Source organism: Cyprinodon tularosa, unplaced genomic scaffold (genome assembly GCF_016077235.1).
Source record: "Cyprinodon tularosa strain WSP-4 unplaced genomic scaffold, ASM1607723v1 ctg807, whole genome shotgun sequence".
Lineage (NCBI taxonomy): Eukaryota > Metazoa > Chordata > Actinopteri > Cyprinodontiformes > Cyprinodontidae > Cyprinodon > Cyprinodon tularosa.
The window spans coordinates 1-115020 of record NW_024039571.1 but is presented as its reverse complement, the minus strand read 5'-3'; the positions used below and the strand labels follow the sequence as shown (position 1 = coordinate 115020).

Genomic DNA, 115020 nt, shown 5'->3' with positions numbered 1-115020 from the left:
TTTCAACTATCTGGGAAAAGTCAGCAAGGAATAATCAACTGATGATTATTTGTACCTGAAACTAAAACGTTCGCAGTGATTTCATGAATTTAGTGTTTAATCAGAATAAAAATAACAATATTCGCGGATTTGCCATCGAACTTCTGGCCAGAGAAAAAACCCGTAATATGTAGCCAACATTTGGAAGAAGAATGTTTTCAAGATGACTTGGATAATAGCGCATTGTGACAAACACCAGATACAGCACTGGGACTTGATCAACAGCCGATACCGCACCGTGACAATGTCACTAACCAGTAGGTGGCAGTAGTGTTCTTTGACAAACATGGATGCCTCCAGTAAAGCACATTCACATGAAAATTACTCTGAATTAAAAACACTGATCATTTATTGAACAGGATGGAATCATTTCAGATTTAAAGAACTTTCAGAAGTTTGGATTCTGAATATGAGCGACTTTTCCTTTAAATGATTCCTTTATGCCTTTATTTGGATTCTGAAGGTAATACTGAACAGTAACGTTTGAAGGTGACTGACTTGTTGTTATTTAAATCTGTTTCCACTGAAAGTTTATCCAAAGATTAAACCATTTTTTCCATTTAAAAGAATTTCGATAAATGATCCAAAAACAGGATGACTGAAGCTGCCGGCAGTCCGACCAGGAGCCAGATGTGCAGAGAGACTTTCAGCAGGTGATGTCTTCATGAGAAGGCACCTGAGGAGTTATAGGCAGCAGAGGTAAAGCAATGCTGTTAAATCAGCGGCTTCTTCTTTGCTGATGTTTCATCATCCAGAGTCCCAGAAACAGCCAGCAGACAGACCAGGAGCAGGTGGAGTGCAGCTTCAATGCTAAGGCTAGCATTAGTGGAACTGGTAGCAGGCTGTGGGATGTCTCACACCAACAGATGAGGCTCAGGTGAACCATCCAGACGGCGGCCATCTTTAATGACAGCTCACGGCGCTGGCGGGATCCGCACGTCCAGCAGGCTGTAGGCAAAAACGTTCCAGAAGACGGCACAGAGCACAAACAAGGTGTAGACGCAGAAAAATATCCAGAACAGGGACTGCTCCTGAAGCCGCTGCTCGTAGTTCTGCAGGACCACCACCCCCAGGGTCAGGCCCACCAGGACCCCCCCCAAGTGAGCTACAAAGCTGGGGTTGGGGCAGGAGGGCAAGGCTGGAGGGTAGAACCGCAGCCACACAGCGCGGCCAAACTCTACGCTCACTGCAGGCGGACAGAAACGGTCAGCAGGTTAAAATATAACGTCTGACAGAAAAGAAGCTTCAGCTCACAGAAACATTTTATTAACATCAGAACGACTTACAGTCTAAGGTTGTATTTGTAGAAGTAAAAAAAATCACAACTATAAATTAGTTTTGCAAGCGTTCAAATTTTAAGTGCAAGTAAACAAATTCTGTTCTACAGGTTGAACATCAAAAATCTCTCAGTTTTGATCCAAATATAAATTTGGTGTTTTTTTTTAAAGTTATACCTCTTTAAATTCTCGAGTATAAAAAACACAGATTATGTTTTGTTAGTTGAACATCAAAAATCTCTTCATTCAGTTTTGCTCCAGTTGATCTAAAACAAATGGTGCAAAACTAATTCAAACACGAGTATTAAAAATATAAAAATAAAAAAATAAATCCATGAATAAAACTGCACCAATCTGCTGCTGAGTCACAAATTCAACTTTACGAGTTACTCCTTCATTTTCATGTAGTACCCTTGATCGGACAGCAGGGGACGCTGCCTGCTCGGACGGTCCGTAGACATTCTATACGCAGACGCCTGATTGGTCGCTGGCCGACAGGTTTTTGATGTTCAACCTGTAGGACAGAATTTGTTTACTTGAACTTAAAATTTGAACACTTGCTAAACAAATTTATAGTGGTGAATTTTTTCTTTTTACTTCACAAATATAAAACTTAGACTGTGTCTCATTCTACAACTTCAAATTCACACTTACAATGCACAAATAGTTTTTGAAACGAAAATAACCTTCATATTATTCCACCTAAAGAAATGTTTTTAAAGCCTGAAGGGAGAATAATTCGTTTCTCTGATAACAATCAGCTTTTGGCTCCTTTTGGCTCCCCCCCCCCGGCGGCTCCGTGGCCTCTGTCTCTCAACCACTGTGTGTCTGGTGACATCAACACGCTGGGTTGGCGGTGATGATGTCACCAGTGCGACAGAAATCAGGAAAGTAAACAATGGAGAGCATCATGTCAGGAAGCCAGGGCGTAGTCAGTGAGCTTTATTGTTTCTCTCTATTATCTGACTCTTTCTCATCAGAGCTGCTCCATGTTTATCCAATGGAAACAGAAATAGATTCTGCTTCTTAGATCAGAGGCGAGTGGCGCCGCGTGTCGACGTCCGTACGATGCGTTCAATGGTATCACGTAATTTAGCGGGTCAACCTGATGTTCCCACAGCATGTCGATCAGAGCCGAGTCATTTGAAGGCGACTTTAACCCTAACCCTAACCCTGACTTTAATCAAGACTCATCTGATGAACACCGCAGACCTTCACTGACTGCCTGTCTTGTTTTTCATGTTGTTTAGGTTTGTTGTACAGTGATGTCGGCTGTTTAAAGGATAATTTGTCTTATTATCATAAAAGAGGCGGGTTAAGTTGAACTTACTGCAGACCAGAGCCATGGCCATTCGGAATAACTTGAACTGACACTTCATTCCTGACCAGTTCTGGAAAAATAAAGAATAAGAGACAGAAAAGGGAAAAATAAAGAAATTCACTCACATCCTGTCATTAAATTGTTCCCTTAGTCTTAATTCAGGTCAATTGTGAAATGGTTTGAGGAGCTTTGGTCCTCTGAATCATCCAGGTCATGTTCAAGCTTAAAAAGTTCAGTCTAGGCAACCGGACACTATGTTTTCTAGAAGACGTCTCATCCAGGAGGCTTCTTCAGTTCTAACTAGTGATGTGGAGCAGCTCAGCAGTTAGAAACCAAAACCATCGACGGGCAACATTTCTACCGGCTCCAAAGGAAGCAGCTCCTCTCAGGCCCATCAGCAGCAGCATTAACTCAGTCACTGCCAAACGTCTGGCCTCCCTCCTCGCTCCTTTAGCACATTGCTAACTCACAGGGCTTCTCTAACGGAATAAAGGACCTGACGCTGGACTCGGATGAGACCATGGTCTCCTATGACCTCACAGCTCTTTCTACTTGCATCCTCACCCAAGAAGCCGTCTCCACAGTGAGGATGCGTTTACTTCAAGACCATCCTCTGCCAGATAGGACCAATCTGACCACATCTGTTCCCTGTTGGACTTGCGCCTCACCACCGCATGCTTCCACTTCAACTAGATTTCTACAGGCAGGAGCATGGATGGAATCTCCTCTCTGCCATAGTGGCGAACGTTAGATGGAGGAAGTGGAAAGCGGAGCTCTACACTCATTCATGGAAACAAAACCAGTCAGTGGTTCCGATATGTGGATATGTGGATGACACATGGGTCAAAATAAAGACCAAGGATATCAATACGTTCACAGACCACATCAATAACCAATACCTATATATATATAAATATCCATCTATAGAAATACCCTATGCAATAATCCTGTATTATAATCCTACTATAAAAAAGAAGAGAAGCTGTCCTATGATGACGTTCTGCATATAATGTATATAAATCCCATCATGAACCATTTCCTTCCTTTGGCTCCTTCTTCTCCTTTGACTGTTTGAGCTGATGGAACAAGTAACTTTCTCCACTGTGAGATCAATGAATGAAGTCAATCAATCAATCAATCGATCAATCAATCAATCAATCGATCAATCAATCAATCAATCAATCAATCAATCAATCAATCAATCAATCAATCAATCGATCAATCGATCGATCAATCGATCAATCGATCAATCGATCGATCGATCAATCGATCAATCAATCGATCAATCAATCGATCGATCAATCAATCAATCAATCAATCAATCAATCAATCAATCAATCGATCAATCAATCAATCAATCAATCAATCAATCGATCAATCGATCAATCAATCAATCAATCGATCAATCAATCAATCATCCAATCAAAGCAGCGGACAGAAACATGCTGTTCATCCAGGAAGATGTGAAAGATGTCAGCCTTGCCTTCCTGTTCTGCACGGGTCACATCATGGAAGACAGAAAACTCAACATAGAAGTCTACAGGAAACCCACAGACCCCCACCAGTACCTCCGTCTGACCGACACCACCCACTGGAGCGTCATCAGAACCCCCCAGACAGGAGCAGAAACCATTGCCACCACTAACAGAGGGAGGAGCAGAGAACAGGGACACATCAGGACATCCCTGAAGAACGGTGGGTCTTCAGGGATGTCCTGAAGGACGCTCTTTGAGGACAATAACGTCCCGATTCTGGACATGGAAGACAGACGGTTTGACAGAGGGGTTAAGGAGAAACCAACAGAGGAGGTTTCCTTGGACAGAACCTTTCACCAACCTACAAAGCACTGATAGGATCAATACCCAGAAGATTCACCCCCCACCCTCACCTGACTCTGACGACCCCTAATGACCTTTAACCCCCCCAGGTGACCTCCTTGGCCAATCCAGTAGGAGGGATCAGAGCCTCCTTTGGCCCCCCCCCTTTCTCTGTTCCCCCTGCAGTATATTAACACCCCCCCCCCCAGGATGAGAGGAAAACTTCCATTGCCTAGATTGAACCTTTACAAGCTCCGCCCCTCTGTGCTGTCATCAGATGCAGTTTCACTGAAGGATTTATTCACACTCTGAGATAGAAGCCTGTGAGCAGTGGGCTGATCTCTGCAGGGACAAACTGGCATCTGGGGGGGGGGGGACACAGAAGCTCACCATTACTACATTGGCCAAATGTGCTGAGACCAGGGCGTAGACTCCTCCGGATGATCCCACCACCGGAGCCGTCATGTCAGTGACCGACACGGCCAGAGATCCTGCAGAGGAGGAAGAGCATCACTCTGTTAAAGGAATGACGCCCATATAAGGACATCCTCTCACTGCCACTCTCTTAAGAACATTTTCATTTCAAGGCTTTTCTTAATATGAACGGGAAAAAGTTGCGTGCAGAAGTGTTCAAAGTTAGATGGCTCAGAGGTCAACCAGTTCACACCAGGACCTGGAACCGGACCGCTTGGCAGAAATCTAAAATAACTAAAGCAAAGTTTAGAAGAGTGGACCGAAACTCCTCCTGTGCTCCTCTAGATGAAAATGACTGTAAAGGCGTCCAAAGCCCGCTGCAGACAGCTGCTCCCTTCAAGGAGGGTTGGAAACCTTGGGGGGGGGGGGGGGGGGGGGGTAGGGGGGGGGGGGCATCCATCATATCTGAGCCAGAACAGAACACTGAGCTGAAACATCCAAAACCAACCATCTGGTTTTTAAACGTTTCAGTCAAACCATTATTCTGCAGTATCCCATGCAGGCTCAGCTATGATGGAGGCGACACCCAACATCCATCTCCTGTGATCACGCTAAAGGTCACATGCATCAAACGTCATCAGAGGTTTTCCAGCAGACATTTGATTTTCCTGATTTACAGACATTGTTGGTAGTAGCAAGGAGCCCTGTAGGATGTTTTCCATCTCTAAACATGAAAACCAAGAAGTCAAAGGAAGCGTTATTTCATTGCTGCCTTTACTTCAGGGCTTCCCACTGATCTTTAGACAAGATGTAGAAGAGAGATGCTGCTTCTCTGTGGTTTCTATTCATCTCATCCATTACAGAACAATCAAAGCTAAATTTAAACCTTAAAAGACCAAAAAATAAAATCATTGAAAGATTAACTATTCAAATCTTCATCTTTTTCATATTTAGTCTGGATATTTTCTTTCTTTATTGCTTTCAAATGTTGTGCGCTATGAATAAAAATCGCTGCCTCAAATATTGTTCATGTAATGCATATGCACATACTCTCCATTCTATAATAGAAATGAATAACATCTAATCCTTTACATGCAGCTAACATATTTTGAATGCATATCCTAGTGAATGCCCACTGCTTGTGGTAAAAATAAATATATATGACAGAGAGTCGCAGCAGGCTGATGGCTCCTCCTCTCTCAAACACGCCGTGTTTATTTGTTGGATTTGGTGATTAAGTCACCTGATCACCACCTGAGATTCTCTCTCTAAATCTGTCAAGTGATCATTTCTGGATGAATCCAGAAAGCAGGCATCTCTGTTCAGCCCTTCCTGAAGCAAACGTCACCAATCCGCCAAACTCTACTGGAACTTTAAAATGCTTAAAGCTCCATCAGGTTTCTGAAACAGATCAGAGCGATTTATAAACCCACCTTATTTAACCACAACTACGGAAGAGGATTAAGGTCATTAAAGAAAGCGACTCAATAAAACAAAAACAGGCTAATGATTTCTAACTTTAATCTCAGAGTTTGGACTTTAAATGATAATTCTGGATTTAGTCAGCCAGAATTTTACCTTCAAAATTTAAAACCTGTTTTTTTATGGCACTAAATCCTCTTCTGTCAAAAATAGTCTAGTTTTAACAGTAGTCAAAGCCTCCAAACCAATGAAGCTCTAAATTCCCAAAAAGGTTAAAAAAGTTAAAAAAAAAAAAAAACTGGTCTTTGTTTTCCAAAGTATGAAGACGTTTCGCTTCCATGAAGCTTTTTCAATTCAAATGTCTGGATTATATTTTAGTTCCAAATAAATCAAATCAAATGTTGGTACAATCATTTTGCATTAAACATACGGCTCCTCTGGAACAGAGTGACTTGCAGATTCTGCTGCCAGTTAGCAAAACCCACAGCAGCCCGCAGCACCACACTGCATCTGCTCCGCTGCTGCTGGTCGATATCTAATTAAAACAGCTGACATGTCCGTGTGTGTGTGTGAGTGTGTGTGTGTGGGTGAGTGTTGATGAGGGTGTTTGATTTATCGTCCAGCTTCCTCCTTATTTTCAGAGTGAGGTCAAAACTAAAGGTCACTTCATCCATCGGTGACCCTCAACTCGCCACACAGACACATAGATTATTTAATACATGTTTCCATCTGAGGTGGTGGGGACAGACCGGACAGAGGCGGGACAGACCCGACCCAGGGGGACGCTTTGAGGTGGTGGGGACAGACCGGACAGAGGCGGGACAGACCCGACCCAGGGGGACGCCTCCAGGTGGTGGGGACAGACCGGACAGAGGCGGCACTGACCCGACCCAGTGGGACGCCTCGAGGTGGTGGGGACAGACCGGACCTAGTGGGACGCTTCCAGGCGGTGGGGACAGACCGGACATTTTTTCTATATTTCGTATCACGGCTTCGCTCCTCTGAGGCTTTCTGACTTATTACCAAACAGGAGTCATGGCCACCATGTTTGTCTCTCTTCATATTTCATCAGTACTGAGGGTGTTTCCATGCATCTCCTTCTGCTCCATCGTTAATGAATATGGGGGACTTTAGATGGAGAACCGAGAACCGCCGACATCTCATCATCTCTGCTGGGTGATCACAGATCAAACCATCTGTCTTCAGCTCATCGCACACTCACACATTCACACACTCACACAGGGCTGATTCTAAAATGTTGTGAAATGGAGACAGATATCCAGCAGATGGTCTAACGGAGGATTCAGGATGACGCTTAGAGCTCAGCCCCACCTGCCAGCACCCCGCAGACGTAGATCAGCCCGATCCTCTGGGCCCCGTGGACCATTTCAAGAGGCACTCCAACCAGCAGCTGCATGGCCATGTTCAGGCTCAGGTGTTCGATCCTGTAACACACACATCATCCTGTTAGAGGCAGGTATTCCATTAGATCCCTAGAATGGCAGGAGCTTCATAGAAAAATCACTAATTACATAAAATGCAATAAAAAAAAACAACTCAGAGCTTCCAGCCTGTAGGTCAGGCCGGGTAAATGAGCTGGACTTCCTCAAATAAAAAAAAAACAATTCTATGCTGGACAATGGCTGCAAACACGCAGCAAATTATAGACAACATCTGTGTACAAACTCTATAAACACGCAATCACAAAAATACAAATGCAACTGAAAGCAAAAGCAAAATGCCTGCTCCGCAAAACAGAAGAACTCCAGACCACTAGAGGGAGTCGAACAAAGAACAAACCACATCAGAACAGACCCTCCATACAAACAGCTTTAAACAAGCTTTAAAACATAGAAATTAATAGAAAGTTGGAAGAAGAAAGGAGAGTTTCATCTTTTTATTGTCGACCTTCATCAGTAGAAGGCAGTTATAACCATACACCTCTCTGCTTCTTTCTGTATCTATGCTTCTTTTTCTATGTCTGCTTCTGTCTCCTTGAACCCCAGTGGGCCTCAGCAGATGGCCGCTCACACTGAGCCTGGTTCTGCTGGAGGTTTCTTCCTGTTCAAAGGGAGTTTTTCCTCTCCACTGTCGCTACAAGCATGCTTAGTGTGAGGGATTGCTGAAGAGTCAATGAGTCGATGCAATCAGCTGGTTTTCCTTAGATAGAAAACTTTGAATCAATCTGACTGGATGATCTGGTTGAACTGGAAAGTGACCTGAGATGATGATGTGAATTGGCGCTATAGAAATACACTGAATAGAATTTAATTGTGTTTCACCTAAATTATATGTAAAAGTACGTCTTTGAACGGGTTTTTCAAGCCAGGTGTTCAGATTGTGATGTGAGGATCGATTGATTGATTGATTGATTGACTGATTGATTGGTTGATTGATTGGTTGATTGATTGATTGATTGATTGATTGATTGATTGGTCGGGTTTCACTGGTGAGTGTCTCATCTCATCCACCTCTAAACCACCTTCAGACATCCTTCTAGCTTCTCTCCAAGTTCTGGTTTTTAAGTTTTATTGTCATCATTACAAATTTCAGACGTTTTGAGGCTTATTAGTTGCTTTATTCAGACAAACGTTCCACTTTATTTCAGTTTAGATTGTTTAATATTTCCCAGTTCATAACCTTATTCTGTCCAGCAGAAGAAGCAGGTTAGGGTCATAGAGATATGATATCAGCTTCTGTTTGACCACATCATTGTTTTTGTCTTAAACTTTGTTGAACATGAATTCTGCTTCATGAAAGGCTGTCAGATAAACAAAGCCATCTTCAAAGACTCATCCACATTATTTTTAATTTGTTCGATAAACAAACTGAAAATAAACTGTAACCAACAAATTGGTTTTCCAGGCTTTCTTTCCTCTGCTACCATCTCTCCTCAGTAAAGGACCTTTTAATCAGCTGTTTTACGATGAGAGAACTTTAGTCCAGGATTTATTCAATCAGGCTCTGGCTGTAGCTGATGTAACATTATGTGCAGCAAGATTTGTTGGGTTATTAAATTAGCAATTATTGGTTTTTATGAAAACACTATCAGAGAATCACACATCCCCCAAAATGATCCCCGACTGTAAAACTTTTTATCATCCTTGAAGTAGATTTGCTTTATTTCTGACATGGAGACGATAAAGAGCCGCATCCAAACTCAGTGACTGACTTCTTCCCCTAAATCCTCTTTTCTGGCTCCGTCTGTCATACGATAAAATAGCTGCTAAAAGCAGCTTTAAAATTAACATTTAACCAACAACCTTAAATTAAATACATTTTCTATCAAATAGAAAAACATCTGGTCACATGCTTCCACTCATTGATTATTGTGTTTGTAGCTTTAGTAGAACCAATGTTTTCAGTTCTTTTATCATTTCTTTAACTTATCAATTGATCAGGTGAAGTCGTTTCATCGATTAGACTCGTCCTTTCATTGATTAGACGCGTCCTTTCATCGATTAGACGCGTCCTTTCATCGATTAGACGCGTCCTTTCATCGATTAGACAGTCCTTTCATAGATTAGACAGTCCTTTCATAGATTAGACACGTCCTTTCATCGATTAGACGCGTCCTTTCATCGATTAGACGCGTCCTTTCATCGATTAGACGCGTCCTTTCATCGATTAGACGCGTCCTTTCATAGATTAGACACGTCCTTTCATCGATTAGACGCGTCCTTTCATCGATTAGACACGTCCTTTCATCGATTAGACGCGTCCTTTCATCGATTAGACAGTCCTTTCATCGATTAGACGCGTCCTTTCATAGATTAGACAGTCCTTTCATCGATTAGACGCGTCCTTTCATCGATTAGACACGACCTTTCATCGATTAGACGCGTCCTTTCATAGATTAGACACGTCCTTTCATCGATTAGAATCGTCCTTTCATAGATTAGACACGTCCTTTCATCGATTAGACGCGTCCTTTCATCGATTAGACACGTCCTTTCATCGATTAGACGCGTCCTTTCATTGATTAGACGCGTCCTTTCATCGATTAGACAGTCCTTTCATAGATTAGACAGTCCTTTCATCGATTAGACGCGTCCTTTCATAGATTAGACAGTCCTTTCATAGATTAGACAGTCCTTTCATAGATTAGACACGTCCTTTCATCGATTAGACGCGTCCTTTCATCGATTAGACAGTCCTTTCATAGATTAGACAGTCCTTTCATCGATTAGACGCGTCCTTTCATCGATTAGACGCGACCTTTCATCGATTAGACGCGTCCTTTCATGAATTAGACTCGTCCTTTCATCGATTAGACTCGTCCTTTCATCGATTAGAGGCGTCCTTTCATCGATTAGACGCGTCCTTTCATCGATTAGACGCGTCCTTTCATCGATTAGACGCGTCCTTTCATCGATTAGACGCGTCCTTTCATCGATTAGACACATCCTTTCATCGATTAGACGCGTCCTTTCATCGATTAGACGCGTCCTTTCATCGATTAGACGCGTCCTTTCATCGATTAGACGCGTCCTTTCATCGATTAGACGCGTCCTTTCATCGATTAGACACGTCCTTTCATCGATTAGACACGTCCTTTCATCGATTAGACTCGTCCTTTCATCGATTAGACACGTCCTTTCATCGATTAGACTCGTCCTTTCATCGATTAGAGACGTCCTTTCATCGATTAGACGCGTCCTTTCATCGATTAGACGCGTCCTTTCATCGATTAGACACGTCCTTTCATCGATTAGACGCATCCTTTCATCGATTAGACGCGTCCTTTCATCGATAAGACACGTCCTTTCATCGATTAGACTCGTCCTTTCATCGATTAGACACGTCCTTTCATCGATTAGACACGTCCTTTCATCGATTAGACGCGTCCTTTCATCGATTAGACGCGTCCTTTCATCGATTAGACACGTCCTTTCATCGATTAGACGCATCCTTTCATCGATTAGACGCGTCCTTTCATCGATAAGACACGTCCTTTCATCGATTAGACTCGTCCTTTCATCGATTAGACACGTCCTTTCATCGATTAGACACGTCCTTTCATCGATTAGACACGTCCTTTCATCGATTAGACTCGTCCTTTCATCGATTAGACACGTCCTTTCATCGATTAGACGCGTCCTTTCATCGATTAGACGCGTCCTTTCATCGATTAGACGCGTCCTTTCATCGATTAGACGCGTCCTTTCATCAATTAGACGCGTCCTTTCATCGATTAGACTCGTCCTTTCATCGATTAGACTCGTCCTTTCATCGATTAGACTCGTCCTTTCATCGATTAGACTCGTCCTTTCATCGATTAGACTCGTCCTTTCATCGATTAGACGCGTCCTTTCATCGATTAGACTCGTCCTTTCATCGATTAGACTCGTCCTTTCATCGATTAGACTCGTCCTTTCATCGATTAGACTCGTCCTTTCATCGATTAGACACGTCCTTTCATCGATTAGACACGTCCTTTCATCGATTAGACTCGTCCTTTCATCGATTAGACGCGTCCTTTCATCGATTAGACTCGTCCTTTCATCGATTAGACGCGTCCTTTCATCGATTAGACGCGTCCTTTCATCGATTAGACTCGTCCTTTCATCGATTAGACTCGTCCTTTCATCGATTAGACTCGTCCTTTCATCGATTAGACTCGTCCTTTCATCGATTAGACGCGTCCTTTCATCGATTAGACGCGTCCTTTCATCGATTAGACGCGTCCTTTCATCGATTAGACGCGTCCTTTCATCGATTAGACGCGTCCTTTCATCGATTAGACGCGTCCTTTCATCGATTAGACTCGTCCTTTCATCGATTAGACTCGTCCTGTCATCGATTAGACTCGTCCTTTCATCGATTACACTCGTCCTTTCATCGATTAGACACGTCCTTTCATCCATTAGACACATCCTTTCATCGATTAGACTTGTCCTTTCATCGATTAGACGCGTCCTTTCATCGATTAGACTCGTCCTTTCATCGATTAGACACGTCTTTCATCGATTAGACGCGTCCTTTCATTGATTAGACACGTCCTTTCATCGATTAGACTTGTCCTTTCATCGATTAGACTCGTCCTTTCATCGATTAGACGCGTCCTTTCATCGATTAGACGCGTCCTTTCATCAATTAGACTCGTCCTTTCATCGATTAGACGCGTCCTTTCATCGATTAGACTTGTCCTTTCATCGATTAGACTCGTCCTTTCATCGATTAGACAGTCCTTTCATCGATTAGACACGTCCTTTCATCGATTAGACACGTCCTGTCATCGATTAGACTCGTCCTTTCATCGATTAGACACGTCCTTTCATCGATTAGACACGTCCTTTCATCGATTAGACTCGTCCTTTCATCGATTAGACGCGTCCTTTCATCGATTAGACTCGTCCTTTCATCGATTAGACACGTCCTTTCATCGATTAGACACGTCCTGTCATCGATTAGACTCGTCCTTTCATCGATTAGACACGTCCTTTCATCGATTAGACACGTCCTTTCATCCATTAGACACATCCTTTCATCGATTAGACTTGTCCTTTCATCGATTAGACGCGTCCTTTCATCGATTAGACTCGTCCTTTCATCGATTAGACACGTCTTTCATCGATTAGACGCGTCCTTTCATCGATTAGACACGTCCTTTCATCGATTAGACTTGTCCTTTCATCGATTAGACGCGTCCTTTCATCGATTAGACTCGTCCTTTCATCGATTAGACGCGTCCTTTCATCGATTAGACGCGTCCTTTCATCGATTAGACGCGTCCTTTCATCGATTAGACACGTCCTTTCATCGATTAGACTTGTCCTTTCATCGATTAGACTTGTCCTTTCATCGATTAGACGCGTCCTTTCATCGATTAGACACGTCCTTTCATCGATTAGACGCGTCCTTTCATCGATTAGACTCACCCGGTGTGCATGAAAACGTAGCTGAGGAACCTCCAGGCCTGGGCTCGGAGCTGGGGGTGGTAGGGTAGTGGGCTCTTTAGGAAGGCCGGGCTGGACACCTGCAGGACCAAGCGATCCAGCTGGATGCCATAAAACATGAAGACTGCTACCTGGCAGAGCAACGGGAAACAGCAGGACAATTCATTAATCATTTATAATCAAAATGAAACTCAGAAATCTGAAAGAGAGAAACTGAAATAACTCCCGAAGTTTTAGAACATCTCCAGAAACGTTCCCCCTGGGGTGGAAAGATTCGTATTTTCTTTATTTTTCCAGGAAGGTGCAGGGTCACGATCTTGGCACTGATGACTGGCATAATGGTTCGTTCCATTCACCTGTCCAGTTTCTCATCACCGTTCACCTGTCCCACCTGCACCAGTCTCTATTTAACCTGCCTGCTTCCAGTCGTCAGTGTCAGATTATTGGAGCCTTGGTGAGAGTTCTCTAGCGTTCCTGTTTTTGTTCTGATTGGTTGATCCTGACCCGTTCTGCCTCTCGACCTCTGAGCCTGCCTGTTCCCGTTCTGATCTGTTTGCCTGACCTGTCTTTGGACTCCTGCTGGATTCTGACTGTTGACTGAACCTGGATCTGCTTCCTGCCATCCACCAGGATTTCCCTTCTGTACCTCTTTGGATCTCTGATCTTCCGTCCTGGATTCCTGGGAACTTCTTCACTTCGGCTTTAGCTTCACATTCTGGATAGTCCCGCCTTCCTTCGCCTGCTTGGATCTGTTGGTCTGGAACTTTCTGGGCAGCGTTCGCCGTGATGTTGGCAGCCGTTCGGGTGGAATCCACGCCTTCCTCTGGGTTTGGACTGAACTTTAAGACCAGGGTTTGTGACTCCTGCGTTTATAATCATCCTCCATCAGATTAACGTGGTCACTAACCTGAGTTTTCTCTCTGCAGAGGTTCCTGCCTTAGAAGTCCCTGCAGTAACTACAGATCCCTCCTTTAAAATAAACGCTTTTGATAAATCAGTCTGTCTGCCTTAAATTCTGGGGCCCCTTTCCTGAGCCTTGACATGAAGGTTTATCTGTAAAGAGCCTCTCCTTCAGCGCGCTTAACTTTTCTTCTTTTTATCACTACTGAATAAAAGCCAGACTCTCTTAAATGCTGCAAACTTGGGATTCTGTTCATCTGATTCTCAGGCTTTGTATATAAATAGGTCTGAATAAAACTATATTATTATTCTTTCACTTTGTAAATATGAGCAGCTCTGTTGGAGTCCATTGAAAGCGTAGATCATAGAGCATAGAGCAGCGTAGAGTCCAGCAGAACTCTAATGGAGGATCAGGGCGGCAGAGAAGGACTAAGGAAGGAACATGGAGGAACATTTGGCACAAAACAACGTCAGAGACGTGAGGAGGAGTCTCCAAAACATCTCCGGCTTTGGGCAGAGGAGCAGCAGCAGGGCTGCGGACAGAGACACCAAGTTTGCAGACGAGTTGAACAGGTTTTTAACCCGGTTTTATATATATGTATATATATATATATATATATAAATATACATATATATACGTGTGTGTGGACACACTGTATATACTGTATTTTTCCCATGAACCTTTTTCTTCTCCTTTGACTATTTAAGCTGATGTAACGAGTAAATTTCTCTACTGTGAGATCAATAAAGTCAATCAATCAAAATTCTAAATATTAAAATGAATAATTTGGTCTTAATTGGAGAAATGAGGTTAAAATGAGAGTCATGAGCAAAATGGTTCTTTAAAGATTAAAAGGTCATCATAAAATCTAATAATCTAACAGATCAGATTAACAACGTTTCTATGAACTTTACAAAACTGTAAAAAAAATCCTAATTCCCTTAAAAAAATGTAATCAATCTCTCATCCCCAATCTGGGTGGAATTAAAAACTCATCAAACTTGGAATTAGGCCTAAATAACTCATAATCTCAGCAGATTAAAATCATTTTAAAGGCATCTCTCTAAAGATGTTTTAATATTTACTTCCTCTCTCAGCTTCTTCCAGACAATATTGTAATAAAAGGCCTCTGTGCCATCACCCCAATCTTTAACTACTTCCACAGATTAGAGTCAATAAACTAAACGTTAAGCTGAATCTAGCAGCTGTATGGTTCCTTCCTAAGCAGCTTACCTCTGCGATGGTGATAGCCAGAATGAACCAGGGGGGGGGGCAGTACGTGTAGCTGTCAAAGTACCACTTGCGGTCGACTTCGCGGGGCAGCGTTTCGTAGGCGACGTGACGAACTAGCCGCTGGGAAAGACCCAAACCCACCTCGTCTCTGAGGCTGCAGCCTTTCAGCTGCCGGCTGCCCTGCAGGATGGCCCGCCGGAAACTGTTGGAGCGTTTGTTGCTCATCTGGGAAGAGAGACGAGAAGAACGAGAGAAACCGGTTAAAGGAGTGGAGCTCAGAAATGCATTTATTCATAGAAAGGATAATTATAAAGATGTTTTAATGCTGCGTTCAGGGAATATTATCAGAATAGCCTCATTAGCATCCAGCTACCAGGATCTTTACTGACGACAGCCTGTTATCCTTAGCAGCAAAGATCTTCTTCTCCTAGATCAGCAGTTAGTCCAGATCCCAGATTGCTTTTATCCGTATTTACACCTAAAAATGAAACTACAGACTCTACAACGCCACGCTACAACCACAATAACTGCTGCAATGTAGAATGAGCAATTACTATTTAATACTCTGTGCAATAACCTGTTTTTCTATATCTGCCACCCAGTGCAATAACTATATATATATAAATATCCATCTATATAAATACTCATGGATCCTACCAGCTAGCAGGACCTTTACTGCTGACAGCCTCTTATCCTTAGAAGCAAAGATCAGCAGTTAGTCCAGATCCCAGAGAGCGTTTATCCATTTAAAAAGGAGTGCGAACCGAGTTTTATCTCTTTTATCTGTGTTTGATGAGTAATTAGAGTATTTATGAGTAATCTGTTTGTCTTTTATCAAAAAAAAAGAAATCAAAGAAATTTCCAGATTCAAATTTTTTATCAGACGTCCGCGGTAACAGCGACACAATAGATCAGGGGTCCTCAACGTTTTCCAGGCCAAAGATCCCCAAACTGATGGTGACATGCAGCGGGGACCCCCCCCCTGACTGAATATATTGGATGAAATTTCTCCTTTAGCTCCTTTAGTTACTCTATTACAGATGGAGTAATGTCGGTGAATGCTGAACTGATGGTGTATGCTACTCTGACAGTGAATGCTGAACTGACTGAACACCAGATAATGTGGAGGATGACGAGCAGAACGAGGAAAACAGTTTAAACTGCTACAGGAAAATGGATCAGGAAACATTTTCCTGAATTTGAAGCTGCGTTGTTATTATCTAAGGTCTTCTTCACAGAGAGACTCTGACTGCACATCTAAGCGTCTATGTTAGCATTGTGCATTGATTTATTAAGGCGTTCTATAAGCTTGGTGTCTTTAATGTCATGTCAGATGATGCTAATCAATCCGTTCCTCCGTCTCAGTGCTCCTTTTTAACACCATCTTGGACCTCTGTGACATCATCAGCACCAACTTTAGATGTAAAAACTTGTAAAAACGCGGAACAATAAGAACATTCCCAATGTTAGCAGATGGTTCTTTAATGATGGGTCTCAGACCTGTAAAACTGTGGGAAAATGGTTACAGGTTACCATGGTCACTACTGGACCACACAAAGGCAGAGTGCAGCCACAGCACCCCCCCCCCCCCCCCCCCCCCCCGGTTGCATAAAGACAGTTAATTCTTCTGGTGGAGTCACTGCAGTTCATCTCCTTTTTACCCCAAACAAAAGGCAGAATGGCATCCTGTGTGTTGACCCTCCACCAAGAGGAGAACGGGACAGTGGGAGCCAGAGGCAGGGGGGGTCCAGCTGGAGAAAAGTTCCCCATTTAATAAAAGGAAAATATATTGGTGAAGGAGAACAGAAACGGAGTGTGTGTGGGTGTGTGTGTGGGGGGGTTACCATTAGGCAATAACAGGCAGGTGCCTAGGGCCCCAAGTTCATGTATGGTTAATACAACTATTCCTTACTTCTGCACATTAATTCTGTTTTTGATAAACATCCTTTTGCTAAAATGCCATCAGAACGCTGATAATATTAAGTGTGTCTCAGCCCCCCCCTTCAGTGTCCACCATATTGGATCAGTCCATTTGCTGCACATGTTCAGAAAGGTCCAAACAGACAGCAGCAAACCATTTGAAAACAAACCATGCAAAGAGCAGTGTTGCCAACTTAGTGCTTTAGTCGCTATATTTAGCCACTTTTCAGACCCCTCTAGCACTTTGATTTCTAAAAAGCTCCTAGCGCCAAATCTAGAGACTTTTTTCTGCTACTGGAGACTTTGGAGACAACATCTAAAAGCAGCGAACTCTGCTCTCCAGAGCGAGTAGATTGGTAACCCCGCCTCCTGCTCTCCTCTATCTTGTCTGCTGTCATGATTCATGCAGCTATTATTTCATCCAAATGAAAAATGGAGAACAGATAAGCAGATCATGGCTTGTCTACAGTGAAAAGAAGGACTGGGTTATTTACTTTGGCCTTTTTGGAAACACAGGAAGGAGCAATCAGCTAAGTGAGCTTAGTGCTTGGAAAAAATCTTTCATTCCTTTAGAGACAGCATGAAAAGTCAGCTGAGTACAAAACATAGAGAGGAAAACAAGAAGAAAAGGGACAAGAAGAGAGGGACACAACCTAGAACAGATAATGGATGTCTATTCTATTAACATTTCTACATCTGGAGAATGGGGCTGTTCTATTTGATGTCTTCTCCATTCAGAGGGGCCCCTGCCTGTCTTTGCCTAGGGCCCCACATTTCCTAAATCCGCCCCTGGCTACACTGATCTTTTATCTCTGCCTGATGTTAACATTTAAACCTTAGTCAGCCACAGACTGAGCCTTTTCTCCTGACAAACATGGTAGACCAATGTAATGTTGATCAAATACCAGAAACGAAATGAGAAAGAAATCCTGGATTTTTTAGGAATTTCTTTGTAAACTAATGTGGAAAATAACAAAAGTTCAACTCTATTGCTCTATTTTGAAACATAACATTTGTCTGCAACAATAAATAGACCATTTCCAGCTCATAACATCAGTGGAGCTGTTTACACGTATAAAATGGGAATTTCACACCAGATGCTACAGAAATGCTCTGCATATAACAGCAACTTTGGCTACATCAGTAATTTAACCACTTAGATTTTAATCAATCAATCAATCAATCAATCAATCAATCAATCAATCAATCCATTTCGGAGGAGCTCTGGGCCCTTCCTCCATAACATCCAGGGGAGATTAGATAAAGGGGGGGGAGGCCGAATCCAAAATAACACTTATTGTTTTGAGAGCAGGCTGCACAGGAATTTCCTGTCAGCCTTGAGTTTTTTTCTTGCTGGTTCCTCATTGTGAATCCAATATTCCAGATGTGTTTGGCTTTTCCACCTTGAAGCGAGCACGCACATCCAAGATATCATCCCATCCCACCTTTGCGTTCACCCACCGCAGCCAGCCTGCGTTCCTCCCACCCAGCATACGGCTCAGCTCCCGCTCCTGCTCGTTCACAGCCTTTGTGCCGGCAGCCTGATCGATGCCCAAATTGCGGCTGAAATCATCTGTAATTGAAGATACATCAGATATCCTCCAAATCCAAACAGGAGAAATCTGAATATCATAAATCCAAACATCCATACGTCTTCCACATCCTCCACTGACAGCCCCGCCAGGACAGGAAGGCTCCTCTTTTCTCCGTCTTCCAGTTGATAATTTAATAAATTGAGAGACCAGCTGACCAGACCATTGGTTTGACTTCAGGTGATATGAAGAGAGAGCTCAGAAACGACACGGCAAAGCAGGGACAGAGCAGGGAGGAACAGGAGCAGCAGGAAAATCAGAGAGCAGAACAGAAGATAAGTAAGTTAAGAATTTATCAGGAATATTTCCAATGTTTTGATGTGAATGGAGATTCTTCTGGAATCCACCTCAGCGTCCGTCTTCCTCCAAACATGAGGAGTTGGGTCGGTGCCTAAAGACTCTACTTTGCTTTAATCACATGATATTTCACAGATCCTCTTCTGGATCATCCGTATACTTTTCAGTGAACTATCGTCCGACAGGCGCTAGCTAAAGCGGGGGGGGGGGGGGGGGGGGCATGCCTGGCCCAACATGTTTTCTATTTTCTCCCACAGTAGCCCTCAGGTTAGCACTAATGGCAGCTGTTTCTCTGGTGAGGTCAAAGATGATGTCATAGCCAGGGAGCTCAGACACCGCTAGCAGAGATGGATGGATGAGGGAGGGGTTAGCAAAATGTAAACCCTGAACGTCACATAGAGGGAGTTTTTAGTTTATAAATAAATCTTTAAGATATTTTTATCAAACTAGGAAAGCATTTGGAAAGCAAAGACCTCATGATGGTGATCCGGATCATCAGCATCTTTTCATCATTTGTTGTCAGTCACTAAATGCAGCTTTTCTGTAAAGTTCTAAATGTTTCTTTCATTTTGAAAACAGAAATCCTCCTTGGTGATAAAATCAGCAACGAAAACTGAGGATCCATAGAAGTGAAGCTTCCACCAATAAGACTGAGGTCACTTCATAGATCCAGATCAACCAGATCATCCAGTCAGATTGATTCAAAGTTTTCTATCTAAGGAAAACCAGCTGATTGCATCGACTCATTGACTCTTCAGCAATCCCTCACACTAAGCATGCTTGTAGCGACAGTGGAGAGGAAAAACTCCCTTTGAACAGGAAGAAACCTCCAGCAGAACCAGGCTCAGTGTGAGCGGCCATCTGCTGAGGCCCACTGGGGTTCAAGGAGACAGAAGCAGACATAGAAAAAGAAGCATAGATACAAAAGGCAACTGTCAACCAGCTCCACAGGCGGCCCCGTCCAGGAAACACACAGCCAGGCAGACGAGCTCCGAGCCAGCTCCCATGTCAGAGGATGAAGGCTTAGACTCCAGCAGTCTAAGCCTATAGTGTAGAACTATAGAGATAGATCAGGATAACCTGAGCCACTGCCCTGGACAAAAATGAGTAGGTTTTTACCTACAGAGGATCCAACATATTGTCCCGTCTAAGAAATGAGCCATGCCAAAGTCACAGCGGGGAAAATCATTTTCAGAGGAAACTCGACTTTAGTATGCTGGACGCGGCTCTGTCAGGTGGCCCTTCAGAGAGATTTATGATCCAGAGTTAAATACAGGAAGACAAACAGACAAAACAACAGAGGAAACAAGAAAAACAAGTGAAAATGGAAAAAACAAAGAAGTGAAAGAAAGTGAGAGGAGAGAAACAGGAGTCGTCTGAACGCTGCCAGAGATGCAGCAGCAAGAAAGCAATTACTGACAATCACACTGATGGAAGAGCTGCTGTGCAAAGAGGAAGTATCGAGCCAAATAAAGTGCCTGTCCTGGCCCCTTTCCATTATCCTCCAACACCTCGCTTCACACTTCCACCAACCAGCCGCCGTTACTTTGACAAGAATAAAAAGAGAAAAGCTTCTAGGAGTAAAGATGGAGCTTTTTTTTTTTCCTCTTTTCAGCACCGCCATCTTTGTTTCCAGAAACCTACTTTCTGCATCTTTCATTTGACGATAATAAATCAAACCCCTTCAGAAAACATGAAACTTTAGCATTTTGACCAGCAGCTTCCTGCATGAATGCCTCCTCTGCTCTGCAGGAAAGGACTGAGCTTAACCCAAACCTCCTGCTAGCTGCTAATTCCAGCAGCTTCCTGCATGAATGCCTCCTCTGCTCTGCAGGAAAGGACTGAGCTTAACCCAAACCTCCTGCTAGCTGCTAACTCCAGCAGCTTCCTGCATGAATGCCTCCTCTGCTCTGCAGGAAAGGACTGAGCTTAACCCTAACCTCCTGCTAGCTGCTAACTCCAGCAGCTTCCTGCATGAATGCCTCCTCTGCTCTGCAGGAAAGGACTGAGCTTAACCCTAACCTCCTGCTAGCTGCTAACTCCAGCAGCTTCCTGCATGAATGCCTCCTCTGCTCTGCAGGAAAGGACTGAGCTTAACCCTAACCTCCTGCTAGCTGCTAACTCCAGCAGCTTCCTGCATGAATGCCTCCTCTGCTCTGCAGGAAAGGACTGAGCTTAACCCTAACCTCCTGCTAGCTGCTAACTCCAGCAGCTTCCTGCATGAATGCCTCCTCTGCTCTGCAGGAAAGGACTGAGCTTAACCCAAACCTCCTGCTAGCTGCTAATTCCAGCAGCTTCCTGCATGAATGCCTCCTCTGCTCTGCAGGAAAGGACTGAGCTTAACCCTAACCTCCTGCTAGCTGCTAACTCCAGCAGCTTCCTGCATGAATGCCTCCTCTGCTCTGCAGGAAAGGACTGAGCTTAACCCAAACCTCCTGCTAGCTGCTAATTCCAGCAGCTTCCTGCATGAATGCCTCCTCTGCTCTGCAGGAAAGGACTGAGCTTAACCCTAACCTCCTGCTAGCTGCTAATTCCAGCAGCTTCCTGCATGAATGCCTCCTCTGCTCTGCAGGAAAGGACTGAGCTTAACCCAAACCTCCTGCTAGCTGCTAATTCCAGCAGCTTCCTGCATGAATGCCTCCTCTGCTCTGCAGGAAAGGACTGAGCTTAACCCTAACCTCCTGCTAGCTGCAAACTCCAGCAGCTTCCTGCATGAATGCCTCCTCAGCTCTGCAGGAAAGGACTGAGCTTAACCCTAACCTCCTGCTAGCTGCAAACTCCAGCAGCTTCCTGCATGAATGCCTCCTCTGCTCTGCAGGAAAGGACTGAGCTTAACCCAAACCTCCTGCTAGCTGCTAATTCCAGCAGCTTCCTGCATGAATGCCTCCTCTGCTCTGCAGGAAAGGACTGAGCTTAACCCTAACCTCCTGCTAGCTGCTAATTCCAGCAGCTTCCTGCATGAATGCCTCCTCAGCTCTGCAGGAAAGGACTGAGCTTAACCCTAACCTCCTGCTAGCTGCAAACTCCAGCAGCTTCCTGCATGAATGCCTCCTCTGCTCTGCAGGAAAGGACTGAGCTTAACCCTAACCTCCTGCTAGCTGCTAATTCCAGCAGCTTCCTGCATGAATGCCTCCTCTGCTCTGCAGGAAAGGACTGAGCTTAACCCTAACCTCCTGCTAGCTGCTAATTCCAGCAGCTTCCTGCATGAATGCCTCCTCAGCTCTGCAGGAAAGGACTGAGCTTAACCCTAACCTCCTGCTAGCTGCTAATTCCAGCAGCTTCCTGCATGAATGCCTCCTCTGCTCTGCAGGAAAGGACTGAGCTTAACCCTAACCTCCTGCTAGCTGCTAATTCCAGCAGCTTCCTGCATGAATGCCTCCTCTGCTCTGCAGGAAAGGACTGAGCTTAACCCAAACCTCCTGCTAGCTGCTAATTCCAGCAGCTTCCTGCATGAATGCCTCCTCAGCTCTGCAGGAAAGGACTGAGCTTAACCCTAACCTCCTGCTAGCTGCTAATTCCAGCAGCTTCCTGCATGAATGCCTCCTCAGCTCTGCAGGAAAGGGCTGTGCTTAACCCTAACCTCCTGCTAGCTGCTAACTCCAGCAGCTTTCTGCCTGAACTACACGCAAGCAACAGGAAACAGATTTAGAGCAAAGCAGACTTCTCTCCCTCTCCTATGAAATGACACCCTGGGCGATTTCTATATGCCCAGATCAAAAATGGAGACTGTGGAGGAGCTGCAGAGATCAGCAGCTCAGGTGGTTCATTTTGTCGGCATTCTTTGATGGAGGAGAAGAAAGCTGCTGTTAGGACAGAGCCATAAAGCTCCAGGCTCAGATCAGCGAATCATAAGAAAAGCAGATAAAACCTGAAAAGGCTTTAAAGATGATTTATGTGTCAGTTGGACTGAAAACTAAACATAGAAGCAGAGCTGCAGAATTAAAGCATCTTAATATTTCCACATGTCCTAGTCAAAGGCCTGCAGGGAGCTGACCCTCTGAGCTCGGTGGAGTTTTAATCCAACATGTTTCTGTCAGGATGCTGAAGGACGTTTAGCTGCGACCTGCTCTGCAGCTTATGGCTCCCAGTAGGTTGGGATCAGAGACGTTTCCTCATCGTTCATCTTTCTTCTACTTGAGGTTTTAAAGAAAAGAAACTGCCTGCAGGATCCTACAGACACCCTTCCTTCCTTCCTTCCTTCCTTCCTTCCTTCCTTCCTTCCTTCCTTCCTTCCTTCCTTCCTTCCTTCCTTCCTTCCTTCCTTCCTTCCTTCCTTCCTTCCTTCCTTCCTTCCTTCCTTCCTTCCTTCCTTCCTTCCTTCCTTCCTGTGTTGCAGAAAGTCTAAAGATTAAATTGATGTTTTTTCTTTTATAATTGGCTGACATGTAAAATGATCCTTTGATCCAGCCACTAGATTTGAATTTATTGAACTGTATCCGTAAAAACACTAATCGATCAACTCTTAAAGTTTGTTCATTCCTGAACAGAAGCAATCCCTCAGCCACGGCTTCTGCTGAAGTTCATGTTTTTCCTTTCTGTTGGGTTTAACACGGATAGAATGTAATAAAATTTTTACTTTCTAACGTTATTTGACTTTCATTAAAGTTAAGGGCTGGATAGCTCGCTATGCAGCGCCAAAAGGGGCCAAACTGGAGTCTAATTGCTGAGAATAACTATAGAGGAACAAACTGGAAGCTCAGATCCGTCCTGGGAATGAAAAAGGACCCACTGGAGGCCCTTTTCTAATAAAAACCTAAAATGCTGTAACATAAATATTAAGTTTATGACAAAAGTGACAAGAAATAATATCTTTAAGGCTAAATCATTAGCATACGGTCCGGATGCATCAGACTGGATTAGTTCAACTTTTCCAGCAGGTGTGATTCCTGCCCAACCTGTTGATTCTAGAATCTTATTTATTGGACCTGTCGGACAACATGAAGTAGGCATGAGGAATGCCTCGTGGTCAGATCTATAGAAAGTTCCAGCAGGAACTGTTTTCCTTTAATACAATGCTTACTGCATGCGAATGAGAAAGGCTCACCAGGTTGACCAGGTCCTGGTAGCAGATCTTTCCATCGGCGTTTCCATCAGCCAGAGCCAGCAGCACCTCCAGTTTGTGGGGGTCCAGTTCAGAGCCGTGAGTGGCGAGCAGGTCCCTGAACTGCTCCGCACTGATGCAGCCCGTATTTTCTGGGTCGTACTGCAGGAGGAAAACAGAGAATGATAATAATAATACATTTTATTTAAAAAGGCGCCTTTCTGGACACTCAAGGTCACCGTACAAAACATAAAAAGTGTCAGAAAAAATAAAAATTATAATTATAAAAACATTTAAAAACATTTATAAATACAGAGGCTGTGACAGTGAAATTGATATTTTTAAAGAGAATAAGCAATCTTGAACAGATGGGTTTTGAGTTGTATTTTAAAATGGAGAATTGAGTCCGTATTTCGAAGTTGGGGTGGTAGAGAGTTCCAGAGGCGGGGGGCAGAGCGGCTGAATGCTCTGCTCCCCATGGTGGTGAGACGGGTGGAGGGGACAGACAGGTGCAAAGCAGATGAGGATCTAAGAACACGGGAGGGGGTGGGAACATGCAGGAGGTCTGACAGATATGGGGGGGCAAGATGGTGAAGTGCCTTGAAAGTCATCATGATAATTTTATATTGAATGCGGAACTGTATGGGGAGCCAGTGGAGCTGTCGGAGGACCGGAGTGATGTGGTGGATAGAGGGAGTTCTTGTTATGATGCAAGCAGCTGAGTTCTGGACCAGTTGTAGTTTGTGGAGTGATTTCTGAGGAAGTCCAAAGAGGAGGGAGTTGCAGTAATCTAGTCGGGAGGTGACAAGGCTGTGCACAAGTATGGCAGTAGTGTGTGGGGTAAGGGAGGGACGGAGGCGGTTGATGTTTCTTAAGTGGAAGTAGGCAGACCGGGTAATGTTATTTATATGGGATTGGAAAGATAGTGTGCTATCGAGGATGACACCCAGACTCTTAACCTGGGGGGAGGGGGAGATGGAGGAGCTATCAATAGTGACTTGGAAACTGTCGGTTTTGGAAAGAGTTGATTTGGTACCAATGAGGAGAACCTCGGTTTTACTACTGTTTAATTGAAGGAAGTTGTTGGTTAACCAGGCCTTTAATTCACAGATGCAATTTCTGAGGGAGGTGGGCGGAAGAGAGGACGATGGCTGCGTGGTGAGGTAGAGCTGGGTGTCATCAGCATAGCAATGGAAGTGGATGTTGAATTTACGGAAGATATTGCCAAGGGGAAGGAGGTAGATGATGAAGAGCAGAGGCCCCAGAACAGAGCCCTGGGGCACACCTGAGGTGACGGGGGAGGGGGTGGATTTGAGGGTCTTCAGTTGAATGAACTGAGTGCGGTCAGAAAAATAAGAAATAAACCAGTCCAACGGAGTGCTGGTGATGCCAATGGAAGAAAGCCTACTGAGGAGGGTGGTGTGACAGATGGTGTCGAAGGCTGCACTCAGGTCGAGGAGGATGAGGATGGTGAGTAGTCCAGAATCAGATGCCATGAGGAGGTCATTGGTGATTTTGATGAGTGCTGTTTCAGTGCTATGGAGTGGCCGGAAACCAGACTGAAACTCTTCATACAGGCTGTTGGCACATAGGTGAGAATGGAGCTGGGAGGCAACTGTTTTTTCAAGAATTTTGGAGATGAAGGGTAAATTGGAGATAGGACGGAGGTTGTTGAAGTTGTTGGGGTCGGCACCAGGTTTTTTTTACAATCGGGGTGATGGCAGCAGTTTTGAGAGGTGTAGGGACAGTTCCAGTGGTGAGGGAGGAGTGGATGATAGCAGAGATGAGGGGAGCCAGAGAGGGAAGGCAGGTTTTGACAAGTTGTGTTGGGTGATGCAACGTTCAGCATCGAGCCGCTCATTTAGAGCCCATTTCATGCAGACGCTGCCTGCAGGATTCTGACCTCAGCACCTCTAGATGACATTTAACTGCTGAGAAAAAATCTTTCTTTAACTCAGTTCTTCTTTTTAACAGTTTAATGTCTGAGATCATCAAACTAATTTAAGTAATTCCCCTCTGGGATTATTAAGATATTTCTGATTCTGGATGGATGGATGGATGGATGATGGAGGATGGATGGATGGATGGATGATGGAGGATGGATGATGGATGGATTATGTGAGGTCCCTAAGTGGAGGAAAGGAGGCCGCTATCCTCCCTCCGTATGTTCACCTCTACTAATGCAAACATTCGCCTGAAGGCCGCCTGCCAGGGGGGGGCTGCAGAGGCTCGCTGCACAACAGGCCTCTGAAGCATGCCAGCAATATCCAGCCCCTTCTGAGCAACCACTGATTGCCCCCCCCCATTGTTTAAGGCAAAGACTCGGTCTCTGTAGCCGTCCTCCTGACCTCTGCTAGTGGTGAGATTAGCAGCATGAAGGTCGCTCCTTTCCTGACCATCGTCCTCGTCTTACTGAGTCGCTGAACGCCTTTAATAACTATTTTACTACCATTGGTGAAAACCTTGCAAATAAAATTAGACCTCCTCAGATTTCTTCTACAAACACCAGCTGTAGCGGCTAAAATCCTTTATTTTAGGCTACTGGTTGCTATTCCTGAAGGCGATAAGATTATAACGCCAATCTTAACGTTGACTTATAATAATTTCTCCATAGTTTTACTAATTGCCTTTACAAAAAAAACATAAATGTGACAGAATTTAAATCAAACGCAGTAGAAAACTGTAGCCTCCTCTGATTAACAACAATAACCCCCATCAAACAATCAGAACTCAAAATGAAATACGCCCCCTGGTGGCGATAAACACAGGAAAGGACAAATGGCTCCTACACCATCTCTGAGGAAATTATCTGAAGTCTTTCTTCTTTAAACGTTAAACAGCAATCCCATTCAGACAGAACGTATTCCCACGGCTAGAAGGTGTTTCTGTTCATAGGTGGCGACTCTCGCTACCTGATCCGTCCCGGAAGAACCATCCGTCCTGCGCAGCCAGAACAGAATAACTTTAAAACTTCCGGGTGGCAATTTCTTACTTTTTAATTCTTTGGTCTTTTTCTGGCAGGAAGTTCCTTTTCAGTATTTTAGTATTTGCATAAATATCGCATTTTCTAAAAACAAAGCAAAGCACTTAAACAGCGTTTGGAACGTTCCTGCTCTGAACATGTCTGACGACGACTTCTCGCAATACGATCAGGAGAATGGAAACGTTTCCATTTCTTCCCGAAAAGTCTTCAATTTTTCTATACAATGTAGTTTAGCATTCTTTAATGTTTTAAGTATATAAATAAGTATTTTCAGTGACGTTATTACGTAGTTTTTGTTCAGTCCTGGTCTTATGGTTCGGTTTGCGCTGCGCGAGACGGATCGCAGACTGGGGTGTAAAAAACGGTGCCACAAATGAAAACCACATGTTGCGTCGCCAACTTTGTTTACGGCAATCTAAAGGGGACAAACTTATTAGCCTTACATGTTGTACCTCTATTTGGACAAATATTGTCAGTGGAGGAGGGGTTACCCCCCGCCCCCATTGCTAAACCCACGTAGCATCTCCAGACCTGGATTAACGCACAGCCTACTGAGTCTATAGTAGATTAAGTTGACCAGATTTATAAAATCTAATCTGAGGACATTTCTAACTCGTAGATTAAAATAAATTCCTATCATGAAAATTAAACTAGGAAACAGGAACAGTGATGCTTTCATCCATTTTTTTATATATTTATTAATATTTAAAGCTACAGTGTGTAATTTTCAGCGACATCTAACGTCCAGACTGCAGACTGCAGCAACATGAACATCTCCCCCCCACCGCTTCTCCCCCCCAACAGTACGGCGAGCGTTACGGGACAAAATGTCTTCCACGATGTCCGCATCACCTACCTTCTCAAGTGATGAGGTTTGTTTACATAGATAATTTTAATACTGCCATCTATTGTTCAGTACCGTCTCAGTTCATCTCTCTCAACTTGCCGTAGTTACTTTCGAGCGTAATGGGAGATCTCGCAATCGCTAGTTTGTTGGCTCTGCGCTGCCGTAGCGCAAAGATGTCTGCCTCCATGGCTGCGAGACCCGCTCCTATGTAATTATAAATAACGAATTCTAAGGCAACGCAAATATTAAGGTTAAGAGGCTGAGCTCGTAGATGATGATAAATAACATAGTTATGTATAATATATTACATTTCTGACTGTATATCCCTGTAATTATTACACACTGTAGCTTTAAACAACAAAAATCAAGTGTAAAAAGACAAAACAGCCAAACTAAAACTCTACTGCCAATAACGAACTACCTGCAGATATAAACTAAAGGTCACCAGTCGGTTCTAGAAGCATCTAAAGATGCTGATGCAGAGCGCTATGATCACTCCTCTGAAACAGTTTATTAACGCCTAAATTAACTTCAAATGTAGAAACCTGCCGGCAGAATATGTTGGCTTTTATTATCCTGCAGTTTGTAGCACAGACCTGAAAAACGCTAACATCTACTTCCAGCCGCCACCAACAGGAGGGGAAAACCCTGGAGAGGCGAGCGGGCCTGAGGCAGCTGCTGCTGGGGATTCCCAGTGACAGCTGAATGGACACAATGCAATGCTTTCTGTCTTCAGCTACGTTTTCTTTCTTTTTTCTTTAATCTTTCTTTTAAAAGGATAAATAAAAATCATCAAAATAATTAGTTTCATCCAAACAATTTCTTTGTGGTTGGACTCGGTGCTGCCCCAACTTGTTTCTCACCACACACCAAAATAAATAGTTTATCCAGATGATGCAAAGTTAAATGGGACTCTGTTACAGTTATAAAACTAAGAGAATGAAGTCTAAGGACGTTTTCATCCAGAACTGTAGAAAAATATTCCTTTAATAGGGGAGAGCAGGAAAGCTTCTGGCCTTAACAGCTTTTCCTGCATTACTTTTACTTTTATAATTTAAGTAGTTTTCAAAATGTTACTTTTAAAAGCCTCATCTTTATATTATGGGAGTGGGGGGGGGGCAGTCATGTGGAGTGTCTGACTGGGCGCCAACAGAGACGAAGAGTCATGAGACGCATTATTCTCCGGTGACGTCCACTGAAGCTTGAGAGGAAGAGACATGCTTGATGGGAGGTCATTTAAAACTCCAGACTTCAGCCTAACAGCAATGATCTCTGGGTTCCAATGTTTTCTTTCAGTGGGACTCAGTGTTTTGATCAGTGTCTCCTGGCTTAGTGCACCTGGAATAAAACAGGTGTCCTGTTTGCTAAAGCTCAGTCAGACTGGATGGAGAGCGCTGGGAAACGCCCTACATGTAGTTCCTCAGTTTCTCAACTAGATTTACATTTAAACTCCGCCTCCTGACAGGTAAAAACTACATTTCTGAAAGTCGAGTCTCATAAAGTGAACTCCTGCTCCAGTCTCAGGTCTATTGCAGCTTCTGAGAGATTTCCTGTTTCCCTCCATCATCTTCCTCATCAGCTCTGAGTTTCTTCACTGCAAAACAGAACCAGGATCGCTGCAGCCTGATGCAACAATCACTGCATCTCTTTGCATTTCACAATTAGGACCCAGTCACTGTGCACAGAGCTGTATTATTATTATTATTATTATTATTATTATTATTATTATTATTATTTCTTTATTTCAGTAACCTATTGTTGTAGAAGAATAATTATTCACCATCACAGGCTGAAAGCATGAAACCAATGAAACAAAGACCACTGACCTGTAAAGCAAACCACAAACCTTCATAGATTTAAAGACACGTCCAACAATGATGCTAGAAAATGGCGGAGGAGTTGATGTGACTATCCTAGAGTTTACAATCACAGAAACCATAAAAAGATGCACATTGCTGAGGAAATGAGTCATTTCTCACGCACACATGAAAAATTGAAATCCCGCCTCCCATCGAGGAACAAAGCGGAGCCAGCAGACCCTGGCTGGTTTGGTTCTCTGTAGGGAAACACTGGCAGGCAATCAGAGCAATCAGGGGGACATTGATCAGTCAGCAATGGTTCCTGTAGAGTCCACAGGGAGGCGGCCATCATTCAACCTGGTCTGCTCAGAGAAACTCCTCCAGGCTAAATGTGTTACAGCAGAAAGCAGCATTTCTAACGGCTGGTTTGGGATCATGAGCTGAAAACTTAGAGGCTTTACACTCATTCCAGGATATTTCAATTCTATTTAGTTTATTTCTATATAACACCATGTCACTTTATAGAAACTATTCAACCAGATCAGCCAGTCAGATTGATTCAAAGTTTTCTATCTAAGGAAAACCAGCTGATTGCATCGACTCATTGACTCTTCAGCAATCCCTCACACTAAGCATGCTTGTAGCGACAGTGGAGAGGAAAAACTCCCTTTGAACAGGAAGAAACCTCCAGCAGAACCAGGCTCAGTGTGAGCGGCCATCTGCTGAGGCCCACTGGGGTTCAAGGAGACAGAAGCAGACATAGAAAAAGAAGCATAGATACAAAAGGCAACTGTCAACCAGCTCCACAGGCGGCCCCGTCCAGGAAACACACAGCCAGGCAGACGAGCTCCGAGCCAGCTCCCATGTCAGAGGATGAAGAGAGCACATCCAGTTAGTCACAGTAAGAGAAACAGGACTACACTGGAAAACAGGCCAAGCTCCAACATCTAGAAACAAAGGTGTTGATGGCAGCAGCACAGCTGATATTTCTCTCCAGGATGGAGTCACAGCCAAACAGGAACAGACCAGATGAAGCTACTATGAGAAAAAGCAGAGAGAGCAGAACGTTAGAGATTGAACTAACAGATTCTGCAGAGTGGGAGAATAGAGATAGAATGAAGCAGAATGATGAAAAAGGGGTCTAAGTCTAAGCCTGTCACCATCTTTGTCGCTACAAGCATGCTTAGTGTGAGGGATTGCTGAAGAGTCAATGAGTCGATGCAATCAGCTGGTTTTCCTTAGATAGAAAACTTTGAATCAATCTGACTGGATGATCTGGTTGAACTGTTTCTATAAAGTGACCTGAGATGACATGATGGGAATTGGAGCTATAGAAATAAACTAAATAGAAGTTGTATACTGGTATACTGCTATCATACACCGATACCTTGATTAGTGCGGTTCAGATATATATTGGAAAAACAGATTAGATATCAACTATTTTCTGCAGCAACATTTTAATATTTATGTGTTTATTGATATCAGACATAGCTATAGATATAGCTAAACAGACTTTGCAGGTAAACATCTTTCTGCAGTTTGTCTTTAAAGAACATAAGAATTTACTGAAAAGCTCGACTCTGAGGAAACAGCTTCACAGGATCCCAGAAGATCCAGGAAAGCAGATGGAGAGAGAGCGGCGGACATGTTGGCACAGTCAGAGTTACTGCAGCAGAGCAAAGACCTCCACACTGTTCAGTTCAATGGATCCGTCTATTTCCAACATACAGCGCCACCATGCAGCCATTAGAGGCCTAATCAAAAGCTGGCATTGTTGGAGCTCGTTAGGCTCCCTCCTAATTACACCTCAGAAAAAGCAGGAGCTCCTCATTCCCAGCTCCTCATGTTAATGAGGCAGGTAACCATGGCAGGATCTTATTCTTCCTCACACACATCCACATGCTTTTGTCCGGACGTCTGACCGCGCTGAAGGAGTGCATTATGGGAGCCTCTGTAAGCTGTGGCGAAGAGACTTCTCCTCTGCCAGAACCCAGACTGGGCTTCAGTCATTGGACTGGTTCAGGTGGAGTGGAGCTGGCAGCCTGTCAGCAGGCGGGGGCCCTGAATTGGTGGGGGGGGGGGGGTTTAGAGATGGGGAGTGAAACTGCAGCAAAGCAGCCAAAGATCAAAGTCTGGATGCAGAGTCACTGTCAGGGATGCAGATCTGGACCTCAGGGTTAAATGGTGATCCTGAAAGCTACATGAGACTGAAAACATTCGAAATTAGAACTTTAAATGATCAGAAATCAGAAACTGCTTTATTTGTCATGATCTGCCCTCATAGCTGACTTTAACGGTTCATTTCATTCACCTGCCTAACTCTGCCTGGTCTCTAATTATCACTTCTCTCATCCACCTGTGTCTGCTCCTCTCTACTGGGCTCAGTTCCAGCTATCAGGGCCAGATCATTGCCTGTTTTCTGTTTCTCCTGTCTGTCGGCTTTGTTCGTTTTAGTTATTTCCAAGGTTCATGTCCCTGTTTCCAGTTAGAGATTATTCTATCTTCCCCTGACCTGGATCGGCTTCCTGCTTGTTCTCCGGCTGGCGGCCAATCGGCTGGATCGCATCCCATACCAGGGAGATCGACTGACTTGTGGAACCAGGTAAGTGACTCACTCATGCTATCATCTGGTGTCAGATGATGGCGGTCACCGCGTTGCACCCTGCAGTCGCTGCAGGTCTGCAGCTCCACCCTTCGATGCTCTCGTTCTGATCCGTCTGTTAATAAATGAGTCGAACTTTCCTCCTGGCTGTCTCACCTTCAATGCTGGGTCCATCCGTTCCGCCTTATTGGCCCTGAGTACAGAGGAATGTGACCTGGTATCCCAGGGCAACAGGACAGTTATGCCAGAGTGGACGTCACTTTTAATTTAATTTAATAAAAAAGAATTTCCCCCCCCATGAAGGGGGGGAAAGGTCCCATGGGGATTTTTTTTATAAAATAATGTTTGTTTGGGAAAGTTAAACCCCCCGTGAAGGAATCCAAAGGGGAAATCTGAAGTGGGGGAAAAATTTTTGGAAAAGGGGAATTTTGGAAGGGTTTGGGGGATAAACGGGAAAGTGAAGAAAAAAATTTGGGGGGGGGGAAAGGGGAATAAAATGAAAAGAAGAAAGGAAATGGGGTGAAGGGACTGAAGATGCAAGGATGGGGGAAAGGGGTTTAAAAGAAATGAATGTAAAAAAATTAAAATTTAAATTTTAAAAGAAATGGGAAATGTTTTATTTTTTATGCGGGAATGGGGTTTTAAGGAATTTTTCCCTGAATAATTGGGGTTTAAAATTCCCCAATGTTTGAAGGGGAACTATAAAATTTTTGGTTTTTTTTTTGTTGGGGGTTTGGAAATTTTTGTTTTTTAAGGAACCCTTTTTTGAAGAATGTTATTTTCCCCCTTGGTTGGTTTGTTGTGAATGGGGGGAAGGGGAATGAATAAAATGATGTTGGGGAAAGAATGATTAATGAATAAAGGGGTGAATGAATGGGGAAGGGTTGATATTGAAAAAATTGAATTGGTGAATGAATGGTTTGGTTGAATAAATGGTCGAAATTTTTGGGTGTTAATAATGGGGGAATGTTGTTTTTTCCAAATAAGAATGGGAGGGAATGGGAAATGTATTCGAAGGGGTTTGGGGTTAGAAAGAGTTGGCAATAAAATGAATTTAAAAAAAAAAGGAAAAATTTTAAAAATTTTTGATAAAAATAACCTTCAATTTTTTAAATTTTTTAAGGAGAAATTTTTAATAAATTTTTATCTAAAGAAAAAAAAAATTTAAAATTTTAAAAAATAATCAATAATAATTTAATAGAATTTTGAACCCATTTTTAATATCCAATCCAATATAAAATATAAATAATTTTATAATATAATTTTTAATACCGATATTTTTAATAATATAATTGAATGAAATTTTTATAATTTTTTAAAATATAATGTGACCTTATAAGGTAATATAATATAATATTAATAAATAAATAACTAATCAGAATTTTAATTTAATTTTAATGAAACCCAATAATTAACCCGTTTGAAAAATTTAATAAATAATTTTATAATACAATTTAATTTTTAAATAGTCCCAATAATAAATTTACCTTTTTAATATCATAATAATATAATATAACTATAATATGATTTTAATATGAAATAATAATAATTTAATATAATAATTTTTGACCTAATAATAATATACCATAATAATCCAATAATAATTTTAATAAATGATTTTTAATAAATTTTAATAATAATATAATAATAATATTAATATAATAAATTTAATAATACCTTTTTTTATGAAAAATAATAAATAAAATAATTTTAATAATTAATAATAATGAATGAATGAATTAATAATTTAAATAATTGAATAATAATTATCCATCCTAAAGATACTAATAATAATTCCATATATAATAACCTAATTTTAATTAATTTACATTTTACCTTATAATATAATATAACAATACTAATAATTACCTAATAATAATAACCTAATATAATAATAATAATAAAAATAAAACTGATAACCCCCCTTTTTATAATAATAATGAATTTTTAATAAATATAATATAATTAAAAAGAATGGAATGCAATAATTTAATGAATTTTTAATATGACATAATTTTTGCACCCCAAAAAGAATGAATGTGAATGGAATAACCCTTTTTTTCCCTTAAACCATAGCCATATAATTTCCCCCAAGGCAAAAAATACCCCCCCTTTAATCCATATAACCAATCAAACAACCCAATCCATCCAATTATAAATAATTTTTTATATAATAATAATATATAACTCATAATATAAATCCTTCTCCTTCCCCACCATTTTCCCTCACCTACATACCTTACCATAAAACCATAAAATCCTTAAACATCCATCACTTCATCCTATCCATCTTTCCCCATTACCTTCCATACCTTTAATTTTCCCAATCCCTTCTCCACCCCATCCATCCACCCATCATTCCCCCCCCCATCCTTTCCCAAAAACCATACCATACCATTCCATCCTTCCATTCCACCCAAATTCCCATCACCCAAACCCAACCCTTTCCCCCTCCCATCCTGCACCCACCCCCAACCTTACTTCCATTAATACCTTCCAATTAACTCACCAACCCACAACCATACCTTTTAAAACCCCCAAAAAACCAAAAAAATTCCCCCTACCCAATCCCCATCCCCCCCTTAAACCCCTCCAACCCCCTACAAACTTCCCCCCCTTTCCCCTAAATCCCTTCCCCCCTTTCCCATAAAAACCCCCCAAAACATCCATAAATTCCCCCAATCCCATCCATAACCCCTCTATCCATCATCCCCACCCAAAATCCATCCACCCCCCATAAATTTCCACCCATCCATCCAAAAAAATCCCCATCACCCAAAAAATCCCAACCCAAAAAATCCATCCACCCAAACCCCCAAAATCCCCCATCATCCATAAACCATCCATCCATAACCCCACCCCCCCTAAATTCTTTTTCCAAATCCAAAAAATCCCCCAAACCCCCCCCCCCAAACCATCCACCACCCACCCACCAAACCACCCCCAAAACCCCCAAAACCCCCCTCCCAAAAAACCCATAAACCACCCACCATCACCACCATCCCAAACCCCCCCCAAAACCCCCCCCCCCCCCCCAAACCACCACCCTAATCCCCCCCCCCACCCATCCCCCACCACCCATCCTTTCCCCACCCAAACACCCTTTCCACCCAATCCCCCAAACCAAACCATCCCACCCATCCATCCATCCATCATCCATCCACCCCATCCATCCCATCCATCCATCATCCACCCATCCCTTCCCCCTCCTTTCACCCCCACCCATCACCATAAAACCCCCATCCTTTCCACCACCACCATCCTTCCTCATCCTTTCCACCCAATAAACCCCAACCCATCCATCCAATTCATCCATCAATCCCATCAATCCATCCATCATCCCATCCATCCCTCACCCACCCTTTCTCCGCCCACCCAAATCCACCCCACATCCAACCCATCCAATCCATCATCCATCATCCATTCCAAACCCTTCCATCCATCCACCCATCCATCCATCCATCATCCACCCAACCCCCTTTTCCTTCCATCCATCCTTTCCCCATCCACCCACCCAAATCCACCCAATCATCCATCATCCATCCATCCATCCATCCCTCCATCCATCATCCCCAATCCATCCCATCCCCCCACCCAAAATCCACCCATCCTTTCCATATCCATCCCATCTATCCCCCCTTTCCACCCAATCCATCCACCCATCCATCATTCCCCCATCCATCCATTCCTGAAAATTTCCATCCATCATTCCCATCAACCCATCCACCCATACCATCCATCCATCCACCCATCACCCAAATCCATCCCATCCCCCATCCACCCATCCATCCATCCATCATAGCATCCATCCATCCATCCATCCACCCACCCACCCATCCCCCATCCACCATCCATCTTTCCATCCACCCCATATCCACCCATCAATCCTTTCCATCCACCCCATCCTCCATCATCCACCCTTTCCATCCTTTCCATCCACCCTCATCTATCCTTAACCATTCACCCCATCCTAAATCAATCCATCCCCCTCACCCAAATTCATCCCTTCATCCACCCATCCATCCATCCATCCATAAAATCACCCATCCACCCCATCCATCCACCATAAATTCCCACCCCATCCATCATCCACCTTCCATCCATCCATCCAATCATCCATAATCCTTCCATCCATATTCCATCCACCCAAAATCCATCACCCATCATCCATCCCATTCCTTTCCATCCACCCATCCATCACCCATCCATACCCCCAAATCCATCCATCTCACATCCACCCCCATCCATCCATCCATCCCACCATCCACAAAAATCCACCCCAATTCCACCCAATCCATCCATCCCGGTGTTATTTTCTACTAAAAGGAAAAAATTTTAAAATTTCAGGATTGTTTTTCAACTATGCTTAAATTTGATTGCTTTAAGAAAAACCCAAACAGGTTTGAAAAAACATTATTCCCCAAAAAATATTTAAATTTAATGTGCCAGAGGAAGGGTTAATTACCCCATCACAGATTTTCTTTTAATTTGGGAAAATCGTCTAGAGGTCTAAAATGGGAAATTGATTTTGTCCCCACTGTGCTGTTTGGTAAAATTGTTTGTGTTTCAAAATAAAAACCAATGGGCAGGGGAAAAGAGAAGGAAGAAAATTTAAGCGAGTCTCCCAAAAAGCAAAAGGCTTTTGGACTACCCTCATTTTCCCACATTTTTTTACTCAAAAAATTTAAGACCAGGGGGGTGTGGGCACCCTTCCTGGAGGGCCTTGTGACAAATGGGATGAAACAAAAAAAAATTGGAATGGGAACGAAAAAGAAAAAAAAAAAAGTTCAAGAAATTAAAGGGTGAATTTGAAGTGGGGGAAAACCAGGTCACCCTAGTTTCCATCGCTTCAGGGGAAACCCCATTAACGGAAAAAAAAAAACTTTAAAAAAGACCCAGACGGGAATTTTCCCCCAAAAAATAAATGTGGCCCAGAAAAAAAAGCTTTCTGGCCAGAACTTTCTGAGGGGGACAGAGGGCCCAAAATGGCGTTTGTGCAAAGGGGGGATCGTTTCTATGCTAAAGAGTTGGAAAAACTGAAGCAGAAAAAAAAAAGAAGACTTTTCCACTGTGGGGGAAACCATGGGGGCCAGAAGCAATTGTAGGGTTTTTTTACCCCGGGTTGGGCCCCATAGTAAAAAAGGCCTCTTTTGTTTCCATAATTAGTAATACATGCTGGAGGCAGCGTACCGATATAGGCAAAGATTCATAATTACTGATTTGTAAGCAGGCCCCTTAAGCCAAGAGATATTGGAAAAAAACAGAAAACATCTTTTTCCAGCTTACTCTGGCCTTGGCTAGCCGCATTTAAAGAGAGAATAAAAGCAGCTTAAAATGGGCAGAGGGGAAAATCTGAGATGCTTGTGATGATGATGATGATGATGATGATGATGATGATGATGATGTAGCAGTGGATTTAGGAAGTTATTTAGACCGCTGTAAGAATTCGACCCGTTAATAAATGAGAAGCCAATGAAGCTAACAGTCATGTTTTTGGACTGTGGGAGGAAGCCGGAGTATGCTAACTGCATGCAGAAAGACCACAGGCTGGGAATCGAACCCAGAACCTTCTTGCTGCATGGCACTGAGCAGCCCACATTTATTTCAGTCAAAACAAAAAAACAGAAAAAAGATCCCGGCTTTGAAAAGTTGTCTGGAACCTTCATCCCAAATGGAGCAATAAGAAATCTCCGCTGCTGTTCAGCAATCTCCTGACAGCAGAGCGACAGCAGAGGGGAGGATGAGTCAATCATCACCTCTGCTGCCACCGAGCCTTCTGCAGGAAAAGGTCACCGTCTGGCTCACATGAAAGCGGCTGGCCATGCGTGTCACGGCCTCCGCCGGCTCAGCCAGGGCTCCGCCCACATCGTCACACTTCAGAGACAGAATGTTCCCAGCAGGACGCTAACTTCCAGTAAAGCCACAGAAATGTCTGATAATGTGATTCTAGTCCCTCTCAACCACTGAGCCAGTCTGTCCCCGTCTGATCGGTTCGCCTGAACCTTCTTTGGACTTCTTTAGAGCGCCTCCATCCTTAGAGCGCCTTCACCTTTAGAACGCCTGCACCTTTAGAGCACCTCCAGCCTTAGAGCGCCTCCACCCTTAGAACGCCTCCACCCTTAGAACGCCTCCACCCTTAGAGCGCCTCCATCCTTAGAGCGCCTTCACCTTTAGAACGCCTGCACCTTTAGAGCACCTCCAGCCTTAGAGCGCCTCCACCCTTAGAGCGCCTCCACCCTTAGAGCGCCTCCACCTTTAGAACGCCTTCACCCTTAGAGCGCCTCCACCCTTAGAGCGCCTCCACCCTTAGAGCGCCTCCACCTTTAGAACGCCTCCACCCTTAGAGCACCTCCAGCCTTAGAGCGCCTCCACCCTTAGAACGCCTCCACCCTTAGAGCGCCTCCATCCTTAGAGCGCCTTCACCTTTAGAACGCCTGCACCTTTAGAGCACCTCCAGCCTTAGAGCGCCTCCACCCTTAGAACGCCTCCACCCTTAGAGCGCCTCCACCCTTAGAGCGCCTCCACCTTTAGAACGCCTTCACCCTTAGAGCGCCTCCACCCTTAGAGCGCCTCCACCTTTAGAACGCCTTCACCCTTAGAGCACCTCCAGCCTTAGAGCGCCTCCACCCTTAGAACGCCTCCACCCTTAGAGCGCCTCCATCCTTAGAGCGCCTTCACCTTTAGAACGCCTGCACCTTTAGAGCACCTCCAGCCTTAGAGCGCCTCCACCCTTAGAACGCCTCCACCCTTAGAGCGCCTCCACCCTTAGAGCGCCTCCACCCTTAGAGCGCCTCCACCTTTAGAACGCCTTCACCCTTAGAGCGCCTCCACCCTTAGAGCGCCTCCACCTTTAGAACGCCTTCACCCTTAGAGCGCCTCCACCCTTAGAGCGCCTCCACCCTTAGAGCGCCTCCACCCTTAGAGCGCCTCCACCTTTAGAACGCCTTCACCCTTAGAGCGCCTCCACCTTTAGAACACCTCCACCCTTAGAGCGCCTCCACCTTTAGAACGCCTCCACCTTTAGAACACCTCCACCCGTAGAGCGCCTCCACCTTTAGAACGCCTCCACCCTTAGAGCGCCTCCACCTTTAGAACGCCTCCAGCCTTAGAGCGCCTCCACCCTTAGAGCGCCTCCACCTTTAGAACGCCTCCACCCTTAGAGCGCCTCCATCCTTAGAGTGCCTCCACCTTTAGAGCACCTCCAGCCTAAGAGTCCCTCCACCCTTAGAGCGCCTCCACCTTTAGAGTGCCTCCACCCTTAGAGCGCCTCCACCTTTAGAACGCCTCCACCTTTAGAACACCTCCACCTTTAGAGCGCCTCCACCTTTAGTGCGCCTCCACCTTTAGTGCGCCTTCACCTTTAGAGCACCTCCAGCCTTAGAGCGCCTCCACCTTTAGTGCGCCTCCACCTTTAGAGCACCTCCAGCCTTAGAGCGCCTCCACCTTTAGAACGCCTCCACCTTTAGAACGCCTCCACCCTTAGAGCGCCTCCACCTTTAGAACGCCTCCACCCTTAGAGCGCCTCCACCTTTAGAACGCCTCCAGCCTTAGAGCGCCTCCACCCTTAGAGCGCCTCCACCTTTAGAACGCCTCCACCCTTAGAGCGCCTCCACCTTTAGAACGCCTCCACCCTTAGAGCGCCTCCACCTTTAGAACGCCTCCAGCCTTAGAGCGCCTCCACCCTTAGAGCGCCTCCACCTTTAGAACGCCTCCATCCTTAGAGCGCCTCCACCCTTAGAGTGCCTCCACCTTTAGAGCACCTCCAGCCTTAGAGTGCCTCCACCTTTAGAGCACCTCCAGCCTAAGAGTCCCTCCACCCTTAGAGCGCCTCCACCTTTAGAGTGCCTCCAGCCTTAGAGCGCCTCCACCTTTAGTGCGCCTCCACCTTTAGAGCACCTCCAGCCTTAGAGCGCCTCCACCTTTAGAACGCCTCCACCTTTAGAACGCCTCCACCCTTAGAGCGCCTCCACCTTTAGAACGCCTCCAGCCTTAGAGCGCCTCCACCTTTAGTGCGCCTCCACCTTTAGAGCACCTCCAGCCTTAGAGCGCCTCCACCTTTAGAGTGCCTCCACCTTTAGAGCACCTCCATCCTAAGAGTCCCTCCACCCTTAGAGCGCCTCCACCTTTAGAACGCCTCCACCCTTAGAGCGCCTCCACCCTTAGAGCGCCTCCACCCTTAGAGCGCCTCCACCTTTAGAGCGCCTCCACCCTTAGAGCGCCTCCACCTTTAGAACGCCTCCACCTTTAGAGCGCCTCCACCTTTAGAACGCCTCCACCTTTAGAACGCCTCCACCCTTAGAGCGCCTCCACCCTTAGAGCGCCTCCACCTTTAGAACGCCTCCACCTTTAGAACGCCTCCACCTTTAGAGCGCCTCCACCTTTAGAACGCCTCCACCCTTAGAGCGCCTCCACCTTTAGAACGCCTCCACCTTTAGAGCACCTCCAGCCTTAGAGCACCTCCAGCCTTAGAGCGCCTCCACCTTTAGAACGCCTCCACCTATAGAGCACCTCCAGCCTTAGAGCACCTCCACCCTTAGAGCGCCTCCACCCTTAGAGCGTCTCCACCTTTAGAACGCCTCCCCCTTTAGAGCACCTCCAGCCTTAGAGCGCCTCCACCTTTAGAGCACCTCCAGCCTTAGAGCGCCTCCACCTTTAGAACGCCTCCACCTTTAGAACGCCTCCACCCTTAGAGCGCCTCCACCCTTAGAGCGCCTCCACCTTTAGAACGCCTCCACCTTTAGAACGCCTCCACCTTTAGAGCACCTCCAGCCTTAGAGCGCCTCCAGCCTTAGAGCGCCTCCACCCTTAGAGCGCCTCCACCTTTAGAACGCCTCCACCTTTAGAACGCCTCCACCTTTAGAGCACCTCCAGCCTTAGAGCGCCTCCAGCCTTAGAGCGCCTCCACCTTTAGAACGCCTCCACCTTTAGAACGCCTCCACCTTTAGAGCACCTCCAGCCTTAGAGCGCCTCCACCTTTAGAGCACCTCCACCCTTAGAGCGCCTCCACCCGTAGAGCGCCTCCACCTTTAGAGCACCTCCACCCTTAGAGTGCCTCCACCTTTAGAGCACCTCCAGCCTTAGAGCGCCTCCACCCTTAGAGCGCCTCCACCCTTAGAGCGCCTCCACCCTTAGAGCGCCTCCACCTTTAGAGCACCTCCACCCTTAGAGCGCCTCCACCCTTAGAGCGCCTCCACCCTTAGAGCGCCTCCACCTTTAGAGCACCTCCAGCCTTAGAGCGCCTCCACCCTTAGAGCGCCTCCACCCTTAGAGCACCTCCAGCCTTAGAGCGCCTCCACCCTTAGAGCGCCTCCACCCTTAGAGCGCCTCCACCTTTAGAGCTCCTCCACCCTTAGAGCGCCTCCACCCTTAGAGCGCCTCCACCCTTAGAGCGCCTCCACCTTTAGAGCACCTCCAGCCTTAGAGCGCCTCCACCCTTAGAGCGCCTCCACCTTTAGAGCACCTCCACCCTTAGAGCGCCTCCACCCTTAGAGCGCCTCCACCCTTAGAGCGCCTCCACCTTTAGAGCACCTCCAGCCTTAGAGCGCCTCCACCTTTAGAGCACCTCCAGCCTTAGAGCGCCTCCACCCTTAGAGCGCCTCCACCCTTAGAGCACCTCCAGCCTTAGAGCGCCTCCACCCTTAGAGCGCCTCCACCCTTAGAGCACCTCCAGCCTTAGAGCGCCTCCACCCTTAGAGCACCTCCACCCTTAGAGCGCCTCCACCTTTAGAGCACCTCCACCCTTAGAGCGCCTCCACCCTTAGAGCACCTCCAGCCTTAGAGCACCTCCAGCCTTAGAGCGCCTCCACCCTTAGAGCGCCTCCACCCTTAGAGCACCTCCAGCCTTAGAGCGCCTCCACCCTTAGAGCACCTCCACCCTTAGAGCGCCTCCACCTTTAGAGCACCTCCACCCTTAGAGCACCTCCACCCTTAGAGCGCCTCCACCTTTAGAGCACCTCCACCCTTAGAGCGCCTCCACCCTTAGAGCGCCTCCACCTTTAGAGCACCTCCAGCCTTAGAGCGCCTCCACCCTTAGAGCTTAAGCTGCGTTCACAGCAAACGCAACAGGAGCAGCAAAAACGCGTCTGCTGCTTCCTTTTTGATGCTTTTACCAGTTTAGTTCTGATGCGCGGTGGGCGGAGCTACTCTATCCTTTCTCTGCCTGGAACAATGGCGGCTATATTAGCTGTGATCAGCGGGTAGAAAGTAGTTAGAATCTATGTTGAAGTGAGAAAGTCCTCCTGAAAACATGGTCTGTGCAGTCAGTTCATCCAGATTACCATCCTGCCTTCAAAGATTATTTCTCTGTTGGAGCCGCTCAGACCCCCACGTACCGGCGCTGCGCTGTCACTGGGAATCCCCAGCGCACTGCTGCTTCCCTGTTCCTCTCTTCTCTCTACATCTTCTCACCTGCTGGCTGTGATGGAGCGCGCCCACAGCTGATCACCTTGTTCACAGGCAGAATATGATCTCCTCTCTCTTCTACTTAATCTGCTCATTGCAGATTATACAAGAAACACATAAGGGGTTAAATTTCTCTGATGTTTTATTTTCTTTCTTCGTCGTATCATGTAATGATGTAACAAGTAAATTTCTCCACTGTGAGATCAATCAATCAATCAATCAATCAATCAATCAATCAGAAATCCATCATTTTTTTGGAGCAGAGGTCATGACCTATAAAAGATCATTGTAATGACAATCTGCATTTAGCAGCTATATATTCATCGTTAGAAATTCAGGATTTTGACAAATATGAAGTTTTTAAAACTAATGCTGGAAAACAAAAGTGTTTCTGTGTTATTAGGGTTAAGTTTTCTATTTCAGTTTTAAGGCTAAAAAAAGGACATTTTATCCCCAGAGATGAATGATTGCTTGTTAAATTCTCCATCGGTTTGTTCATGTAGCTCAGAGTCACATCTTAAACCTGGAAACTTTATCATTTAGATGATTAGAAGCTCCTGTTTGTCTCAAACAGACACAGAAACACTCGACCCCCCCCCTACAGATGTCTGAGGCCAGGCCAGTTAACGGTAGTCATGGTTCCCAGCTGGCCGGTAACCAAGCAACACTGGTCACCATGTTTTCACTATAACAGACGGGATTTATGGAACACGGTCCGCATCCAGATGATCCCTGGAAAGGCAGCTTATGATTCCTAAATCTGTGTGTTTGGTTTATAAACCAATATGGAGGCAATTTGCAGGAAAGATCGACACTAAATGTGTTAATTTTCTTTTTACAGGTCGTTACTGGAGGCCCCCACCTTCTGATGACGCCCCCCACCCCAGTTTTATTCTGCATTTTAGACAATTTCATCATGTTCATAACACACATCTATGTAGGGCATTGTCTGGGGGGGTGGGGGTAAGGACACCGGGTGGGGTGGGGGGGCCCTATTACGTGGGCCTCACCTCATATTTAGACATTGAGGGTTCTGGGTTGTCGAGGGGGGGTGGGCTGGGCTGGACACCCCCTTTGGTCCTCCCAGTTTTAATGACACCTAAGAGCAACACGCAACAACACCACATGTGAGCGGGTGCCGGGAGGATGGGGGTCTTTCTCACACCCCTGATCTCCGGCTGCCGCCCGAGTCTGGGGCCTGGAGGAAGAGCGAGCCGCCTGGTCCTGGGGGAGCCACTCCGTGTGGCTAATAATTTTTATTATTATTTATCTTTGGGTCTCCTGGCGCTGGACTCAGTGCTCTTGGGGGGGCGCCTCTTCGGCTCCTCACAACCGCTACTAAGCATTTTTCCTTTGGATAAACTTTACATGCAGAAGTGCACTCTGACAAACAACTACAGGTGCTTGGTTCCAGGTACTCAGAGATTCACTTCCATACAGAAAGCCCACATCCATCCCAAAGCAAACACTTCCTGATCTATAGATCAGGAAGTGTTTGCTTTGGGATGGAAACATTGGATGTCTAAAATTATTCCTTTATTGGACATTTGTTAGCTTGTCTGTCTGCTATATCAACCAATAGGATGTGTTGAACTAGATTTGCTATTTCACAGCTTTTTTTATTAGAAAAACATTAATTCATCAAAAAGTTCATTTGAATTCTATAAATTAAAGTTTTCTGCCCAACAGTAATGATGATCTGCACGGCAGAATTCTATACCCAGCTACTGTAGCGTCTAGGATAGAATCTGGTTGTTATTCCAAATTATAAAAGTTCATTTTTTTTTAAGTGCAGCATAAAACTGACTAAAACCGACTAAAGCTATCCCACATAGTAATGACTAAAATATGACTAAAACTAGTTTTGGTCGTAAATACTAAATCAAGATGGCTGCCAGAAACAGCACTGTTTGCTGTTCAGGTAACGGTTGAGTCTGTTTGCCTTCGGTTAAGAGTTCATCTATTAGTTGTGAGCAGAGATGGGAAGTAACGAAGTACAAATACTTCGTTACTGTACTCAAGTAGATTTTTCTGATATTTTTACTTTACTTTACTACTTTTTTTATGGCGACTTTTTACTTCTACTCCTTACATTTTTACACAAATATCTGTACTTTCTACTCCTTACATTTTAAAAAATTGGCTCGTTACTTTAGTTTTGAATCATTTCAATGGAGTTACCGTTATTATTTTTCACGTCATCAATACCAAATTCAATCTAATTGGATGGGAATCTACGTTGCATTTGACGCACCACTACAAGATGAATCGACAGATTCGGCGGTATTCATTGGCGGCAAATCATTGCAGCTTGGTGGCGGTGGCGTTAGCATAGTAGCATGGACGACGAGATGATTGAAAATGAACACAACGGAGATCTAGTCCTATTGGCAGACATCCATTTAAAATGTAGGCAACGGCATGAAAAAAGTGGTTTCTACTTTTACTTTTATACTTTAAGTAAATTTACAAGCCTGTACTTTGTTACTTTTACTTGAGTGAAGAAGTTTAATCAGTACTTCCACTTTTACCAGAGTATTTTTTAACACAAGTATCTGTACTTTTACTCAAGTACGGAAAGCAAGTACTTTTGCCATCTCTGGTTGTGAGCAACAGCACAGCAGAGCGGTCCAACACCTCCGTCCATGAAGACATTAGAAGACGTCTCAAACATGGCCGCTGGGTTTTATTGGCCTGCATGATGCAAAGAAGAGGCGAAAATGCAGCAAATAGCGTTCCTAACATTTCAGTTTGATATGAAATACTCAGGCTCTCATTTCTCTGCTTCTCATTCATCATCTTTTGGTTTCAAACCCATTTCTAAACATTTAGTATTTTTTTTGTTTTTTAAATTAGACATTGAAGGATTGAAAATGTATGTTTGGAAGAAAAAAAAGTTGGGGTTTTCATAAACTCAGTGTTTCTAACAGAGAGAAATGTGGCTGAGGAATAAGGACAGCTGCAGACAGCTGATTGTCCCTCAGCAGGATCCCTACCATGTGTTCAAACACTTTACATAGGGACCCCTTTTTCATCATTCTGCTTCATTCTATCTCTATAGTTCTGCTGCTATAGGCTTAGACTGCTGGAGGACATAGGGACCCCTTTTTCATCATTCTGCTTCATTCTATCTCTATTCTCCCACTCTGCAGAATCTGTTAGTTCAATCTCTAACGTTCTGCTCTCTCTGCTTTTTCTCATAGTAGCTTCATCTGGTCTGTTCCTGTTTGGCTGTGACTCCTGGAGAGAAATATCAGCTGTGCTGCTGCCATCAACACCTTTGTTTCTAGATGTTGGAGCTTGGCCTGTTTTCCAGTGTAGTCCTGTTTCTCTGACTGTGACTAACTGGATGTGCTCTCTTCATCCTCTGACATGGGAGCTGGCTCGGAGCTCGTCTGCCTGGCTGTGTGTTTCCTGGACGGGGCCGCCTGTGGAGCTGGTTGACAGTTGCCTTTTGTATCTATGCTTCTTTTTCTATGTCTGCTTCTGTCTCCTTGAACCCCAGTGGGCCTCAGCAGATGGCCGCTCACACTGAGCCTGGTTCTGCTGGAGGTTTCTTCCTGTTCAAAGGGAGTTTTTCCTCTCCACTGTCGCTACAAGCATGCTTAGTGTGAGGGATTGCTGAAGAGTCAATGAGTCGATGCAATCAGCTGGTTTTCCTTAGATAGAAAACTTTGAATCAATCTGACTGGATGATCTGGTGAACTGGAAAGTGACCTGAGATGACATGATGTGAATTGGAGCTATAGAAATAAACTGAATAGAAGTGAAACTGAATAGAAGAAAAGCCATAAAAGCAGAGTAAAGAGCAGCAATGGCGGCAGCAACTTTTTGCTGCTTCTAAACAGAACATTTCGCTGCTTTGGAAACTATGCTGCCACCTAGAATAAAAAAAATAGAAACAGCGTTTCTATGCAATCAAGTCCTGATTAAATGAACATGTGAGAAACACTTTAAACTGTCATGAAAGCAAACATTAAGCTGAGATCATCCCACAGGCGGGTCACCCCCCCCCCCCCCCCCCCCCCCCCCGATCAGCAATCTCTTCTCTTTTCTGCACTTTTCTGTCCTCAGACGATGTTTTGATCAATAGTCGTCCTTTTTCCCTCCTATTCTACTGCAGGCTGCCCTCAGGTCAGCGGCCATGACGGCGACAGCTCCATTCACCGCAGAGATTTATGATCTCTGATAGTTAACGGGGGGGGGGGGATTTAAAATCTTTAAAGGAAAAAACACTTTAAAGGTTACCATCTGTGCAGACCCCCCCATCATGTCACTGTTCTAATGTTAACCTCAGTTTGCAGCAGGTCACATTGAATCAGGCAGCCAATCAGCACTGATCAATCCCTGATCTATGAATGGGGGGGGGGGGGGGGGGGGGGCACCTGTCGTTTGCAGGAAAACTAAACTGATATAAATATTTTGAGCCTCTGAAAACATCAGGTACAGTTTTTTTTCCCCAAGTTACAGTAATTATTCCTGATCTTGGTTTCATTCATGGAAGAACGTTTAACAATATGTGAAGTTATCATGATTACTAAATAAAAAGTCATTAAAATATTTTCTATGGTTAAAAGTTTCCATTATTATAGAGAACTGGAGTAGTTGTAATATCTATTGAATGTTTTCCATCTGGGCTCAGAGATCTGGAGCCTCCAGGCTGAACAAACGAGGATTAAAAGCAAACAGTTTTCAGCTTTTTCTTCTAAAGAGTCTCTGAAAGGTTCAGTGGAATCGCAGAGAAAAGGCTCTAAAAATCAGTCCGCTGTTAATCATAGTCCTTTAAATCTTTTGGTCTGATCAGCTTTGCCATTGCGGCGCTGCAAAGCAGCAACCAGGAAGGCTCCGTTCGACAATTTCGATAATTTCGCTAACGCCTGCTGGAGCTACGAAATGTTTTAAATCCAGACATTTCTGACAGTTTAAAAAGCAGCGGAGTGCTACGGACGGATGTAAACAAAGCAACAGCGGAACGTAACGTTAGGAGGAAGAAAGGCGGAGAAAGCGAGGCTGCAGAGGGGGGGCTAGCTGCGAAGCTAAAGAGGAATCCTCACAGACCTCCGCTTCCATCAATCCTGCTCGCTAACATCCGCTCATTGGAAAACAAAAAGGAATAGGAACAAAGAACTAAGCAGTAAAACTCAGGGGGGGGGTGGGGGGGGGTGCTCTGTGTTTACATCATCAACAGCTGGTGTTAAAATGCTGGATCAGTCTCCAGCTTCAGTGTGGTTAGCATCACTGCTGTTTGTGTCAGCATGGGGGCTCCTCTTCCCTCCATTAAAGACATTTCATCCCAGCGCTGCGTGTCCCGTGACATCATCAATGACCCCTCACCCCCCCACCATGGACTGTTCTCCCTGCTGCCCTCTGGGAAGAGGCTTCATTCAATGCAGGACCAGCAGGTTCTGCAGCAGCTTCTTCCCCACCGCCATCACACTGATGGATGTTTTGTAGAATAGAAACATGAGAATGTTAGAACTGTACATTTCCAGTCATATGTTTATATCACTGTTTTTATATATATATATATATTTTCAAGGCTGCACTTTTAAGAAATGAAATTCTCCAGAGAGCTTTTATTTTTGTTTTACAGTTGTATAAACAAAATGACAAATAAATAAATCTAAGTCTTTTAGGATCAGACGAGCAGGCGGCCGCTGGCCCCTCTGATCGGCTCCAGAAACTCCATCTAATTTCACTGAGAGTCACAGAGTGAACATTCTAACTCCGCTATGAGGACACTTCAGGAAGAGCACAGGAGAAATGATAACGCATCCCGGAAGAGAAGAAAAGGTCCAAAATGGCAGATTTTCTCTGCGCCTCGTGTTACGGGGCTTTGTCCTTGTCACAGCTGCCCACTTCAGCACTCTGGCTCAGCCTGCTGGCATCGGCTGCAGCGCCCTGTAAGATGACACAGAGGAGACGGAGCCCGGGGCCGTCTGAAAGCTCAGCACTGCTGCTCACCTTGGGCCTCCCAGGTGAGGTTACCATGACAACAGTAACACCAGCAAGGAATTGGACACATATCTTCAAACAGACAAAAAAATAACACTTTGAATATTTCCAAATGCATATTTAAAAGATAGAACATTCTGTGCACAGAATGAGATGTGAGAAGAAAAAGCTGCCTGCAGGCTGCAGCTGTGGCGTGGGTGGAGCAGGTGGGGAAGCAGCATTTCTCTACATTTCAATTATGCATTTCTGACATTCTCTTGTCAACAAAACGATCTGCCACAACTACTGGAGTGAGAATAGATGGAGGAGGAAACAAGACGACACTGCTGGTTAAAAAATGTTTACTGAAAGCTGATCTGCGACAGATAAACAGTTTAGAGAATGAATCCATTAGAATATGTTTCAAAGCCTTTATCCTCCCATAGAGTTCAGCTAGAGGTGAAAACACTGCAGTAACAGTACAGCTGCTAACTGCTAACAGCATACCTGCTAACTGCTAACAGCATATCTGCTAACTGCTAACAGCATACCTGCTAACTGCTAACAGCATATCTGCTAACTGCTAACAGTATACCTGCTAACTGCTAACAGCATATCTGCTAACTGCTAACAGTATACCTGCTAACTGCTAACAGCATACCTGCTAACTGCTAACAGTATACCTGCTACTGCTAACAGCATATCTGCTAACTGCTAACAGCATACCTGCTAACTTCTAACAGTATACCTGCTACTGCTAACAGCATGCCTGCTAACTGCTAACAGTATACCTGCTAACAGTATACCTGCTAACTGCTAACAGCATGCCTGCTAACTGCTAACAGTATACCTGCTAACTGCTAACAGTATACCTGCTACTGCTAACAGTATACCTGCTAACAGTATACCTGCTACTGCTAACAGCATATCTGCTAACTGCTAACAGTATACCTGCTAACTGCTAACAGCATACCTGCTAACAGTATACCTGCTAACTGCTAACAGCATGCCTGCTAACTGCTAACAGTATACCTGCTAACTGCTAACAGTATACCTGCTACTGCTAACTGTATGCCTGCTAAATGCTAACAGCATACCTGCTAACAGTATACCTGCTAACTGCTAACAGCATGCCTGCTAACTGCTAACAGTATACCTGCTAACTGCTAACAGTATACCTGCTACTGCTAACAGTATACCTGCTAACAGTATACCTGCTACTGCTAACAGTATACCTGCTACTGCTAACAGTATACCTGCTAAATGCTAACAGCATACCTGCTAACAGTATACCTGCTAACTGCTAACAGCATGCCTGCTAACTGCTAACAGTATACCTGCTAACTGCTAACAGTATACCTGCTACTGCTAACAGTATACCTGCTAACAGTATACCTGCTACTGCTAACAGTATACCTGCTAACTTCGCTAGCAGTATACCTAACAGTATAACTGCTAATTGCTAACAGTATACCTGCTAACTGCACTAACAGTATACTTGCTAACTGCTAACAGTATACCTGCTACTGCTAACAGTATACCTGCTAACTGCTAACAGTATACGTACTAACTGCACTAACAGCATTCCTGCTAACTGCTAACAGTATACTTGCTAACAGTATATCTGCTAACTGCTAACAGTATATCTGCTAACTGCTAACAGCATACCTGCTAAATGCTAACAGTATATCTGCAACTTGCACTAATAGCATATCTGCTAACTGCTAACAGTACAACTGCTAATTGCTAACAGTATACCTACTAACTGCACTAACAGCATTCCTGCTAACTGCTAACAGTATACTTGCTAACAGTATATCTGCTAACTGCTAACAGTATACCTGCTAACTGCTAACAGTATACCTGCTACTGCTAACAGTATACCTGCTAAATGCTAACAGTATATCTGCAACTTGCACTAATAGCATATCTGCTAACTGCTAACAGTACAACTGCTAATTGCTAACAGTATACCTACTAACTGCACTAACAGCATTCCTGCTAACTGCTAACAGTATACTTGCTAACAGTATATCTGCTAACTGCTAACAGTATATCTGCTAACTGCTAACAGTATACCTGCTAACTGCTAACAGTATATCTGCTAACTGCTAACAGTATATCTGCTAACTGCTAACAGTACAGCTGCAGGGTCGACCGCAGAGCTTTCTGTAACAAAAATATCTTCTCAGACATCTGAACATTCATCTTGCTGGATGCTTTAACCTTGTTTTAATCTTTCAAAGCTGCCTGGATTTCACCGCTGAAGACTGGAACAGAGATGTTGGTTATTTAAACTGATTTATGAACTTTAACAGAAGCTTCAGAATGTTTGTGTCTAGCGTTCCCGCCGTGTGCAGAACACGCCTCTTCCAATGAGCGTGTGAGAGAAAGCAGACGTTGGTCAAGGGATTTAAAAACAAACTGACGGATAACAGAGCTTTTGTTTCTGCTTTTTTAATCGACCATCTTAAATCAGTTACTAGCATAGTTAGCATGACTAGCTTAGGAAACTGTTAGCGTGATGTCATAGGTGTCTCACGATCAATCTGATGACAATTATACGGTTACCTCAAATCTAAGTGTTCAAAAAACATTTCAAACATTCCTCCATGACAGCTACTGCTTTCACTGACAGTCTGAACGAACTGTAAAAATGACAGTTTTTACTGTAATACCTTCATATATGTCATTCCTAAAATGAAGCACAGCCCTGATCCAAAAACAGGCTTAATAATCTCGACCTGGCAGCACTTTAATTGGTGTCCGCACTAAAAATAGACTGGAAAACATTTCTGGCTCCTATTTTCACTCCTGTTTGCAGAAGTGATTAAAATGATCCAAACTGCAGAGTTTGAACTGTTTAAGGAGCAGAGCAGATGATCGGGTTAAAGTTCAGCTTCTCTGACTCTGCTGCTTCTTTTCCTCCAATCAATTCAATTCAGTTTATTTATATTCCAGAATATTTCAATTCTATTTAGTTTATTTCTATAGCTCCAATTAACATCATGACACTTTATAGAAACAATTTAACCAGATCATCCAGTCAGATTGATTCAAAGTTTTCTATCTAAGGAAAACCAGCTGATTGCATCGACTCATTGACTCTTCAGCAATCCCTCACCCTAAGCATGCTTGTAGCGACAGTGGAGAGGAAAAACTCCCTTTGAACAGGAAGAAACCTCCAGCAGAACCAGGCTCAGTGTGAGCGGCCATCTGCTGAGGCCCACTGGGGTTCAAGGAGACAGAAGCAGACATAGAAAAAGAAGCATAGATACAAAAGGCAACTGTCAACCAGCTCCACAGGCGGCCCCGTCCAGGAAACACACAGCCAGGCAGACGAGCTCCGAGCCAGCTCCCATGTCAGAGGATGAAGAGAGCACATCCAGTTAGTCACAGTCAGAGAAACAGGACTACACTGGAAAACAGGCCAAGCTCCAACATCTAGAAACAAAGGTGTTTATGGCAGCAGCACAGCTGATATTTCTCTCCAGGATGGAGTCACAGCCAAACAGGAACAGACCAGATCTGTTTTCCCTCCATCAAATAATGCAGATTTACAAAAACTAAGAGTCAGGAACAGGAACCTGTAGATCAAAGCCAGCCGTCTTCGTTCTTTAGTAGGAAATCATGTTTTGGAGAGAAGTCAGGAGGAAAGCAAAGCCTCAGCAGAACGGCTTGCAGGCCTGATATGATACCATGTAAACACACCGATGAACACGCAGGCACACATGGCCGCCACCACAGCGCAGGGAAAGCTTCTCTGCCGTTTACAGATCAACATCCAGCAGCTATTTTTAGCTCAGCGTGAAAAGCAGAGCCTGTTTTCCGCTCTGCCAGCTGGAACGGCTCCTTTCATTAGGAGGATCTATTTAAAGGAGGCAGGGAAAGATGATGAACCTTACAGGTGGATATTCTGTGAGAACAGCAGCAGGCCGATCCGAACGGTTCTCCTCCTAAATGCATGACTCTCAGGCTGAGTCACGCCTCGCCTGGTGTCAGTCGCTGACGCAGAGCTGGAGGCTCAGCCAACAGTCAGCCCTCCGTCTGTGAGGGTCAGAGGTAATTAGGCCCAATAAAAATGCAGAGAAAACAGAGATGAAGCCGTTTAAAGCTGAAATATGAATCAATAATTACCTTCAATGTTTTATTAGCTGCTTTTTATTCATTCCAAACTGTATAACAGCCCTTTGGACGGCAGTCAGGGCCGGCAGAGAAACATTTACCAAGTTAACACCTAAAAGATGCAGATTAAAAATAGCATCAGAAGCGTTAAGAAATGTTTCTGCTGCTATTTAGGAAATGCAACCAGAGTCACTATTACTGCCTCCTGACTGCTTTAATATAGAAACATTTCCAAAGCTGATCTGGGACCAGCGGATCTTCTTTAGACCCTTCATGCTGCCAAAGCAGCAGCTCTGGAATGGAAGAACTGGTTCTGCACTGGGAAGGAATAAAGAAGGGGAGGAGTCTCTGATAGAAGCTATGCTGAAGCAGAAACGTCAGTCTGCGACTGAAACAGGAGTTTTATGGGTTTAGTGCAGCTTTCAGACTTTAAATGAACATTTTCATTCCATAAAATGCAGCAGCGATCAAATATAAACAGTTTGGGAGAAAAAGATGGTGCAAAGAAACGCATTGATCTGGAAGTTCAGAGCTTTAATATATAAGGTGCAAATATGCAGTTTTCTGTTGTTTTTTTTATCAATAAACTTCTGACTTAAAGACTGAATTTAGGCAGTAGTGTCAAAAGTTCCCTTCAGTAGAAGTATAGATCCTGCAGTTTGAAAACACTCTGGTAAGTTGAAGTATCAACTTGACCTCTTTACTCCAGTAAAAGTGAAAAAGTATGCGCTCCCCCTAAAATTTAAAAATTTATAAAGTATAAAGTAACCTTTAAGAAAAAACGGCCAATCCCGCTATATAAAACTAAAACCCTCTATTTCTTTTAATCCTTGAGTTTGGGGGCCCGGGGAAATGAGGGGGGTTGGGTTTGGGTTTCTGGTTTTCCCGATCCTCTCGCCGGGTGTCCAAACCTTTCAAAACTTTTTAAACCCATCTTTTTCGGGAATCCCCACATTGTAGCAGGGCTAGACAATTAACTTTTAGAGTTTGAAAAAACACCTGGCTGGTTTTTCTGATTGTTTTCCTTTTAAAGCTAAAAAAATGAGGGGTTTGCGTTCTTTTGACTATCCAATCACACTGGGTTTTAAATGGTTGTGGGCGGGGGCCAAGAACTGCTTTTGGGGGGGAAGGGAAAGCACATAAAAGGGAAATAAAGTTTTAGAAACTTTAAAACCCGAACCCAAGGGGAACGGTAACTTTTGTTTTTTTTAAAAAAAAATGAAAAGGGAAATTAGAAAAAAAACGGGATACGGGTGTGAAAATAAAGTGGGAAGTCAAAAAGTAGGAAAGAAAAAAAAGCAAGGAGTAAAGTAGAGATCCCTTTAAAATTTACTTAAGAAACAGTAAGGAAGTTTTTTTACTTTGTTTACTTGAAACTTTGGCAAAGGTTTTTATGACTCGATGGGGAAACCTTAAATCATATCAGAAAAAGAAAAGATTTTAAAACTTGAGAATTTAATGATTGGGCCCAAAGACCGAAAAATCTTCTACTTTAAAGGGACTTGGGTTTTTAAACCACCAGGTTAATTTAAAAAAAAACAAAAAACATCAGCCCATCATTTTTTTTTTCCCATCCATCCTTTCCACCCCCCCCAACCCAATCCTTTAAATCCCCTTTCCATCCATCATCCATCCACCCCACCCATACCCACCCATCCATAATCATCCATCATCCCCTTTTCCAATCCACCCAAAAACCCACCTTTCCAAATCATCCCATAAATTCCCAATCTCATCTCCTTTAAATCCATCACCCCAATCCATCCATAAATCCATCCATATATCCACCCTTTCCATAAATCCACCCATCCATCCACCCCATCCAACCCACCCAAAAAACCCTTTCCCCAATAAATCATCAATCATCCATCCAAATAAAACCCAATCCATCCCCCCATCATCCATCCTTTCACCCAAAATCCATCCACCCAAATCCATCCATCATCATCATACCCACTCCCCCCTTTCCTTTATCCATAAACCCATCCATCTTTTCCTAAACCCAAATCCATACCCATCCATCCATCCATAATCCACCCAACCCATCCATCCATCACCCACCCAAATTTTCCACCACCCATCCCTTTCCATCCATCCATCACCCCATCCATCCCTCCTTTCCACCCATCCACCCAACCCCCCATCCATAATCCATCCTTCCCATCCCATCATCCACCCTTCATCCATCCATATCCTCCACCCATCCATCCCTGAACTTCCTTCCATCCATCCCTTTCCTTCCACACCCATCCATCCACCCTTTTCCATCCTCCATCCATCCTTCCCCAAATTCCATCATCCATCCATCTTTCCACCCACCCATCATAATCCATCCACCCACCCATCCACCCACCCCATCCATCCATCCCCCATAACCCCCTCCCCCAATTCCAAATCCATCCATCTTCCATCCTTCCATCCTTCCACCCCATCCATCATCCATCCCCCAAAATCATAAACCCTTCAGATTCCATCATCCTTTCTTTCCATCATCACCATCCATCCATAAATCCTTCCATCTATCCTTTCCTTTCCGACCCCTCCATCCTTCCCATCCCCCCATCCACCCTTTTATCCACCATCATCCATCCATAATCTTTCTTTCCATCATCCATCCATCCACCCCATCCCCAAATTCCCCATTTTTTTTTCCAAATCTTTTATCCATAAATTCCTTCCTTTATCCCCTTTCCTTTAATTTATCCATCCATCTTTCCAATCCCCCCAAATCCAAAATCATCCTCCATCCATCCATGTCCACCCATCCATCTTTTCCATCATCCATCCATCCCTTCCAAACCCCATATCCCCATCCATCTCCATCCTTTCCACCCAATCCATCCATACCATCCCTTTCCATCCCATCCCCCACCCATCATTCCTCACCCAAATCCTTTCCTTTTTCCATCCATCCCCATAAACCCCAAATTCCCTTCCACCCAACATACCCATCCTTCCATCCTTTCCTTTTCCATTTTAAAATCCATTCCATCCCTTTCCATTCCACCCTTCCAAATCCATTTATCCATTCCCCTTCCATAACCCACCACCCATCCTTATCCTTTCCCACCCCAATCCCCCATCCATCCACCATTAATAAACCCCCATCCCCATAAACCTCCACCCATCCATCATCCTTCCTTCAAAATCCTTTCCCAACCCATCTCCTTTCCATCCCACCAAACCCAAAATACCACCATCCATCATCATCCCATTCATCCACCCCACCCATCATCCTTTCCATCCATTCATCCATCCACCCAATCCATCATCCATCCATCCATCCATCCACCCATCCATCACCCAAACCCTCTTTTCCACCCAACCACCCATCCATCCTTTTGCCATACCCAAAACCCATCCATCCACCCATATCACCCTTTCCTCATACCATACCCAAATAAACCCAAACCATCCTTTCCCACCCATCCCCCACCCAATTTCATTTTTAAAAAATCTTATAATTCATATTTTTTCACCATTTTTCATTCCAACTTCTAAATTAAATTACCCAAACAATCCCCAATCATCACCCTTTTTTTTATTTTTCCAAATTTTCCAAACCCTTTTTTAACCCAAATTTCAATTATTTTTTTTCAATTAATTCCCTTTTTCTAAAAAACTTTCCAAATTTTTAATTTTTTCCACAACATCAACCATAAAAAATAACAAATCCCCCAACTTTTAACTTTTACCCAATACAAACCAAAAAAAACAAAAAATTTTTTCCCACCTTTTAAAAAAACCCCCTACCAACAAACCCAAACACCAAAAATAAAAAAACCCAAAATAAACAACCACTTTTTTCAAAACTTTTCAATTTTTCCACCCACAAAAACCAAAAAAAAACCAACACCAAAAAACCCAAAACCCCCCAAAATAACCTTAATAAAAAAAAAATTCTAAAAAAAAAAAAAAAAAAAACCCAAAATAAAAAAAAAAAAAAAATAAAATAAAATTAAATAACAAAAAATAAAATTTTAAAAATTAATAATAATTAAAAAAAAAACCCAAACAAAAAAAATTAAACCAAAAAAAAAAAAAAATAAAAAAAAATTTTTAAGAAAAAAAAACAAAAAACAAAACAAAACAAAAAAATTAACCAAAAATAAATAAAAAAAACCCAACAAAAAAAAACAAAAACCCCCAAAAAAAAAAAAACAAATAAAAAACAAATAAAAAAAATAAAAAAAAAAAAATAAAAAAAATAATTAAAAAAAACCCCCACAACCCCACCAAAAACCCCACCACCAACAACACACAAACTGAAAGTTCCGCCAAACCCGGGGCCCCGTGTCAAAAACCCCAAAACCCGCCACACAACCAAACAAAAAAACCCAAAACCAACACCCACACACCACAAAACCCCAAACCCCCACCAAAACCAAACCAAACCCACACCAACGGGGCCTTCGGGTTCCCAAATGGAAAAAGGTTAATGAAGGTGTACCCCACCAAAACCACCAACCACCACCAACCAAACCACCACCAAAAACCACACCAACCCCCCACCCACAAACCAACACACCCCCCAACCACCACCACCACCACCAACCAACACCACACCAAACCACCAAACCACCTCCCCCACTCCACCCTCCCCCACACCCCCATAAATTACCAATAATACTATCTACCATCATCTTAGTATTTTTATTCCTTTTTAAAACTCCCCCCTTACCCAACCCCACCTTCCCCCATACCTCCCCCATCCACTCCATAGATAATATACCCCCAAAAATTTTTTTTTTATTTAAATTTCCTCCAACCATCCATATAATATTTTACCAACCACAACCACCACCAACAAAAATCCAACACCATTTTTCCCCCACCACCCCCTCATTCACCTAACTAAAAATTTTATTTGGGAATACCACCTCACCTTCCCCCATCCCATTTAAAATACCATATCCCCTTTCCATTCTTTTATTATATTTAACCATTTTTTCCACCACCACCAACCATCTAATTTACCCCCAATATTTTTTTTTACCTTCCCTTATATACCTGATATATATATAATTTTAAATTTTTTTTTTTTTTTTTGGACCCCCCCCACCCCAACACCCGCACTAAAAGGGAACCACGACCTATAATATAATATATAAGAATAAAGAGTTCCCCCTATCCCCCCACCCCCCCCAAGGCTTCCCCTACCCCACCAAAAATTTCCGGGGTGGGGTTTCCGGGGGAGCACCGGGGAGGGTTTTTGTTTTTCTCCCCCGGGGAGGCCCGGGGGTTGGGAGAAGAAAATGGGTTTGGGGGGGGTTGGGGCCCCCCCGGGGCCCCCCCGGGTGGGGGGGGGGTTAAAAACCCCTCCCAGGGGGGGGGGTTTTTTTTTTCAAAGCAATTATTCGGGGAATTTTTTAACTGGAGGACCAAAACTGTATGATTTTAATGATGGTTGATTTCTCTTTTCCTTCACCTGTTGGGCCGGGCCCTGTTTCTCATCACTGTAATTGATCCCATGCTTTATTTAAACTGTTTGGGTTTTTTTCCCGCCATCAGGGCGGATTTTCCCTTGGGGCCTTTGGGTTTGTAAAAAGATATAGGATCCGGTTTGCCTGTTTCCGTTTCTGTATTCGAACCTTTGAGCCTGCCTGCCCCTGTCTGGTCTGTTAGCCTGGTCTGTCTTCAGTCTCCTGTTGGATTATTCTGTGGACTGAAGCTGGATCTGCCTGGATCCGGCTTTGCCCTGCGGATTATCCTGCCTTCGTCTGTCTGCTTGAATCTGATCTATCAGTCCTGCAGCCTTCTAGGCTTCAGCGTCTGCAACTCTCTGCCAGCCAAACGCCTGGAATCATCCTCATCCTCTGGGATCGGACTGTTCAGTCTAGCCAGGTTAGTGACTCACGTCCATAAGCATCCTCCATCAGATCATCATGTCACTAACCTGTGTTTCTCTACTATAGACGTTCCTGATATAGACGCCCTAGATCCGTTCTGTCATTGTTTAAATAAACGCTTTTGAACTATTCCACTGTCTGTCTTGCATGAATTCTGGGTCCTACTTTCTGAGTCATTAGAAAAACGCATATTTCCCACCCCTACAGTGGCATTGAACGTGTTCTACTGAGTAACAGGCGGCTTTGCTCCTTTTACGTTTAAGGCTGTTTGGAACTGAAGGCAGGAGGAAAGATTCCCTTCAAGAGACAGAAGTAAACTAGTTTGCTTCCCAGCTGCTCTCCATGATCTGCCCTGATGGCTGGGACCAGTGCATGGGTAGATCTGACAGGGTGCAGCGTGACGCCCCCCCCCCTACACGCACTGCTAAACGCAGCTGCAGCTTCCCTCTCAGCCGTCAGGCAGCAGCTACCTGGGAGCCGAATCTCTGAGGCAGCAGCAGCTCGGCAGGAGGAGGTTTAATGTCATGATGTCATCGGGTGACTGTGGTCATTCGCTGACACTGAATGATAAGGGGTGTCCGACACAAAGACAGACCTCCCTCATAGAAATAGGGAAGTCTATCGATATATGAGGCCCTTAGAGGGATTCTAGGATAAGCATGAAACCCGTTCTAATCGCCCCACCCCCCACCCAGAAACAAAATGAACAACAGATTCATTGAAAGTAAGCAGCCATGTGAAAGTGTTTAATCTCTAAGCTGCTGCTGGGGGACGCCTAGAAGGATCTGCTGGTGGCACTGGGAGCAGCGTGTTACCAGCAGAGCAGCTGGGGGCAGATAGAGCTGCCAACACACAGATCATCCAAACCAGACTAGAAGGGAGCTCCGAGATTTAATTATTTCTCTGGATTAATAGTTGCTGCCTTGAGTTGCCTTTAATGATAGTCAGACTGTAAACGAAAAGCTCAGCGATCACCAGAATCTAGCTCTGTTGCCTGAATTAACAACCATCCTTAAAAGCTCAGTTTTTTCTTCTGCAGCTTTCATCCATCATCTTTAAAAATAAATGCCTCGTTTAGGTAGAAAAGTTGGAGTCTTTCTAGTCCAGGAGTCACCAATTAAAAATCAGTGGGTCCGAAAATCATCAACCAGTAAAGATCCAGAGGGCTTTCTATTTATAATCTGTTAGTTTAAACAGAATTTAACCCTGAAATAAAATGAGTCTTTATGCCTCCATGTTATATATTGAATTTTTACATAAAAATAGAAATTTTTCAATTTTAAAATCTAAAGTGTTTTTTTAAGTAGAGAACATCAATCGTTCAGTTTGGTTTATAGATAATTTTCTGATTCCCATATTTTCTCAAACCCCTGAACCGATGGTTTGTTATTTTCTTTCTTTTTTCTGTCTTAATGTTGGCAGTGGGCTTTAGGCTGCCCTGCAAGGCTTTAAACCTGGGTTTAACCGGAGACTAAGCCATTCTCAAGCACATATCAAGGAGCTCATTTTGAGCCTGGATCCAGATTTCTTGTTGATTCTGTTCATGGTGGAGAATCCTGCTTCACAGCAGCAGGTTGAGCCAAACATCCTCTAAATGTGCAGGGTCATCTTTGAGCACGCCATTTCACTTTTCTTTCACCAGTTCACCGCAGTTCTTCCAGCAGTCCACACTTTCTCTGCTCTCTTTTTCTCATGGTCTTCTCCTTCTTTCCCATCGCCCGGCTTGCCACAGGTTTGCCTGCTGTGTCTAAAAGTAGCAGCAGCAGCAACCCAGACTGACAGCTCATTGGCTCATTTGGATCACGTGCAGCCTGGAGCCGGACGCTCCCCAGGGCTTTACCGTATTAACAGGAGAAGAGGCGCAAGCGAAGTTAGACACTACCTTCAGACAACATGCGGTAATTTATAAATGTTTTAAATCAGGTTGGGTCTGGATCAGCCAGCAGGTGGATCCGGATCCGGACCGCGGTCCGCTAATCCCTGACCTCTGGTTTAAGGAAAACTTCTACATAAAGAGTTTTCTGGTTAGAGCAAGATAAAGACACTAAAGTGGAGATTAAAATCAGGAAAACATCCAATGAATGAAGTTCTGTTCAGTATCAGAGGGAGGAATGATAGAAATTGGCCATTCTGGACAAACTCCCCCCCCCCCAATCTACCCACTTGCTTGAGGAGATGGAGAACATGAAAGGCAGACCTGAGGTTTGCTCTCCTCGAAGGAGGGAAGCACTGACACAGCAACCGAATCCTCCTTAGGGAGGGGTCAGCGGAGGGAGGGGAGGGAGGGGGGGGGGGGTGGGGGGGGGGGGGGGGTAGTGGTGCAGCGTCTCTGGAACTCAAACACCTTTAGTCACATGGGAGTTGATGAAAGCAATATGAAGGATTAGGTCACTGATCCAACTGCCAGCTGAGCCCCACAGAAAGACCTGAGCCCATGTGACCGCATGCTAACGCTAACTGCAGTAGAGCTGCTCAATAGATGAAATCATCATCACCATCCACTGCACCAGCGATGCATGGAGGGCTGCAACTCTGATTGCAGCTTCTTCTGTGTAAAAAGTTTCTATTTGCAGTAAAATATTTAACCAGCTGATGTTTTACCTGCGTCAGATCATAAAAGCGGTTAAAGTTCATCAACTTTGGAGAGACTGTAATAATAGAAAGAGCAGACTGACTGAAATATGGACAAATCATAATATTAATGCCGACCATTCAGCACTATTTGCACTGCTCTAAACCTTCCACATCGATGACATTAAACCGGTTTTTCTTTCCTCCTTCACTGTTTACATTCTGATCTCTGCTGCACTTTATAAATGGAAACGTTCATTTCACTGCTCAGCTGCTCAGTCACTGTTGATAGCTGCAGGCATCAAATGTCATATCGTATAAACTCTGTAAATCATATGATAATAAAGTCTCTGAGTCAAAGAAGCCAAACTAACCAATCAACTATGGATCCATTAAGGAGGAACTTGGTCCTGGAACAGGACAGGATGAGAAAAAGGATTTTCCAGATCTTGCTGAAAGTTAGAGAGTGAAGTAATGGTTGCTAACGGCTCCCAGGCAGGATGTTTCCCAAAGAAACTGGTGTTTCCTTTTTTAGAAGATTCAGACAGAGTTGCACTTTAAGCTACATGAACTTATTTTATCTCCGATTGTTTGTGAAAGATGCAGATAACATCTGATCCGTCCTTCTCTCAGCTCCTTTAATTCAGACTGTTGGTAACTTTGAATCCCAGTTTTCCTCCAGATGAGCTCATGACGGGTCGACCCTTTCCTGGACCACAGAACGGACCTGACCTCTGACCTCTGGCCAGACTGGGACTGACAGGTGACACATTAAAGTGACCTACAGGACCTTTTTTCTCTCAAGCCGGGCGTACGCTGTGGGATTGTTTTCAATCGTTGCACGCAGCTACAGCTCGTCATACAGTGTGAGTTCACAGCGATGTTTGTGCAGCACGACGCTCTGATGCCATCTACCTGCTCACTCTGTACGACTAAAAACCAGGTGGGACTCGGCTCCGCAGTGAGATGGCGCTACTCGGACTCGTCTATCTGGAAGCCAAACCAGTAGCAGAGGAACATGAAGCTCACTAGAGTGAAACGCGCTGCCTTGGATATTTGGGCGATTTTGTGCTGAAAGCCCTAAAAAGAAAAGGAGACGACGTATTTGGACAAAGACATGGCTGAGCTAACGTGGCTACTACGGTCTGTCAGTTTGACAGAAAGAACTCCATTTCACTCATTGCCCCCCCGCCATGCTGCTGGGTTTTCCTCTGAGAAGAAGAAGAATCCTATTTAGCCCACTGAGCGATTTGCCCACGATGGTTCTCGTGATTCCTGATGGGGAGGGGGTCGTTAGAGACTGATCGCCCCTCGCTACCCCCTGTTCACTACACCACACACCATCAGGCTAAAGGTCGGACCAATCGAAAGATTCTTGCATTACTGGAAAATCGCCCCGAAAATCGCACAGTGTACGCCCGGCTTCAGTTAGAGGCGGCTTTACAGACAGACCAAGGTGCCTGGAGACACTTTTGGAGGACCGCCATCCCTCAGCACCAGAAGGCGGGGCTCTAATACCTCATTTACACGACCCTTAAAAAAACCGATCCATGCCGAGACCGGTCCGAGCCCAGATCAGTTAACCAGGCCGAGCTCGGTTCTGACGACCGTTTATACATCACGCTATCTCGGTTCCTCGACTCCTCGCCTCCTAGTGACGATCTGCGGTATTACTGCCAGTATTGAAGGAGGAAATCAAGCCGTTGGTGGCGGTAATGCACCAAGGGTTGTTTGCCAACCGCCATAAAACACAAGAAGAAGACAAAGAAGGAGGGAATCAAGCAAATCAAAATGGCGGCGCCCGTCACATTCAGAAAATTATTATTGCTGTACTCCGGTGTTTGCGGAAGGTCAGGCGAAGACGGCAACCTTTCATGGATTTACTTGAGAAAGTAAATTTATAGTTATAGTTGTTCTTCTTCTGTCTTGTGTTGGTTGGCAAGCAACTTCCGGAGGGGCATTACCGCCACCTACTGGAATGGAGTGTGAATCGCGATGTGCATCCAGACGAAGATGACGCGTTCTGATCATGCGCTGTTGTTATCAGAAAACCGAGCCGAGCCCACCTCTGGAACTGGTCTGCAGTTAGCTCGGTCCGGTTGAGTCTAGCTCGGTCCGGTTGAGTCTTGCTCGGTCCGGTTGAGTCTAGCTCGGTCCGGTTGTGTCTAGCTCGGTCCGGTTGAGTCTAGCTCGGTCCGGTTGTGTCTAGCTCGGTCCGGTTGAGTCTAGCTCGGTCCGGTTGTGTCTAGCTCGGTCCGGTTGTGTCTAGCTCGGTCCGGTTGAGTCTAGCTCGGTCCGGTTGAGTCTAGCTCGGTCAGGTTGTGTCTAGCTCGGTCCGGTTGTGTCTAGCTCGGTCCGGTTGAGTCTAGCTCGGTCCGGTTGAGTCTAGCTCGGTCCGGTTGAGTCTAGCTCGGTCCGGTTGAGTCTAGCTCAGTCCGGTTGAGTTTAGCTCGGTCCGGTTGTGTCTAGCTCGGTCCGGTTGAGTCTAGCTCGGTCCGGTTGTGTCTAGCTCGGTCCGGTTGAGTCTAGCTCGGTCCGGTTGTGTCTAGCTCGGTCCGGTTGTGTCTAGCTCGGTCCGGTTGAGTCTAGCTCGGTCCGGTTGAGTCTAGCTCGGTCCGGTTGTGTCTAGCTCGGTCCGGTTGAGTCTAGCTCGGTCCGGTTGTGTCTAGCTCGGTCCGGTTGTGTCTAGCTCGGTCCGGTTGAGTTTGCTTTCCATTTACACACCATAAGTTATCTCAGTTACTGAGCTCGGACCGGTCTTGGACCGGTTTTTCAAGGGTAGGGTAAATGGGGTAATAGTCATCAAAGAAAGTGATCTGAGCTCATCAGGAAGGAACCAGGAAAACCTTCAACAAAGCAGATCAGAATAAAGGGGCAGAATAGGTTTTAACTGGATCATAGCGACTGCAAACAACCAGTCTGAACTGGTTCAATCAGATTATTTTCCAAGAAAGTAACGAAGCAGAACTTAAGCCTGACCGGGTTGGTAGAGCTGAAGTTCATAGTGTTCTAGACCAGAGGGATCAATTCCCACTACAGTCACTTTATCTTTCCATCATTGGATTCCTCAACAAGGACAGTCTCCTGTTGGGCCTACATTTACGGAACGTTCTTCCTCCAGACTCTAATAGTTGATGTTTAGGCCAGAAAGCCCAAATACAGAAGCTTCTTGTCTAGATGCTGATGTCTGGGGGTTGATGGAGGTAAAGTCAGCAATATTATATATACTGTTGAGGCTGTAAAAGGCTCTATGCTGGAGTGATTCAAGGCTTTTTTATTGCATTTATCCAACTACCTGACAGTGATCTAGAGTTTTAAGGTCTAAAAAAAAAAAAAAGAGTTGGAAAAAGCCGTAGCGCTGCCCTTCTACCCCCTACTGCTGCGCACTGCTGGAAAACTGGCTGAAAGATGGGGCCTTCTGTAGCAGATCTCCTTAACGTCATTGATGACATCATCAAATGTTGCCATTTCTAACTTTAGGATTTAAACCAGACTAAAACAGCTGGTCAGGGAGGCTAACATTATTGGATCATTTCATTATCCAAACTCTAAGCGTCAAATAAAAGATAAATGTTTAGAGAAACAGATATCTGTCTCTGGGGTCTCGGGGGTCTCTGGGGTCTCGGGGGTCTCTGGGGTCTCGGGGGTCGGCCCCTTGACAAATGGAGTGACGCATTGAAAGCGGGGAGGAGGAGCAGAGCAGAGAAAGAGGACGTCTGTGATTGCGAGAGCGGGCAGCGACCTCGCCGTTTGGACAAACCCGCGTTTTGTTTTCTGCAGACGCCCACTTGAAGAAACTCAAAGCTGTTTGGCACGCATGAAGACAGCAGCTTGAGGGGCCCATTCAGGGGCCCATTCAGTAGGAAAAAAGTCCCTTACTAACACACACATGCAGTCACAACATAATCCAGGAGGCCCCCTAAGAGGCCGCCTGACACGAGCCTCAGACTCCACCCAGGAAATCCCAGCTAACCTCTGCACACATTGATCCAGAGAATGACCCTCAGCAGAACGCAGGGGCCGGTCCCCAGGGCCGGCAGGTGCTGCGGCAGCCCCTCACTGTTATCCGTGCATAAATGAGGGTTTGTCTGCATGCATGTGTGAAAGCAGGGGGCTCGTTTGCCGTCTGTCAGCTCAGTCGGCTGCTTGCGTGATCATGGGCTCTGTCTCTCCTGCGTCTCTTTCAGGACAGGCTGGACTCATAGATCAATGCATCCTGGATTATGTGTCATCCTAATGGTATCACGGGGGTCACTGTGAGCGAGCCATGCACCCTGGGCCCCTGGCGTCCTCCCTCTCTGATGCTCCGGCTTTGACAGAGACGTGGCGTGTTACACGTGCTGCCATGATTGCTGCCCAGCAGGCGAGGATTTAAAGTCAGGCCTGGAAACGTCTCAGTCTAAAAATACCAAAAACAGGAAACACACACTTCCATATTCACTCGTTTTCCAAGGGAGAGATCAACTTCTGGAGGATGGTTTACTTAGAACAGCGTCTGGAGGTTTCCATGACAACCATGTTCCAGTTCAGCAGAGCTCAGAGTGGCGGTCATACCAGGAGAGTCTTTAGTTCTTGTTTCCTCTCATGCCATGAACTGATATTCAAAATCTCTTCATGCTTTTTGTGTTCCTTCTGCAGGGAAACAGAACGCAGCTTCTAACAGGTTCCCTTTAATACTAACCTGCATTCAGCCACATCCATATTCCATCAATTCTGCCTCCCCCCCCCCAGCATGATGCTGCCAACACCGTTAAGCGATAAGTTTTCTGTTTGTATCAAACTGTAAATGAGAAGAACCGTCTTTGTTCTTCTTTCCCTTCATTCCAGATGTGTAAAGTGGAAGAACAGATGTTTCCCTCCTTTCCTCTGGATCTCTGCAGCTCCTGGTCTTTATCTGTTTAACGGTTTATCACTAACTGAAAGCCAGATTCTGATGGAGAGATAAACCGATGGAGTGATAAACCGATGGAGTGATAAACTGATGGAGAGATAAACTGATGGAGAGAGAAACTGATGGAGAGAGAAACTGATGGAGTGATAAACCGATGGAGAGATAAACGGATGGAGTGATAAACCGATGGAGAGATAAACGGATGGAGTGATAAACTGATGGAGAGATAAACTGATGGAGAGAGAAACTGATGGAGAGAGAAACTGATGGAGTGATAAACCGATGGAGAGATAAACCGATGGAGAGATAAACGGATGGAGTGATAAACGGATGGAGTGATAAACTGATGGAGAGATAAACTGATGGAGAGATAAACTGATGATGAAGGTTGGAGGAAACAGGTAAAGAGAAAGACTGACCTTTTCAAACAGAAGCTTCCACTGCTGAGGCAGGAAGAGCAGAGAGAGGAGAGGAAGAAATGAGACAGTTTGGAAACGATGACCAACTGAAATGATCTTTAAATAAATTCAGTAATTTTCACAAAGTTTTAAAAAGCTAAATGACCCTAAAGGTTGAGCAGGTTCCTCTCTGCTGGGATCAGGAACAGACTTACTGCTTCTTCTGGAAGGACCTCGGTGCTCTCCAACACTTCGATCTCCTCTCCCTCTGCGTGGGCAGCCACTGCCGGGGAGATGTTGACCGGAAGCTCCGGTGCTCCGGTCATCCTCGGGCTGCTCTCCTCCATGCATCCGCTAGATCTCCATCTCTCTCCTCAGCAAAGCGCGCGCTGCTGTTGGACAAAGTTCTCCAAGTTCAGATCCAGATGTTTCTGCAGAGTTTCACTCTGAGAGCCGCGGTGCGCAGAGGAACTATGACGTCATCGGCGGTGACAGCGGGACGGAGAACAAGAAGAAGAGGAAGGGGGCTCGCGGCTGACGGGCACGCGAGGACGAAGGGATGGGGGGGGGGGGGGGGGGGGGGGGGGGATCGATCTCACGCGACGTGCGCACGCAGCGGCCTCGCAGGGAGAAGTTCGCACGCGCGCCAGTTTTTATGGTGCGTCATGGCAGAAGGCACGCGGTCCGATCCGCTGCTGAGACCGAGAGGAAGGAGGAGAACCTGCCGGGAGGAGGAGGCTCCGATGCGCCCCCGCCCTCCGAGAGATGGGGGGGGGGCTCTTTGCTCTGCAGACTGGAACTGGTTCTGCTGGAATTTTGAGGAACAAACCAGTTTAGTTAAACAGAACTATTAAATATGCAGAGATGGACCCCTGCTGTGGCTCCTGTTGGGGCCCCCGTTATGTCCCCTGTTATGGCTCCTGTTGGGGCCCCTGTTGTGGCCCCTGCTGTGCCCCCCGTTATGCCCCCTGTTATGGCTCCTGTTGGGGCCCCTGTTGTGGCCCCTGCTGTGCCCCCCGTTATGCCCCCTGTTATGGCTCCTGTTGGGGCCCCTGTTGTGGCCCCTGCTGTGCCCCCCGTTATGCCCCCTGTTATGGCTCCTGTTGGGGCCCCTGTTGTGGCCCCTGTTGTGGCCCCTGTTGTGGCTCCTGTTGGGGCCCCTGTTGTTGCCCCTGTTGTGGCTCCTGTTGTGGCTCCTGTTGTGGCCCCTGTTGTTGCCCCTGTTGTGGCTCCTGTTGTGGCCCCTGTTGTGGCTCCTGTTGGGGCCCCTGTTGTTGCCCCTGTTGTGGCTCCTGTTGTTGCCCCTGTTGTGGCTCCTGTTGTGGCCCCTGTTGTGGCTCCTGTAGGGGCCCCTGTTGTGGCCCCTGTTGTGGCTCCTGTTGTAGCCCCTGTTGTGGCTCCTGTTGTGGCTCCTGTTGTGGCTCCTGTTGTGGCTCCTGTTGGGGCCCCTGTTATGGCTCCTTTTGTGGCTCCAGTTGGGGCCCCTGTTGTGGCCCCTGTTATGGCTCCTTTTGTGGCTCCTGTTGGGGCCCCTGTTGTGGCCCCTGTTATGGCTCCTTTTGTGGCTCCTGTTGGGGCCCCTGTTGTGGCCCCTGTTATGGCTCCTGTTGTGGCTCCTGTTGTGGCCCCTGTTGTGGCTCCTGTTGTGGCTCCTGTTGGGGCCCCTGTTGTGGCCCCTGTTATGGCTCCTTTTGTGGCTCCTGTTGGGGCCCCTGTTGTTCTCCCTGTTGTTGCCCCTGTTGTGGCCCCTGTTGTGGCCCCTGTTGTGGCTCCTGTTGTGGCTCCTGTTGTGGCTCCTGTTGGGGCCCCTGTTGTTGCCCCTGTTGTGGCTCCTGTTGTTGCCCCTGTTGTGGCTCCTGTTGTGGCCCCTGTTGTGGCTCCTGTTGTGGCTCCTGTAGGGGCCCCTGTTGTGGCCCCTGTTGTGGCTCCTGTTGTGGCCCCTGTTGTGGCTCCTGTTGTGGCTCCTGTTGTGGCCCCTGTTGTGGCTCCTGTTGTGGCTCCTGTTGTGGCTCCTGTTGTGGCTCCTGTTGGGGCCCCTGTTATGGCTCCTTTTGTGGCTCCTGTTGGGGCCCCTGTTGTGGCCCCTGTTATGGCTCCTTTTGTGGCTCCTGTTGGGGCCCCTGTTGTGGCCCCTGTTATGGCTCCTGTTGTGGCTCCTGTTGTGGCCCCTGTTGTGGCTCCTGTTGTGGCTCCTGTTGTGGCTCCTGTTGGGGCTCCTGTTGGGGCCCCTGTTATGGCTCCTTTTGTGGCTCCAGTTGGGGCCCCTGTTGTGGCCCCTGTTATGGCTCCTTTTGTGGCTCCTGTTGGGGCCCCTGTTGTGGCCCCTGTTATGGCTCCTTTTGTGGCTCCTGTTGGGGCCCCTGTTGTGGCCCCTGTTATGGCTCCTGTTGTGGCTCCTGTTGTGGCCCCTGTTGTGGCTCCTGTTGTGGCTCCTGTTGGGGCCCCTTTTGTGGCCCCTGTTTTTTGGGGCTCCTTTTGGGGCCCCGTTGGGGCCCCGTTGTTCCCCTGTTTTTGCCCTGTTGGGGCCCCTGTTGGGGGCCCCTGTTGTGGCCCCTTTTTTGTGGCTCCTGTTGGGGGCCCCCTGTTTGGCTCCTGTTGGGGGCTCCTTTTGTGGCTCCTTTGTGGCTCCTGTTGGGCCCCCCTGTTGTTTTGCCCCTTTGTGGCTCCTTTTTTTTCCCCCCTGTTGTGGCTCCTGTTGGGGCCCCCTGTTGGGGGCTCCTGTTGTGGCTCCTGTAGGGGCCCCTTTTGTGGCCCCTTTTTGTGGCTCCTTTTTTGTGGCCCCCTTTGTGGCTCCTGTTTGGCTCCTTTTTGGGGCCCCCTGTTGTGGCTCCTGTTGTGGCTCTGTTGTGGCTCCTGTTGGGGCTCCTTTTTGGGGGCCCCTTTTATGGCTTTTTTTTTGTGGCTCCTTTTGGGGGGCCCCTGTTGTGGCCCCCTGTTATGGCCCCTTTTGGGGGCTCCTTTGGGGGGCCCCTTTTGTGGCCCTGTTATGGCTCCTGTTGTGGCCCCCTGTTTGTGGCCCCTGTTGTGGTCTTTTGGCCCCTGTTGTGGCTCCTGTTGGGGCCCCTTTTTGGGGGCCCCTGTTATGGCCCTTTTTTGTGGCCCCTTTTTGGGGGCCCCCTTTGTTCCCCCTGTTGTTGCCCCTGTTGTGGCCCCCTGTTTGGGTTTCCTTTTGGCCCTGTTGTGGTCCTGTTGTGGCTTCTGTTGTGGCCCCTGTTATGGCCCCTTTTGTGGTCCTGTGGGCCCCGTTTGGGGCCCCCCTGTTAGGGGTCCTTTTGTGGTCCTTTGGGGGCCCCTTTTTGGGGCCCCTTTGGGGCCCCTGTTGTGGCTCCGTTGTGGCCCCGGGTTTGGGCCCTTTTGTGGCTCCTTTGGGGGCCCCTTTTTGTTCCCCCCTTTGTTGCCCCTGTTGTGGCCCCTGTTGTGGGCTCCTGTTTGGCTCCTGTTGTGGCCCCTGTTGTGGCTCCTGTTGTGGCTCCTGTTGTGGCTCCTGTTGTGGCTCCTGTTGTGGCCCCTGTTGTGGCTCCTGTTGGGGCCCCTGTTGTTGCCCCTGTTGTGGCTCCTGTTGTTGCCCCTGTTGTGGCTCCTGTTGTGGCCCCCTGTTGTGGCTCCTGTTGTGGCTCCTGTAGGGGCCCCTGTTGTGGCCCCCTGTTGTGGCTCCTGTTGTGGCCCTGTTGTGGCTCCTGTTGTGGCTCCTGTTGTGGCTCCTGTTGTGGCTCCTGTTGGGGCCCCTGTTATGGCTCCTTTTGTGGCTCCAGTTGGGGCCCCTGTTGTGGCCCCTGTTATGGCTCCTTTTGTGGCTCCTGTTGGGGCCCCTGTTGTGGCCCCTGTTATGGCTCCTTTTGTGGCTCCTGTTGGGGGCCCCTGTTGTGGCCCCTGTTATGGCTCCTGTTGTGGCTCCTGTTGTGGCCCCTGTTGTGGCTCCTGTTGTGGCTCCTGTTGGGGCCCCTGTTGTGGCCCCTGTTATGGCTCCTTTTGTGGCTCCTGTTGGGGCCCCTGTTGTTCTCCCTGTTGTTGCCCCTGTTGTGGCCCCTGTTGTGGCCCCTGTTGTGGCTCCTGTTGTGGCTCCTGTTGTGGCCCCTGTTGTGGCTCCTGTTGTGGCTCCTGTTGTGGCTCCTGTTGTGGCTCCTGTTGGGGCCCCTGTTGTTGCCCCTGCTGTGCCCCCCGTTATGCCCCCTGTTATGGCTCCTGTTGGGGCCCCTGTTGTGGCCCCTGCTGTGCCCCCCGTTATGCCCCCTGTTATGGCTCCTGTTGGGGCCCCTGTTGTAGCCCCTGCTGTGCCCCCCGTTATGCCCCCTGTTATGGCTCCTGTTGGGGCCCCTGTTGTGGCCCCTGTTGTGGCCCCTGTTGTGGCTCCTGTTGGGGCCCCTGTTGTTGCCCCTGTTGTGGCTCCTGTTGTGGCTCCTGTTGTGGCCCCTGTTGTTGCCCCTGTTGTGGCTCCTGTTGTGGCCCCTGTTGTGGCTCCTGTTGGGGCCCCTGTTGTTGCCCCTGTTGTGGCTCCTGTTGTTGCCCCTGTTGTGGCTCCTGTTGTGGCCCCTGTTGTGGCTCCTGTTGTGGCTCCTGTAGGGGCCCCTGTTGTGGCCCCTGTTGTGGCTCCTGTTGTGGCCCCTGTTGTGGCTCCTGTTGTGGCTCCTGTTGTGGCTCCTGTTGGGGCCCCTGTTATGGCTCCTTTTGTGGCTCCAGTTGGGGCCCCTGTTGTGGCCCCTGTTATGGCTCCTTTTGTGGCTCCTGTTGGGGCCCCTGTTGTGGCCCCTGTTATGGCTCCTTTTGTGGCTCCTGTTGGGGCCCCTGTTGTGGCCCCTGTTATGGCTCCTGTTGTGGCTCCTGTTGTGGCCCCTGTTGTGGCTCCTGTTGTGGCTCCTGTTGGGGCCCCTGTTGTGGCCCCTGTTATGGCTCCTTTTGTGGCTCCTGTTGGGGCCCCTGTTGTTCTCCCTGTTGTTGCCCCTGTTGTGGCCCCTGTTGTGGCTCCTGTTGTGGCTCCTGTTGTGGCCCCTGTTGTGGCTCCTGTTGTGGCTCCTGTTGTGGCTCCTGTTGTGGCTCCTGTTGGGGCCCCTGTTGTTGCCCCTGTTGTGGCTCCTGTTGTTGCCCCTGTTGTGGCTCCTGTTGTGGCCCCTGTTGTGGCTCCTGTTGTGGCTCCTGTTGTGGCTCCTGTAGGGGCCCCTGTTGTGGCCCCTGTTGTGGCTCCTGTTGTGGCCCCTGTTGTGGCTCCTGTTGTGGCTCCTGTTGTGGCCCCTGTTGTGGCTCCTGTTGTGGCTCCTGTTGTGGCTCCTGTTGTGGCTCCTGTTGGGGCCCCTGTTATGGCTCCTTTTGTGGCTCCTGTTGGGGCCCCTGTTGTGGCCCCTGTTATGGCTCCTTTTGTGGCTCCTGTTGGGGCCCCTGTTGTGGCCCCTGTTATGGCTCCTGTTGTGGCTCCTGTTGTGGCCCCTGTTGTGGCTCCTGTTGTGGCTCCTGTTGTGGCTCCTGTTGGGGCTCCTGTTGGGGCCCCTGTTATGGCTCCTTTTGTGGCTCCAGTTGGGGCCCCTGTTGTGGCCCCTGTTATGGCTCCTTTTGTGGCTCCTGTTGGGGCCCCTGTTGTGGCCCCTGTTATGGCTCCTTTTGTGGCTCCTGTTGGGGCCCCTGTTGTGGCCCCTGTTATGGCTCCTGTTGTGGCTCCTGTTGTGGCCCCTGTTGTGGCTCCTGTTGTGGCTCCTGTTGGGGCCCCTGTTGTGGCCCCTGTTATGGCTCCTTTTGTGGCTCCTGTTGGGGCCCCTGTTGTTCTCCCTGTTGTTGCCCCTGTTGTGGCCCCTGTTGTGGCCCCTGTTGTGGCTCCTGTTGTGGCTCCTGTTGTGGCCCCTGTTGTGGCTCCTGTTGTGGCTCCTGTTGTGGCTCCTGTTGTGGCTCCTGTTGGGGCCCCTGTTGTTGCCCCTGTTGTGGCTCCTGTTGTTGCCCCTGTTGTGGCTCCTGTTGTGGCCCCTGTTGTGGCTCCTGTTGTGGCTCCTGTAGGGGCCCCTGTTGTGGCCCCTGTTGTGGCTCCTGTTGTGGCCCCTGTTGTGGCTCCTGTTGTGGCTCCTGTTGTGGCCCCTGTTGTGGCTCCTGTTGTGGCTCCTGTTGTGGCTCCTGTTGGGGCCCCTGTTATGGCTCCTTTTGTGGCTCCTGTTGGGGCCCCTGTTGTGGCCCCTGTTATGGCTCCTGTTTGTGGCTCCTGTTGGGGCCCCTGTTCAGGCCCCTGTTATGGCTCCTGTTGTGGCTCCTGTTGTGGCCCCTGTTGTGGCTCCTGTTGTGGCTCCTGTTGTGGCTCCTGTTGGGGCCCCTGTTGTGGCCCCTGTTATGGCTCCTTTTGTGGCTCCTGTTGGGGCCCCTGTTGTTGCCCCTGTTGTTGCCCCTGTTGTGGCCCCTGTTGTGGCTCCTGTTGTGGCTCCTGTTGTGGCTCCTGTTGTGGCTTCTGTTGTGGCCCCTGTTATGGCTCCTTTTGTGGCCCCTGTTGTGGCCCCTGTTGTGGCCCCTGTTATGGCTCCTTTTGTGGCTCCTGTTGGGGCCCCTGTTGTGGCCCCTGTTATGGCTCCTTTTGTGGCTCCTGTTGGGGCCCCTGTTGTGGCCCCTGTTGTGGCCCCTGTTGTGGCTCCTGTTGTGGCCCCTGTTGTGGCTCCTTTTGTGGCTCCTGTTGGGGCCCCTGTTGTTCTCCCTGTTGTTGCCCCTGTTGTGGCCCCTGTTGTGGCTCCTGTTGTGGCTCCTGTTGTGGCCCCTGTTGTGGCTCCTGTTGTGGCTCCTGTTGTGGCTCCTGTTGTGGCTCCTGTTGTGGCCCCTGTTGTGGCTCCTGTTGGGGCCCCTGTTGTTGCCCCTGTTGTGGCTCCTGTTGTTGCCCCTGTTGTGGCTCCTGTTGTGGCCCCTGTTGTGGCTCCTGTTGTGGCTCCTGTAGGGGCCCCTGTTGTGGCCCCTGTTGTGGCTCCTGTTGTGGCCCCTGTTGTGGCTCCTGTTGTGGCTCCTGTTGTGGCCCCTGTTGTGGCTCCTGTTGTGGCTCCTGTTGTGGCTCCTGTTGGGGCCCCTGTTATGGCTCCTTTTGTGGCTCCTGTTGGGGCCCCTGTTGTGGCCCCTGTTATGGCTCCTTTTGTGGCTCCTGTTGGGGCCCCTGTTGTGGCCCCTGTTATGGCTCCTTTTTTGGCTCCTGTTGGGGCCCCTGTTGTGGCCCCTGTTATGGCTCCTGTTGTGGCTCCTGTTGTGGCCCCTGTTGTGGCTCCTGTTGTGGCTCCTGTTGTGGCTCCTGTTGGGGCCCCTGTTGTGGCCCCTGTTATGGCTCCTTTTGTGGCTCCTGTTGGGGCCCCTGTTGTTGCCCCTGTTGTTGCCCCTGTTGTGGCCCCTGTTGTGGCCCCTGTTGTGGCTCCTGTTGTGGCTCCTGTTGTGGCCCCTGTTGTGGCTCCTGTTGTGGCTCCTGTTGTTGCCCCTGTTGTGGCCCCTGTTGTGGCCCCTGTTGTGGCTCCTGTTGTGGCTCCTGTTGGGGCCCCTGTTGTTGCCCCTGTTGTTGCCCCTGTTGTGGCCCCTGTTGTGGCCCCTGTTGTGGCTCCTGTTGTGGCTCCTGTTGTTGCCCCTGTTGTGGCTCCTGTTGTGGCCCCTGTTGTGGCTCCTGTTGTGGCCCCTGTTGGGGCCCCTGTTGTGGCCCCTGTTATGGCTCCTTTTGTGGCTCCTGTTGGGGCCCCTGTTGTTGCCCCTGTTGTTGCCCCTGTTGTGGCCCCTGTTGTGGCTCCTGTTGTGGCCCCTGTTGTGGCCCCTGTTGTGGCTCCTGTTGTGGCCCCTGTTGTTGCTCCTGTTGTGGCCCCTGTTGGGGCCCCTGTTGTGGCCCCTGTTATGGCTCCTTTTGTGGCTCCTGTTGGGGCCCCTGTTGTTGCCCCTGTTGTTGCCCCTGTTGTGGCTCCTGTTGTGGCCCCTGTTGTGGCTCCTGTTGTGGCCCCTGTTGTGGCCCCTGTTGTGGCCCCTGTTGTGGCTCCTGTTGTGGCCCCTGTTGTGGCTCCTGTTGTGGCCCCTGTTGTGGCTCTTGTTGTGGCCCCTGTTGTGGCCCCTGTTGTGGCTCCTGTTGTGGCCCCTGTTGTGGCCCCTGTTGTGCCCCCTGTTGTGGCTCCTGTTGTGGCTCCTGTTGTGGCTCCTGTTGTGGCCCCTTTTGTGGCCCCTGTTGTGGCTCCTGTTGAGGCCCCTGTTGTGGCTCCTGTTGTGGCCCCTGTTGTGGCTCCTGTTGTGGCCCCTGTTGTGGCCCCTGTTATGGCTCCTTTTGTGGCTCCTGTTGGGGCCCCTGTTGTGGCTCCTGTTGTGGCCCCTGTTGTGGCTCCTGTTGTGGCCCCTGTTGGGGCCCCTGTTGTGGCCCCTGTTATGGCTCCTTTTGTGGCTCCTGTTGGGGCCCCTGTTGTTGCCCCTGTTGTGGCTCCTGTTGTGGCCCCTGTTGTGGCTCCTGTTGTGGCCCCTGTTGTGGCCCCTGTTGTGGCCCCTGTTGTGGCTCCTGTTGTGGCCCCTGTTGTGGCTCCTGTTGTGGCTCCTGTTGTGGCTCCTGTTGTGGCTCCTGTTGTGGCCCCTGTTGTGGCCCCTGTTGTGGCTCCTGTTGTGGCCCCTGTTGTGGCCCCTGTTGTGGCTCCTGTTGTGGCCCCTGTTGTGGCTCCTGTTGTGGCTCCTGTTGTGGCCCCTGTTGTGGCTCCTGTTGTGGCTCCTGTTGTGGCCCCTGTTGTGGCTCCTGTTGTGGCCCCTGTTGTGGCTCCTGTTGTGGCCCCTTTTGTGGCTCCTGTTGTGGCCCCTGTTGTGGCTCCTGTTGTGGCCCCTGTTGTGGCCCCTGTTGTGGCCCCTGTTGTGGCTCCTGTTGTGGCCCCTGTTGTGGCCCCTGTTGTGGCCCCTGTTGTGGCTCCTGTTGTGGCCCCTGTTGTGGCTCCTGTTGTGGCTCCTGTTGTGGCTCCTGTTGTGGCCCCTGTTGTGGCCCCTGTTGTGGCCCCTGTTGTGGCTCCTGTTGTGGCCCCTGTTGTGGCCCCTGTTGTGGCCCCTGTTGTGGCTCCTGTTGTGGCCCCTGTTGTGGCTCCTGTTGTGGCTCCTGTTGTGGCTCCTGTTGTGGCCCCTGTTGTGGCCCCTGTTGTGGCTCCTGTTGTGGCCCCTGTTGTGGCCCCTGTTGTGGCCCCTGTTGTGGCTCCTGTTGTGGCCCCTGTTGTGGCTCCTGTTGTGGCTCCTGTTGTGGCTCCTGTTGTGGCCCCTGTTGTGGCCCCTGTTGTGGCCCCTGTTGTGGCTCCTGTTGTGGCCCCTGTTGTGGCTCCTGTTGTGGCCCCTGTTGTGGCCCCTGTTGTGGCTCCTGTTGAGGCCCCTGTTGTGGCCCCTGTTGTGGCTCCTGTTGTGGCCCCTGTTGTGGCCCCTGTTGTGGCCCCTGTTGTGGCCCCTGTTGTGGCTCCTGTTGTGGCTCCTGTTGTGGCCCCTGTTGTGGCTCCTGTTGTGGCCCCTGTTGTGGCTCCTGTTGTGGCTCCTGTTGTGGCTCCTGTTGTGGCCCCTGTTGTGGCCCCTGTTGTGGCCCCTGTTGTGGCTCCTGTTGTGGCCCCTGTTGTGGCTCCTGTTGTGGCCCCTGTTGTGGCCCCTGTTGTGGCCCCTGTTGTGGCTCCTGTTGTGGCTCCTGTTGTGGCTCCTGTTGTGGCTCCTGTTGTGGCTCCTGTTGTGGCCCCTGTTGTGGCCCCTGTTGTGGCCCCTGTTGTGGCCCCTGTTGTGGCCCCTGTTGTGGCTCCTGTTGTGGCCCCTGTTGTGGCTCCTGTTGTGGCTCCTGTTGTGGCTCCTGTTGTGGCCCCTGTTGTGGCCCCTGTTGTGGCTCCTGTTGTGGCCCCTGTTGTGGCTTGTTTCCTGAACATCACATCCTACTGACCTCCATTTGTCTCTTAGCTTGTATGCATAGGCGGATCTACTGGGTGGCATAGGGTGGCAAATGCCCCCCTATGCCACCCTAAATGACAGCCTTGCCACCCCAGCTGCAGTTGGCGGTAGGGGTGGCGAGGCTTATAAATTATGGATAATTTGAGAATTACGACCGCTAATTTCCAATGTCGGACTGCAGTGAATGCAGCACGAGATGACGCGAGAGCGACTGAGACTGATTGTTTTGAAAACCGAATGGGGCAAAGCGAGGGAGCCAGGGGTGATGGGGGGAGGAGACACGGGATGAAACAGGTAAAAACTGATTAACTATCTATCGAGAAATGAAATCATAATGAAAGCACAATGTTGCTAGCATAGCTGCAATGCTGATTTTGAGATGATAAAAATCAGGTTGCAGAACGTTATTTCTCTATCTATGATGTTAGTTAGGCCTGACGTCTCAGCCTCAGAAAGACATATTTGCGGTCAACTAGGGTTAGGGTTAGCAGTGTTGTTGTTTCTTTTTTTGTATATATAGTATGAAACTATCCAGAAATGACCTGTATGAACCTACTCAATAAATGTTTTATACTTTTCAGACTGGAAGCAAAATTTATTTTTATGTTGCTTCTTTTCAGATCAGTGTAGATTTTGCTGTAACATCCAGTACCTGCCTTTTTGATACAGCAGATCTATCTACAGCAGATCTACATACATGAAATGTCCCTTTCATGTTGCCTTAACTGCTGTATGTCACGTTACTGAGGAACAAATGGGGTGAATCTGTGTTCAGAGTAAACATTACATAGATGTCTGGTACCTTGTTCGGGTGCCTTGACCCGTTTATTTCTACTGTGTAGTTCTGCTCACTTTAGTCCAGCTCAGTCCATAGATCTCTGATGGGGAACTTTTTCTTTCTATAGTTTCTTCTTGGTCAAATGCTGCAAAGCTGCCTCTCTGACAGTCAATCTCACACATCTGCGACTCAGCACCTGTGTCTTACCTTAATACCTTTCCTGTGATAAGGCCCCTCTAGAAGTAGTGTTATCATTCTTCTATCTCCTATTAAGTGAGATCTCATTGTACGATGTATTACCAATATGAACTGTTTCACATGAAACACCAAACTGTGATAACTGTGATTAAATTCAGTGTAAAAAAAAAAAACTGCCATATGTTGCCACCCCTCAAAAATTCCTGCCCCCCTCTCGCCACCCCATAAATATTTTTCTAGATCCGCCCCTGCTTGTATGGCAACTTGTTTTGTTTACCAGCCACAGCATCATTTGTTGTGTGTCTTAAGGATGGTGCATTTATTTCAGAGATCCATTATTTTACATCTTTAATAAATCCTTTGTTATATTTATTGATACTTTCGAACCACACCTTTTCCTCCTGAGGAATTATTTCCATCAGCGACTCATGCAGAGAAATTGTCTCCTCATGCAAATGCATCAACTTGTCCGACTGAGTTTCTACCTGAGAAACATCATCATTTCTCTCTATGAGCTCCTTTAAAGCAGTGATCAGGCCTTTTATTTTATTCACTCTTGCTTGCCGTTCTTTCTGCAGTGTTTCTATTTTCCAGATCAAGGCCGTTTCAGTGGGAAAAGTTTGCCTTTTAACAACTTCATTGCAATGAGTGTCATTTACTTGTAAACCAGTTTTTGATTCATTCCTATTGATGCCCAGCAAAGAATGCAACACAGAATTTCAGAAAGCAGGTTTCAGATCAAACAGGGTTGTGTTTTCTGTCATAAATCTGCATCCATACATGAACAATCCAACATTGCATCCAAGTATCCAAATACGCAGAGGTAACAGCATCAACTGTGTCCAAAACAGATCTTCACAGTATGAATAAACTGAATCCAACATACCACAGGTTGTGCTTTGCTCCGTCTTTTATTCACATTTACTCACAGTTTGCGTCAAAAATGGCTGACTGGTCCATTGTCTCACGTGCACAATTCCATCAAAGTGTTTGATCTTTTGCCCTTTCTGTTGTCAATGTGGGTCACTATCATCCAAAAACGAGTCACAGAGAGGAACGCAGGCATCTGTTCGATGCGCTGAATCCAAGGAGGAAACGTAAAGCTTTACTGCAGTTAGGGATGTTTATTGTACCTTTTTCTGTCAAGCGTTGGACAACAGGTAGATTTGCAGACTTATTTAGCTTTAAACTTGTGGTCAGCAGGAATATTGGCACCCAGCCTTAGCCTCTCTCTGAATCAAACAGCCCCAGAGCAGATCCAGGTGATATTCATCATTCAGCTCCACACATATCCATACTGTACATACCTTTAACACAGGCGCCTTACCCTTAGAGACAAGACAAAAATGCATCCTTGCCTCTAAAAGCATTGTTACCCGACGTTTGGTAGAGAGATAAAGGCACTAAAACATTATTTATAATAAATGAGTTGATCAGTTTCCTTGAACCCCAGGTTTGGTTCTGCTGGAGGTTTCTTCCTGTTCAAAGGGAGTTTTTCCTCTCCACTGTCGCTACAAGCATGCTTAGTGTGAGGGATTGCTGAAGAGTCAATGAGTCGATGCAATCAGCTGGTTTTCCTTAGATAGAAAACTTTGAATCAATCTGACTGGATGATCTGGTGAACTGGAAAGTGACCTGAGATGACATGATGTGAATTGGAGCTATAGAAATAGACTGAATAGAAGTTCCTGTTTATTACCTTCTGATTTCTTCAGCATGGCTGCATGTGTGCTACGTTTCCTCAAGCAATGCTGCCACCTTGTGTATAAAACACTGGTTTCTAGATCAGCCCCAGAAGAAGGAGCTGATTCCAGATGACCAAATAAAAATGAAGCAGATTTGGTTCATTAGATGATGCAGCAGAAAGAAGAGCGTTAATCCCAGCAGATTATAGAACATCATTTATTGCAAACGTTCAGGACATCGAGCAGAGGGATGCATACGGCAACAATTTAACGGCCTTTAGTGGAAATGAGAAAAATGGTGGAAGTTCTTTACCAACTCTCCACCCTTAAAGCTCAATAATATTAATTTATAAACAGCTGAATATTGATGTTTTTATCAATAAAAAAAACAAAAACTGGCATGCTAACAGAGTGTTCTGATTTCCTTAAGTAGAGAAGGACATGCATACGTTTGAATTAAACGGAGAAATGCAGAAAAAGAGCAGTGAGGTTTGTCTTTTTCTTTTGCATAAAAAGTGAAACTCAGTGAAACAGAGAGAAATGTTAGCATTGGTCTACGAGCAGAAAATAAAACATCTGCATTAAACATCTGTTCAGATGCTGCATTTAACGACCCTAGAAGCTATAATATCATTCATTCATACCAATCTGTAAGCTTTATGCTGCTTAGCAGCAGCTTAATTAGACTTTTATAGAAATATAAATATATCATCTTTACTTTTTAATCAGATGAATCAAATTAGCACATTCTTACAAAATAAATATTGTATCTACAAGAGAAACGGCAAGAAGAATCAGGAAAATAAGTTGGTTTGTTTTTGATTGCATCTAATCCCACAAACCAAACAGGAAGCATCATCTAAACGCATCAGATCGTCCAACGTTGGCTCCGTCAGTTACCGTGGTAACAGGGGTGGCAGCTGAGGATCAGCGCGTCTTCAGCAGCGCCCTGAACAGAGCGACGCCCAGCACTGCAAACACCGTGGCCCCCACACTGGCCCTCAGCCAGAAGGTGGCGCTGCTCAGGTCCTCCTGGATTATGTGTCTGTGAAGCAGAGAGGAAGAAATAAACGCAGAGGAACCGGAGAAAGACGTAGAGCCGTGCAAATAGAGAGACTTAGAGCCGTGCAAATAGAAAGACATAGAGCCGTGCAAATAGAGAGACTTAGAGCCGTGCAAATAGAAAGACATAGAGCTGTGGAAATAGAAAGATATAGAGCCGTGCAAATAGAGAGACTTAGAGCCGTGCAAATAGAAAGACATAGAGCTGTGGAAATAGAAAGACATAGAGCCGTGCAAATAGAGAGAACGACGTAGAGCCGTGCAAATAGAGAGACGTAGAGCCGTGCAAATAGAAAGACTTAGAGCCGTGCAAATAGAAAGACATAGAGCCGTGCAAACAGAAAGACATAGAGCCGTGCAAATAGAGAGAAAGACGTAGAGCCGTACAAATAGAGAGACGTAGAGCCGTGCAAATAGAAAGACATAGAGCCGTGCAAATAGAAAGACATAGAGCCGTGCAAATAGAGAGAAAGACGTAGAGCCGTGCAAATAGAGAGACGTAGAGCCGTGCAAATAGAAAGACATAGAGCCGTGCAAATAGAAAGACATAGAGCTGTGCAAATAGAAAGACATAGAGCTGTGCAAACAGAAAGACATAGAGCCGTGCAAATAGAAAGACATAGAGCCGTGCAAATAGAGAGACTTAGAGCCGTGCAAATAGAAAGACATAGAGCTGTGGAAATAGAAAGATATAGAGCCGTGCAAATAGAGAGACTTAGAGCCGTGCAAATAGAAAGACATAGAGCTGTGGAAATAGAAAGACGTAGAGCCGTGCAAATAGAGAGAACGACGTAGAGCCGTGCAAATAGAGAGAAAGACATAGAGCCGTGCAAATAGAAAGAAAGACGTAGAGCCGTGCAAATAGAAAGACTTAGAGCTGTGCAAATAGAGAGACATAGAGCCGTGCAAATAGAGAGACATAGAGCCGTGCAAATAGAGAGACATAGAGCCGTGCAAATAGAGAGACATAGAGCCGTGCAAATAGAGAGACATAGAGCCGTGCAAATAGAAAGACATAGAGCTGTGCAAACAGAAAGACATAGAGCCGTGCAAATAGAGAGAAAGACGTAGAGCCGTACAAATAGAGAGACGTAGAGCCGTGCAAATAGAAAGACATAGAGCCGTGCAAATAGAAAGACATAGAGCCGTGCAAATAGAGAGAAAGACGTAGAGCCGTGCAAATAGAGAGACGTAGAGCCGTGCAAATAGAAAGACATAGAGCCGTGCAAATAGAAAGACATAGAGCTGTGCAAATAGAAAGACATAGAGCTGTGCAAACAGAAAGACATAGAGCCGTGCAAATAGAGAGAAAGACGTAGAGCCGTGCAAATAGAAAGACATAGAGCCGTGCAAATAGAAAGACATAGAGCTGTGCAAACAGAAAGACATAGAGCCGTGCAAATAGAGAGAAAGACGTAGAGCCGTGCAAATAGAAAGACATAGAGCTGTGGAAATAGAAAGATATAGAGCCGTGCAAATAGAGAGACTTAGAGCCGTGCAAATAGAAAGACATAGAGCTGTGGAAATAGAAAGACGTAGAGCCGTGCAAATAGAGAGAACGACGTAGAGCCGTGCAAATAGAGAGAAAGACATAGAGCCGTGCAAATAGAAAGAAAGACGTAGAGCCGTGCAAATAGAAAGACTTAGAGCTGTGCAAATAGAGAGACATAGAGCCGTGCAAATAGAGAGACATAGAGCCGTGCAAATAGAGAGACATAGAGCCGTGCAAATAGAGAGACATAGAGCCGTGCAAATAGAGAGACATAGAGCCGTGCAAATAGAAAGACATAGAGCTGTGCAAACAGAAAGACATAGAGCCGTGCAAATAGAGAGAAAGACGTAGAGCCGTACAAATAGAGAGACGTAGAGCCGTGCAAATAGAAAGACATAGAGCCGTGCAAATAGAAAGACATAGAGCCGTGCAAATAGAGAGAAAGACGTAGAGCCGTGCAAATAGAGAGACGTAGAGCCGTGCAAATAGAAAGACATAGAGCCGTGCAAATAGAAAGACATAGAGCTGTGCAAATAGAAAGACATAGAGCTGTGCAAACAGAAAGACATAGAGCCGTGCAAATAGAGAGAAAGACGTAGAGCCGTGCAAATAGAAAGACATAGAGCCGTGCAAATAGAAAGACATAGAGCTGTGCAAACAGAAAGACATAGAGCCGTGCAAATAGAGAGAAAGACGTAGAGCCGTGCAAATAGAAAGACATAGAGCCGTGCAAATAGAAAGACATAGAGCTGTGCAAACAGAAAGACATAGAGCCGTGCAAATAGAGAGAAAGACGTAGAGCCGTGCAAATAGAGAGACGTAGAGCCGTGCAAATAGAAAGACATAGAGCCGTGCAAATAGAAAGACATAGAGCTGTGCAAACAGAAAGACATAGAGCCGTGCAAATAGAGAGAAAGACGTAGAGCCGTGCAAATAGAGAGACGTAGAGCCGTGCAAATAGAAAGACATAGAGCCGTGCAAATAGAAAGACATAGAGCTGTGCAAACAGAAAGACATAGAGCCGTGCAAATAGAGAGAAAGACGTAGAGCCGTGCAAATAGAGAGACGTAGAGCCGTGCAAATAGAAAGACATAGAGCCGTGCAAATAGAAAGACATAGAGCCGTGCAAATAGAGAGAAAGACGTAGAGCCGTGCAAATAGAGAGACGTAGAGCCGTGCAAATAGAAAGACATAGATCCGTGCAAACAGAGAGAAAGACATAGATCCGTGCAAACAGAAAAACATAGAGCCGTGCAAATAGAAAGACATAGAGCTGTGCAAACAGAAAGACATAGAGCCGTGCAAATAGAAAGACATAGATCCGTGCAAACAGAAAAACATAGAGCCGTGCAAATAGAGAGAAAGACGTAGAGCCGTGCAAACAGAGAGAAAGACGTAGAGCTGTGCAAACAGAAAAACATAGAGCCGTGCAAATAGAGAGAAAGACGTAGAGCCGTGCAAATAGAGAGAAAGACGTAGAGCCGTGCATATAGAGAGAAAGACGTAGAGCCGTGCAAATAGAGAGAAAGACGTAGAGCCGTGCAAATAGAAAGAAAGACGTAGAGCCGTGCAAATAGAGAGACTTAGAGCCGTGCAAATAGAAAGACATAGAGCCGTGCAAATAGAGAGACTTAGAGCCGTGCAAATAGAAAGACATAGAGCCGTGCAAATAGAGAGACTTAGAGCCGTGCAAATAGAAAGACATAGAGCTGTGGAAATAGAAAGATATAGAGCCGTGCAAATAGAGAGACTTAGAGCCGTGCAAATAGAAAGACATAGAGCTGTGGAAATAGAGAGAAAGACGTAGAGCCGTGCAAATAGAGAGAACGACGTAGAGCCGTGCAAATAGAGAGAAAGACATAGAGCCGTGCAAATAGAAAGAAAGACGTAGAGCCGTGCAAATAGAAAGACTTAGAGCTGTGCAAATAGAGAGACATAGAGCCGTGCAAATAGAGAGACATAGAGCCGTGCAAATAGAGAGACATAGAGCCGTGCAAATAGAGAGACATAGAGCCGTGCAAATAGAAAGACATAGAGCTGTGCAAACAGAAAGACATAGAGCCGTGCAAATAGAGAGAAAGACGTAGAGCCGTACAAATAGAGAGACGTAGAGCCGTGCAAATAGAAAGACATAGAGCCGTGCAAATAGAAAGACATAGAGCTGTGCAAATAGAAAGACATAGAGCCGTGCAAATAGAAAGACATAGAGCCGTGCAAATAGAAAGACATAGAGCCGTGCAAATAGAGAGAAAGACGTAGAGCCGTGCAAATAGAGAGACGTAGAGCCGTGCAAATAGAAAGACATAGAGCCGTGCAAATAGAAAGACATAGAGCTGTGCAAATAGAAAGACATAGAGCTGTGCAAACAGAAAGACATAGAGCCGTGCAAATAGAGAGAAAGACGTAGAGCCGTGCAAATAGAAAGACATAGAGCCGTGCAAATAGAAAGACATAGAGCTGTGCAAACAGAAAGACATAGAGCCGTGCAAATAGAGAGAAAGACGTAGAGCCGTGCAAATAGAGAGACGTAGAGCCGTGCAAATAGAAAGACATAGAGCCGTGCAAATAGAAAGACATAGAGCTGTGCAAACAGAAAGACGTAGAGCCGTGCAAATAGAGAGAAAGACGTAGAGCCGTGCAAATAGAGAGACGTAGAGCCGTGCAAATAGAAAGACATAGAGCCGTGCAAATAGAAAGACATAGAGCTGTGCAAACAGAAAGACATAGAGCCGTGCAAATAGAGAGAAAGACGTAGAGCCGTGCAAATAGAGAGACGTAGAGCCGTGCAAATAGAAAGACATAGAGCCGTGCAAATAGAAAGACATAGAGCCGTGCAAATAGAGAGAAAGACGTAGAGCCGTGCAAATAGAGAGACGTAGAGCCGTGCAAATAGAAAGACATAGATCCGTGCAAACAGAGAGAAAGACATAGATCCGTGCAAACAGAAAAACATAGAGCCGTGCAAATAGAAAGACATAGAGCTGTGCAAACAGAAAGACATAGAGCCGTGCAAATAGAAAGACATAGATCCGTGCAAACAGAAAAACATAGAGCCGTGCAAATAGAGAGAAAGACGTAGAGCCGTGCAAACAGAGAGAAAGACGTAGAGCCGTGCAAACAGAAAAACATAGAGCCGTGCAAATAGAGAGAAAGACGTAGAGCCGTGCATATAGAGAGAAAGACGTAGAGCCGTGCAAATAGAGAGAAAGACGTAGAGCCGTGCAAATAGAAAGAAAGACGTAGAGCCGTGCAAATAGAGAGAAAGACGTAGAGCCGTGCAAATAGAGAGAAAGACGTAGAGCTGTGCATATAGAGAGAACGACGTAGAGCCGTGCATATAGAGAGAAAGACGTAGAGCCGTGCAAATAGAGAGAATTAGTTCCTGCTGCTTCCTCTGAGATCTGAGCTAATGATCTACAGACAGACGCTGGTTTATTCAGCTGGTTTTAAATGTTGGTCTTCGTTAAAATCCTTTTTAATAATCTCACATCTCCTCTGCTTCTAATATTAATTTTCTTTTCTTACCAACTAATTTAAAATAATCTGTTTATCTTTGTTGGTCGTTATTTTCAGTAAATATGAGAAAACTATGAAAACAATCTAATCTCCCATAAAACTAAACCGATTCAGTTTAATCATGAAAGAAAACAGAAGATTCCTGCTGAAGCTAAAATTATATATTTTAAACGGATCAATTTGGACATTAGGAGGAAACGTTTTCACCAAAGCGAGGAGTTTCTCTGCTCTCCGCCATGTTGAAAAGGTCAAAGCCTCAGCATTCCAGATATCATCACAGTTTTCCAGAACAAATTACATCATGAGTGGGCGTTCAGTGGCATTTACAACGATTACGATGCCACTTGAAGGCACCATAACTAGATGAAATAATATTCATTTTCATCCTGATCCTTCCGTAAAGACTTGGAATAAAGAGGAAGTCAGGAAACGCCGCAGACGGCGTCTTCTCAATCTGACGCCAAAAAGAAAGAAATCTGCCCCAAAGCTGTGATTCTAACCTGGATCAGAGTCATTCTCCTTAAATCTGATTTTAAACTTCAAAACGTAAAAATAAAAATAGTGAGAGAAGAAGAAATAGGATCAGAGGAAACGACTTAAAACCAAGAAAAGGCTTTTAAATGTGAAGATGGTGAAGAAGCAGGAAGGATGAAGATGAGGAATGTCTGTTAGATGAAATACAGCTGGAACAAAAGAAGCTAAACAAAGATCCTGACATCACAGGGATGATGTCATAAATGATGTCATAAACAGCCTGAGAGGGAGTGAGGCAGGAGAAAAAGGAGAGATGATGATGATGATGATGATGGTGAGAGAGACGGAGGAAGGAAAGGTTTCCATGAGACCTTCTGAGCACCACAGCGTAGAGTTTGGCCCTGATGCTCTGCAGCAGCTCAGAGTTCAGCAGGTTCTGACACAAGCAGAAGGTGCACCGGTTACAGGTGCACATGCAGCGCAGCCGGGCGTGGCTGGGGGGGCGGGGCAAACACAGCGGAGACCAATAGGACAGAGAAGAACGTTAGAGATCCTGTAAGAGCCGGAACCACCTCAGCAGGTAATAAACATGTTAAACTCACTTCTATACAAAAGATTATTAAATATTATAAACAATAAAATAAAAATCACCCAATAGAGCAGCTGGTGCCTAAATATAAGAAAATAACCTTTTATCATTTCAATCATTTTCACTCCATTTTCTATTTTAACCTAAAGGCAACAAACAGCAGAGAAATAAAAAGAAATTATAATAAATAATCTGATTAGCCAGTCACTTCATTTGGATTAAACTGATTTCAGATAATAAAGTAAAAAATCTTGGTGTTGTTTTTGATCAGGACCTGTCATTTAAATCCCAGATCAAAGAGGTTTCTAGAATTTCCTTCTTTCATCTGAGGAATATTGCAGAAATTAGAAATATCCTGTCCAGGGGTGATGCTGAGAAACTAGTCCATGCATTTGTTACTTCAAGGCTGGACTATTGTAATTCTTTACTATCAGGAAGTCCACAAACTGTAGTTAAAAGCCTTCAGCTGATCCAAAATGCTGCAGCCAGAGTTCTAATGAAAATGAAAAAGAGAGATCATATCTCGCCTATCCTGGCTTCTCTTCATTGGCTTCCTGTTAAATCAAGAATAGAATTTAAAATCCTCCTTCTCACATATAAAGCCTTAAATGGCCAAGCTCCATCTGATATCAGAGATCTGATTGTTCCTTATGTTCCTAACAGAGCACTTCGCTCTCAATCTGCAGGTTTACTAGTGGTTCCTAGAATTTCTAAAAGTAGAATGGGAGGCAGATCTTTTAGTTCTCAGGCTCCTCTCCTGTGGAACCAACTACCAGTTTTAGTCCGTGAGGCAGACACCCTGTCTACTTTTAAGGCTAGGCTTAAAACTTTCCTTTAGAGATATTACCAGTTCCCACAGTCCCTGAATGCCACAGCTGGACATGGGTTGTTTTCTGGCGTTCATCATGAAGCCCCTGAAGTTTAACCTGAAGATGAAAATTGTTTCTTTTCTTTGCAATAAACTGTTATTTATTTTTTTTACCTTTTTGTTATAATTGTTTTGTTGAACAATTACATTATTTCAGGTTTAATTTTTTTATTTTTTCCAGATTAATTTTTTAATTGTTTAATTTATTATATATTTTTTTTATTTATTTAGTTTTTATACTTGTTAAATCAACATTTTTTTTCTTTGCATCAAGATAATTATTCTTATTGCCACATTTCCAGACAGGACACTGTTAAAAAATATAAATAAATAATAAAATAAAATTGAAATAATAAAATCCTAATAATAAATAAAAAAATAGAATAAAGTTTAATTTCTCTCTCTATACATGAAGCGCGTTTAAAGGCTGCGTACGTACGGGTACATGGCCATAGTGGTGAGTTTGGTGTAGATTTCTCGGTCTGGTGCTGCTGCCGTGTTACAGGTGAAGCTCTGCGGAGGCGGCATCTTGTGCTTCCTGCAGAACTCCAGAGGGCTGCAGCCGTACGTCTGTTTGACCTCCGGCAGGTCGGATTTGGCTGCGACCATCATGCACGGCGTCTTGCTGTCCATGAAGTATTGCTGCCAGGAGAGAAGCGTTAAAATCGACCCTGCTTGGCTGGAATATTTAAAGCCCAGATGTCCACCTTAAATACTTTGGCGCAGTACTCCAAGGAGCAGGCGTTGCTGACGTCGTACAGCAGGCAGACGACATCACAGCCCATATCCGCATCAGTCAGGTAATCCAAGTCTGGGAAAACCTCATGAAGCTGCAGGGGAAGGGATTAATCACTGATTACAGCAGAAAATAAAAAGGCCCCAATGAGGACATCAGACACAATCTGCTGTTTTTTTATGAGGTTAAAAGTAACAGAGCGACTGTGTTGGCTGCTGCAGCGCCTTCCTGTCTGTCTGTGTGACCTGACTAACTAAACCAGAGTTAAACTTGGATTAAGACAGTTAGCTGCACGGATTAAATCCTCACAGAGCTGCATGTTGCTTTGCTGTTTGCAGCCTGGAAAATGACTTTAAAGCATCAAAGAGAACGAAATCCTGAGAAGAAGGGATGGATTAGATTAGATTAGATTATATCAGATTAGATTAGATCAAATTAGATTGGTTTGATTAAATCAGATTAGATTAGATTAGATCAAATTAGACTAGATAAGATTTCTCACATCAACCAGGACTAACTGCTCTAGATCTAAATCCAATCTGGGTTATTTTTCCTTTAAACTGCTGTAATTTGATACAATGACATGAACATAATAATTCCTATTAAAATAAAGTGTTTTCTTTATGTAATTAAATAAAAAAAGTAAATTCAGAGGAAAAAATAAAGCTGGTTTAACTTTCTATAGAGGAAGAATACATTGAATCTGGTTTTATTAAACTGAAATGCTTCAGTTTGGATTAATAATCTGAGATCATTTTAATGAAAAATATTTCTACTAAACTGGCAAAGATGAAGACTTTCAGAAGCAATCTTTATTTTAATTACTTTAATTAGTGAGATTCAGCAAACATCACATTAACTAAAACAATATTACTGGTAGTTTAACTAAAACATTCTAGAATATAACGATGTTCTACATTTCTACTGATATCTAATGATCAAAATCATTTTTTATTTAAATAAGTGATGAAGTGTGTGAAACACCGGAACAAGACAATTTACATTAAAATAGGAAAACAATTATTGCACTGTCTTATTTTAAGTGGATATTATCTAATTATCTTATTTCAAGTTTAATTCTAAATGCTCAGTCGATCGGCAGGTCGTCTTATTTACCTGCTTAAATTATGGAAAAATACATTTAAGAAATTATCATTAATTTCTTGGTTGTTTTGCAGCAACGATTTTTTAAATGTTGTCGAATGAGAAGAGTTTAACGGACAAAAGCACGAAGTGAAGGAGATCAGGAGCACGGGTTTAAGGTGGACCGGTTTAAGGTGGAACGGTTTAAGATGGAACGGTTTAAGGAGGATGGGTTTAAGGTGGACCGGTTTAAGGTGGACCGGTTTAAAGTGGACCGGTTTAAGGTGGAACGGTTTAAGGTGGACCGGTTTAAGGTGGACCGGTTTAATTTGGACGGGTTTAAGGTGGAAAGGTTTAAGGTGGATGGGTTTAAGGTGGACCGGTTTAAGAATGACCGGTTTAAGGTGGACTGGGTAAGGTGGATGGGTTTAAGGAGGACCGGTTTAAGGAGGATGGGTTCAAAGGGGACAGGTTTTAAGGTGGACTGGTTTAAGGAGGACCGGTTTAAAGGAATAGTACACCCAAAACATGATTAGCCTTCATTTTCTACTCACCCCCATGCTGAACAACACTCTGGAGTACTTTTTTGATATCTCAAATGCATCTGGAGATCTGGGAGGCTTCTTGCTGTCTGCTGACATTCAAATAATGGAGGTCTATGGCGCCCGAGGCAGAAAGGTCCATAAAAGTCCACAAAAAACGTGTCAATATTCCTCCATACTGCTCGTCCAATGTATTCCAAGTGTCCTGAGTGGGTAGCGTCCATAATTTACTCGAAACGAAGTCATTTAGAATGTTTTTAGAGCATAAACAGTAGTGTATAGGATTTCCTGAAAGCGCGTTCACGATTCTACGGAAGCCGGCAGACCAAACCAGATGAAAGTGCGCATTCAGCGTCTGCTCTGCCGATAATGCAAGCGTAGAAGAAGAAATGTGCTGTTTACCTGTGCAAAGAAAGAAACAACGAAAGAAAAATGTCTGAGGACTTCAGTGTTGAGGAAGAGCATGAGTTCTTTGCCGAGCTGAATGCGCACTTTCATCTGGTTTGGTCTGCCGCGGTTTCCGTAGCGTCGTGAACTCGCTTTCAGGAAATCCTATACACTACTGTTTATGCTCTAAAAACATTCTAAATGACTTCGTTTCGAGTAAATTCTGGACGCTACCCACTCAGGACACTTGGAATACATTGGACGAGCAGTATGGAGGAATATTGACACGTTTTTGTGGACTTTTATGGACCTTTCTGTCTCGGGCGCCACAGACCTCCATTATTTGAATGTCAGCAGACAGCAAGAAGCCTCCCAGATCTCCAGATGCATTTGAGATATCAAAAAAGTACTCCAGAGTGTTGTTCAGCATGGGGGTGAGTAGAAAATGAAGGCTAATCATGTTTTGGGTGTACTATTCCTTTAAACCGGTCCTCCTTAAACCAGTCCACCTTAAAACCTGTCCACTTTGAACCCATCCTCCTTAAACCCATCCACCTTACCCAGTCCACCTTAGCATGGGGGTGAGTAGAAAATGAAGGCTAATCATGTTTTGGGTGTACTATTCCTTTAATGTGGACGGGTTCAAAGTGGACCAGTTTAAGGTGGACCGGTTTAAGGTGGACCGGTTTAAGGAGGATGGGTATAAGGTGGACGGGTTTAAGGTGGACCAGTTTAAGGTGGACCGGTTTAAGGTGGACCGGTTTAAGGAGGATGGGTTTAAGGTGGACCGGTTTAAGGTGGACCGGTTTAAGGTGGACAGGTTTAAGGAGGATGGGTTTAAGGTGGACCGGTTTAAGGTGGACAGGTTTAAGGAGGTTGGGTTTAAGGTGGACAGGTTTAAGGAGGTTGGGTTTAAGGTGGACAGGTTTAAGGAGGATGGGTTTAAGGTGGACCGGTTTAAGGTGGACAGGTTTAAGGAGGTTGGGTTTAAGGTGGACAGGTTTAAGGAGGTTGGGTTTAAGGTGGATGGGTTTTAAGGTGGGCTGACAGCAGAACAGCAGCTCCAGGTTCAGTTTGGGTTTTTAATGGGATCCGTGGAGCAGACGGGTCACTAACCATCTCTACAGGCGTCACTATGGAAACGGTCTGAGTTTAAATCCTCACCAGAAGGTATTTCTCTTGGCCGTAAACGAAGGTTGTGCTGATGGCGTAGAACGATCGGTGCTCCTCCTTCATCATATTCTGTCGCTAGAAAGAGAAAAGTGGAACGTTAAATAAAATGGTTTCTGCGAGGAGCAAAGAAAACACCAATCAGAGGTGATGTCACACAAACAGTGATGTCACTGCGCTGATGTCACAGGACCTCTGCGCAGTAAAAGGTCAAACAACAGGCAGGCTGATGATCATAAAGTAATAATATTGATTAAGTCGAATATCGAGTCCTAATTTCCACTAAAACCAAACTGAAGATAATTAATTTCTGTCACCATGGCAACAGTTGAAACAATCAATAGCATCGCTGGGTTTTTCTCTCTCAGCCAGTTTGGATGGAATCTCTGCTGAACCCTGAAGGCTTCATGTTCACAGGAGGAACATCAGAGACGCGTCTGACGATTGGCTGCTGCTGAAGGAATCTGTTTCTGTTAATATGTTATTATTAATTTAATAGTTCCTGCTTTAAAGATGAATGATTAATGGAGGACAGGCTTAGAAAGGTCAAAGGTCACGTTTTTCTCCTCCTGAGGAGAAATCAGGTATCAGCAGATCAAACTAGAGCTTGGTTTATAGATCCACAACAAAGCATTAAAGTAGAAACAATTACAGCTTGTGTCTGATGTTCTGCTCTATTCATTCTAGGTCTTTAAATCCTCCTCAGTCCAACCAGTCATCATTCAGCTCCATCAGATTTTCCCGCCCTTCCAGCTTCCCTGCGGCTTCATTTAGCCCACCTCTGACCCGCTGCACTTTAATGCAATGATCCAGCTAATCCTGGGCCGTCTGCAGCTCTGCACCAGGATCTAAGCTTCTGCCTACCAGCAGGTTTCTGCCCAGGAAGGCCTGCAGGAAGCCGCTCTTCCCGCTGCCTACGGCTCCAAACACGTTGCAGCGGAAGACGTTCCGCTGCGTCTGTTTCTTCTGCAGGTCAATCTTCTTAGCTCTAGTCACTGCAGGGGGCCGAAGCACAAACACAGCAGATCAGCTCAGGCTGCAGCGAGCCACGTTACGCCTGATCGCCTGCATTATTCCATCGCACAGGAAGTTAGGCTCATTTCTAACAGACATCCACAACCAACTGTTTTCTGTCCTTAAATAAAGTCATAATTTCTATTAAAGGAAAAAAAGAGGATCTGATCAAATGACCTGTGATTCCTGCAGCCTGGGACTCCTGCTCAGCAACTATGGAGTAACCAAGGTAACCGAAATACTCCAGACATCTCTGGACGTCCAGATACGTCGTTAGCCTGCAGAAAAACAGACAAAGCTAAGAGGCATCGAGAAAGGAAGGAAAGAAGACGAACAAAAAAAGAAGAATAGAGGAAAGAAAGTAAGGATGCAGGGAAGGAATAAAGGAAGGAAGGAAAACAGGAGAGGGAAGAAGGAAGTGATTAAGGAAAGGAAAGAAGGGAGACAAGAATAAATAAGGAAGAATGAAAGGAAGGAAATAATTGATTAAAGCACTGAAAAGAGAAAAACAGTCTATTAATATAGATCTTTTTAGAATAATCTCGACGAACGATTAACGAATGTTAATCCCAGTTTATACCCCAGTTAAAAAAAACAAAGCCGCTTCCTGTCCCACACTACACAACAGAAATGAGTCCAGATTCGTTCCGTAATGAAAACACTGATTTTAAGGATCTAAAATGATTAAAACCGTCCTGAGGAGGACACACTTTCCCTCATCCAGGGATCAGGAAGTACTGACGCTCCTGCAGGAGCTCCTGCTGCTCCTCCTTCCTGCTGAGGATAGCAGCTGGTTTGAACAGGAGAGTCACTGTGAAGCAGAGAAGATGCAAACAGCAGAGAGGGAATGAAATGAAAGCTCCTCCTGTTGCTTTAATCAGCATCATAAAGCTGCAGCTCCTGCTTCCTCCTCTGACCTGATGGGAAGCTCCTTCCCTGCCTCCTCCTGCTGCTGATGTCCCTCAGCTTCATGACAACTACTGTTTGCCCATGAAAATAAATCCAGAAGGGCTTGAATTGCACCAAGAATCAGTCAATGATCTTTAATGACTGTTTTAAACACACATGCAGGTATAAACGATAAAAAAGGAAGAAGCCTTCAGTTCTCCTCTACTTACGTCCACTGAGAGAGGAAGCCCTGGTAGGTGATCCAGCCTTGCTCGTTGGTGCACACCGTGTTGTTGACATCTGGACCCCAGGGCGTGTACGGGAAAACATCAAACAGGTCCCTCAGCTCATCAGGCGACAAGGCGCAGTCACGGTCCTGTCAGCCATTAAAAACGGCGTCCATTAACACGCTGGTTCAGCTTTAAAAAACCTACAACGCAGCAATAAAAGTGATTCCTTCCTGCTATCATTTCATCCTCCACCCCCATGCAGGGGACAAAACATCTGGCCTGTTCATCCAGGCCAACTATTCCCTCTAACGACCCCCCTTTCAGAGACATAGACAGGTATGGGGCATTGCAGGCTAACAAAGAAGCCAAACGACCCCCATTCCAAAGGGGGGGACCCGTTCATCCGTTTCTATTTGCATGTTTTCTAAACTAAAACCAGGCTTTGTTGGGCTGCTGGATAAAACCTGGAACTAAACGCTATTTCTGACATTTTGAAGTGAAAAATCTTCCTGGATGGAAGAGAAACGTCTTCAAACCTGGAAACAAACTTGGCTGTTATTCTCATCGTTTCATCAGATTATCAAAGAAATGAGGGAATCAGTCAGAGTTGAGCTTCAAACTAAAACCCAGCTCCAAACTAAAACCCAGCTCCAAACTCAAACCCAGCTCCACACTCAAACCCAGCTCCAAACTAAAACTCAGCTCCACACTCAAACCCAGCTCCAAACTAAATCCCAGCTCCACACTAAAACTCAGCTCCACACTCAAACCCAGCTCCAAACTAAATCCCAGCTCCACACTCAAACCCAGCTCCAAACTAAAACCCAGCTCCAAACTAAAACCCAGCTCCAAACTCAAACCCAGCTCCAAACTCAAACTCAGCTCCAAACTAAAACCCAGCTCCAAACTCAAACCCAGCTCCACACTCAAACCCAGCTCCAAACTAAATCCCAGCTCCACACTCAAACCCAGCTCCAAACTAAAACCCAGCTCCAAACTAAAACCCAGCTCCAAACTCAAACCCAGCTCCAAACTAAAACCCAGCTCCACACTCAGTGCCCAGTGGGCAGTCGTGGGTGAGCGGTTAGGGTGTCAGACTTGGATCCCAAAGGTTACCGGTTCGACTCCTGACCCGCCAGGTTGGTGGGGGGAGTAATTAACCAGCGCTCTCCCCCATCCTCCTCCATGACTGAGGTACCCTGAGCATGGTACCGTCCCGCCACACTGCTCCCTTGGGGCGCCATTGAGGGCTGCCCCCTTGCACGGGTGAGGCATAAATGCAATTTCATGGTGTGCAGTGTTCACTTGTGTGTGCTGTGTCACAATGACAATGGGAGTTGGAGGAGTTTCCCAAAGGGCTTTCACTTCACTTCACTTTCACTTCACTCAAACCCAGCTCCAAACTAAAACCCAGCTCCAAACTCAAACCCAGCTCCAAACTAAATCCCAGCTCCACACTCAAACCCAGCTCCAAACTAAAACCCAGCTCCAAACTAAAACCCAGCTCCACACTCAAACCCAGCTCCAAACTAAAACCCAGCTCCAAACTAAAACCCAGCTCCAAACTCAAACCCAGCTCCAAACTCAAACTCAGCTCCAAACTCAAACCCAGCTCCACACTCAAACCCAGCTCCAAACTAAATCCCAGCTCCAAACTCAAACTCAGCTCCAAACTCAAACCCAGCTCCAAACCAAAACCCAGCTCCAAACTAAAACCCAGCTCCAAACTCAAACCCAGCTCCAAACTCAAACCCAGCTCCAAACTCAAACTCAGCTCCAAACTCAAACCCAGCTCCACACTCAAACCCAGCTCCACACTCAAACCCAGCTCCAAACTAAAACCCAGCTCCAAACTAAAACCCAGCTCCAAACTCAAACCCAGCTCCAAACTCAAACCCAGCTCCAAACTCAAACCCAGCTCCACACTCAAACCCAGCTCCAAACTCAAACCCAGCTCCAAACTCAAACCCAACTCCACACTCAAACCCAGCTCCAAACTAAAACTCAGCTCCACACTCAAACCCAGCTCCAAACTAAAACCCAGCTCCAAACTAAAACCCAGCTCCAAACTCAAACCCAGCTCCAAACTCAAACTCAGCTCCAAACTCAAACCCAGCTCCAAACTCAAACCCAGCTCCAAACTCAAACTCAGCTCCAAACTCAAACTCAGCTCCAAACTCAAACTCAGCTCCAAACTCAAACCCAGCTCCAAACTCAAACCCAGCTCCAAACTCAAACCCAGCTCCAAACTCAAACCCAGCTCCAAACTCAAACCCAGCTCCAAACTCAAACTCAGCTCCAAACTCAAACCCAGCTCCAAACTCAAACCCAGCTCCAAACTCAAACCCAGCTCCAAACTCAAACCCAGCTCCAAACTCAAACCCAGCTCCAAACTAAAACCCAGCTCCAAACTAAAACCCAGCTCCAAACTCAAACTCAGCTCCAAACTTAAACCCAGCTCCAAACTCAAACCCAGCTCCAAACTCAAACCCAGCTCCAAACTCAAACCCAGCTCCAAACTCAAACCCAGCTCCAAACTAAAACCCAGCTCCAAACTAAAACCCAGCTCCAAACTAAAACCCAGCTCCAAACTCAAACCCAGCTCCAAACTCAAACCCAGCTCCAAACTCAAACCCAGCTCCAAACTCAAACCCAGCTCCAAACTAAAACTCAGCTCCAAACTTAGACCCAGCTCCAAACTCAAACCCAGCTCCAAACTCAAACCCAGCTCCAAACTCAAACCCAGCTCCAAACTTAAACCCAGCTCCAAACTTAAACCCAGCTGCTTCATCTTCAAATAAACGACAAACAGCTAGAAATGATTTCTTCACATGGTTGTAGAAGAACTTCAGCTGACAGGCAGAGCTTGTTCCATCCATCCTCTGGTTTTTATTGAGCTAAAGATTAAATAGATGTTTTGATCTTTGCCTGTTTTCCGACTCTGAGCTCCTGACCCCATCTGGAAGGATGCGCCCAGCCATCCTGTGAAGGAAACTCATTTCGGCCGCTTGTATTCGCGATCCTGTCCAGAGCTTTGTCCCCTGACCCAGCTCCTCCTTCACCACTAAAGTCCGATACAGCGACTGCATCACTGCCGACGCCGCACCGACCTGTCTATCAATCTCACATTGCATGAGGCCCTCACTCTGGACCCCATATCGGGGTCCAGAGTGAGGGCCTCGGACTTGGAGGTGCTGATCCTCATCCCGGCCACTTCCCACTCTGCTGCAAACCACCCCAGTCCACGGCAAAGGTCCTGGTTTGATGAGGCCAACAGGACAACATCATCTGCAAACAGCAGAGATGACATCCTGAGACTCCCAAACCGGACCCCCTCGGGTCCCTGGCTGCTCCTAGACATTCTGTCCATAGATGTAATGAACGGACCTGGTGGCAAAGGGCAGCCCTGCCGGAGGCCAGCATGCCCCGGGAACAGGTCTGACTTACTGAACCAAGCTCCTGCTGCGGTCATACAGACAGCAGAGGGCCCCGGGCCCCGTACACCCAGAGAACCTCCCACAGGCACCACTAGGGACGCGTCAAACGCCTTCTCCAGGTCCACAAAACACATGTGGACTGGTTGGGTGACCTCCCATGAACCCTCGACCCCCGGATGACGGGTGTAGAGATGGTCTGGATGTTTTTTTGGGTTTACTTCTCCTTTGAAAAAGTCACATACTGAAATATATTACGTTATATCGATAATAAAAATATCTATGTGTATTTGGATGTGAATTCACAGCGGAGGTGCAAGTTCTATTATTAAAGGTATTCAACCACTGGATAGTACGTGTGTTTGCATACGTATTAATTTAGCTCTATGTCAGATCTATGTCAGATTTAAAGGCTAATGCTTATAGCGTCATTCATTTAATAACCTGCAGATAGGAAAATACTGCAGCATTAACAGAAATGTACTGCTAATTCAGTCTGGATGGGAAATCCTGTAATTACCACAGCAATGTAATAAATCCATCTATATCACATGTTCATCATTCATTTATCACTTTTGGGAAATCAGTATTATTCTGCTGCATTAACACATTAATATTGTGATGGTTTGTATAATATGTTATATTAATGATTTATAGACTTCTTCATACTGACTGCATTGATGGGCCTATTTTTTATTCTAAGTAAAAGTAGGCGTCACGCTGCCGTGCGTTATGCAGAAGTTAGGCTGTCGTTGGACAGAAGCTCTGGACTCGTTATGAATCCTCCATGTTTACGCCCAGAATAGAAACAATCCATAGAAAGTTCAGCGTTTTAGGCGATTCTGGGACGTCAGGCAGACGCTGGATAAATCCTCAGGGTGTAATGATTTAGTCTTTAGTCTGGGCTAAATCCTGCTTCCATGGCAGCAGGTTAAATGGCCCCTCAGCAGTGGGTTTGATAAGCAAACAGCAAACGAGCTGCAGCAGGGCGGCACCTTGTCGTGTTTGTCAAAGACGCTCTGCAGGAAGAGGTAGGCGTTGTGGTTCAGCTCCGTGCTGCAGTCAGGAGGAACCTTTAGCCTTTAGAAAAACAGAAGCAAAGGTTTAAAATGCAGCCCAGTGGAAATCTGGTATCTGATGAAACATCAGGTGAGACTCACGGAGGGAAGAGATAGTCCTGGTTTAGCTCCAGGTCATCGTCGTACCCGAACCTCCTCAGAACTGTCCAGGTGGTTTCATGGCGGCCGCGCTGAATGAACAGCGTGTGCAGAAAGAGGAAGCCTGTAAGGCAGGAGAGACGGAGCGGTGAGAAATACATGCAGCTGGATTAACGGCTGCTTCCACTGGTTCCTACCTTTTAGGGTGAGTCCGTTATGGAGGACGCCATCAATCAGGTTCTTCCTCACAACGTTCTTCACATCCTCCAACGCCTGAGGCTCCAGGGGGCTGTGGAAGCACGCCCGCTGCCAGAGAAACGCAGCGCAGTCGGTTAAAACACCACAACGACCTGCAGAAGCGTCTCTGCTGAAGGAAGGAGGAGCAGGTGGAGGAAGGAGGAGCAGGTAGAGGAAGGAGGAGCAGGTGGAGGAAGGAGGAGCAGGTGGAGGAAGGAGGAGCAGGTAGAGGAAGGAGGAGCAGGTGGAGGAAGGAGGAGCAGGTGGAGGAAGGAGGAGCAGGTAGAGGAAGGAGGAGCAGGTGGAGGAAGGAGGAGCAGGTGGAGGAAGGAGGAGCAGGTGGAGGAAGGAGGAGCAGGTGGAGGAAGGAGGAGCAGGTAGAGGAAGGAGGAGCAGGTGGAGGAAGGAGGAGCAGGTGGAGGAAGGAGGAGCAGGTAGAGGAAGGAGGAGCAGGTGGAGGAAGGAGGAGCAGGTGGAGGAAGGAGGAGCAGGTAGAGGAAGGAGGAGCAGGTAGAGGAAGGAGGAGCAGGTGGAGGAAGGAGGAGCAGGTAGAGGAAGGAGGAGCAGGTGGAGGAAGGAGGAGCAGGTGGAGGAAGGAGGAGCAGGTAGAGGAAGGAGGAGCAGGTGGAGGAAGGAGGAGCAGGTGGAGGAAGGAGGAGCAGGTGGAGGAAGGAGGAGCAGGTAGAGGAAGGAGGAGCAGGTGGAGGAAGGAGGAGCAGGTGGAGGAAGGAGGAGCAGGTAGAGGAAGGAGGAGCAGGTGGAGGAAGGAGGAGCAGGTTCACCTGGAAGAAGTTGAGCTCGTTATCTTTGAGGATCCCGTCGTTATCCAGGTCGGACACTTTGAAGATCCGGGTCAGCGCTTTAACGCACAGAGGCTTCATCTGAAACAGCAGATATTAAGGCTGAAGCAACTCTAGCTGCTCTGTGCTTCTATATAGAAATACAGCAATAGATCAGATGCTGAGCAAAATCAGAGCATCTTCCTCTAAATCAGCATCTTTTTAATAACGTTTCTGATCGAGGAGGCACCGACGGGTCAGGCACTAAAATCCCAAACTCAGAAATCTAGGAAAATTATCGAATTTTATACCAGGATGCTCTAGTTTAACTGGGATGCTCTAGTTTAACTGGGATGCTCTAGTTTAACCAGGATGCTCTAGTTTAACTGGGATGCTCTAGTTTAACTGGGATGCTCTAGTTTAACTGGGATGCTCTAGTTTAACCAGGATGCTGTAGTTTAACTGGGATGCTCTAGTATAACCGGGATGCTCTAGTTTAACCAGGATGCTCTAGTTTAACTGGGATGCTCTAGTTTAACTGGGATGCTCTAGTTTAACTGGGATGCTCTAGTTTAACCAGGATGCTGTAGTTTAACTGGGATGCTCTAGTTTAACCAGGATGCTGGAGTTTAACCAGGATGCTCTAGTTTAACCGGGATGCTCTAGTTTAACCAGGATGCTCTAGTTTAACCAGGATGCTCTAGTTTAACTGGGATGCTCTAGTTTAACCAGAATGCTGTAGTTTAACTGGGATGCTCTAGTTTAACCAGGATGCTGGAGTTTAACCAGGATGCTCTAGTTTAACTGGGATGCTCTAGTTTAACCAGGATGCTGTAGTTTAACTGGGATGCTCTAGTTTAACCAGGATGCTGTAGTTTAACTGGGATGCTCTAGTTTAACCAGGATGCTGTAGTTTAACTGGGATGCTCTAGTTTAACCAGGATGCTGGAGTTTAACCAGGATGCTCTAGTTTAACCGGGATGCTCTAGTTTAACCAGGATGCTCTAGTTTAACCAGGATGCTCTAGTTTAACTGGGATGCTCTAGTTTAACCAGGATGCTGTAGTTTAACTGGGATGCTCTAGTTTAACCAGGATGCTGGAGTTTAACCAGGATGCTGGAGTTTAACCAGGATGCTCTAGTTTAACCAGGATGCTCTAGTTTAACCAGGATGCTCTAGTTTAACTGGGATGCTCCAGTTTAACCAGGATGCTGTAGTTTAACTGGGATGCTCTAGTTTAACCAGGATGCTGGAGTTTAACCAGGATGCTGGAGTTTAACCAGGATGCTCTAGTTTAACCGGGATGCTCTAGTTTAACCAGGATGCTGGAGTTTAACCAGGATGCTGGAGTTTAACCAGGATGCTCTAGTTTAACCAGGATGCTCTAGTTTAACCAGGATGCTGGAGTTTAACCAGGATGCTCTAGTTTAACCGGGATGCTCTAGTTTAACCAGGATGCTCTAGTTTAACCAGGATGCTCTAGTTTAACTGGGATGCTCTAGTTTAACCAGGATGCTGTAGTTTAACTGGGATGCTCTAGTTTAACCAGGATGCTGGAGTTTAACCAGGATGCACTAGTTTAACCGGGATGCTCTAGTTTAACCAGGATGCTCTAGTTTAACCAGGATGCTCTAGTTTAACTGGGATGCTCTAGTTTAACCAGGATGCTGTAGTTTAACTGGGATGCTCTAGTTTAACCAGGATGCTGGAGTTTAATCAGGATGCTCTAGTTTAACTGGGATGCTCTAGTTTAACCAGGATGCTGGAGTTTAACCAGGATGCTGGAGTTTAACCAGGATGCTCTAGTTTAACCAGGATGCTCTAGTTTAACCAGGATGCTGGAGTTTAACCAGGATGCTCTAGTTTAACCGGGATGCTCTAGTTTAACTGGGATGCTGGAGTTTAACCAGGATGCTCTAGTTTAACCAGGATGCTGGAGTTTAACCAGGATGCTCTAGTTTAACTGGGATGCTGGAGTTTAACCAGGATGCTCTAGTTTAACCAGGATGCTCTAGTTTAACCAGGATGCTCTAGTTTAACTGGGATGCTCTAGTTTAACCAGGATGCTGGAGTTTAACCAGGATGCTCTAGTTTAACCAGGATGCTCTAGTTTAACCAGGATGCTCTAGTTTAACCAGGATGCTGGAGTTTAACCAGGATGCTGGAGTTTAACCAGGATGCTCTAGTTTAACCGGGATGCTGGAGTTTAACCAGGATGTTTGAGTTTAACCGGGATGCTCTAGTTTAACCAGGATGCTGGAGTTTAACCAGGATGCTCTAGTTTAACCAGGATGCTCTAGTTTAACCGGGATGCTGGAGTTTAACCAGGATGTTTGAGTTTAACCGGGATGCTCTAGTTTAACCATGATGCTGGAGTTTAACCAGGATGCTCTAGTTTAACCAGGATGTTTGAGTTTAACCAGGATGCTGGAGTTTAACCAGGATGCTGGAGTTTAACCAGGATGTTCTAGTTTAACCAGGATGCTGGAGTTTAACCAGGATGCTCTAGTTTAACCAGGATGCTGGAGTTTAACCAGGATGCTCTAGTTTAACCAGGATGCTGGAGTTTAACCAGGATGCTGGAGTTTAACCAGGATGCTGGAGTTTAACCAGGATGCTCTAGTTTAACCAGGATGCTGGAGTTTAACCAGGATGCTGGAGTTTAACCAGGATGCTCTAGTTTAACCAGGATGCTGGAGTTTAACCAGGATGCTGGAGTTTAACCAGGATGCTGGAGTTTAACCAGGATGCTCTAGTTTAACCAGGATGCTGGAGTTTAACCAGGATGCTCTAGTTTAACCAGGATGCTGGAGTTTAACCAGGATGCTGGAGTTTAACCAGGATGCTCTAGTTTAACCTGGATGCTGGAGTTTAACCAGGATGCTCTAGTTTAACCTGGATGCTGGAGTTTAACCAGGATGCTGGAGTTTAACCAGGATGCTGGAGTTTAACCAGGATGCTCTAGTTTAACCAGGATGCTGGAGTTTAACCAGGATGCTGGAGTTTAACCAGGATGCTGGAGTTTAACCAGGATGCTCTAGTTTAACCAGGATGCTGGAGTTTAACCAGGATGCTCTAGTTTAACCAGGATGCTGGAGTTTAACCAGGATGCTGGAGTTTAACCAGGATGCTCTAGTTTAACCTGGATGCTGGAGTTTAACCAGGATGCTCTAGTTTAACCTGGATGCTGGAGTTTAACCAGGATGCTGGAGTTTAACCAGGATGCTGGAGTTTAACCAGGATGCTCTAGTTTAACCAGGATGCTGGAGTTTAACCAGGATGCTGTAGTTTAACCAGGATGCTGGAGTTTAACCAGGATGCTCTAGTTTAACCAGGATGCTCTAGTTTAACCAGGATGCTCTAGTTTAACCAGGATGCTGGAGTTTAACCAGGATGCTCTAGTTTAACCGGGATGCTGGAGTTTAACCAGGATGTTTGAGTTTAACCGGGATGCTCTAGTTTAACCAGGATGCTGGAGTTTAACCAGGATGCTCTAGTTTAACCAGGATGCTCTAGTTTAACCAGGATGCTCTAGTTTAACCGGGATGCTGGAGTTTAACCAGGATGCTCTAGTTTAACCAGGATGCTCTAGTTTAACCAGAATGCTCTAGTTTAACCAGGATGCTGGAGTTTAACCAGGATGCTCTAGTTTAACCAGGATGCTCTAGTTTAACCAGGATGCTCTAGTTTAACCGGGATGCTCTAGTTTAACCAGGATGCTGGAGTTTAACCAGGATGCTGGAGTTTAACCAGGATGTTTGAGTTTAACCGGGATGCTCTAGTTTAACCAGGATGCTGGAGTTTAACCAGGATGCTCTAGTTTAACCAGGATGCTCTAGTTTAACCAGGATGCTCTAGTTTAACCGGGATGCTGGAGTTTAACCAGGATGTTTGAGTTTAACCGGGATGCTCTAGTTTAACCATGATGCTGGAGTTTAACCAGGATGCTCTAGTTTAACCAGGATGTTTGAGTTTAACCAGGATGCTGGAGTTTAACCAGGATGCTGGAGTTTAACCAGGATGTTCTAGTTTAACCAGGATGCTGGAGTTTAACCAGGATGCTCTAGTTTAACCAGGATGCTGGAGTTTAACCAGGATGCTCTAGTTTAACCAGGATGCTGGAGTTTAACCAGGATGCTGGAGTTTAACCAGGATGCTCTAGTTTAACCAGGATGCTCTAGTTTAACCAGGATGCTGGAGTTTAACCAGGATGCTGGAGTTTAACCAGGATGCTCTAGTTTAACCAGGATGCTGGAGTTTAACCAGGATGCTGGAGTTTAACCAGGATGCTGGAGTTTAACCAGGATGCTCTAGTTTAACCTGGATGCTGGAGTTTAACCAGGATGCTCTAGTTTAACCTGGATGCTGGAGTTTAACCAGGATGCTGGAGTTTAACCAGGATGCTGGAGTTTAACCAGGATGCTCTAGTTTAACCAGGATGCTGGAGTTTAACCAGGATGCTCTAGTTTAACCAGGATGCTGGAGTTTAACCAGGATGCTCTAGTTTAACCAGGATGCTCTAGTTTAACCAGGATGCTCTAGTTTAACCAGGATGCTGGAGTTTAACCAGGATGCTCTAGTTTAACCAGGATGCTGGAGTTTAACCAGGATGCTCTAGTTTAACCAGGATGCTCTAGTTTAACCAGGATGCTCTAGTTTAACCAGGATCTTGAGATGGAGCCTAAATCTGTTATCAATGTTTTCCTTCAGGCTGCTGCTTTCAAACAGCAGATAAAATCAAATTAGTTTCACCTTCTGCAGCGTCCAGCTCTGTGTCCTGATGGAAAAAAAAATTATATTCTCTGATTAAATACTAAATAAATAGGAAAAAGGCAAAAGGAAAAGCAACTCTGGACTCGTTTCTGAAAATCAGCCTGAAAACTTTTCCTTTATGTTTGACATGTTGAGATAAAATCAGTTTAACGGCATCTTCAGTGATTTTAAAGGAATAATCAGACTTTTTCATTAGCCTGCCATGTTAGCACCGTTAGCAGAGCTGATTGGTAAACCAACCATGGCAAACCGCTAACGTCGCTAACGCTACATCCACACAAGCTGAATTCTTAGCCTTTTCCTCCAGAGGAAAAAAAAAACAGCATGAAATTAATTCTAAATGATTGTTTCCTTATAAAAAAATGATCCGACATCAATTTAAGAACAATTTCAGAAGGATTAAATATTTTACATCAGAAGGAGCCAAAATAGTTTTCAGATGGACAGAATTTAAAAAGATCAGGAGGAGCCGGAGAACTTTGATCCTGTTAGAATAATAAGGAAATATTATAGAGAAGCTGCATAATAATCAGCTTTATGAGGTTGGAGGGTAGGAGGGTGGTGCTCAGAGCAGAAGGGTGGTGCTCAGAGCAGCAGGGTGGTGCTCAGAGCAGCAGGGTGGTGCTCAGAAGCAGCAGGGTGGTGCTCAGAGCAGAAGGGTGGTGCTCAGAGCAGAAGGGTGGTGCTCAGAAGCAGCAGGGTGGTGCTCAGAGCAGAAGGGTGGTGCTCAGAGCAGCAGGGTGGTGCTCAGAGCAGAAGGGTGGTGCTCAGAGCAGAAGGGTGGTGCTCAGAGCAGAAGGGTGGTGCTCAGAGCAGAAGGGTGGTGCTCAGAAGCAGCAGGGTGGTGCTCAGAGCAGAAGGGTGGTGCTCAGAGCAGCAGGGTGGTGCTCAGAGCAGAAGGGTGGTGCTCAGAGCAGCAGGGCTGTGCTCAGAAGCAGCAGGGTGGTGCTCAGAGCAGCAGGGTGGTGTTCAGAGCAGCAGGGTGGTGCTCAGAGCAGCAGGGTGGTGCTCAGAGCAGAAGGGTGGTGCTCAGAGCAGAAGGGTGGTGCTCAGAAGCAGCAGGGTGGTGCTCAGAGCAGAAGGGTGGTGCTCAGAGCAGCAGGGTGGTGCTCAGAGCAGAAGGGTGGTGCTCAGAGCAGCAGGGCTGTGCTCAGAAGCAGCAGGGTGGTGCTCAGAGCAGCAGGGTGGTGTTCAGAGCAGCAGGGTGGTGCTCAGAGCAGCAGGGTGGTGCTCAGAGCAGAAGGGTGGTGCTCAGAGCAGAAGGGTGGTGCTCAGAAGCAGCAGGGTGGTGCTCAGAGCAGAAGGGTGGTGCTCAGAGCAGAAGGGTGGTGCTCAGAGCAGAAGGGTGGTGCTCAGAGCAGCAGGGCTGTGCTCAGAAGCAGCAGGGTGGTGCTCAGAGCAGAAGGGTGGTGCTCAGAAGCAGCAGGGTGGTGCTCAGAGCAGAAGGGTGGTGCTCAGAGCAGAAGGGTGGTGCTCAGAGCAGCAGGGTGGTGCTCAGAAGCAGCAGGGTGGTGCTCAGAGCAGAAGGGTGGTGCTCAGAGCAGAAGGGTGGTGCTCAGAGCAGAAGGGTGGTGCTCAGAGCAGCAGGGCTGTGCTCAGAAGCAGCAGGGTGGTGCTCAGAGCAGCAGGGTGGTGCTCAGAGCAGCAAGGTGGTGCTCAGAAGCAGCAGGGTGGTGCTCAGAAGCAGCAGGGTGGTGCTCAGAGCAGAAGGGTGGTGCTCAGAGCAGAAGGGTGGTGCTCAGAGCAGAAGGGTGGTGCTCAGAGCAGCAGGGTGGTGCTCAGAGCAGAAGATTGGTGCTCAGAAGCAGCAGGGTGGTGCTCAGAGCAGAAGGGTGGTGCTCAGAGCAGAAGATTGGTGCTCAGAGCAGAAGGGTGGTGCTCAGAGCAGAAGGGTGGTGCTCAGAGCAGAAGGGTGGTGCTCAGAGCAGCAGGGCTGTGCTCAGAGCAGAAGATTGGTGCTCAGAAGCAGCAGGGTGGTGCTCAGAGCAGAAGGGTGGTGCTCAGAGCAGAAGGGTGGTGCTCAGAGCAGAAGGATGGTGCTCAGAGCAGCAGGGTGGTGCTCAAAGCAGCAGGGTGGTGCTCAGAGCAGAAGGGTGGTGCTCAGAGCAGAAGGGTGGTGCTCAGAGCAGCAGGGTGGTGCTCAGAGCAGAAGATTGGTGCTCAGAAGCAGCAGGGTGGTGCTCAGAGCAGAAGGGTGGTGCTCAGAGCAGAAGGGTGGTGCTCAGAGGAGCAGGGTGGTGCTCAGAGCAGCAGGGCTGTGCTCAGAAGCAGCAGGGTGGTGCTCAGAGCAGAAGGGTGGTGCTCAGAGCAGCAGGGTGGTGCTCAGAGCAGAAGGGTGGTGCTCAGAGCAGAAGGGTGGTGCTCAGAGCAGCAGGGCTGTGCTCAGAAGCAGCAGGGTGGTGCTCAGAGCAGAAGGGTGGTGCTCAGAGCAAAAGGGTGGTGCTCAGAGCAGCAGGGTGGTGCTCAGAAGCAGCAGGGTGGTGCTCAGAGCAGAAGGGTGGTGCTCAGAGCAGCAGGGCTGTGCTCAGAAGCAGCAGGGTGGTGCTCAGAGCAGAAGGGTGGTGCTCAGAGCAGAAGGGTGGTGCTCAGAGCAGCAGGGCTGTGCTCAGAGCAGCAGGGTGGTGCTCAGAGCAGCAGGGTGGTGCTCAGAGCAGAAGGGTGGTGCTCAGAGCAGCAGGGCTGTGCTCAGAGCAGCAGGGTGGTGCTCAGAGCAGCAGGGTGGTGCTCAGAGCAGAAGGGTGGTGCTCAGAGCAGCAGGGTGGTGCTCAGAGCAGAAGATTGGTGCTCAGAGCAGAAGGGTGGTGCTCAGAGCAGAAGGGTGGTGCTCAGAGCAGCAGGGCTGTGCTCAGAGCAGCAGGGTGGTGCTCAGAGCAGCAGGGTGGTGCTCAGAGCAGCAGGGTGGTGCTCAGAGCAGAAGGGTGGTGCTCAGAGCAGAAGATTGGTGCTCAGAGCAGAAGGGTGGTGCTCAGAGCAGCAGGGTGGTGCTCAGAGCAGCAGGGTGGTGCTCAGAGCAGCAGGGTGGTGCTCAGAGCAGAAGGGTGGTGCTCAGAGCAGAAGATTGGTGCTCAGAGCAGAAGGGTGGTGCTCAGAGCAGAAGGGTGGTGCTCAGAGCAGAAGGGTGGTGCTCAGAGCAGAAGGGTGGTGCTCAGAGCAGAAGATTGGTGCTCAGAGCAGAAGGGTGGTGCTCAGAAGCAGCAGGGTGGTGCTCAGAGCAGCAGGGTGGTGCTCAGAAGCAGCAGGGCTGTGCTCAGAGCAGCAGGGTGGTGCTCAGAGCAGCAGGGTGGTGCTCAGAGCAGAAGATTGGTGCTCAGAGCAGAAGGGTGGTGCTCAGAAGCAGCAGGGTGGTGCTCAGAAGCAGCAGGGCTGTGCTCAGAGCAGCAGGGTGGTGCTCAGAGCAGCAGGGTGGTGCTCAGAGCAGAAGATTGGTGCTCAGAGCAGAAGGGTGGTGCTCAGAGCAGCAGGGTGGTGCTCAGAGCAGCAGGGTGGTGCTCAGAGCAGCAGGGTGGTGTTCAGAGCAGCAGGGTGGTGCTCGTCTTCTGACTGAGGAACGTACCTGTTTGTTCTCAGGACAGTAGAGGGGGCCGGTTGGGTGGAGGACGGCCTTCTGGGCGTAGTAGAACAGCTCAGAGATGTTCTTCAGATTCTTTGCTGAACACTAAACAAGAAAACATGAAGATCTGACATCATCATCCTCTCTGTGATGAGGTCACAGATCCAGAGGAGTCTGATCTATGCAGGATTCATTCTATTTCTACATTCACCACAATTCAGCAGAAACACATGACAGAGGAAAAGAGGGCTCTGATTGGTCCATCTGAGCAACGCTCTGATTGGTCCGTGTCAGCTGTGCTCTGATTGGTCCATCTGCAGGTAAAGCTTTGGAAAAATCTTCTTCTAAAGAAAAACTGAGGAAAAGTTTTTTGTTTTTTTTTTAAACCCAAATGAAAGGAGCAAAAAAGTAGACAGCAGCCTGATCGATTGACATCATTATCATCATCAATTTGCATAGTCAGGCCTGTTTCTCAGTGTTCGGGCCTGTTTCTCAGTGTTCAGGCCTGTTTCTCAGTGTTCGGGCCTGTTTCTCAGTGTTCGGGCCTGTTTCTCAGTGTTTGGCCTGTTTCTCAGTGTTCAGGCCTGTTTCTCAGTGTTCGGGCCTGTTTCTCAGTGTTCGGGCCTGTTTCTCAGTGTTTGGCCTGTTTCTCAGTGTTTAGCCTGTTTCTCAGTGTTCGGGCCTGTTTCTCAGTGTTTGGGCCTGTTTCTCAGTGTTCGGGCCTGTTTCTCAGTGTTTGGCCTGTTTCTCAGTGTTCGGGCCTGTTTCTCAGTGTTTGGCCTTTTTCTCAGTGTTTGGCCTGTTTCTCAGTGTTTGGGCCTGTTTCTCAGTGTTTGGGCCTGTTTCTCAGTGTTCGGGCCTGTTTCTCAGTGTTTGGCCTGTTTCTCAGTGTTCAGGCCTGTTTTTCCTCAGTGTTCGGGCCTGTTTCTCAGTGTTTGGCCTGTTTCTCAGTGTTCGGGCCTGTTTCTCAGTGTTCGGGCCTGTTTCTCAGTGTTCGGGCCTGTTTCTCAGTGTTTGGCCTGTTTCTCAGTGTTTGGCCTGTTTCTCAGTGTTCGGGCCTGTTTCTCAGTGTTTGGCCTGTTTCTCAGTGTTTGGCCTGTTTCTCAGTGTTTGATCTGTTTCTCAGTGTTCGGGCTTGTTTCTCAGTGTTCGGGCCTGTTTCTCAGTGTTCCGGCCTGTTTCTCAGTGTTTGGCCTGTTTCTCAGTGTTCGGGCCTGTTTCTCAGTGTTTGGCCTGTTTCTCAGTGTTCGGGCCTGTTTTTCCTCAGTGTTCGGGCCTGTTTCTCAGTGTTCGGGCCTGTTTCTCAGTGTTCGGGCTGGTTTCTCAGTGTTTGGCCTGTTTCTCAGTGTTCGGGCCTGTTTCTCAGTGTTTGGCCTGTTTCTCAGTGTTCGGGCCTGTTTCTCAGTGTTTGGGCCTGTTTCTCAGTGTTTGGGCCTGTTTTTCAGTGTTTGGCCTGTTTCTCAGTGTTCGGGCCTGTTTCTCAGTGTTCGGGCCTGTTTCTCAGTGTTTGGCCTGTTTCTCAGTGTTCGGGCCTGTTTCTCAGTGTTCGGGCCTGTTTCTCAGTGTTCGGGCCTGTTTCTCAGTGTTTGGCCTGTTTCTCAGTGTTTGGCCTGTTTCTCAGTGTTCGGGCCTGTTTCTCAGTGTTCGGGCCTGTTTCTCAGTGTTTGGCCTGTTTCTCAGTGTTCAGGCCTATTTCTCAGTGTTTGGGCCTGTTTCTCAGTGTTTGGCCTGTTTCTCAGTGTTCGGGCCTGTTTCTCAGTGTTTGGCCTGTTTCTCAGTGTTCGGGCCTGTTTCTCAGTGTTCGGGCCTGTTTCTCAGTGTTTGGCCTGTTTCTCAGTGTTCAGGCCTATTTCTCAGTGTTCGGGCCTGTTTCTCAGTGTTTGGCCTGTTTCTCAGTGTTCGGGCCTGTTTCTCAGTGTTCGGGCCTGTTTCTCAGTGTTCGGGCCTGTTTCTCAGTGTTTGGCCTGTTTCTCAGTGTTCAGGCCTATTTCTCAGTGTTTGGGCCTGTTTCTCAGTGTTTGGCCTGTTTCTCAGTGTTCAGGCCTGTTTCTCAGTGTTTGGGCCTGTTTCTCAGTGTTTGGCCTGGTTCTCAGTGTTCGGGCCTGTTTCTCAGTGTTCGGGCGTGTTTCTCAGTGTTTGGCCTGTTTCTCAGTGTTCGGGCCTGTTTCTCAGTGTTTGGGCCTGTTTCTCAGTGTTTGGCCTGTTTCTCAGTGTTCAGGCCTGTTTTTCCTCAGTGTTTGGGCCTGTTTCTCAGTGTTTGGCCTGTTTCTCAGTGTTCGGGCCTGTTTCTCAGTGTTCAGGCCTGTTTTTCCTCAGTGTTCAGGCCTGTTTTTCCTCAGTGTTTGGGCCTGTTTCTCAGTGTTTGGGCCTGTTTCTCAGTGTTCGGGCCTGTTTCTCAGTGTTTGGCCTGTTTCTCAGTGTTCAGGCCTGTTTTTCCTCAGTGTTCGGGCCTGTTTCTCAGTGTTTGGCCTGTTTCTCAGTGTTCGGGCCTGTTTTTCCTCAGTGTTTGGGCCTGTTTCTCAGTGTTCAGGCCTGTTTTTCCTCAGTGTTGAGGCCTGTTTTTCCTCAGTGTTCGGGCCTGTTTCTCTCGACTTCTACCGGCACTAATTGGATCTGCTCTCATTCATCCTCTGCTCTCATCAGCAGCAGTGATGCCAATAACTGCAAATGTTGCTGCAGGCGGGGGAATCTTATGGTGTCTCTGCAGAGATACTTTCTCACCTCTACACACGTCTCTATCTCACTGTACTGGTTCATAATAGGCAGAATGGTCTCCATGCTGCTGTGTTCCACCAGGTCTGACTTGTTCCCCACAAGGATCAGAGGAACCCTGAGGACACATAGACATTCAGGTCACCAAACTATTGAAACCCCTCCTCCTCCTCACGGTTTGAACGGACACACCTGCTGTCCTTGTCTGTGTTCTCTGTGATCAGAGGGATCCAGTGCTCCGTCACCTGGAAGACGACAGATAACGACACATTTCATTATTTCCAACCTTTTAGGGAACAGCTGCTGGTTCCCTCAGAAGGCCTCATGCGCCGCAGAGATGAAATGATATATAAACAAATGATGGAAAGCAGAGGAGGCTCGCCTTCTCCATGGACGTCCTGTTGTTGACGGAGTAGACGATGCAAATCACATTTGCCTGCAGGAGAGAGCAGCACAGACGGCCGTCAGGCTTCCAGCGACGGGCTAACACTTGCTGAGCCACGGTTCATTGACAGACCCACCTTAGAGATCTCCTGGAACAGCTGCTCATCTGTCTGCTCTGCTTCTGCAGAAGGAGCACAAAGTGTTCACACCCTTCACATGTGGAAGCACACAGACTTGGATCATTAGGGGTTCATGTCATGGAGGTGAACATGATAGAAAAAATGACTTTTTCTTTGGTAGAGAAAAATCTTTTTAAAAGTGACATAGATCTATGTTAAACAGATTTAATCTCATCAGGTTAATTAGAATATGGCTGGCTGTTTACCGTCTGACTGTTTACCTGAATAGTCCACGATGTGCGTAGGAACCCTCTCAGGTGTGACATCTGCTGGTATGGTGATCTCCTCCACTCGATAGGGAACCTGAACCAAACAGAAAACACATTCCTGCTCAGCAGGCGTCCGTCCATCAGTCAGGAAGAAGCAAACTGGGAAAGCTCGTACCACATCTGGGAATTCTTCGCTGACCAGGGACATGATGAGGGACGTCTTCCCCACCTTGGCTGGGAGAGGAGACTCAAGCTTGGTTATCTTATTGCTCACAGGTACATTAAAATTCCTATTCCAAACATGATTTGATCATTCCACTCAAAGTCCCGCTTTACATTTAGAAAGCTGAACCATAAAAATAAAAAATGGTCCTTCATCCTATAATTGATAGAAAAAAATCATGAAGGGAAAATGTTAAATCATGGGCTGTTCTAGACGGGGCCAACAGGGGCCAACAGGAGCCAACAGGAGCCAACAGGGGCCAATGCGCCTGAACAACTGGCCCCTCTTATGACCCCTTGAATTAAAGTCATAAGGAAGCGGCTGCTCCAAACGTGCATTTCCCAATTCTCCCGAGTGGTGCCCGACTTTACACGAGTGTCATTTAAATCCCATATCAAAGAGGTTTCTAGAATTTCCTTCTTTCATCTGAGGAACATTGCAAAAATTAGAAATATCCTGTCCAGGGGTGATGCTGAGAAACTAGTCCATGCATTTGTTACTTCAAGGCTGGACTATTGTAATTCTTTACTATCAGGAAGTCCACAAACTGTAGTTAAAAGCCTTCAGCTGATCCAAAATGCTGCAGCCAGAGTTCTAATGAAAATTAAAAAGAGAGATCATATCTCGCCTATCCTGGCTTCTCTTCATTGGCTTCCTGTTAAATCCAGAATAGAATTTAAAATCCTCCTTCTCACATATAAAGCCTTAAATGGCCAAGCTCCATCTTATATCAGAGATCTGATTGTTCCTTATGTTCCTAACAGAGCACTTCGCTCTCAATCTGCAGGTTTACTAGTGGTTCCTAGAATTTCTAAAAGTAGAATGGGAGGCAGATCTTTTAGTTATCAGGCTCCTCTCCTGTGGAACCAACTACCAGTTTTAGTCCGTGAGGCAGACACCCTGTCTACTTTTAAGGCTAGGCTTAAAACTTTCATTTTTGATAAAGCTTATAGTTAGGGTGGCTCAGGTTATCCTGAGCTATCTCTATAGTTATGCTGCTATAGGCTTAGACTTTTGGAGGACATAGGGACCCGCATTTCATCATTCTGCTTCATTCTCTCTCTGTTCTCCTATTCTGCAGAATCTGTTAGTTCAATCTCTAACCTTCTGCTCTCTCTGCTTTTCCTCAGAGTAGCTTTGCCTCGTCTGTTCCTGTTTGGCTGTGACGTCATCCTGGAAAGAAACATCAGCTGTGCTGCTTCTATCAACACCCTTGTTAATAGATGTTGGAGATCGGCCTGTTTTCCAGTGTGGTCCTGTTTCTCTGACCGTGACTGAGTGGATGTGCTCTCTTCGTCCTCTGGCATGGGAGCTGCCTTGGAGCTCGTCTGCCTGGCTGTGTGTTTCCTGGACGGGGCCGCCTTTTACAGCTGCTTTTTGTATCTCTGCTTCTGTCTCCTTGAACCCCAGTCGGCCTCAGCAGATGGCCGCTCACACTGAGCCTGGTTCTGCTGGAGGTTTCTTCCTGTTAAAAGGGAGTTTTTCCTCTCCACTGTCGCTACAAGCATGCTTAGTGTGGGGGATTGTATTTGAGTCAATGAGTCAATGCAATCAACTGGTTTTCCTTAGATAGAAAACTTTGTATCAATTTGACTGTATGATCTGGTTGAACTGTAAAGTGCCTTGAGATGACATGTGTTGTGAATTTGGCGCTATATAAATAAACTGAATTGAATTGAAATTGAATAAAGTGAATGTGATTGGTCGATTATCAAGGGGGCGGGATTGATGTGGCGGAAGGTTCATAAGCGAGTTTGGTTGTGGCCGGTTTGTTGAAAGCATCTTGCTAACCAGTTAGCATCTTAGTGCTAGCAGGTTCCCAATTGGAAATTCCATTGGGACCAAGTAGCACTAAATTGGTGACTTAGAAACGACGCTGTCAAGGAACGCTATGGACAGCGGAAACATGCAAGAGGAGGAGAGTTTAGTGTCGGAGGTCGTGGATGAGTCTCCTCCGTCATCCATTTTTTATTTAGAGGAGGAAAGCGGGGACGAAGATGTTGTGGAAGAGGACGCCAGGGCGGCAGAAGCTTGGTTTGGTGTAGAAGGCTTCCAGCCGTACATGTTTGAGCCCTTGCCTCGCAACGCTGCCAGTTCTGTTAGCTCTACGCCTGCCGAAGACACAGACGTCCATCCCCGTGAACACTGGGACGCAACCCAATGGGAAAGGAAAGGATTCTGGTTTCAACCGCTGCGTATATTAGCTGCGACACATGAATCAAGATGCTATGACCCAAAACCTTTGATTGACAGATGAGCGTTGATATATGATTGGCCGAATTTAGGTGTTCAGGCTGACGTAGAACTAACTGGCCTGCAGGAGATAACGGAAAAAAACAGATTTTAAGACAGAATTTTTTTAGAAATAGAAATGTTATAACTTTTGGGAGAATATTGTCTGATAAAGAGAACATTTATATACATGTTTAAGCCAGAATGATTTGACATTTAAATATTATTTACCTGCGACTTTAAGACACACAGCAACAATTCAAATATAATATAATAGGTACATTGTACATGGAATCCATCAAAATCACCATCACCATCATCACCACCATCATCATCATCACCACCATCATCACCATCATCATCACCATCATCATCATCATCATCACCACCATCATCATCATCATCATCACCACCATCATCACCACCATCATCACCATCATCACCACCACCATCGTCATCATCACCATCATCATCATCATCATCACCATCATCATCATCATCATCATCATCATCATCATCACCACCATCATCATCACCACCATCATCATCATCATCATCATCATCACCATCATCATCATCATCATCATCATCATCACCACCATCATCATCACCACCATCATCATCATCATCATCATCATCATCACCATCAAAATCACCATCACCATCATCACCACCATCATCATCATCACCACCATCATCACCATCATCATCACCATCATCATCATCATCATCACCACCATCATCACCACCATCATCACCATCATCACCACCACCATCGTCATCATCACCATCATCATCATCATCATCACCATCATCATCATCATCATCATCATCATCATCACCACCATCATCATCACCACCATCATCACCACCATCATCACCATCATCATCATCATCATCACCACCATCATCATCACCACCATCATCACCACCATCATCATCATCATCATCATCACCACCATCATCATCACCATCATCATCATCACCATCACCACCATCATCACCATCATCATCATCACCACCACCACCATCATCATCATCATCATCACCATCACCATCATCATCATCATCATCATCATCATCATCATCATCACCACCATCATCACCACCATCATCATCATCATGCAGGGAGCATCAGTGTTATTTAAAGTCTGACTGCAGGAATAAACCGAGCTTATCTTACGCTCCCCAACCAGCAGGATCCTCACGTCTTTCCGCATCTTCAGTGTTTAGCAGAAAGGAGGCGGTTAACCTTCATGATCCGCCGCGGCGGACAGGAGGGGACAGCCGGTCAGCTGTGCGGCCTGCCCCGCTGGCTTCTTCCCTGCAGCCTGTTTACCATCCGGGTGACACCGGCTGAGTTTAAACTGTCCTCCGCTGCCGGTCAGCCTGCTGTGACGCTGCAGACAGAGCTCCGCCCCTTTCATTAGATTCACTCTAGATTCAACTTTGACATTATTTGGCATAAACCTTAAAAATAGTTTTCTATTCTAATTTATTCTCTCTGGTTTTGTTGTGGATAAAAATAAAGCAATCTCTGATGTCTTCGTTTATCCGGATAAATTAGCTTCCTCTGGTAGAAGGAAAATAGATCAGAGTGAGACCTCATTTTATTTTTAACATCTTCACAGAAAAGTCGGTCAACTTGCGCCACCGTCAGACAAAAGGATGAACTGCAGATAGAAAAGAGAGAAAGCTGGAGAGGATGTGGAGGAGCTCAGATTGATGAGGAGGAGGAGGAGGAGTCTGAGGAAGAGGAGGATGAGGAAGATGATGATGAGGAAGAGGAGGAGCATGTTCTTGGCTCAAGGCAGCGAAGGAAAGTCTAAGGAGGTTTAATTTCTCCAACTTTAGTCAAAGACTGTTTTTCTAAAGTTGAAGGCAGTATTTATTTGCATCAACAAAAATTAACAATAATATAAATAAATCTATTCAACAGGAAATCTACAAATATGATCGGGTGAAAAGTTATGAAATAAGAAAGTGGGAGCCCTCCTTTGGTTTTACTGGGGGGGGGGGG

General features: G+C 46.3%; 2 protein-coding genes across 10 annotated transcripts; both read right to left on the bottom strand.

Annotated features, from left to right (window-relative positions):
- Positions 1-349: 349 nt before the first annotated feature.
- rhbdl3 (rhomboid, veinlet-like 3 (Drosophila)) lies at positions 350-67318 on the bottom strand. 6 transcript variants are annotated; one of them, XM_038271715.1, is made up of 9 exons: positions 66789-67315; positions 66595-66618; positions 24177-24335; positions 15324-15548; positions 13172-13320; positions 7623-7735; positions 4845-4945; positions 2647-2707; positions 350-1225 (listed from the first exon to the last, which is right to left on the bottom strand). In XM_038271715.1, the coding sequence occupies exons 1-9, from the start codon at positions 66918-66920 to the stop codon at positions 954-956; spliced, it is 1236 nt and encodes a 411-aa protein (XP_038127643.1). In that variant the 5' UTR covers positions 66921-67315; the 3' UTR covers positions 350-953. The 6 variants fall into 6 exon arrangements, with proteins under 6 accessions (XP_038127643.1, XP_038127648.1, XP_038127644.1 ...); XM_038271716.1 differs by having other exon boundaries at positions 954-1225; positions 66595-66615; positions 66789-67316; XM_038271718.1 differs by lacking the exon at positions 24177-24335 and having other exon boundaries at positions 954-1225; positions 66789-67318.
- An 11955-nt stretch (positions 67319-79273) lies between these two features.
- Positions 79274-114402, bottom strand: LOC119774266 (mitochondrial Rho GTPase 1-A-like). 4 transcript variants are annotated; one of them, XM_038271695.1, is made up of 20 exons: positions 114184-114401; positions 110721-110779; positions 110558-110639; positions 110295-110338; positions 110156-110209; positions 109966-110018; positions 109783-109891; positions 107065-107166; positions 98742-98840; positions 97920-98028; positions 97726-97846; positions 97561-97645; positions 93132-93277; positions 92191-92291; positions 91864-91994; positions 90994-91077; positions 87789-87911; positions 87521-87723; positions 85996-86118; positions 79274-80125 (listed from the first exon to the last, which is right to left on the bottom strand). In XM_038271695.1, exons 1-20 carry the CDS (start codon positions 114218-114220, stop codon positions 80008-80010), a joined length of 1983 nt encoding a protein of 660 aa, XP_038127623.1. In that variant the 5' UTR covers positions 114221-114401; the 3' UTR covers positions 79274-80007. The 4 variants fall into 4 exon arrangements, with proteins under 4 accessions (XP_038127623.1, XP_038127624.1, XP_038127626.1 ...); XM_038271696.1 differs by having other exon boundaries at positions 114209-114400; XM_038271698.1 differs by lacking the exon at positions 85996-86118 and having other exon boundaries at positions 114184-114402.
- Positions 114403-115020: the final 618 nt, after the last annotated feature.

Excerpts from the sequence above, each read along its gene's own strand:
- rhbdl3 (XM_038271715.1), bottom strand. The coding sequence starts at position 66,920 with ATGGAGGAGAGCAGCCCGAGGATGACCGGAGCACCGGAGCTTCCGGTC. Across the intron at positions 15,549-24,176 it reads ACCAGGACCTGGTCAACCTG|ATGAGCAACAAACGCTCCAA; the intron begins GTGAGCCTTTCT and ends CTCTCTTCCCAG. Across the intron at positions 4,946-7,622 it reads CGTCTGCGGGGTGCTGGCAG|GATCTCTGGCCGTGTCGGTC; the intron begins GTGGGGCTGAGC and ends CCTCCTCTGCAG.
- LOC119774266 (XM_038271695.1), bottom strand. The coding sequence starts at position 114,220 with ATGCGGAAAGACGTGAGGATCCTGCTGGTTGGGGAGC. Across the intron at positions 110,780-114,183 it reads GATCCTGCTGGTTGGGGAGC|CCAAGGTGGGGAAGACGTCC; the intron begins GTAAGATAAGCT and ends CTCCTCTCCCAG. Across the intron at positions 98,841-107,064 it reads ACTGTCCTGAGAACAAACAG|ATGAAGCCTCTGTGCGTTAA; the intron begins GTACGTTCCTCA and ends CTGCTGTTTCAG.